Source organism: Eulemur rufifrons, chromosome 30, assembly GCF_041146395.1.
Source record: "Eulemur rufifrons isolate Redbay chromosome 30, OSU_ERuf_1, whole genome shotgun sequence".
NCBI lineage: Eukaryota > Metazoa > Chordata > Mammalia > Primates > Lemuridae > Eulemur > Eulemur rufifrons.
This window is the reverse complement of record NC_091012.1, coordinates 102,773,480-102,917,658: the sequence shown is the minus strand read 5'-3', so window position 1 is coordinate 102,917,658 and position 144,179 is coordinate 102,773,480. Positions and strand designations below refer to the sequence as shown.

General features: G+C 40.8%; 1 protein-coding gene across 1 annotated transcript; it reads left to right on the top strand.

Moving 5' to 3' along the window:
- Positions 1 to 29,458: 29,458 nt before the first annotated feature.
- DGKK (diacylglycerol kinase kappa) lies at positions 29,459 to 136,469 on the top strand. Its single transcript, XM_069464036.1, has 28 exons — positions 29,459 to 30,079; positions 80,204 to 80,314; positions 82,014 to 82,094; positions 83,999 to 84,103; positions 101,213 to 101,348; positions 101,812 to 101,918; positions 102,244 to 102,366; positions 103,963 to 104,065; positions 111,903 to 112,086; positions 112,808 to 112,916; positions 113,700 to 113,839; positions 114,735 to 114,816; positions 116,498 to 116,589; positions 117,486 to 117,585; positions 118,547 to 118,763; positions 120,278 to 120,382; positions 120,836 to 120,932; positions 122,499 to 122,606; positions 124,695 to 124,791; positions 125,069 to 125,176; positions 126,119 to 126,232; positions 126,577 to 126,711; positions 127,852 to 128,012; positions 128,616 to 128,757; positions 129,727 to 129,813; positions 132,930 to 133,040; positions 135,346 to 135,473; positions 136,397 to 136,469. The coding sequence occupies exons 1-28, from the start codon at positions 29,459 to 29,461 to the stop codon at positions 136,467 to 136,469; spliced, it is 3,777 nt and encodes a 1,258-aa protein (XP_069320137.1).
- The last annotated feature ends 7,710 nt before the right edge of the window (positions 136,470 to 144,179 follow it).

The window sequence follows — 144,179 nt, the reverse complement described above, 5'->3', positions numbered from 1 at the left end:
ATATGTAAAATAAATTGATTGTCTTTATCACCTATGGAACAACATGCCAGTAAGTATTAAGGCCTTCGTTAACATCTAAATGCCCCATAAAAGGGGCTACCAAATGAAGGTAGTCACCTCTAGCAGACGTACAAGGATTAGTTTGGGGTGCAAATCTCTGAAAAAAATAGATTTTTAATATTGCTGTTCTCTACGATCCTGTTGACATTATCTGATGCCCAATGAGAAGATACAATGCTGCCACAGAAGAAACAAATACCCAAGAATGTGTGTCTCTCCCCTCTTCCCCAACCTACCCAGGTTGGGGAATATAAAATGGTGGTAGAGCTACTGCACTATTAATTATTGGGTATTTATTTGTCTTAATCAAAGATACTTCATTAAGAGTAGCTAGTGGAAAAGAATCTGATTGCTAAGGAGCAGGTATATAAAATTTCCTACAATACATTCAAGCTATGGCTTATCCAATAAAATGTCAGGAAATTTCATTCATTGAATTGCTTTCATTCACCCTATTCTCTGTCTCCCTCTTCCTCTCCTTGTGCATACCACTAAACCTTACCACATGCTGCCTCCTCTGCCTAGAAAACTGTCCCCCATTCCCACCCCAGCTCTTACACAGCCAACCTGTACTCTTCCATCTCAGTTTAGCTGACACCTGCTCCAAGAAGCCTATCCAAGCCTATCCAAGGCTAGATTTGATGCTGTTCACCTGTACTCCTGCAGCACCCTGTGCTCCCCACATAGCCATGCTCACACCACATTGTAATTGCCTGCCCAGGGTCTTGTTTACCATGGTAGTCCCAGCATCTATCATAGTTTTAGCATACAGTGGGTGCTTGATGAAGGCTATTGAATGAATAAGTGAAAGAAAATTAATTTCTATGAAGCTTTCTCCATCTCTCCCAGTCAGAAAAAGAATTTCTCTTTCCACGTTTCATAGCACTTTTTTACAGCCCTCTATTCTAGGCTACCTCATGTTATAACTAGTTGTGTGCTGGCTGTCTTTCCTCACACTGTTTCATGCTTTCAGGAGGCAAGGAATTAACCTTATTTATCTTTATACTTTCCCTAGGACCTACCTTCTTCCTTATTTGTACAAAGTAGACCTCAACAAATGTTTGGTGAATTGAATTGAATTTCTCTGCCCTCTAGTCCCACTGTCACACAGTTAATGATTAGAAATGATTGGCTCATGACCTGTAAACAAAAATTTAACTGCACTAGAGAAATTCCTATTTGAAAGAACAAGTTAGTGACTGGGAAAAGCAAAAAAATAAAAAAGAATAATGAGAAATGTGAATAATTATCTCCTAGTTCATCTGGTTTGTAAGTCCTAGATTTCAAAAACAGGGCTTTGAGGTTTGGTTTGGTTTGGTGTTTTTTTGCAAATGTAAGCATACCTGTGATCATTTTAAATTTTGAAATTTTTCTGATTTTGCTGTTTGGGATATATATGAATTAGGGGGCCAGAATTAATTTTAGAGAACTAGATGAGAAGACACTGAGATTCCATATGCATATGCAAACACACACACACACACACACACACACAACACTATACATGGAAAATGGGTTGTAAATTAGAGAGACCTCTTTGGTCTCAGCTCTAACCTGAAAGAGTCTCAGTTAACTGAGATGAGAGGCAGAATAATGAATAAAGCCCAACACTTTTACAAGCCACTAATTTAAACTCAAGGCATGCATATTCAGTCTTTGTAATTTGTTGCTTATATTGCACACTTGTCTGGTCACAACTTTAAAATATTAAATGGAACATTGCCATCTCTACTCCCCTGGTCTCCCAGCTTCCACTCTTTCCCTTGCACAGTCCATTTTCCACACAGCTTTCCAGAGTGATCTTATGAAATATAAATCATATCACGTATGTTCACTGCTTAGAACTCTTCAATGGCTTCGCATCACATGAGAACAAAATGTAAACTTGCTACCTTGGCCTAACAGACCCTAAATGACACAATCCCTATCTACATCTTTTTACTATTTAACTTGCTCCAGATTTTTTTTTCAGTCCCTTGAACAAGCCAAGCTACTCCCAGTTTAGAGATTTTGCAAACATTGGTCCCCTTGCCAGGAATGCTCTTCCCTTAGATCTTCCCATGTCTGGTTCCTTATCATCTTTCTCATCTCAAGTCAAATATCATTCCCTGACCACGCTATTTAAAATAGCCCTGTATCCCAACATTAATGACTTTCTAAATTATTACCTGCATAGCACTTATCACCATCTAATATCATTATCTTGTTTACATACTTATGTATTCTGTATCTTCCTCTTTAAGAAAGTAAGTTCTATCAAAGCAGAGGCTTTAGACACTGCTGTATCCTCAACAGCTTGAATAGTGCCTCATCCAGAATAAGTGCTTAATAAATATTTGTGAAATAAATTATTGTGAAAATCAATTGGGATCTTTTTCCATACTGAATTAGTTCAGTGTCTTGCCCAGAGGTGATCAATTTGATCTGATTCAATTTAATTTAGTTCAACAACCATTTATTTGTTTTATTCACCTCTGGTTCTCCAGAACCTAGGAACACTGCCTGGCACGTATTAGATGCTCACCTAACAAAGGTTAAATGAATGAATGAATTTCATGCCTACTGTGTGCAACATTGAGACAGGGATAGCCAGTGGAAAATGGGGGGTCACAGTATGAGGATAGCATCCCAGGAGCCATTTGTTGACTGCTAATCGGCCAGAGGCAAAGGCTGGGCCTGGTCTCCATGGCAACTTTTCAATAGAAAGCATAGGAAGGAATCTATCTTACACTATTCCCCAAACCAATTAAGAGTTATAAGGAAGATCAGAAAAGGAGAGGCACTTTTCAAGGCCCACATGACCTCTCCTTTTCACTAACAGGGTGTGGCTCTCCAAACTGCTTACAGAGTGTGTGAGGGGAGAGGCCTTCCATCAATTTTGTTCTCACTGGAGATCACTGATGGAGGAGTGCAGCACAGCACCAGTTTCCCAGTAAAGTGATCCCTTGGGGCCTACCTGAATCACTGCGGGGGAGGAGTTTCCATGGAGAAGGCTGCTTCCCTTAAATCCATTAGGCCTGGGTGAAAGGTGGGGATGGCAAGGAGGAAGGGGCCTAGCCTGGATTAAAGCTGCAGCTTTTGAAGCAGGAGACAGGCTCTGTACCACCTCAGGGGCTCTTCCTACAGCTGCACCTCTCTCCTGCTGCCCTAGTTACCCTATGGGTGGCATCTTTATGGGAAAACACCATCTACATTGCAGATTCTATATAAAGGGTTTTCTTTCTAAAAGCACCAGCCCTGGACTACCTATTAAGAACTAGTCTCAAGATATATTATTTATGTTCCTCAAAACTCTCCAAAGTAGGATAATACTAGCCCCATTTTACAAATGAGGAAACTGAGACTCAGACTGAATAGAAGTTTAAAAGCTCAGATTCTGGAGCCAGATTACCTGAGCTGAGCTTTACCACTATGGGATCTTGGGCAACTCAAAGTCACAGAGCTTCAGCTTCCCATCTCTAAAGTGAGGATAAAAATGATATCTAATTCCATAGGGATCACAAACACACACACACACACACACACACACACACACATAATAATCCCTTAGCAGGTCCACACACACTGGATCATACCTATAATCCCAGGACTTTGGGAGGCAGAGGCAGGAGGATCACTTGAGATCAGGAGTTCGAGACCAGCCTGGACAACTAGTGAGACCCCCGTCTCTATAAAAAAATTTTAAAGTTAGTTGAGTGTGGTGGTGCACATGTGCTGTCCCAGCTACTTAGTGGGTAGAGGCAGGATGATCACGTGAGCTCAGGAGTTTGAGGTTACAGTGAGCTATGATGATGCCACTGCACTCCAGTCTGGGTGACAGAGTAAGACCCAGTCTCTAAAAAATTTTTTTTAAATTTTTGTTCATGTCCTTTGCCCACATTTTAATGGGGTTGTTTGATTTTTCCTTGCTGATTTGCTTGAGTTTTTTATAGATTCTAGTTATCAGCCCTATATCTGATGTATAGCATGCAAATATTTTCTCGTTCTGTAGGTTGTCTATTCTCTCTAATGATTGTTTCCTTGGCTGTGCAGAAGCGTTTCAATTTTATCAGGTCCAATTTATTTATTTTTGTTATTGCTGTGATTGCTTTTGGGCTCTTTTTCATAAAGACCCCATAGGTCTTCTTTGCCTAGGCTGATGTCTATAGAGTTTTTCCACATTTTCTTCTAGAATTCTTATGGTTTTATGCCTTAAGTTTAAGTCTATTATCCATCGTGAGTTGATATTTGTGAGGTGAGATGTACAGATCCCATTTCAGTCTTCTATACGTGCTTATCTAATTTTCCCAGCACCATTTATTGAGTAGGGTTTCTTTTCCCCAATGTATGTTTTTGTCTGCTTTGTCAAAGGTCAGATGGCAATATGAGGACAGTTTTATATCTGGGTTCTCAGTCCTGTTCCATTGGTCTGTGTCTTTGTTCTTGTGCCAGTACCATGCCGTTTTGGTTACTATAGCCTTGTAGTATAGCTTGAAGTCTGGTAAATTGATGCCTCCCAATTTGTTCTTTTTGCTTAAGGTTGCTTTGGCTATACTAGATCTTCTCTGGTTCTATATGAAGTGTAGAATTATTTTTTCTAGATCTGTGAAAAATGATGTTGGTGTTTAGTAGGGATTGCATTGAATCCGTACATCACTTTGGGTAGTATAGACATTTTAACAATATGATCCTGCTGATCCATGAGCATGGTATGGTTTTCCATATGCTTACGCCCTTTGCTATTTCCTTCCTCAGTGTTTCATAGTTCTCCCTGTAGAGATCTTTTACCTCCTTAGTTAAATATATTCAAAAGAAGATAGACTAATGGCCAAGAAACATATGAAAAAATGCTCGACATCTCTAATCATTAGGAAAATACGAATCAAAACCACAATGAGACATCACTCAACTCTAGTGAGAATGGCTTTTATCAAAAAGTCCCAAAACAACAAATGCTGGTGTGGATGCAGAGAGATAGGAATACTCACACACTATTGGTACAACTCCAAACTAGTGCAACCTCTATGGAATGTACTATGGAGATACCTCAAAGAACTAAAAGTAGACCTACCATTTGATCCAGCAATCCCACTACTGGGTATTTACCCAAAGGTAAAAAAGCTATTCTATAAAAGACATCTGCACTCGAATGTTTATAGCAGCACAATTCACAATTGCAAAGATGTGGAAACAACCCAAGTGCCCATGAATACATGAGTGGATTAATGAAATGTGGTATATGTATACCATTGAGTACTACTCAGCCATAAAAAATGGTGAACCTCTTGTATTAAACTGGATGGAATTGGAGACCATTCTTCTAACTGAAGTATCACAAGAATGCAAAATAAACACCACATGTACTCAACATTAAATTGGAACTAATTGATCAACACTTATGTGCACATATGGAAATAACATTCATTGGGGATCAAGCAGGTGGGAGGGGGGAAGGAAGGGATGTGTATAAACAACCAAAAATATTTTTTAAAAATTTAAGTGCTTAGCACATTATCTGGTAAATAGCATGTTGCTCAATAAATATTAGTTGTTGTTATTATCCAAGGTTAACTAGATATTAATAGTATGGAGACCAGATTCAAACCCAGGTCTGTCTAGCCTCAAAGCCCAAATTTCTTTCGTTATACCAGGATTCTCAAATCTTACCATGCATCAAAATGACCTATAGCACTCGTTAAAACACAGGTTACTCATTAGGGACATGCAAATCAAAACCACAATGAGATATCCCCTAACGCCAGTGAGAATGGCCTTTATCAAAAAGTCCCAAAACTACAGATGCTGGCATGCATGTGGAAAGATTGGAACACTCTAACACTGCTGGTGTGCCTGCAAATTAGTATAACCCCTAAAGTGGAAAGTAATTTGGAGATACCTCAAAGAGCTAAAAATAGAAATATCATTTGATCCCGCAATCCCACTACTAGGCATCCACCCAAAGGAAAAAAAGACATTCCATAATAAAAACATCTGCACTCAAATGTTTATGACAGCACAATTCACAATTGCAAAGATGTGGAAACAACCCAAGTGCCCATCAATACATGAGTGGATAAATAAAATGTGGTATATGTATACCATGGAATACTACTCAACTATAAAACACGATGGTGAACTAGCACCTCTTATATTACCCTGGATAGAGCTTGAGCCCATCCTTCGAAGTGAGATGTTACAAGAATGGAAAAACATGCTCCACGTGTACTCGCCATCAAATTGGTACTAACTGCTCAACACTAAGGTGCTCACATGGTAGTAATACTCACTGGGTGCTGGTCAGGTGGGAGGGGGTGATGGGGGTGGGTAAACTCACAACTAATGGGAGAGGAGTGCACTATATGGGGGAAGGGCATGTTTATAGCCCTGGCTTGGATGAGGCAAAGGCATCACATGTAACCAAAATGTTTGTACCCCCATGATATCCTGAAATAAAAAAAATAACATAGATTCAAACCCAGCAAAAAATAAATAAATAAATAAAACACAGGTTACTGAGATTCACCCCTAGAGTTTTAGCTCTGAATAGGACCTGAGAATTTACATTTCTAATAAGTTCTCAGGTGCCCCAGCTGCTGCTGCTGGTCTGAGAACCAAGCTAAGAACCACTGTACTAAACTGCTATCCTAGAGCTTTTCTCTCAAAGAGCATCTAAAAGCAGCTCAAGAGATTTTAGATGATAATAAAGTGTGAATGCCCCCACAGCAACTGCATTTTATATAGGGGATTATGGAAGCTGACATACTACAGCTCTGCCTAAAGAGAAGCACAAAGTAGGGTTGTTTTTTAGAGTAAGGAACTTGCCCCTTCAATCACAAAAAGCTGTAAGCTAGCTCTTTATCCTGAGACTGCCAGCTGCTCTGTGCAACACGAGAAGGCCCTGGGGGAGAATCTCCTCTTGACTGCTCACCAAAGCCACAGTGGTAAACAGCCAGCCCTGGGGAGTGCTTTGGGCTTTTCTAGCCACATCCAAGCCACATTGTTGGCACTAGGTCAGGCCCAAGCTCACACCTTAGGGATTTGGTAGCTAGTGGGAAATATGGAGCCTGTAGGTCTGATTTTACAGTCCACTTGGCTGGGACAGACTTCCTTTCAGTAGAACGGCTACAAAATATTGTCTCACCAATGATTCATTTCAAAAAGGCTGGAACCTGGATACATGTGCCCTCTCAGTTCTCCCACAAACCAAAATCCATGCTTAGGTGGTCTGCATTCTGGAACATCCACGCTGACCTTCCTAAACTCCTATCTCTAGTCCAGCTACCACTGGTATAAATGGTGCACCACCCAGCGTTTATACAGAGGCCCTTGCCCCACTGCTTCTTAAAGCATTCTGCCCTATTCTTGAAGCCCATTGCAGGCACCCATTTCCATTGCAGACTCTCCATTATCTAGTTCCCCCTACACCACCATGGGCATCCACAAACCAGATTTCAGCCTCCTGGTAGGCAACTTTTCCTCACATTTCTCCCATAAACATTGGTTCAAACGCAGTTCTTTGACATAGATGCCTCAAAATGCAAATTGCCCTGCAGAATAACACTTCAAAAAACAGTAAGTCTTAATACCTAAGTGTCAGTGAGTCTGGAGTCCTTGCCATACGTCAGAATGATAGGAAAATACAAAGCATAAAATTCAAGTTTCTGGAGGGCTGGGCCTATGACTGGTGCATCTCTGTATTCATCCCCCCAAGAACACCCTGCTTTTATTTTGCATTTTTTTTTCATATTTTGTTATTTCTTCAGGAAAGGCAGGTTAGTGTCCATACACATTAGCTGCTAAGTCTCAAAACACATCTGCACATTAACAATGTGAAAATATTACATTACTGTCTCAGGTCCCCAATTTTCAATTTTGTAAACAATCGATAGCCTCCTTTCCAGAGAGTAAAAATTTCTCCCTCTCTCTCTCTCTCTCTCCATGTTATGTTAGAGCTGGAGATCCCTTAAAAATCGTCTCTTGCCAGTATTTCTCAATTGCAAGTATGCATTAGAATCAACTATGTCACTTTATAATATGACAGATATCTGGGTCCTACTCTATATCTAATGAGGCTCTCACAAGAGGGCATGGGCACCCAAATTTTCAAAAACATACCTCCAGTTGCTTCTAATGCACACCCTTAGTTTGTCTATTCCAAGCCCTTTATTTTAAAGATGTGGAACCTGAAGTCCAGAGAGGGAAGGAACTTGTCCAAAGTCACACAGCCAATTAGTGGCAGAGCTGACTTCCAAGTCCAATCTTGAAATAACCAATTCATTGCCTTTACTCACAACTATATGTTTAGAACTGCTCTTTCCCAGTGTAGATTACAAACTTAAATGTACCCAGCAAAAGCTATAAAGGAAAGAACTCTAAGAAAGGGGATAAAGGAAAAACAGGGAGAAGAAAAAAGAAAGCACAGCGGATTTCAAACTATTCAAAGACTTAGATGGGGATAAGAACCTGTGAAGGTCTGAAATTTCCAGTACTCACTAACTGCACAGAATCTGCATGGAAATGATTTGAGAGTCATACTGCAAGCACTATGGAAATTTTATGATCCCTGGGCTCAGTGGCTGTCATCTTTGTGTTACTATTAATCAGCCAGGCTTGGTCCTCCATTCCCCAGTATAATCTCTTCAATTTTCCCTAGCCCCAGATTATGTCATGTGACAGTGTCACCCTACACTGAATCCCACCCAATCTTCCATCTCTTTGCAGGTCAGATAGGCTCGTAGCCATCCTTTCTGTATTAAAGTGACTTAAGAAGAGGCAGAGAAAATGACCCCATGGACCTACTTACAGGAGCCAGTTTTATCTTCAGATTTCTTGAGGGGAAGGGAAAGCTGAAAGCCTCCACAGCTTTTTCTGCCAACATATCAATAACATCCCAATCTAGAGGAAGGATTTTTCACTGTCACAATTGTCTATTTGAAATAGGATCCTGAAAGAAATCAAGCTATCATAAATTCAAGATTAAGAAAAAGTGGCTAGGAGGTTGATAGCACCAATTTCTCAACCACCTTAACCTTCTACCAATACACAAGTAACCCCTTCCTTCTGTATTTGTGATTTCTGCCCTTCTGAGCCTTGATAGAAGAAGTCACAAAATGATCCTTAAATCATTATATGTATATAGCTTTCAGCTCCCCCATCACCTTCTCCACAGCATCTGTCACATACCTTCTCTGCTCATTCAAGCCCTCTCTACTCAATCTTGCCTCCCACCTTATTGAAATCAAAGTCATCCTAAGTGAGCTCCCTAGACTTCCCTTCACCTTACATTTCTACCCAATATTGTATTTCCTTCTTTGTATCACCTATCTTCTCTGCAATGAATGATTGTATCCACCCACCCTTTCTTTAACTTCCAGCACTCTGGCTTCTATCCCCACCGTTGTCTCACACTCTTTTATTTTGTCAGTAAACCCAACAAATGAGGCCATACTTGTAAAGCATATAGCACAGCTCCTGACATGGAATAAGTGCTCAGTAACACTGTAGTTCTTTCCAGCAAGTGCACACCTGCACATGTGCACACACACGCAGAGAATCAACTCCAATGATTTTCCCTATCCCATCCTTTACCTCTTCATGGCATTTGACACTGTTGACCACTCTCCTTCCATTTCTGAAGCTTTCTCTCGCCTGACTCTGGGAACACTATACATTAGTGCAGTATCTTATTACTTCTTTCTCTTTTGATAACTCTTTCTCCTCCTGTACCCCTCCAAATGCGGTCACATCCAAAGGTTCAGAACTGAAATCTCTTCTCTTGCTAGATTCTTCCTTCCACAGAGCACTGCTGCCCAAACTGTAGTCCATGTACCAGTGCCCATCAGCAAACTGTCAGTTATTGGACCACAATGAGATAAGGAGCTTGTCCAGAATGTAAATCACTCACATCACTGAGCACGTGGATTAGTTCAGCTGGCATTTTTTTTTTTTGTAACAAAGCTTTCTCAATAAAAGAAGCAGTGCATTGATACATATTCTGCCACAAGTGCCTCCTCTCATTACAGCCTGACGCTTTGAGGAACATTACCTTTAAGGTCCCTAACACTTTTTGGCTTAAATATTCACCCCTATTTAAAGAACTTTGACTCAAATCAACATCTCTAACTCCAGCTTCTCCCCAAAGCTCCAAACCTGCACTCTAGCTGCCTGCCAGACCCCAACTACCACTGCCAACAACCTGGATATTCCATCAGCTCTTTAAACTCAACAAATCAAAAGCTAAACTCACACATGAAATCCCTTTTGAAAACAAATAACAAATGTACACATCTCCAAATATGTCTCTTTTATATATATTTTAATCATACACATAACACATGAATTCATTTTCCTTGTAAATATTTTGAAAGTTACACATAAGTTCCATTTTGCATACCACCAACAATCAAGGTCCACTCCCCTCCTCCCCAGAAATAACCATTGTTGACAGTTTGGATTTTGGTATCCTTCTAAATCTTTTTTCTATACATACGTACTTATAGAAAAGATATGGCATTGTTTTGCTCTTTAAAAAAAAGTCGCAGTGTTATCATATAGTAATATATCATTTTCAAATTGTTCTTTCCAATCATCAAAATATTCTGCAGATCTTTCCATGCCAATCCACATAGAGATATTTCATTCTTTTTTTTCTTTTTTATTTCAGCATATTATGGGGGTACAAATATTTAGGTTACTTATATTCATATATTGCCCTTGCCCCACCCGAGTCAGAGCTTCAAGAGTATCCATCTCCCAGACGGTGTGCACTGTACCCATTAGGTGTGTATATACTCATCCCCTCCTCCCCCTGCCCACCTGCCTGACACCTGATGGATGTTATCACTATGTGTGCACTTAAGTGTTGATCAGTTAATACCAATTTGATGGTGAGTACATGTGGTGCTTATTTTTCCATTCTTGGGCTACTTCACTTAGTAAAATGGGTTCCAGCTGAGATATTGCATTCTTTTTAAAGCACTGAATAGCATTCCATAGACAAGACATCCACAGTTTACTTAGCCATTATTTATTAATGGACATTGTGGCAGAGACATTGCTATATGTTCAGCAAACCACTCTATTTTCCTTCTGGGCACACAAGAGCTATCAGGTGGACAATATGACTAGTTCTGGCCAATAGAATGGAGATAGAAATGATACATTCTACTTCTAGGCCTGGGCACTAAAATCTACAATGAATTCCTCTGCTCCTTTTCTTTCTCTTCTATAGTAACCAAGGAGGCCATATGTGGAAGATGGTGATATTACAAGATGGGAAAAAGTGGATTTCTGAATAACTATGAGGAATCATTCAGACTCCTCTCTCCTCATTGAGCACATTGGACTGTCATGTGAGTAACCAATATATCTTTACTGTGTTAAGTCACTGAGATTTTAGGATTGTTTATTACAACAGCTATCATTGCTTATCCTAACTTTTTGAGTTTCTTGAGACAGAGTCTCGTTCTGTCACCCAGGCTAGAGTGCAGTGACGTCATCGTAGCTCACTGCAACATCAAACTCCTGGGCTCAAGCAATCCTCTTGCCTCAACCTCCTGAGTAGCTTGGACTACAGGTGCGTGCCACCACGCCTTGCTAATTTTTTATATTTTTAGTAGAGATGGGGTCTCACTGTTGCTCAGGTTGGTCTCGACTCCTGAGCTCATGCAGTCTTCCCACCTCGGCCTCCCAGAGTGCTAGGATTACAGGTGTGAGCCACCGCGCCCAGCCTACTTAGCCTAACTTGTATTGAGCAAACAGGCTGGGTGGAAATTAAGGGCCAAGTGTTTAGGAGGTGAATATTTTCTTCTTTGTTCCATTCAGTGATTCAACTAAAAGCTCTAATTACAGTTGACGAGTATAAGAGCAGTGCTGATGCAACCAAATTAAAGAGTGAAGAGCCATATGCTTTAAAATAAAATTAAACATGATAAGTAACCCATGCAGTGTCCTCTAAAGTCCTTGAAAGTGCCAAAATTCCTATTCAAAATCTCCACAAAAGTCCTCATCTACTTTATCCCACTCCTAATTAAACCAGCTTCTCTCCGAGTACCAGCATTTAAAACCCATGTCTTTTTCATCTTGATAGTTCATTCTGTTTAATTATTAGTACTACAATAACAACATTTCATATTAATTTTCCTAACAAACAGAGAGAGAGTTTCAGCTATGTCATGGGACAAATTGGATTGATGGGTCCACCTGTAAAGGTATGCATCTGTAGCAAGTTTCCAATATAAAATGAACTCTGAGTTCCAAGCAACTGCTTTACAACTCAGCTTTAAAAGCATCACCTATTCTTTATTTTTCCATATGATTATTTAAGGAAAAACAACAAACCTAGCCAAACAGCCCATAAGTGCCTCAAAGTACAGAATGTGTCATCTGCGACTCCTATCCCTTTCTGGTGCTACCCCAACACAGGGCCAGGCACACAGCCTACATTTTCTCCAGAGAAGAGGATAGGGTTCACATAAAGAGTTCAGTTAAATGGCAAACTACACTTGCCTTCTCCATACATGTTCCTTTTATTTTCTCTCTTCCTTCACCTCCACACTTCTTAAAAGAGTAGTCTGTCAGGGCAAGTCACTCAACTTCTCTGACTCAGTTTCCACATGTGTATCCTGGGGATACAGGAATTTACTTAATTGTTGTAAAATGCTGAGGACAGTGTCTGACTATTTTTTAAGAAGTTTTTTTTTATTTCAAAATATTAAGAGAGTACAAAGATTTTTGTTACATGGATACCTTGTATAATGCTTAAGTCAGGGATTTTAGCTTGCTCGTCACTGAATAGTGTTCACTGTACCCAGTCAGTAAGTTTTTATCCCTCACATCTCCACCTGCCTCCCACCCTCCCCACCTCCAGTGTCTGACTATTTAACAAAAGTGGTCCATCATTATTATCTTACCTCCTGGCTCACAAACAATGAATTACTGTTACTGATAATGCGAGTCAGGCCCCCCTCAGGTGTGTTGGAGTGAAAAAAGAGTTGAGCATCACTTTCTGAGATAGCACCTCTGTGGATTTCAGAACTTAGTCTTTGTAACTGCCTTGAGGAATGATGATGGACTCAGGAGTACTTCCCAGCCTCAATTTGCAGACAAACCTTTAGGTCCACTAAAAGCACACAGAAAGAACAGTGTTCCCGGAGTGAGTAAATTCAAATGCTTCCAGGGGTGTTGCACACCCTGCATGATAACATCCCCCCTGTGTGGGGATAGGGCTGCTTTGAGGCAGGTAGGAGATTTTCCCAAACCAAAGGGGTCAGTAGGTCTGCGGACCTTCCTCTCCAGAAGGGATCTTCAAAACTGATTGACTAATCATCTTATCAGAAACAAAAGATACCTTCATATATGTATATTTGTTCATATATATTATATATACTATGGCACAATATACAAAAAGAAATATTAAATATTAGGTACAGATAAAAATGGTCTTTTGCTGATTATCCCAGCTGTGTTGTTCAGTGTACAAGGGACCCTCAGGGCAAGGTTTATTGTTATTGGAATATTTATAAATCCATATTTCAAAGTTTAAAAAAAGAGTAATCTGCTTCTCTTCAAGTACCAGCACTGAAGAGCCTCAATTCCTTCCATCCCATTTGTGTCTCAGCCCACTTGGACTGGGCTCCTTTGGTACCATTCTATTGAATCTGCTCTCTTAAACGTCACTAACACCCTGAGTGCTGAATCAAGTGGGCCCTGCCCCTGTCGTCATCTTTCTTGACCTCTATGCTGTATTTGACACTGTGGACCAGATCTTCCCTCTCTTCAGGTTTTCCTCCTATCTCTCTGATTATTAATTCCCCTCCTTCATCAACTTCTCTTCCACTGCCTACCCCTTAAAGTTTACCATTTCCAGAGATCCTATTCGTGACGCCCTTCTCATATCATTCTGCAAACTCTCCCAGACAAATCTTCTCCACTCCTGACTTCAACTACCACATTGATGATACATATTTTTTTTTCTCCAACCTACACATCTCTCCTCTACTCCAGACCCATATTTTCAACTGTCTACTGGACCTCTCCCACTGAGATCTCTATTTTGTTTGGAGACAGTGTCTCACTCTGTCACCCAGGCTGGAGTACAGTGGTGCAATCATAGCTCACTGCAGCCTTGAACTCCTGGGCTCAAGCTATCCTCCTGCCTCAGCCTCCCAAGTAGGACTACAAGCATGTGCCACCATGTCAGGCTAATTTTTCTACTTTTTAATTTTTTGTAGAGATGGACTCTCACTATGTTGCTCAGGCTGGTCTCAAACACCTGACCTCAAGCGATCCTCCCATCTCAGTCTCCCAAAGTGCTGGGATTACAAGCGTGAGCCACCATGCCCTGCCTCACTGATCTCTATTAATGGCACTGACACCTATCAAGTCACCTAAACTAGAAATCTGGGAGTCATACAAAACTTTTTACTCTATCCAGTACCCAACCACATTCATTTGGTCACAAAGTCCTATTATATCTTGTTTGGAACTGCCCCTTAATCATATTGCCTCCTCATTATTTCCAATGTCACTGCCTTTGTTCTGACCCTTATCATCTCTCACTTGGATTTTTGCAACAACCTTTTAATCACTCCCCTTGCATCCATTCTTGCCTCCTTTCAAACTGTCCTCCACGTAGTTGTTGAAGTGAACTTTAGAAATTGCCAGTAATAGTCTGTCCTGCCTCTGCCCCAAAATGGTCAATGCTAAATCCAAGTATTAATACATTAGCATGGCACAAGGAGGTCCTTCATAATCACTCTAACCTCCCTTTCTAGCAAGATCACCTGACATTGTTTTAATCAAACTGAACTTCTTGCAGCTCCCTGAACACTCTATGCCCCTTTACATTCCTGTGTCTCTGCATATGCTATTTCTGATGCCTGGAATGACTTTTCTCTTCTTCTCCATCTTTGAAACATTGCTCAAACGTCACCTCCTTTGTGAACACTTTCCAGGTTCCCCAGAACAAAGATATTATATTCTTCCTCTGAGCTAGCACTTTGTCCAGGATAATCATCACACATATTATTCTGTATTTCAAGGATTTATGTGGGGCTCTGTGTGGAAGACAGATCACGTGTGAAGCTATAAGTGCATCAAAGGCAGGAAATTGTATCTTATGTGTCTTTAAATATCCAATACCTACCACAGTGTCTGGCACACAGTAAGTGCTCAATAAATGTTTGGTGAAAGGATGAATATGGTTGGCTCCTAGAAAGACATTAACCCCATTCTCATAAAAAAAAAAAAACCCCACAGAATTACATGCATTGGGACACATGCATTATTTAGAGCTCAAGCCTCTGGGTTCACAGTGAATGACTATTTGAACTCTATTCCGAAGGTGCCTAGGGCAATAATTGAAAGCTCTGTAGCAGCAACCAGAACTACAATAAAGAAGAAACTAAGTTACTTAGTTACTTATGGCACTTTGATATCTCTTTCTGTTCTCTATTACGTTCAGTTTTGGCACTGAGAAAGAAAAACACTGGCCCTGAGGCTAGTGCTGGAGGTGGGAGTGGAGGGGGGATGAGAATTAGCTGACTCCGTCAGACTCATTCACACATTTTGGTTTCCATGGAGGAGAGAGAGCACACGTGTGATGTCGTCAAGACTACAAAATCTTCCCTCGTCATTCTTGTCTCCAAAGAAGTCAAACATCTTTTACAGACTCTATCCTCTGAATTACCCTCACACCCATCACTAGTCACACAAAAAAAACCTTTTTTGAGAGAGGAAAGTCAATGATATTTTAGAATGTAGTCAGTCAATCTAGCCACCTCTTTTTATCATCATACTAGAAGTATGTCTTGATGAAGCTTAATATAACACAAAAGAAAAAGATTTACAAAGGAGTAAAATTCCAACCAGAACTCAGCAGAATAAAAGTGGCTAGAGGCAAATAGTGTGAGTTCTAAAGGTGCTGTCAGAGCTAATGGTACAAATAAAACACAGGAGTCTATGCAAATCTCACCCTAGGTCTGCTGACTGACTTGGTTGTCAATGTCCTATGTTCTCAATTGTACTGATTAACACTAGGGGGAAGAATCAGTGAGGACCTGGCAAGGCAGAACTTAATCTCTGCTATGGACTAAATTGTGCCCTTCTCAAAATTCATTATGTTGAAGCCCTAACCCCCACTGTGACTTGGAGACAGAGCCTATAAGGAGATAATTAAGGTTCAATGAAGTCATAAGAGTGGAGCCTAATTCAATAGGATTAGTGTCCTTATAAGAAGAGACACCAGAGAACTTGTTCTCTTTCTCTCTCTCTCTACCATGTGAGGACACAGCAAGAAGCTGGCCTCCTGCAAGCCAGGAAGAGTGCCCTTTCCAGAACCCGACCATGCTGGTTCCTGATCTCAGGCTTCTATCTTCCAGAACTGCGAGAAATAAATTTCTGTTGTTTAAGACCCCTAGTCTATGGTATTTTGTTATGGCAGCCAGACCTAACCAAGACATCCTTCTAGGCTTTCTCCTAGGGATAGCAACCCCATGTAATTAGTAATGAGTTAATGTAGTATGTATTGTCTGCTCCCAGTTCCCTCAACCCTTTCATTTCTCAAGAAGCTTGCAGCAAGTCTGAAATTGCATTAAAATCACTTCTCCCTGATCCACTTGTTGGTCCTTTTCTAGGCTTTGTTCATGTGAACAATTCAAGATATTTCTATTCTTATGCCTTTCATTCTTGAAATTCCACACAAGTTTGCAGATCAGACAAAGTTCTCCACTCCAAGCCTCCATTTCTCCTACAAAGAAGTTGTGGAGTAGAATAAGGCTGCAGTTCTATGCTGCAGCTGGAGGCAAAGTGAACATTCTTGGGAAATAATACAAACACAAGAGAGGATTTCAAGAAGAAACAAAATTTCCAGGCAAGAATAGGGGGAGGTGGTTAAATAGAAAGGCAGTATGACTACAGAGCAATGCATCGTACGACAGGTGTGGAGTGGACAGCAAATGAATAGGAATGACAACAGCTGGTGTGATGTGCCCTCCTATCACTTCTAGAGCCCCTGTTACAATTTGTAGTGAAACTATCCTCCCCAGCACTTGATCGATTTGGAAAGAATACACTTGAAGGATTCAATGGTAATGAATTACAGATGGGTATTTACTTCACAGGGCTGTTCGGGAAGTTAAGCAAAATAATATATGGAAAGTGCTTAACATGCAACCAGACTTATAGTAATCACTCCATAGGTGCAAGCAGTAGTAGTAGTTGTTGGTTAAATTAAGGTCTTTTTTATTGTGGTAACTGTGTTCCTGGCAATGTTAGATTTGCTCTGAGTTGGTTTTGTGGTGGCATCGATTGTAGTGGTGAGGGGAGACATGTGTGTTGATAGCAGTCCTAGAAAATAACATAAAAACAATGAATCAAGAAATAGATGAAATGTGCCACCCATCCAGCTACACAAGGTTAAGAGTCATCAGTGACACCTTCCCCTCTCTCTCCCTCTCTCTCTCTCTGCTACCTACTCTCAATCTACCATCAAGCTCTATCAATTTCTTCTCTTAAATATAAATATCTCTTGAATGGCTACCTAAGTGTTTGCCAGCTTCCATTTGTTACCCCTCCCTCATTGTCTATTCTTCACAAAAAGGTCAAAGTAATCTTTTTTGACATGTAAATTAGGACACCCCAGTGACAATTTGAACACATGCATTTACCTCCACTCCTTTGCCAAACCCATTAAAATGACAGTGATTTTGGTAGAGAAGATAACAATGCAATTTTTGAAGCTAGAAAATAGTAATACAAGGAAACTGACTTAGCACACCTGAGGAAACTGAATCCAAAACTGGCAGTGGAAAAAGTTGATAAGCAACACAGTTCACAACAAAGAACCTCCAAACAGGCTCAAAAATTGGTGGTAGCAGTACTTCTGGAAGTGGAGGTGAAAGCAAGACTGAAAAGGAGAGTGGTTGTTGAAATTTTTATTAAGCAGTTAGATCCCAAGATCTCATCCACAACTTCACACAGTTGGGTGATTTTTGTGACTGTCTCTGACGCCAACCCCCATCAGATGTGAAGTTTATTCTCTAGAGAGAGTAAACCAAAGGGTCTCTGGACGGGGGAAACATTGAGCACAGTTGGGGAAGAGATACCATATGGAAAATAGGTTATGTTCCTGTTTACCTATCGATTGTTGAGACCTCCTAACCCCTTACCCCACTTAGTTCTCAGAATGCTGAAAGTTAGGCTTACAAACTCCAGGCAGGGTATTGGAAGATTCTTCTTTGGGAATGTGAAAAAACCCAGGAAAAATAACTAAAGGTGCTCACATAAGGGATTGTTCAATGAAAAGACCCAGACAGATCACCTTGCAGTGAAACCCATTGTGGTAGACAGACCTTATGGTAATTCCCAGTGATTCCCAGCTCCTGGTGTTCATGCCTTTGTGTAATTCTGTCTCTTTGAATACAGGTAGGAACCATGACTTGCTTCTAACCTAACAGAATATGGCAAAGGTGATGGGATGTTCCTCTTCTGATTAAGTTATATTATATAAAAGGCTCTGCCTTAGCAGACTGAAGCCAGGGTCTCTTGTTGTGGGCTTGATGAAATAAGAGGCTATGTTGGAGAAGCTCATGTAACAAGTAACTGCCAATGGCCTTAAGGAACTGTGGATGTCCTCTAAGACCTGAGGGCAGCCTCCAGCCAACAGTTAGCAAAAAGCCAAGGTCCTTAGTTACGTGGCTACAAGGAAATAAAGTCTGCCAACAATCTGAATAAGCTTGGTAGCAAATTTTTCCCCAGTCAAAACTTTAGATGAGATTGCATCCTAACCAACACCTTGATTGCAATCTGGGGAGACCCTTAACAGAGCACTCAGCTACACCAGACCTGAACTCCTGATGCACAGAAACCATGAGATTATCATTATGTGGTGTTTTAAGCCACTACATTTGTGGTAATTTGTTACACCACAATAGAAAATGAATACACTCATAGTCTGCAAGTCTCACTAAGGTCTCTGATCTTCTAATAGGCTTTTTAGGAGTCTACACACAAATATGAGCAAATGCCAAATACTATGAGGTATCTGAGGAAAGCCTCTGATATCAAAGAGACCTAAACCAACCAACAAACCAAAAACTTAAAAGAAACAGATGAAAATTCATAACCATTATTGTCCTCAAAGATATGAGAAGATATTGCATCCATCAAACAAGAACAAGATAATATTTTAAAAGATGCTCAGAGAAAAAAAAAATGCTCTTAAAAATGCCTTCCCTTTGACAGACTGCTGGTACTTTTTGCATGCATGATCTCTTTGACAGTGGCTGAATAGTGATGTAGAACTTGTCTAAGAACTTAGTTCCCTTCATCGTTCCCTGTCCCTCACCCTGAAGGTGAGATGGTAGGTGCTGTTTTGAAGTTGCCACTTTTGGACTACTTAGAAACTCTTTTTTTTACCCTTTTAACTAAGTAACTGTTTTCTTCTAGTAACATTTATTTGTTTTGAATTCTCTTTGTTCGAGTTACTGGTGTGTTTGTGTCTCCTCGCGAGATTCTGGCTGATATATTGACAAATGAGAATCTAGATTCAGCAAGTGTGTTTCAAAATAGTAAGAAAATATTTTATTAAAAATTTCATAAAAGCAAATATTAAGAAAACTTTCAGATTCCTAGTCAGCTCACATTGCAAGAAATCCTAAAGAAAGTTATTCAGGCTGGAGAATGGTTGAAATGTTCTTTCCTAATAATAGAGTTGCACATTTGACAAGGATTTTTCTTCCCCTCGCTAGCTATTTGGGGCTCTTAGATATCATTCTTTTCCTGTGTATTAAACTATATACTAAAAAACCTGATATTTTGAGGTTAATATAACTATATTTATATCAAAATCTTTGTCTGTATATCCATACCTATATCTGTGTATTGCAGCTCCAGATTTTTGAGGACTTTGTTCACATGCATAAGCTTGTCAGTGGTATAGAGCCCTTCAAAGACTTTAAAGCATAAATTTTCTCTGTCAAAAGTATGCATTTTTTTGGTGGTTCTCTAAAATATCAATACTATTTTATATACTTGGAAAGAGAGTGCATTTCCCCTTGTTAGAGCAGAATTATCAATAACACTAATCACTGTCCATGTGTTAAGTAGCATATATCTAAATTTTATTTAGATACTACAAATTTTAATTATTCCTGGGTTTTGAATACCCTCTTTTTTTATTTCAAAATATTAAAGGAATACAAGTGTTTTTGTTATATGGATGAACTGAATAATGCTGAAGTCAGGGCTTTTAGTGTGCCTGTCACCAAAGTAGTATACATTGTATCCCATAGGTATGCTTGTATTGTTTATATTTTTATTAATAATTTGTAATTAGATTTTCATTATTAATAATTTTTAAAGGAATATAAAATATTTTCCCTGTTTTTTGTTTCTTTCTTTATAGCATATATTTGAAAACATTTAAATATCTTATGTTTTAAGCTATATCTATTGCATTAAAATAATTCACCCAAATTTTTTACACTAGTGCATATATATGTGTATGTATTTTTATGAATTGGATATGTCTAGAATTGTTTCATTTTTACTTAGAGCAGTGATATAGAATTAAACTGTGATTTTTTCCTTTTATTTATAATTGATTTGCTGTATTTTCCAACAATATTTCTAAAACAATCTATCATTTTGCAAGGATTTGTGAGGCTACATATTAAATTTTATATGTACTTGAATCTATTTCTGTAACCTCTTCATTTACATCTTATTTGTGTGTGTACATGTAATGGCAATATCTTAAAAAATAAAAATAAACACTGAAAATCCTGACTTGAAAAAACAAATCCTTCCCTTGAATTTCTTATAAGAAAGTGTTGTATAATGAAGAATTCGTCTGGTCTTTGGCCCAGTTTCCTGGAATGGAGCACCTAAAGCCTTGAAATTTCTTAAGTGATATGAGTGTCTTTGTTATTTGTGGTGGGCCTTTGGGACCATGCTTGAATTTGTGCTAATGAGGTGACTCATGGTGGGCTCCTGGATAGTTTCAAGATTGGGGTTGACCATGCTGAAAATACCAATCATGTGATTAGAAGGTTAAGGCTTTGAGCTAGATGATATCAGCCCAAGCTAACCTCTGGGGAGGGATAGGGGGATTGGAGATTGAGTTAAATCACATGGTCAATGATTCAACCAGGCGTGCCTGTATAATGAAATCCCAGTGAAAACTCTGGACATCAAGGCTCAGGTTAAGTTTCTTGGAATACATTGATGTGCCAGGGGGGTGACATATCCTGATTCCACAGAGGGAGGACATGGGAACTCCACAATTGGGACCCTCCTAGACCTCATCCTCCAGGTTTCTTCATTTGGCTAGTCCTGATTTGCATCCTTTAAAATAAAACTATTAATATAATCATAAACATAATGTTTTCCTGAGTTCTGTGAGTTATTCCACAGAATTATCAAATCCAAGGGGCTCATTGAAATCCCCAAATTAGTAGCCAGCTGGTCAGAAGTACAGGTGGCCTAGGGACTTCTGAACTCGTGGCTGGCATCTGAAGGAGGACAGTCTTGTTGGGGACTGTGCCATTAATCAGAAGACTCAATGCTAATTCTAATACTGAATTGCATTGCAGTATTACAGAATGTGTAATACAGCTGTGGCGAATATCTATGTGTTTCTTCAAACTGCATATAAAGCAAAATTTTCAAAAAATAAAAACTACTTTTAAAAGAAAATTCAAATCAGATCATGTTACCAAATTGCTTAAAATCCTTAGTGGCTTACCATTGCAATTAGAATAAAATCCTAATTCTTTCCCTTGATTTATATGCTTCATCATGATCTCAATCCTGCCTAACTATCTTTTTTCATCTCACACCACTCTCTCCCTTGATCTCTAGGTTCCAGTCACTCTGGTTTACTTTATCTTCCTCCAACACAATAATAGGCTTATCCCCATCTCAGGGCCTTTGTCTTCCTATTCCCTTTGCCTAGAATCCCTTTCCCCAGATCTTTTCACAGTTGCCTCTTTTTTTTCACAATAACCAGCTGAAAGTTGGCTCTTCAGAGAAGCCTTGCATGACCATTCAATCTCAAATAACCACAAACAATCAGACAAACCCAAATTAAAATCCATTCTACAAGTCAGCTGGCCTATACTCTTCAAAAAATGTCAATGTCATGAAAACAGGAACTATTCTAAATTCAAGGAGACTAAAGAGACAGAACAACTAAACACAATCTATTATTTGACCCTATCAATATTTACCAAAAAAACCCTATACAGAGCATTATTGGGGCAATTGGAGAAATTCAAATATTCATTGTATGCTAGATAATATTATCATTGTTAAATTTCCTGAGTATAATCATTGTATTGTGTGTGCAAGAGAATGTCCTCGCTCTTTATGAGATGCATGTTGAAATTACTTATGGATGGAGTGTCATTATGCCTGCAACTAACTTTCATATGGCTCAGCTAAAAATAAAGAGATAGGTAGATAGAATTATAGGTATCAAGTAAATGTGGCAAAAATGTTAACAATTGGTGAATATTGGTGAAGAATAGTTGAGAATTCACTGTATTATTCTTGTGATTTTTATGTAGGGTTGAAAATTTTCCAAATCAAAAGTTAGTGGTGAACTTTATTTAGTAGGTTTGTTGTTGGTAGTAGCACTGGTGAAGTAATTAACTTCAAACTATTTTTGATGTCTATAGGATTAAGGAAATGAGTAAATATATTGATCAGAGTAGTCTTCCAGGCACTTTCTATCACATCATCCTGTTTTATTTCCTTTATCACATTTATCATTTTCTGAAACATTTTTTATTTATGTGTTTATTTGTCTGTTTAATGTATTTCCCCAGCCCCTATCCTATAAATGCTGTTTAAGCAGAATTGATGTCTTCCTTGATTTTTGGTGAATCCTCAGTATTCAAACAAGTGCTTGGCATGTAGTAGATAGTAAATAATTACTTGTGGAATAGATGAATGAATGAAGCAATCCCAAGAAACCCTGAGGTCAGCCAGCAGCAGTTTTGCTCCTAGGGCCAAGTTAAGGCCCTATGGCCCAGTTGGGAAAGGGCTTTGTTATGGTAGAGATCTGTGAAGCTGAGAGAGAGAAAGGGGGGAACTCAGCCTAGTTCTGCCATATGAAGTATAGTTAAAGGGAATGGGCCCTACTAGAAATAGCAGTGACCCCAAAGGTCATAACTAGAAGACAGGGACTTTTAAAACCAAAAGGTGAATGATGGCAGAGAGGTCCTGGAAATGATTTGCAATGCTTTAATCTCCATCTAAGATAACTGAGTTATGTGACAATTTGTCTTTGTAAGTCTTCAATTTTGTAAAGACTCTTCCCTGAGATTCCCTCTTACCAGAGAATGGATGAACTGTGCATTTTGAGCTAACTCTCAGTAAGGCAGAACTACAGGGGAAGAGAAAAATGGGCCACCAGGAACACTGCTGGTGAGTCTTTAAAGGAAAGCAAAGCCACTTTCCTCCCTCCCCAACCTGTTTCATCACAGCAATTTTGCCTGTCAAACTCTCTTTTCTTAAATTCCTTTCCATGCCTGTTTCTTCCTTCTCTATCACTTTCCTTCCTAGAGTTGGTGTCATAAAGAAGTGTGTGTGGAGACTGGTGAGGTAGTAAAGTAAATCTGTGCAGGGGCAATTCTTGCTAACATTTTCCTTTTTTTTTTTTTTTTTCTTTTTGGATAAGGACACTCACACATTCAAATGTTGAGGATGAAGTATCCGCCTGCCTCCATTATTGACACCACACCATGAGGGTTCTAAGACAGAATCTTTTCCACTCTTTCTAAACACCATCACCTTGGGGTGATGTATCAACTCTACACTCTCTCTCTCTCACCGCTCCTGTGATCTGCCACACCAAATTCCACCACTTTTTTCTCTATTCCATTAGAGCAATCTGTTTTTTCTTATTAATCTGAGCTCAGTTTAGCTCCTTTGCAGTTCAGGACTTCATGGCTGTTTCTCATCATCTTTCCCCCATATCTAAGCCATAGTAAGTTAAAGATTCTACAAAGATCCTTTTTTTTTGTTATCCTTCTTCAAACTGTCCTCCATCTCCTAATCTGCTTTCAGGTCCACAACCATCCCACTCCTGCCTGCCTACAAAGACCTTTCTCTCATCCCCTGGTCATTCATCATCAGTTAGAATTTCAAGTTAGGAATTCCATTAATATGTTGAGTCTATAGAAGCCAAATGACCCATTATGGACTGAAGCCAAGTGTATAGGCAGGTGGTTAAGCAGGTTGGGCCAGCAGTCTTGGCACAAGCCTTTCACAAGACCTGAAACTAGAAGTTGCAGCAAAAATCAAGAAAGAATCATGATTTTATAAATTACCCCAAATTAGCTGGATGTCAGCTCAAGGGGAACAAAGTAGATTTGTAGATGCTTCCAGAACAATGTCAAGGATAATTTTTCTTACTGGTTGGTTTTACCATGTCACACCTATACTCAAACAACCTGTATTGGTTCCCAATTACCTTTAAAATCAAATCTTCAAACTCTTCAGTCTGGCATTCAAAGCCTTTTATATCTCTCTTCTCTCTACCACTCAGTTTACTCCAATCTCATCTCTCATTAATTCTTGGTATGGTCCCTCTGCCTCAACCAGCCTGGCTCATTCTCACCACCAGGTTTCCATTCTTGCCCCTCTCTTTGCCTGTAATGCTCTTCCCCTCCACTTCCACCTTGCTGATCTCCATTAACTGCATCATTCAAGACCAAGTTCAAGACATGACCCTTTACAAGAAGCTGTCTCTGACTTACTCACAGGATCACTGATATTTTGTGCTAAAACAGACTTCAGAGCTAGCTGATCAAGCTGAACTTTGTCCTCACCTCCATTCTTCAGATGAGAAAACTTGAAGCCAAAAGATATTAAATGATTTGTAAAAGGTCATGCTGTGAGTTTAGTGGTAGAATCTTAATCTGAAGCCAGATTTCCTGACTCCCTGTGCAATTTCCTTTCCACTCTGTCACACTTTGTTCCTATCCCCTCAACCCACCAGAAAAGTACAAAGTATAGTGTCATGACCATAAACTGGCATCTGTGTTTGGATTGTGTTTCACCTGTATTTGGCTTATCTCGACCACCAAGTTCTAATGATTTTTGTGAGAAGGATTGTGTCTAATATTTCTGTCCCTTCTCCATCTCCATGGCACCTAACAGGGGTGTATACATCTCAGACTGGCAGTAAATGCATCTTAACTGTGGAGTGCTTCATTTTAAGAAAATATAAAGACAGAACCAATAAAATAAGTACACTCTGGGTGGATTATTATATTACATATATATATATATATATATATATATTCAAAAAGATTCCTCTAAACAGGGACCTCCTATAGTGAGCTTGGTTACAGATCATTAACTACTGTCCAGAGAGAGAGTGTGAGAGCTGAGAAACCTCAAGATAAAATTATAAGAGTCACTGATCCTCTTACAGTCTCGAGAAAGAAAAGGGCATTAAGGCAGGCTTCCCGTTCTGCTATGCAGAGGATTTCCACAGCCCCTGTCTCACCATCCCCAGCTCATCCCTGTGCTCTGCTCTCCCTCAGCTGGGAGTTGAGTGACACAAGTTCTAAATGTCTGTTCCACCACTAATTATCTCTGTGACCTAGGACATGGCACTTAATCTCACTGGACTTGTGTTTTCTCATCTGTAAAAGGTTAGGGGGCGGGGGTGTGCAATGAAAGTACAGACTTGCTTGCCTCACACATTTGTTGTGAGGCTCAAGTGAGATAATATATGTGAAAGTACTTTAAAAATCAGAAGGCATTATATGAATGCAAGGTATTAACGTTTTAATGTTACAATCCTGTATCAATTAAATCCTAGGAGACTAGAGTGAGTGAAGGGTAACAAGTTTGTGTTTTAATCCCATGTAAATTAATTGTCTGAATCCTTGACCTTCTCCATAAATGCTGCTCTTCATCCCATCTCTTTATTTTATTTAGTAGATTATTGTAAAGGTTGCTATTTTAGCTTTGCACATTGTTGAGGTGGCAGGGATGGGGGAGGTGGGCAGCTGCTAAGACTCAGGAGAGGCACTGATTTCTTCCCAAATTGCTTTATAAGGGAGGAATTAGGGAATTTGTAGCTACTGGTCAAGAGGGAAAGAGCTTTCACTCTAGCACTCCAGTGTCACTCTCTCATTCAATCATGAAAAGGAAATGAAAAAAATGGAGGGAGAAGAGATTTAATTTTGCCACATTTTTCACATTTTCTCTTCTTTGCCTCTCCAGAACTCCAAGCATGGTTGAAATCTAAGAATCTGCATACTGGCTTGGGTAAAGTTTATTTTGGATAGAATCAGGGTAAATGCTGGGGGAAGGGGCAAGGTAGTACATTACATATTCAAAAGATATGAGCCCACTGTACTCATCAATCCTTCATCCAGCCCAATCAGGTAACTTATATAATATGCCCAAAATCCCAGGTTATGGACCATTTCTGCCCTGGGACATTCAGAACCATGTCCACCCAAGCCTCTGTGAAGATGGTCATCATTCCAGATATGCCTGCTTGGAGAAATTTTTATGTAGCTCTTGGCCTTTTTATCAGTATTGTTCAATTAGAAAAGAGCCTCATAGGAGATTATTAATCATCTGAAATATCAAATACTGCTAAAAAGCAATACAGAAAAAGACACCCTAACCAGTAACCTGCAATGAATCATCCAGTTTAACAGACATTATCTGAATCCTTACTATGGCCTCATCCCTGGGTTAAGTTGTGAGGAAAATACACAAGCATCTAAGTAAAGCTTTCTCTGTTAAGAAACCATCAGGTTATGGCAGAAAGGAGGGTATATTAATTACAGCAAAGGTGCCTCCCCAAATCAGGCGCCAATCAACCATTCTGACCATCCCTCCACCCAATCCCCCAATGTAAAGCATTGTATTCAGGGCTGGGCTGAGGAGATGCAAAAGAAAAACAAACAAACAAACAAACAAAAAAGACCCTTACTATGACATAAGGCAGCTTGTGATGTGCTGAGAAATAATTTTTAGAGCCCTCAAAACTAATCATAATATAATTCAGCCAGTATATCTCCAGTAACCCACCCCAATGAAGCAAAAGCCATGCATAAACAACTATTTTAGCATTTAACATCAAAATGATCTTGCAGCAAGAGTTTAACATCATAAATTTGGACTCATTGTGATTGAGTATAGAATTATAGACAAGTGTTTCAAAGAGTGTACATAAAGCAACAGCTCCAAGTTGTCCCCTGGTGGTATCCTGCTTGACAACACACTGTCTATGCCATACCCCATGCCATTGCTCTGTAATCCAAGAGGCCATCTTTACTCTGTGACTGCTCAGCCTTAAGATCTTCTACTCATAGGCTGGAATTTAGTGAAAAGCAAAATTTAAATGTGGGATATTGGCCCCTTTTAAGGACAGGGATTTCATCAAGGTGTGAAAGCCTCGAGAAACAATCTCCAAGCCTGGGTTTACCAGCTGGTCAGATCTGGCACCTGTATGTTGCAATTCTGAACTGAGGTTAAAGGCAGCTTGGCTGCTTGAGTATGGGGTAGGAGAGAGGAGAACAAGCCCAAGGAGAATGAAGAGAGTGGGCCATAGGGTGGATTTATTGGCAGGAAGAGACTTGATAAAGCTCACCTCCCCTGTGCTTCCCCATCCCCAGAGGTTAAGGATGATCCCTGAATTAGCTTAGTAGCTGCCAAGCAGTATGACACATCTCCAGGAGGGTGGGCTTAGGCTGCGATGCTGCAGCAAGGATCTGGGAAATGCAGACCTCATCAGAGATTCTGATCTTTGGAGGGGGCTAGGTGAGATCGTGTTCTGCGGTATCATTTACTGCTGGGATGTGGTGTAGGTGACAGAAAAATGCTGCAGATTCTAGAAAATTCTGGGTGGGTCAGTGTCAGTTGGCAAAAGAAGAGGGAATAGTGGGGGCTATGGTCTGGGAGGAGATGGCAAGACGAGGGGCTGCAGAAGGAAGACTGCCATCCACAACTGCAGCATTATGTGTGTGGGAGATAAATTCATTTGTCATATTTCAAATTAGGTTTATAGACGTTTCTCCTCTCCCAGCCCCCACCCAACAGTGGCTTAACGGGTGGTCTTCTCAAATTTTAATTGCAATTGACAGTATATTGGCATCTAAAGTCTAGGTCTGACTAAGATGATGGTTTGTATGTATGTGTACACGACTACAACCGAGAGAGCTTCTAAAGTCTCCGGATGTGGTGGGAAGGGTGCTGCGGTAGGGACCCGCTGTTCTCTTCGCAAGAGAATCTCCCATCCCTAATGTCAGAGCGCTTTAGGAGGTGGAAAAGGTGTGGGTGTTGAGGTTAATTTCCCCAACCCAAGATACACACACACACACACACACACGTTAACAAGTTTGGTTAAAAAAAGAAAGGGAAAAAAAAAAAAAACTCCTGCCGATGCTTGGAAAATCCAGCTAAAAGCACAAGGCAATCTCCTATTGCAAAGGCGAGCCAGCCAGACGCCCAGATAGCTGTGGAGACCAAGGTAGCCTCTGCTCCCTCCCGAACGGGCAGCCCAGTTGCTGCTGCCAGGGCACTCGCCTTGCTCTCGGGGCTACATCTGCAGTCTGCCGAAAGCCAGGGCTCCAACCTTCCCTCATCACACTCCTTTCCTGAAGCATCCCAAACTCTGTACTCAACGGCAAATGACTTGGATCTGGTAAAGCTCAAAAACGCAAAACCAGAGTAGGGGGCAAATTTTACTGCAATCCATAGGAGGCGGAACACCCCACCACCACCTCCAGCCACCCCCCGCCTCCCCCACTACCCCAACCCCATGTCGCTTAAATTCTTTTCCCAGGTTAGATAAAAAGGATTACTTGCCCACTGAGGCTTGGAGATGGGGGGCAAGAGATTGGTCCGAGGCTAGGCTCACCTGCTGCTGAGGTGAGAGAGTAGACACAGAATGGAAGCTGTTAGAGCAGCAGCTCAGGGCTGAGTGGTTAGGGGGATTGCAAAGACCCTCAACTTCGCCTTTGTTTTTTTTTTTTTTTTTCCATTTGCGTCACTAAAGGGTTAAACGCGGCTGGGCTCCAACACCCCCCCCACGTAGCTCCAATACCCCTCCCCTTTTTGTCGCCCCCCCCCCCTCCTGCGCGTCGCTAGGTCATCAAGCGCTCTGCCCAGTCCGCATTCGCAAGCCCCTCTGCTTCCCGCCCATCGGACCCGTGGCTGCTTACGAAGAGGTGTGCGCTCACCGAGGGGCGTGTTCCAGCAAAGGGAGACGCCGAGCGCCCCCCAGTCAGACCTCAGAGCGGAGCCAGCCATGGAGCACGGCGGAGGAAAGTTTGGCACCCTGCGAGGGATTGTCGGACTGGAGTGGGCGGGCCGCCCGAGGGTACTTTAGCCCTCCAAGCTCTGGGGCGCGGACTGCCCAGACCTGAGGTGGTGTGCGGCCATGGACCGCGAAGCTGCCGCGGCCCAGGGCACTGCCCGGGCTCAGGATGGAGAGCAGACCGCGGAGTCTCCAGAGCCGCCTCCGCCGTGGCCGCCGCCGCCGCCTGCTCCGCCGCCGCTCTTCCAGCCTTCGCCAGAACCGGCACCAGAGCCCTGTCCAGAGCCTGCTCCAGGACCCTGTCCGGAGGCGACCTCAGAACCAGCCCTAGAACTAGACACAGAACCGACTCCAGAACCAGCCCCAGAGCCGGCCCCAGAGCCGACCCCAGAACCAGCCACTGAACCGGCCCCAGAGCCAACCCCAGAACCAGCCACTGAACCGGCCCCAGAGCCGGCCCCAGAACCAGCCACAGAACCGGCCCCAGAGCCGGCCCCAGAACCTGCCACAGAACCGGCCCCAGAGCCGGCCCCAGAACCTGCCACAGAACCGGCCCCAGAGCCGGCCCCAGAACCTGCCACAGAACCGGCCCTAGAGTCCTTCCCTGAGACAGCTCCAGAGTCCGGTCCGAAGCCGAGTCCAGCACCATGTCTATTGCCATGTCCGGTGGACACTCGAGAGAAGGGTCTAAAGACCCAGTCATCTCCATCACCTCGATCGCCAATGTCGTGGTCCAGAATAAAGGTAAGAAAAAGACCCCCAGGAGCAGGGAAAGCAACAAGGCGAGGTTGGATGGTTATGGAGCTTGAGGGACTCAGGGTACCCCTTTGCATCCCGTTTGGCTGCCACTGGCTGGCCAAGATCCTAGGAAAGATGTAGGGATGGGGATGACCAGGGGAGTGGGAAGCGGTTGGGAGGCGGGAAGCAACATGTGGGAAGTCAGAGTGGGCTGTTTGGGGCTAGAAACCGGGGTGACAGCAGGGGCTGACAATCGTAGCAGTTTTCCCCACGGGGAGAAGCGACAGTGCAGTGAGCGCCAATATCTTGAAAAAGAGGAGGAAGACACCCTCGGGGGAGCGCAAGAGATCTGGAAAAGTGTTTGAGGCTGGCCCCGGTACACTGCGGACTAGATTGAGTGGGGGCGGTGGGACACACCTCTTAGCCCTGGTCACTGCTGCAGAGGCCCAAGCTGCGGAGCTGCCGCCTGTTTGTCCCCCTCCTTGCCACTGAGGAGGGGGCACCTCAGCTTGGGCGCAACTGGCGGCGCTCCGGGAAGGTGCCCGGCGCCTCTGCTGGCTGCTGGGCGCTGCTACTCCCTGTGGAAATAAGGGGATGGGCGGCGCCCCCGCGCACTGCAGGGGAAGGGCAGGGTTCGCCCGGGAGGAGGGGGAGAGCATGCGTGTGTTGAAGCCACCATTCCATCTGTCTGCAGGATTTCCCAGCAGGTAGGTGCAAACAGTGATACAATGATGCGCAGTGTCTCAAACGGACAGTTGGTATCCCGCACCAGGGCCAGTTGGAATGGTACAGGAGTCCTGGTTTAGAGACACGCAAATAGGAGTTGGTATTTGAGAGCGTGTGAATGGGAACCCTCCTCTCTACCAATCTACGGCGACGCCTTCTAAACCAATGCACATAGCCAGGGGAGGACAAAAAGATGAGTGAAGAATCCTCCAGCACTCACCCAGAGGGAAGGAGGGAGGAAGAAGGTTTTCTGTATTTGCCTTGGACCCAGGAAAGCCCATCTGCTCGTCAGGGGGAGTCTGTCTTTCCTGCTTTCTCTCTGTTCCCCCTACTCTTCCTTTCCCCTAAACTTCGTTCCACGAAACTGTGAAAATCATGATAATGCATTCATACATCTCAATTTAGCTTCCCCTGAAGGAAAACACACATACACACACACACACACACACACGCACACACATACACACAGAGAAACAAACGAATAACACAACACAGCAACAATGTCCGTCCATCCTGCCGCCTGGCAGAACATAGGGACATGGCTCAGGAACCTTCTTCTGTGGACCGCACACTTGTAGAATGGGGACTGTAGTGGGGAGGGGAGAGAAATGGGCATAACGAAATGGAAGCGCTGGTTGCTTACTGACTTCTGAGGAGGGAGGCTTGAGTCTGCAAAATATCTGCAGTGGTAAACGACTGAAAAAGAGGAAGGCTAAAGCGAAAAGTTTCACAGAAGAAAAGTGCAGAGCTTTAAAAATAAATAAATAAAATAGGATGGTAGGGGACCCAGACAAATAAATAAAAAAAAAAAACCACGGTTCTCACCAGGGGGTGGTGCAGATGCCCTTCCCTGCAGTGATCTCCAGAAGGGGAAGGGAGGGGCCACTGGACAAGGGAGATCACCCTAACCCAGTGCTTGCTCTTGTCTTTTTGGAGGAGTTTGCATTAAGCAGGTGGGAGAGAGACTAGCCAGAATCACCTGACCTGTGGCCATCTTAAGTGACATTTCCATAACATGGCTCAGAAACGGACACCTGGGGGTGTAATTACTAGGATGAACAGTGAATACATCTCCTCTTTGGCCTCTGGAAGACTGACTGGGGGCCCAACCTATGCATGAAAAGCATCCCCCAGTGTGAAAGCATCTCCTACCAGTTTGACAGGAAAATGTCTGTTGCCAGACAGACGAGGATCAAGCTAAGGGGAATCAGGTTAGCTTCTTCTACATAGTACCCATTCAGACAATTGGCAGCACTGGCAGGGACCAGGACCCCAGGGGTTTGATTTTGCCCTTGGTAGATACAGTCATTTGTTGAATCACTTATCTGTAGGATGGGGTTAAGAACCCTGACCATCCATCAAGAAAGCCATGTAGATTAACTAATCAGTGGCTCTGGAGGATTAAGGATACAAAGGATCTGGGTAAATGCTCAAATTGCTGGGAGCCAGACCCTCTTACAACACCCTCAATATCAGTATGCTCTCTGGTGCAGTTGGGAACATCTGATCGTCAGTGACAGAATCATTCTCTGCTGCACCCTACTCAGAAAAATAGCACCTACAACCAGCTGGCTTGCATCTTAACATTCAAGGAAAACAGGTTGCCATCTTAGCTGGGGTGGCATTGTTCTCAAATACTGCCTCCTTTAGGCAAGCTTGAGAAAAAACAACCATACAACAAAACACACACACACCCTCACATACAAAATCTCAGGGAACAAAACAAAATACAGGTCTCATCACACAGTGAAATCCTACAGAGCAAGCATGAAACTAGCCTGATAATTGAAAGGAGGAAATGAGCAAAACCAAGTGTTTGAATGTGACTGCAAGTTTCTCCCAGGTAATTTTGCTGACTGGTATTGCAGTAAAAAAGCAACATCTACCAGCCTGTACCTGTTCTCTTTTTGGGTTTTCAGTAAGGTTTCAGAACCTGCTGGTTACAAATTCTATGCCATGCATGAGGGTAGAGACTGAGAAAAGGGGGCTCATGTTTCCTTTCCAAGTAGCTACCAGGGTAGCACAGTCTGTGAACCAAACCTGTCTATTTCCTTCCTTTCTAAAATGTTTTGATTCCCAGGAAATGAGCCATGGTCTCCCACCTGGTGGCAGCAAGTGTAAGTAAGGATGTGTGAATTGGTTCTTTAACAATGGTATAACTCTCTTGGGGCGAGTGGGGCTTATATGAAGTAGACCATATTTGTTTCTCTCCTCTCAGTTGTGCTTGAAGAAAGACAGTATATATTTTATCCATTGAGTTTTGACTAGGTATGAAATTATAATCACACCGTATGAGGGATTGGTGAAAATGTTGGGAGAAATACACTTTTGTTTCTTTTATTTGTGGGGGAGTGAAAGGGGTCTGTTTATCCCTCCCGATGACTATACAGTAATTACCACTATCCCCAAACCATGACAGAAGAGTTCTACACACAAAACTGACATTTCTTACACATATTTTCTTGCAAAATAGCAAGCATTTGTTGATGATGACTGGTAATTCTTGCCTGAATATTTTATTATCTTACCTATTTCTGAGCTTCTCAAAAAAGGAGTCATCTTTCTCAGTACCTAGTACAATGTAGCCCCCCATGATTTTGCTCAGTAAACATTTGCTGAAGCTTGAAACCTATCAATTCCATTTCTAGCAAAGTAGAGGCTGCTGCTGTGAATGAATGAAAATTCGTTCTCATTGGTTTTTAGAATGAGAAGTAAATGCTTATTTAAATAGCCTGAATATATAGCCCTTAAGGAAATGCAGTCAATCAATCTTTCCGTTTTCAGAGTGGATATTGGAACCATAATTAAGAGGGAAATTACTAACAATTTTTTTAAAAGGCTTGGAAAGTGTCCTTATTCCATGCAGCCCCGACAGCAGCAGACTAATGATATTGTTGGCTTCAGGCGTAATAAATTTTTTCCTAAGTGAACAGAGTATCTGCAGTAACTGTAAACAGCTTTAAGATTATAGATTCGAATGTTTAACCTGTTGAAGGTTAGGATTAAATTACTTTCTTTCCTCTTCGGTTCTTTCCCCCTTCCTTGCCAGGCTTTGATGATACCATCTGATTTATTTGGTATATTCTGAGAGCTCCTAAGCATTTGCTGCAGGATGTGCTAGAAAAGATAATAAGGTATTTGGTCAGTGGTCTTTCCTTTCTGAGAGTAAAATTCTTATGCGTTTTTTTTTTTTTAAGCTCCACCTGGAGTTTCTGCAGATCCGCAGCCCAAAAGGCTGAGCCTTTATCCAAAGTGCTTCCAAGGAAAGGGTAAAAAAATCCATAAAGGCCAGGAAACCATCCAGGGACATTATAATAAGGATTGTATAATCCCTTCTGCTCCTATAGCACTTTACAGTTTACAGAATGGTTTCCTCTGCATTATTAACCCTTTTATTTCCCTGAACAAGGCAGAAGAGTGAAGAAGAGCAAAAATGAAACATGACAGCTAATAAGATGTTATGATTAAATTAGGTATTGTGGATTTTAAAACAATATCCAATATATGGCTTTCTGTGACACATAGGATCCTCATTTGTCTAAGAATAGTCTTTAAGCTGACATTCATCAGCTCTGATATTTTTTTCCAAAGCAGTGATTGCTGCTCTACTTCTGGTGCTCCCAGAGGAGGCTAGCATAGAAGAGGAACCTGAGAAGGAAAGAGAAGAGGCAGAGATCCTGAACTGATTACTCATGAAGACCTTTTTTGGTTTGGGGGGTTTTTGGGGGGAAAGGAAATAAATAGAAATCCTGCTAAAGATAGGGTTGCCAAACCTTTCCAATGCCCACTGACTATAATTCTGTCAGTGGAAAAAAAAAATAATTTTAAGGTTTAAAAAAAGAAAGCAAGCAGCCATTCTAAAGGAAGATGCCTTCCCTTCACCAAAGCAAATAGATCTTCTTCTCAAAATAGAAAAAACAAATTTATGAATTTTTAAAAAGAAATGGACAGTGACCCCAGATAATGAAACTTATCCCTCTTCTGAAAATTATTTTAAGAAAAAAATAGACAAAAAATTCTAAAGGGAGGTTCTCCTCATCCTCATCAAAGCTCACAAAGCTTATATCCTCCAAAGAAAATTTTAAAAATGAAAAGAAAGAGAAATCATCTTAAGTTAAACAGTATTTTGAACCTTAAAAAATTCATGAAATATATAAATTTTATTTGCACTCCATGACCCATGCCCAATCCCCTGTGAAAATTATGGGGGCAAAAATAAATCTTCCAAAGGGGAGGTCCACTAATCTCACCAAAGTTCCTTAATATTATTTCTCCCAATTATGTAAAATGTCCAGAATAGGCAAGTCCTTAGAGATGGAAAGGAGATGAGTAGTTGCCAGGGACTGGAGGAATATTGGAGGGGGAAGTGGGAATAATGGCTAAAGGTACAGGGGTTCTTTTGGAGGTGATAAAAAAATGTTCTAGAATTAGAGTGATGATGGCTGCACAACCTTGTGAATACACTATACCCCACAGAATTGTACATGTTAAAATGATGAATTTTATGGTATATAAATTACATCTCAATTTTTAAAAATAAGTAAAAGAAAGAGACCATCCCGTCTCCCCAAGCTCAAGATAATGAGCCTGCTATGCTCCCACAAACGAATTTAAAAAGAGAAATTGGAAAAAGGAACTAAAAGAAAGGGAGATCCTCTTAAAGACAGAGCTTCCAACCTCACCAAGGAAAATAACCTTTATTTACCACCCCTTCAATTTTTTTAAGAAAAACAAACAAAAGGAAATCTTTCAAAGGGCACTCTCAAAATCATCAAAGTCAATGAAATTTACTAATCCTCCCTCTAGATATACATATTTTAATTTAAAAAGAAATATTAAAGGACAGGTCCCTGGTTATACTAAATCTCTTGAATTTTTAATTCACAGAAAGGGAAAAATAGAAACAAAAGAAATGCCTCCCCCAGATTACCAAAGAACATGAAACTTATTCTTAAAATACAATATTTTTAAGATTTAAAAGAAAATTGAGAATGGAAAGGTACTTGTGTTTGTGGAGGGGATATTATTAATGAAATAAAAACAAAATCTTCTTAAAGAAGAAAAGTGCTTCAGCCTTACAAAGACCCATGAACTTCTCATAAAAACACAAAAAATGCAATTTTTTTAAAAGAAGAAAAAAATCCTTCTAATGGGAATTAACCCAAATTAATTCAGACTCAAAAGCTTTATTCTTTTTAATTTTATTTTTTTAATTAATTTTATTTTTATTGATATATAATAGATGTACATATTTTCAGGGTACATGTGATAATTCAATACATTCATATAATTTGCCAAAAGCTTCATTCTTAATATAGGGTTTTTAAAATTTACAGAATAAATAGCAAAGGTAGGGGAGAAACATAAAGCCAAGAAAGTCCTCTTAAGGAAAAGTGTCCCCAGCCTCAAAAAAGCTGCCTTTTTTTTTTCCTTAAAACAAGCAAATACATTTAGAATTGGGATGGGGGAGAAGCAAGAACTTGAGTAGGCTATTTTAAAAGAGAAATCTCCTTCTTAGGGAATGAAGATGCCCCCTAACTCACCAAAGTCCTAAAACATTTTTCTCAAAACAAAAAAGAGAGGTGGGGAGGGGAGGGGAAGAGGGGACAGGGAGAGAGAGGAAGAGAGGGACAGGAGGGAGGGAGAGAGAAAGAAACAGAGAGAGGGAGAAAGGGAGATGGAGGGAGAGAAAGTGGGAGGGGGAGGCAGAAAGGGGGGAAAGGAGAAAAGGGGAGGAAAAGAAAGGAGGAAGAGGAGGGGGAGGAGAAGGGAGGGAGGGAGAGGGGACAGGACAGTGAGAGAGGAAGGGGGAAGGAAGGGAGAGAGGGTTGAGGAGAGAGAGGAAGAAAGAAAGAGGGGGAAGGAGAGAGGGAGAGGGAAAGTGGAGAGGTGGGAGCAAAGGAAATAGAGGAGGACAGAAAGAGAGGAAGAAAAAAATAAATCAAGGAATCATTTTTCAAAGGTTGAAAGGAAGAACATCTCCCCCAGAAAGATGCACCAACACCTTACTGAAGAAATTGCACATTATTCCTGATGACCAACCCACTCCACTCTCCACGATAAGGAGAAAAAAACACACAAAAGTTCTTTCTCAAGCTTCTTCAAGGAGGGAGATGCATCCAATCTCACCCAATCCCAGGGACCTTATTTATCTTCCAGACTTTACTATTTCTTTTTCTTTCTTTCTTTTTTTTTTACTATTTCTTTTTGTTTAAAAAAAAGGAAAGAAAAAGAAATTTATTCAAGGAGAGATGTCCCCAATCTAATTTTGTCCCAAATAAATTATTTCAAAGGAAAGGAAAGAAAGAAAAATCCTACTAGGAAGGCTCTCCAACCTCATTAAAACAAGTGGCCTTTGTAGGTCCTCTCAACAAAACCTATTTTTTAAAAAATGGAAATCCTCCAAACTTAAAGAGAGGTGCACCCTCAACTGCACCAAAAGCAAGGCATCTTTTCCCTTGAGATATTTTCAAAGAAAAACCCGTTCCATCATAACAGTATCTACTAAAGTAAAGTAAAGATACTTTCAACTTTACTAAAATCAATAGACCTTATTCCTCTCCACATCCAAAAGGAAAAAAAAGTTGAAAGAAAAATCCTCCTAACCTAAGGCAAGTTGGTCATAATCTCACCAACACCACTGAACTTTTCTTCCCCTAAAGAGATTTTTTAAATAACAAAGAAAAGAGGGGAATAAAAAGCCTGACCTCTAAGAAAAAGTGCCCTCTCCACCCACCCTCTCTACAGACTGGTAAGTGTTATGCAAAGAAAAGATAATATCCCTCTCAAAGGTGCCAGTGAACCTTAAGTTCAGCTCCTAAGGCTGAAGGGTGGTTTAATCCTAGGCTGGCTTCCCTCTGCCCGTGACCCATTTCCTGCTGCCCTCCCCATCAGCCAGACAGGCTGTGCTCTCAGGAAAAGCAAACCCTGTCCAAGGAAAAAAGAATTAAGAAGGCAAACCTGCTGGGGAAAAATCATACCTCTTTCCCAAAGCAAACAGAAATGATTTGGGGATTAGCTGCATCATTGTTACCCTCTAATACTACAGACAATCAAGAGTTGATGATAAACAGTGACACACTTGCTATTAACTTCCAATTAGATACAGGCCCCTACCTAGCAGAGAAGCAGCATTAGCCAATTCAATAACAGGAGCGAACCATCCTACAGTGGTTTTCTCATCACGTGTTGGCTTCGATGTCTATTCTTATATGGTGATAAAGGGCTTGATTGTCCCAAATTCGTAAAATTTGCAAAGCATATTTATAAGAATAAGACTCAATAAGACTCAATTAATGTTTTCCAAATTTTTAAAATTCATTCATTTCTTACAAAATTGAATACCTGCTCTGTGTGCTATGTGCTCAGCACTGAGGATTCTATGGTGAACAAAATCACATAGATGAGACTTCCTTGAAGCAAAACTGATAAATGAGAAAACCAATTACCAAAACAAATATACAGGTGGTGATTATTTGTTTTACCAGATGCTTTACTGAGGTATTCCCTATTATAGTCAATTATCTTAGCAGGGCTCCCCAACCTATGGTGAGCTGTATAATTATTTCATTATATATTACAATGTAATAATAATAGAAATAAAGTGCACAATAAATGTAGTACACTTGATCATCCTGAAACCATCCTTCCACCTCATCCCCCAATCCATGGAAAAATTGTCTTCCATGAAAACGGTCCCTGGTGCCAAAAAGGTTGGGGACCACTGCCTTAGCATATCTCTTCTTAAACTAAAATTCAATATAGTAAAATAAAGGAATGCATGCTAATTTCAGAGAATGTGGAAAGTCAATTATGTTTCCTAAAGTAAATAAAAATCATCTAGCACCCCACTACTCAGAGATAATCACTGTTAATATTTTGCTATATTTTTCATTTATTTTTTCTGAATATATGCTCATAGTCTGCAGTAAGACTTTAGGGAATGTACAGTTGTGTCTCTGGTTCCTCCCTGCCCCAACCACATCCCCCCCACACACACATACTTAGTTATTAGATCATGTTCATCGTTCTACATTGTATTTAGGAAACATTTGTTAATTTTAGCTTAAAGTTCATCTAGTCAAAGTTCTGTATGATCTGATTGGTAAACATGTGCTTGAAACATAACTTTTCAGGGATGGATTTGCTATGTAAAGCAATAAGAGTATAGATTTTATGTAGACACAATTATTGTGGCTGCTTCCATATACAAAAGGTGGTTTGATCTCACATTTACTTGCTGCACTTTCTTGGACACTCAGATTTCCCTTGTCTAGCTAGTCTTTGTAACTTGGCCTCAGAGAAGGAAGCCCCAAACAAAATCCACCTTTTTCCCATTGTCAAATTCCCAAAAGGAAAATCTAAATTTCTGTGGCTCTATTGAGTCACTTTTAACAATATGTCAAAAACAAAAAATCCTAATGGCCTTGTCTCTTGAACACAAAGTTACCTTTATCATGCTCAGCTGGGTACCTTCCACCCAGAAGGGAAATAAGTATGTGTGAGGACATTATCAATAATTATAAGGAGGTAGAATATTCAATTCATCCACCTTTCATTAATCAAGTGTGGTAGAAAATTGAGAGAGTTAATAAACTGCATACAATCCAACCAAGGTTGAATCGATGATTTAAAAGGCAAGTGTAATGCATTACTAAGTAAGATCAGCATCTTAAGCCTTGTCTGTACTCTTTAGAGATTTTCATCTTCCGAAGCATTATAGGCATTTACTGTTTAAGCCTCTTGCTTTAAAGAGCCTGTAAAAGAGATATTGGCCCCTGAGGACAGGAATTCCTAACCCCAGTTTTCCTCAAGCACAGGGGTAGGACAAGAGGCTCCTAAACAATATTTCAGGATTCTGAGAGACTGGCTTGATGCTTCACCTGCCCAGAGCTTTGCACTGTTCTTTTGAAACAAGAGGCAGTGGGCCTGGGGACTGTGCCTGGCCCCTACCTCCAGGAATAAGAAGGGGATGAAAGTACCACTTTCAGGACTCAACTAGGAACAGTCACAATCCTGGATGTTCATTCATTTGCCTTCTCTGGCTGCTTATGTCTCTACCTATTCTCTTCTGGGATTTTAGTTTAAGGTAGGAAATGAAAGGTACTTGCTGAGTAAAATTTGTTAAGCTAATTGTCTGTGAGTAGAGAGACTTGAAACTGGGAAAGTTTTCATTAACCCTGGACTCTGTCAATTGAGTCCTCAGTGTTCTGAGGTCAGCTCCAGCATCATGGCACCATCCTCTGAACCCCAAATCTAACAGTAGTTTCTGATTCCCATTATATAATGACCTTGATTGTTAATTTTCCCTTGATAAGTGACATTTGCATTTATTATGGACCTTTAACATATTATTTCATGGTTTATTCACAACACTGTACATGTCTGTTGCAGAATAAAGGAAAATGTGATGTAGCCTTATTAAAACAGCTAAGCATAAACAGTAAAGAGGGAAGTAAATGAAGCTAAAGAATAAGATTCTTGATTTCAGAAAATTAACAAGTTGGTACCCTTCTCACTAACCTCGATTAATGCTTACTGTGACAATTTCCCCCCTGCCGGGCTTGAGTAGAATATAACTTTTCTCTTACCCAGAATTTGGATATTGCTGTCCCTTTCTTCTCTTCTTCACCTCTAGCAGCAAACTACTTACTCCGCTTGACTGTTAAGACTAATTAAAATGATAGTTTTGACGTTGCTATGGTCTTCTCTGCTTTAATTTGCTCAAGTTGGTGACAAGATCTCCAAGACTTTTGTGGGGGGTGGGGGGAACTTCACTTGGTTTCATTTGGAATCAAAGCACGCATTTTAGTAGCTCTCTTCATGGTTTTCTTATTATATTGCTTCTCACTAGTGAGTCCTCTGTTTTAGACATTCTTGAAAAAGCCTTATTTTTCCTTCCCACAATCCCTCACCAGCACTTAATTTTTTTAGTTCCTCCATCTTTTCTTCTAATGATGGAAAACAAAGATAGACATTTCTAGACAGCTTGACAGTTTGCTTTTTTGTTTCTTTTGTTTTTGTTTTTGTTTTGTTTTGTTTTGTTTTGAGACAGGATCTTGCTCTCTCACCTGGGCTGGAGTGCAGTGGCTTCATCATAAATAGCTCACTGCAACCTCAAACTCCTGGGCTCAAGCAATCCTCCTGCCTCAGCCTCCCAAGTAGCGGGGACTATAGGTGTGCACCACAATGCCCAGTTAATTTTTCTATTTTTTGTAGAAATGGAGTCTCACTCTTGCTCAGGCTGGTCTCCAACTCCTGGGCTCAAGCCTCCCACCTCGGCTTCCCAAAGTGCTAGTATTATAGGTGTAAGCCACTGCACCCGGCCCTGTTTGTTTCTTTTTATCCAGTATTGTACAGCATCATTGTGAACTACATGCAAACATATCTGCTAATTAGTCCAGTAAGTGTTCAATAATTAGGTACTTGGTGTTTTAAATGCTTTATAACATGTTACATATTTGGAAGATTGTTACATGGGCATTGAAGAGTGTTTTAGTGATATTTGAAGGAAGTGGTTGAGGTTTTTAGATGGAATGGGAATGTATTATTGCTTTTCCAACTTAAATAATGGAACAAAGGTTTCCACTATCCAAAATTCACCATCTAACTAGTTTTCAGGGATGGATTATATTCAGATATGAGAGATTGCCTGACAGCAAATTAGCTTTGATATAAGAAGTTTAGGGGAAGGAGCATGATGGCCAAATAGAAACCTCCATTGATCATCCCTCTGCATGAACACCAAATTCAACAATTATCCACACAAGCACATACCCTCACAAGAACCAAAAATCAGGTGAGCAAACATACTACCTAGCTTTTTTTTTTATTTTCTACCTAGCTTTAACATTATATCAAGGAAAGAGGCACTGAAGAGGGCAGAAAGGACAGTCTTGCATTGCTTATGCCACCCCTCCACCATCCTCCGGCAGTGCTGCACCAGTGTGCCCAGAGGAGGGAGAGTGAAGTGATTGTGGGACTTTGCACTGAAACTCAGGGACGCCCTGACAAAGGAGAACACAGCACAGGGCAGACTTTTACCTGTGACAACGGAGAGAGAATTTTGAGGAGCCTGGCCAGAGGGAAATCCTCTACCCCAAAACCTGAGTACCCGCTAGTCCCACCACTGGCTGACAAGAAGCAGCCTGGGGCCTAAACTAAATTCATAAGGCAGTCAGGCCAAAAAGACTGCAGTCCTTGGGCAATTCCTGTGGCTGTGCTGGCTCAGAGCCAGTGGACTTGGGGGTGCAAGTGATCCAGCAAGACACCAGCAGCTGCAGCCAAGCCAGTTCTTGTGTCACCCCTTCCCCAATTACAGGCGGCAGTGGCTCAGGGTGAGTCTTCTTCCACCTGGGGAAAGTGAAGGGAAGAGCTCAGAGGACTTTGTTTTGCAACTTGGGTACCACCTCAGTCACAGTAAAATGAAGTATCAAGCAGACTCCTGAAGCCCCTGGGTCTAGGCTTTAGTTCCTGGATGGCATTTCTGGACCCATGCTGGGCCAGAAGGAAACATGCTGCCCTGAAAGAAAGGACCCAGTCCTGGCAGGATTCAACACTTGCCATCTAAGGAGCCTTTGGGCTTTGAATAAACATCAGAGGTAGCCAGGCAATAGTCACCACTGGCTTCGGGTGAGACTGGGCTGGCTTCAGATGTGATCTGGTTGGTGCTGGTGGCCATGGGGGAGTGACCACAGCACTCATCCCCCAACTCCAGCAGCCCAGCACAGAAAGTAAGGGAAGAGAGTGAGAGACTTGGCCTGGTAATCCAGGCGATTCTCTTGTATCTTTCCCAAGTTCACCAAGCAGTACCACCAGGAGTGTGCAAGAGTCACAGCATTACTGGGGTTGGGGCACCTCCAGTGCTGATATGGCTGTAGTGACCAAAGACTTAGACCACAACAATCAATTCCCTTTGAATATCTGGAAAGCTTTCTCAAGAATGACAGGTTCAAACAAGCCAAGACTGTGAAGATTAAAATAAATACCTAATTCTTCAATGCCCAGACATCAATGAACATACAGAAGCATCAAGAACACACAGGAAAACATGACCTCACCAAATGAAATATTAGTAAATAAGGTACCAGTGACCAATCCTGGAGTGATAGAGATAGGTGACTTTTCAAACAAAGAATTCAAAATAACTGTCCTGAAGAAGCTCAATGAACTTCAAAACAACATAGAGGCCGGGCGCGGTGGCTCACGCCTGTAATCCTAGCACTCTGGGAGGCCGAGGCGGGTGGATCGCTCGAGGTCAGGAGTTCGAGACCAGCCTGAGCAAGAGCGAGACCCCGTCTCTACTAAAAATAGAAAGAAATTATATGGACAACTAAAATATATATATACAAAAAATTAGCCGGGCATGGTGGCGCATACCTGTAGTCCCAGCTACTCGGGAGGCTGAGGCAGTAGGATCGCTTAAGCCCAGGAGTTTGAGGTTGCTGTGAGCTAGACTGACGCCACGGCACTCACTCTAGCCTGGGCAACAGAGCGAGACTCTGTCTCAAAAAAAAAAAAAAAACCAAAAAAAAAAAAACATAGAGACGGAATTCGGAAGCCTATCAGACCTCAAAGAGCTACAAGTAGAACTGCCATTTGATCCAGCAATCCCATTACTGGGCATCTACCCAAAAGAACAAAAGACATTCTATAAAAAAGACATCTTCACTCGAATGTTTATAGCAGCACAATTCACAATTGCAAAAATCTGGAAACAACCCAAGTGCCCATCAATACATGAGTGGATTAATAAAATGTGGTATATGTATATCATGGAGTTCTACTCAGCCACAAAAAGCGATTGTGATATAGCACCTCTTGTATTATCCTGGATAGAGCTGGAGCCCATTCTACTAAGTGAAGTATCCCAAGAATGGAAAAACAAGCACCATATGTACTTACCATCAAATTGGTATTAACTGATCAACACTTAAGTGCACATATAGTAATAACATTCATTGGGTGCCAGGCAGATGGGAGGGGAGTGGAAGATGGGTATATACACACCTAATGCGTGTGGTGCGCACAGTCTGGGGGATGGACACGCTTGAAGCTATGACTCAGCTGGGGCAAAGGAAATATATGTAACCTAAACATTTGTACCCACGTAATATGCTGAAATTTAAAAAAAATTAAAAAAACAGAAGCCTAGCAGAGAAATTTAACAAACAGATTGAAATAATAAAAAAAAAATCAAGTAGAAGTTTGGGGGAAAAATGAAGCTGTTTGAAGTAAGTGGGAACAATATATCCTCCTCAAACCTAGAGAGAAAACCAGTATTAAATTAGGCAGTGACAGTCAAAAGTATCAGTAGAAGTGAGATCATGCTTGAATTGGGCAGGTGAGGTCAGGACCAGGGAATCATAGGATGCAGACTAAAATGTGAAAAATAAAGTATATGGAGCAAGTCCTATTGAAATTTTAAAGGCAACTGACAAAATTTTATATATCATCTGATTGATGACACGCAACCATTGATTAGTGTAACATGACTGAAGTGGAAGGTTGGCTGATGGGTCATATAATTAATAACTATCCAACTTTCAGTTTATTTGTATGCCAAATTCCAATTTAAACTACAAAAGCTAAAAATGGGAGGAAATAATTATATTATCTAGTGTCCTTTTTCCTACTGTTTTGAGCCTTTTTTGATCCACATTCCACTTTTATAAGAGTCTGATCTGCTTTCTCGATGACATTTTTCCTATTTCATATCACAGTGTTTTCTACAGTAAAAGTAAGAAACCATGATGTGAATCCAGTGGAACTTTGTATCTTCAGTATTATAGTCCCATAGAATGTACCGGAAAGAGCCTTTGGGGATCAGCTAGTCCAGTGTTTTTAAAATCTTTTTAGTAGTAGAATCTTATATTTTTCTCAATGAAATCATAAATGAAAGCCCAATATTTAACATAAAACAAGTAGTATTTCATTAGTCCTCTTCTATGCTAAAGTGGATTTGTAACTGACTTACCTTCCCAATTGTTTATTTTAGGCTAATAGGAGAGTGAGTTTGCACTCCGTGTTTATTACTGGCTCCTTAACAAGGAGGCTGGTGACGCAGGAGAACATTGGACAGGAAAAGGAAACAAGTCAGAGTTTAAAATTTGACCTATAATATTCCAGAAAGTAAATAATACTCTCAGAAACATGGTCATTCTAGAGAGCTTCTCTTTCCCCTTCCTCCATCCTGGAATGTGTTGCAACTATCTCCTAAAGTGAGTTGTTGTAATGTGCACTGCCTTTGCTGGTAAGAACATTATTATTATTGGGGATTGTGTTCCTGACCAAGAACACCACACCAAGTCAACTGTAGATATAACTAAAAATATATAGTAAAAGCAAATATATAACTGTAAGTCTCTGTAATCATTTAAATCAGCAAAATTGTTCTAAGTCCTATAAAATGGACATAAATGTACCATGCACTTTGATTTTGCAAGGGGCCCCAGTGTACTATGAACAGTACCTGAAGCACATAAAAGAGCCAATTCTACATAAATTTAATCTATTGTTTATTATTCATTTAGAATTTATACTCTGTCTAAATCCAGAAAGGATATGAAGTATCTTAGAAAATTAAATGCGTATAAAACAGGGATAATTAAGCACAAATAAAAACAGGGCAAAGCCAATTCAAAGCAGTGGTGAATGAGATCTAAAACTAATATGTGCTGGTTATAATAAACCCTAATTACACATTTAATTAGCAGTACTTTTGTTTGCTGCCTTTGGTGGTTGAAGGACTTTGGGGAATGATTTGAATGACTCAGGCCTCTTAAAGTTGGTATCCGAGGAAGTTTGAGCTGATGCAATACATCTTCCTGTAGCACGCTGCAGCAACCACAAAATGAAGAACTAAAGGTTGCCAGAATTGTGGTATAGGTGTTAATTAGCTGTCCTAGAAAGCTGCAGGCTTGGGTTGTTTTGGTGGCTTGCATTTTTCTAATATGCTAATGAATGTGTCTGCGAAGCATGTCAGTATGGAACTTTCTCAAATAAATCCTTGTTCCATGGTACCTTGTAGCCAGAGGTTCAAGAGTTTGACTCTTTCTTACACTGAGAGTCACTTCACTTTGGTTCTAGTCATGATTCACCTTTAGATGGCTGTGCAACATGGGGTAAATTTCTTAATCTTTCCCTGGCTTAGCTTTTGTGTCTCTTAAATGAAGCCAGCAGTCTCCTCCAGCAAGCCTTCACTGGTATCTCATCTGGGCTAGAGGCCCTTCCCCTGGGCTCCCATAACACCCAATGCAAACCTTTGCTTCTCATTTGCCATATATTGAGATTATTAGCTTATGTACCCTATCAGGCAGTAAGAAGGGCCTAACATATAGTCTGCCACTCAATAAATGGTGGTGGAACTACCTTAGAAGAATATCATAAAAACTGAATGAGAAATTAGTTTTTAAATGCATATTTAAAAAATAAGAAATATGCAAATGCTAGCATATTTTAGTATCATTTGTATTAATATATGTGCCATGATCTTTGCTGTCATCATTTTCTATTGTTCAGGTATGCAGATAAGTTTCAATATATTCACCCCTCAAAACATGGACTTAGCAATTCAGGTGCATTACCAGTAGGTGATGGTAGGCAGGGCTGCCTCACATCTTCCCAGAGGGCAGTAGATTTTTTCTAACTCACACAGAGGCACTCTATGCACTAGGAGCAGCCCTGTATTGATCATGCGGTCTTAAATTATGAGTCTTCAGTCATAAACACAGTTAACTTTGATAAAAGTGAGAATGATGAGTTATCTAGTCCATTCTTTAAAAACAAAACCAATGGAAATTTATTAAAATAAGCACAGCAACACTAAAGAATATTATACTTAAGTATAGCATAGAGGAAGCAGGTTTAAACAAATAATTAGGTACCATTTGGTACCCGTTTCGCTAATCTTAACTGTTAATCAGAATTTAATCTATTTATGGTATTCTTTTCACTTTAATTGAAAAGCTCTTAGCTCCATTACCTTGGTGTCAGATTTCTCCTGTAGCTAGCACTTGAATTTGGAGCTAGGTGTCAGTAGGACTATTCCAAGGCTCTCCCTTTTTTTGAGGACTGAGAAGCAACAGCTAAGCTCTGATGTTCCTTTGGCAGTCCAAATTTTATCCAAAATAGCTTTCTACTAATTACAGGAAAAGTCTTAACTTGTTTCACCAATGCCTTTGATCAGATTAACACCCTGAACTTGAAAACAGTCTGGTCAGGAAAGCGAATATGGAGTCTCTGCTCAGACAGCAGGGAGCCCTAGTAGTCTTGTTTCCAATCAGAAAGAACAACTTCTCCCTTAAATGAGATAGAAAACTACTGCCCTTTCTAGAATAGCTGCAGGGCAGGATTACCACATAAAGTTGAACAGATTGTACACTATATGAGGATGCCATGTCTAAGGGGACACCTTTTGCATCATAGACACCATGGATGTATATATTTATTCTGATCATCTGACAGATGGCAGTCAAGTGTCTTGATCTGACAAAATCGGTATATTGTGAGAATTTTCTAACAAATGGAAGTAAACTATCTTTAGGAAAGGGTACCTTTTCCTGATGTGCCCAAAGAGGGCTGACTCTGATATTAATTCCTTACATTTAAATACAATAGCTCCTTTAGCAACTCCTTAGAAGCCTATAAACCATATGCTCAGAACTGATTTCCAAAAGGACCTATTCTAGTACATATCACATTTAATCTGGGCATCATTTTAGAGAACATAGGATCAAGAGCAGGATTAGAGGAATATGATTAGAATTCAGTTTTGGAAAATTTGAATTTGAGGTATTGGTGAGACCAGAGCTCAAGATGGTGATTAGAGAGAAAGGCCAGAACTTAAGGGTTAAAGGACAAAAGTGTGCATGTTTTGCCATAAAAGGTAGGCAGAGTGGAAAATGTCTCTGTGTCCCCCACCTGTATTGAAAGCAATGAAACTAAATTAACAGGATCAGATAAGGGAACAGAGATAGAAGTGGGCAAATAATGTTTGGGGAAATGGGTAGGGAAATAATACTGAATTAGAGGTTGAAGTATTCAAATAGAAGAGATAAAGAAGAGAATGTGCAATTTTTTAAGGGACATTTTCTTTTAAAATGTTGATCCTGAGTGATTTTTTTCATAACTTTTTTATTTTCTCCTTTGCTTATTTTCTCTTTGTTGATGAAATCCTCTGAATGGTTTTGAAAGGAGAGGGAATATTGTTAACATATTGTCATCAAATAGAATGCAAGTGGTTTTTCTCTCATTACCCAAGTCCTTATTTTTAAGCCTTGGCATATACTGTGTTTAGAGAAACCAGTAAGGAAGGTTAATAGTTATCCAGTTATTAATAGGAGGAGCATGAGAACACTTTTTTTGTTAAAATAATGAGAATATATGGTTCTCTTTACAAAGATTCTAAAGTTCTTTGCTGTACATAATAGGTACTTAATAATTGTTAAATTAACAAGAACAACAAAACAATCATTCATTCATCAATAGATAGATATTAAGAGATCTCCAAAGATAGCAAGCTAAGATATACTTAGGGTATTATAAGATTTGCTCTGAAAATGTTTAGGGAAGGTGGGAACTTTCTTAAAGAAAATCAGTCTTACCAAGTAAACCTTGTCTTTTAGGTATCAACTAAATTATAAGCCCCTTAAAATGGTTGCAGACAGTGGAGGAATCAGAGGGAGGGCCAGACAGAATAATCAGGGAATAAATTGATAAATGTTTGCAAGTGAGAACTGGAGGCCTAGTAGATCCCCAGCCCTTTGCTAGTTGGTGTGGAAAGAACAAAATACATGTGAAGTATGCAATCTCACTTGGAAGACAAAACATGTGCATTGGAGACAGGTACATAATAATACAAGGAAAGATATGATTTTGTTACAGCATGTGAAGTGCAGAACATAATGCCATAGAATTATAAAAGAGGACCAATAAAGGATGGAGTAGTTCGGGAAGGCTTCCTGATGGAGGTGAGATCAATTGAATTTAGATCTGTGGAAAGGAGAAAGCATTCCACTACAAGGGAGCAATATACACAAAGACTTGGAAGCAGCAAGAACTCTATTCAACTGATATCAAAGAGCTTTGAGAGAAAGACAGAGGTATTTGGACCTTATTCTGTACAGCAGGACATTACTTAAGATTATTGAGTAGGAGAAAGTAGTGAAAGTACTGCTTTTAAGATATATATTGTGACAGTGAAAAGGATAGATTGGAGGGGAACAAGAGAGAATGCTGGGAGCTTACTCAGGCTGTTGCAGAAATCTAGATGGGAGATGATGGTGGCCTGCTTATTTCAAGCAATGACAATCTGAAATCATTTATACGACACCTACTCTGTGTCGAGCACTGTGCCAATAACTGTAATTTACCTGAAGGAAATTATAGCCAAGTAAAGGAAATAAGACCAACTACACAAATAACTGTAATCCCACGTAGAAAATGGCCACAAGAGAAACTCTGAGTTCAAAAGAGATATGAATTGATTGGGGCCTAGCAGGATGGGGTAGATTTGAGTTCAGCAATGAGTAAAAGGACATTCCAGAATTTTTCTTATTTGGGGGGAGATGCTGGCAGGAGTGATGAGAAGAGAATTCTAAGGAAGCAAAACAGTATGAGCAAAGAAACTGAGGTGGGAAAACACAAGTTTTTTTGGAGGCCAGAGGATGTGAAGCTTTGGGATATAGGAAGACATGAAGAACTAGGAGAAGTGAATTGGGACAGGAAGAGGAAAAGAAATGGTCAAAGGAGGCAGCATAGGATATTGATAATTTCCCATTTTCTCTCTACTCTGTAACTCACCCTTTTCTCAGACCAACTGGATTCTTTCATGCTGCCATCTGAGGGTCTGGGATGCTTTTGTTTCATTTCTGGATTGCCCATTTCAATGCACCATCTTTCTCTGACATGAGAGCATCAGATCATAATTGATTTCAGAGACACTCTGGTCTGAGAAGACAACTAATTCCCCCATGCATTTCATACAGGACCAGCTTCTACGGGAAGGAGCATTGATATTGTCTTTGGTATTCAAGAGAATCTTTCAGTCTCGGTTTTGCTATCTGTTGTATGTCTGTTTGGCATACCTTTGGAAGGCCTTGTCATGCATGTAAGGAGCACAGCCCCTAATCTGCTTTTTATGTGTGCTTATAATATTGAAATTGCAGATTGAGCCTTCAGAGACCCTTCAGGCATGTTATAGCCATAAAATGTAGTGGTCTTTGTAGACTACTACTTGATTTTTGTATCATACTCTATAGCCTTACAAAATGTTTCCGCATTTCTCATGTCCTCGGATTCTCACCCCAATCCTGTGCGGTTAACTGTATTTGTTTCATTCCCATTGTGAAGATAATAAAACTAAGGCTAAAGGACACTTAGCTACTAAGGATCAGAGTCAAGATTCAAGACCAAGCGTCCTGACTACAAAACCAATCCTAATCCACTTCAGGCTAGTTACTACAAGGTTTTCAAAGCAGCCTCCTTGAGCCCAGAAATGATGGCTCCTCTAAACAAAGTGGGATAATAGGGGCCACCTGCCTTCATTTTAGAACTAATTACCTTCTTTAAAGCTAACCAAATCCACAGACTTAAGATTAAGTACGGTTTTAAGGTGGTTGTAATGGTTGGGTTTCTTTTCTTAAAAAAGCTAAAAAAAAACACTTTAAAAATGTTTTTAATGATGATTCATCATTTAAATGGTTTGAGACTTCCTGAGACCAGAATTCTCCAAAGGTTCTACAATTCTTAAGAGATTAAAAACATACAAGTCTGGTGGTTTGATCCCAAAACTGATATTTAAGAGGCTGATTCTATTCCTAGCTGTGCCTTTGTGATTTGAGATAAATCCTTTAACCTCTCACTTCTTATTTATCCATTTGTAAATAAGCATATCTCCCACCATAGAATATCTGGGAAGCACTTTAAAATTCAAGGCTCAAAGGTATTTTTAAGCCTTACAAATTTTGTAAAGCACTTTGCATAGTTTCAAAATGAATGTGACATCAATACAAGGTGGAATTCATTCATTAAAAAAAGAGACGGGTTAGAGCACAGATTTTTGCCTGCCTACTACTATCTTGTAACAAGTGTAGCTCAGGACTACCCCACTTCCATCTCTGCCACAATGTGGTTTTGCCAGAGCAAGTTGATCATCTTGCATATTATCTCCTATACGATAGTGTGTCACTAAGACTGATATCGCAGGATAGAGATTTTTCTAAGATATAAGCCTAGTGAAAAAAGGCTAATTCTTTATTTACTCCCCCCCTCCCCCTCCCTTTGAAGGCTGGATTATAAGGAAGGAAAATTGTTTTAGACTCTTTGGAATAATACTTCTCTGTCCTGTGCCTTAATGTCTTTGTCTATAAAATGGAGTTCAGATCTGCTTCTACCTGCAGAGAGGACGATGTGAGGCTAACCATGGCAGTTGCAATGTCATATAGTGGGCTTCAGAGTCAGACTCATTTGGGCTGCCATCCCAGCTCTGTCATTTCCTAGCTCTGTGACCTCCGGCAAAGACCCTCACTCACTTCTCTAAGTCTCATTTTCCTTATCATATGAATCTAATAATTCCCACCTTGTAGTGTTGGTCTAAGGATCAAATGATATATCGAAGTGCTTAGTTCAGTGGCTTGTATCTAGTTGATTCTTTTTAAAAAATGGTAGCTGCTACAATAGAAGACACTTATTTTGTTTCAAACAAATGTTATACTTGCTCACTGCCTCTGTTCCCTTCCCTTTTCAAAGGAGGTGAGTGCCCATGCAGAAGAAGGAAAAAGTCAGAAAAACAAGGGTAGCTATCAATGCTTCTTAACAATGTATCTTAACCTCACAGTAGTATATCCCCTTTACTTGCTGTTGTTTTCTTTTTCTTGTTAAAGGGACATGTCAAAAAGAGATCTGCAATTCAATTCAACAAGTATTTTTGAGCACTTCCTATGTGCCTCTCTGACATCTTTCATAATAAGATCTCTACTCTTCCATAATTAATCGGGGGCAGATATTTCATTGATATTAATAATTATAGGATTTCCTAGGTTTTCAACCAATAATTATTTCAATCTTTCCTGACATCTGAGCTACCAATATTACTGACTAATCCCTATTATATAGATATATAGAGAGATGGATAGATAGATACAATCTTCACAGTGCATAGTATTTGCACTAATTTAATTTATCTGGACTCAAGCAAGAATGTCAGTAACACCTAGTGATCGTCCTTCAATCATCAAGGATTATGATGAACTTTCATCATTATGGATGATGATGAACTTTCGTCATTATAGATGATGATGAATTTCTTTCATCAAAGATGATGATGAACTTTCATGATCAAGGCATGAGAGTTTATAAAGTCTAGTATTATCTTTATTCCAACTTTCGAAGAAATCACTGCAGAACCCTAAGTCCTGAAAAAAGATCTTTTCACTTGAACTCCTTCCTAGGGAGATTTTTCAAGCAGTTAGAAGAGGCACTGATTCAATAGCAACATAGAGTTTTTTCTGTTAGATAAAGGACTAGAGGAATGCCATTGAATTTCTAGGTTCCCTTTATTATATTTTCACTTATAAAGAAACAAAACTATTTTGTGTTGCCTCCCTTACCCACCACCCCTTTTTATAAGAGTTGTTCTGAATCTGCCACCAAAGAATACTGACAACTATATTTTCCTATGATTGCCTTGCAATTTGAGGTTGCAGCATAACAAACATGGCAGACACAATCTTTGAGGCATAGATTTATATCCATGAGAAGTGGAGTGAACAAGGCTATTCATGCACTGTTATGGCAGCATTTGCTACTATTAAGAGATCTGAGTTCCGACATTAAGTTTGGCTGCCCTGACAAGGTCTCCAAGATCCTAAGTTCCTTGCAGTTGGTGATATTATGTATAACCAACCAACTTTCCACAGCTAGGTGAGATGAAGACAGATTTATTTCATGGAGGAGGCTCACGGAAGAGAGTGTCTGTTGTCCTCCGGGAAATTCTTAGACGCAGTAGTTTAAAAATAACATGATTTCCAGCGATAGTCATGTGGACACTGCTGTGGTTAAATGGTTGTTTTTGTTAAGCACACACCTCAGAAGACAGACAAATGATTATAAATGGCTGTGCGGAGACAGCACTGCACTTCTGGGAACCGTGAAGCAAACGCAGCTTGTGCATCATCCTGCAACAAGATCAAGTTCTGTCCACAGCTGACACACAGTGGAAAGCTGCCATTTAAAGCCCACCAATGGAACAAAGTCAGCCATATTAAAAAGTCGGGGCAGGCCGGGTGCAGTGGCTCACGCCTGTAATCCTAGCACTCGGGGAGGCTGAGGCGGAAGGATCACTCGAGGTCAGGAGTTCAAGACCAGCCTGAACAAGAGCAAGACTCCATCTCTACTAAAAAAATAGAAAGAAATTAGCTGGACAACTAAAAATACATAGAAAAAAATTAGCCGGGCATGGTGGTGCACATGCCTGTAGTCCCAGCTACTCAGGAGGCTGAGGCAGAAGAATTGCTTGAGCCCAGGAGTTTGAGGTTGCTAGGCTGATGCCACGGCACTCTAGCCAGGGCAAAAGAGCGAGACTCCGTCTCCCAAAAAAAAAAAAAATCAGGGCAGCAACATCCAAGTTCCCATCACACTTCCACTCATCTGAGTTGGTATTGTGTGGATTATAAATAGCAACTGGAAACTAAACAGCCAGTGTATGATGTGATGAGGTCATCTAAAGCCTAGAAGATGAAGAAAAGCTTTCAAGACACACTAAAATATAGCATGGCTTGTCCTTTGACTTCCTGCAAATGAGAGTGTATGTGCAGACCATTCTAATCAGAAACTCTCAGAAACAAGATGTCTTTTTACATATGGAGCCAAATCTGAATATTAGTATGAAAAATACCTGGCATAAGTAACGGATAAGGCTGGTCTCAAGGATAAGGTTTATGCGTAGAACATGGAAGAGATTGCCCACAATTATCTTCAGCCATGTGTATACATGACTAGTAATCACTCTCACCTGTACCACCTTCCAGCATGAAGGACAATATATGACTTATTTTTCAAGTCTATATCACAGAAGGCTGATGTACACATTTTCTATGATTTGGGGGAAAGAAAAGAAAAACACCATAGACACCTAGTCATCCTTTCTAGGATAAAGTCAGTCCTAGGGACTGACTTTTGCTTGGTTATCAGGAAGACTTTTATGGGAAAAGTTAAAGTAGTATAGCTGGAGAAGTCAGCTATGTAAGTTTCAACTCAGTTGTATGAGCTATTGGATCCCTGTACACTCTATGTGTGTCTGAGCAAAAGCAGGCATCATACCAATAGCATAAACAGTAGCATAGGGGTGGTTGTGAGCCAGCTCAGCTCTTGAGGCCAGAGTGCTTTATTGTCGCCTTTTCTTTTTAGGGAGCCCAGTTACTGGGGGGTCTGTGTATGACCCATTGCATTCTTTGCTCAGAGGCAGCATAGGGTTTCTGTTCTCTGGCATATGGCTTCTTTCTAACTGAGCAGAAGGAGAAAAAATAAACAAACAATCAAAATAATCTGCCTTCTCTGTCCTCTGTGTCTTCTAGTTCCATCACTGTTGAACTCTGTCTTAGCTGTTTTGGTCAAGGCTCCCACCACAGCAGACACTTCCTTTGTGGGATGGCTGTTGCTGGAGCATTTGAGTATTTCATCACCTCCAGGCGGGCCTTTCCCAACTTCTGCTTGAAGAGGGGAAAAGTGGGTGGAGTGAGGGAGGAAAGGAGGTTCCAAGTGGCTAATATCTCAAATGCTGTTACTTCCCCTCTGACTGCTCCCTGGGCTGCCACCCTGAGGGGCACATGGTTCTTGTTTTGGGGTGTCACCATGGGGTTGAGCATGTAACTCTCATTCCAGGCTTGGACTTCCTGCCCAGCAGTAACAATGTAGTGGTGACCTCAACAAACAAGGAAACTGATAGCCTATGTGAGAAATCAAGCTGGTGTGGGCAGGCTCTTGAGGCTGTGGGCTGACAACAATGACCTTACCCTGCCCCTGCTCAAGGAGAAAAGGTGCAAAGACTCACTATAGGTAAAGATGCCACTCAGTTCATTCTAATATCCTGACAATTATTTTGTTAGGGTAAATAGAGAGGCACCTCCCCATTCCTCCCAGCTTCACAGGCTCCTGCAGTCTCTCGGGGGCAGTGAAGACCATTATTCCTAGGGATTCCTGCAGGGGGAGTTCCAGGTCAGGGAGCAGGTAGGAGCCCTTAGCTTTTGCCGAATGCAGTTTGGTTTACTGTTAGGACACCTTCGACTGTGACTCATAGTAGGCGCCTGATCTTCTGAGTCACCGCTATTAAGGGAGGCCTGTCATCCAGTGCTCATTGTGAGCTCTTCATAGCTATGCATACTTCACAGCTCCTCAAAAGGACAAGAGTGAAGCTCACCACCCCTATCTCACCCCCTGCGTGTGTAATTGAATCCATTTGGGGCTCCATGTATATTTACACACATTCATATGGATTTGCCCCTGCTGATATATGTGTTTCTCTTCCTACTAGTATGAATTAGTGTTTCTGTGTAGGAGTTTAGCATTATATTTTTTAGTCAAGTCCTGTGCGGGGCATTCTCAGGAAAATTAGTAGAGCAATTTGTTTAAAAAGCACTTCCCACCCCCAGATGTCCCTAAGTAGACTGGGCTGATCACAAAAAAGACCAATTCAAATCAGAACTCTTCAGGGAGCCCCCAGAAGATTAAATGGCCTGACTTCAGATCAGCCATTTGGGATCCAGGAAAAGGTATTGGGGCCAGGGCCTACAAGATGGAGGTACTAGAGATGGGATGGGGGAAAAAAAAAAGAAGAGAAAGGAGGTTTAGTAAAAGGTTAAAAATATCCCCCTACAAAAAAATGACTTAGCCTCTGCCAGATGCCTAATTTCTCTTTCAATGTTTAGAAATACCACACAAATAGCTCTTGCATTTGAGTTGTCCAGGTGGCTGGAGATCTGTTTATTTTGCATTTAACAAAGGGTCAAAGGATCTTTGCTGATGTTTTTGCTTAAGGGTCTCAAATAAACTTTCCATCATATTTATCTGGAGGTGGAACTGGGGTGGGGGTAATTTGTTCTGTACTTAAGCTATTTTTAGATCACCTTTAAGTCGCTCCTTTGGAAGAAAGCAGCATTTATGTCCTGAAGGACTTCCAAAAAGAATACAGAAAAGCTGAGTTACTGCCCCCTCCTTCCTGAGAGAATTTCCCACTGGGAATCCAAGCAAGTCATTTGGATTCTACCCTGAACACAAAGGATTATTGTGCAAATAACAGGAATTGGTCAACTATTGATACAAATCAAGGTAAGGTGTCAGAAATCTAGCCCTACCTTAAGCCAAGTTGGGTTTCAAGAGTTGGCTGATAAAGACAACCAGTCAGTGCTTGCCAATATAAACTCATGGAATCTGATTGTCCTTGGATGGAACAGCTAAAACCAGTGTTCTGCTGTGAGTTTTAGTTTACCAGATTTTGGTTCACGTTGGTGCCTTACTAAAGTACGTATGTCAAGCACTTGTACAGTGCCTTGGTCTCAATTTATGTGAAAGTATATAGATAGATCTATATCTAGCTATATATATATATGTACATATATATGATATACTGCTTATCCTAGAAGTTAAAGAATTTTAGATTTTTTTTACTTGTATATGACCACATACTTTTCAAGGTAGAAATTTCACAGATTTATATAAGATTGTATGCATAGTAGTCGTGCTTTCCTATTTATTTTTTCTAAATGGAGAGCAGTACAATTTGAAGAGGAATTCTAATTTTATGAGCTATTTCCTCCCCACTCACATCAGGCATGGTAAATAAACTCTCACTAGATAAAATATTTTGCAATATTATATTTACCTCTAGGAGCTATGGTTCTATGAATTCCATCATAGTACATATGCATTAGTAATTATGCACAAGCAATAAGCTCAAATTCTTCTAGTTAGGCCAGTCAGCATACACAGACATAAGCACATGCATGCATGTACACACACATGCACACACATATGTACACACACACACATAGCAGCCTCCAAAAGCATGAAAAACAGCAGAAAGAACTTCATGGGGAATGTTTCTCCAGAGGTTTTATATGACCAGCATATAACAATATGCTACCAAAAGCATGATCCATAAAAGTATAAATTGGACCTCATCAAAATTCAAAACTTTTGCTCTGTGAAAGATCTTGTTAACAGGATGACAAGACAAATTACAGACTGGAAGAAAATATTTTCAAATCACATATCCAACAAAGCATTTGTATCTAGAATCTATAAAGAACTCTAAAACTCAACATTTGAAAAACAAAAAAATCTAATTAGAAAATGGGCAAAAGACATACACAGACATTTCATCCAGGAGGATACACAATAACAAATAAGCACATGAAAAGATGTTCAATATCATTAGCCATTAGGGAAATGCAGATTAAGAACACAATGAGATATCACTACTCACCTATTAGAGTGGCCAAAATAAAAAAGTAGTGACAACAGCAAATGATATAGAGCATATAAAGAAACTGTATCACTCATAAATTGCTGGTGGAAATGTAAAATGGTACAGTTAACTCTGGAAAATAGTTTGACAGTTTCTTTTATAATTAAAAATGGACATACCATACAACCCAGCAAATGCACTCTTGGAAATATATTCTAGAGAAATGAAAACTTATTTTCATGCATAAATGTGTACACAAATGTTCATAGCAGCTTTATTCATAATGACCATTTTGGCTAGAAACTACCCAAATGTCGCTGAGTGGGTGAATGGTTAAACACATCATGGTACACCCTTATCATAGAATACTACTCATCAACACAACAACTTTGATGAATACCAAGGAAATTATGCTGAGTGTAAAAAGCCAATCTCAAAAGGATAGATACTGAATGATTTCATTTATGTAACAAATGTGAAATAACAAATTATAGAGGTAAAGTATAGATCTGTGGTTGCCAGAGAGTAGGGATGGGAGAAGGCAGAAGGAGTGGGCATGGCTATCAAAGAGTAGCAGAAGGGAGCTTTGTGGTGATCATACAATTCAATATCTTGATTGTGGTGATATTCATATTGTGGTCATTCGTGTTTCTGAGAATGCCTTTTGCTTTCTCTCTGTGTTCAAAGAAAATTCAACTTTGTATGGAAAACAAAACTCTTGGGACTGTCTGCAATCCCACTTCTTACTTGTGGATGTGACACATTTACTTTACACTTGCTTTGAGTCTCACTGAACTCCCATGCATTGTGGGTCCATTGGAATTCTGTACTCATGGGACATCACAAAAGGTATACCTGAAAGAGATGGCAAGAAATGGTGGACACACATGTAGCATGTATCTCATCTGCTCACCCTTATACTCCCTTATCCCATTGGACTTCATTTACAAAACATAACATCAAAGATAAAATTAAGAATTTCAAGATGGTGACAGCAGAGCATTAAACACAGGGTGGGGGCTTCTGAATATGGGGCTCAGTGGGACTGCACAGGTTCATGAAGTGGGCCCTGGACCCATCAGAATATGATATTACATCCAAAAAATGTACTAATCTGACTCAAAAAAATCCATGAAAATTAATTTTGTTTTTACTGAAATTTTCTTGAGATTACTGAGGAGAGGGTGTCAAAACACATTACCAGGTAATATTTTCCACAAATCCTTTTTAAGTTTCTCTCTCACCAAAGTTCTCTTTTGAGGCAGCTGCTACGTTGGCAGACTCTGGCCCCTGAAGCTCCAGGCATTGGGATGAATGAGGGAGAGGATGGCCTGGCTTCGTTTATAGCTAGTTTTATAGCTAGCTGGCCACAAGCACCTGCTTCTTTAAAGAAGCCAGTTGTCCAGGGAAAATCAGTTGGGATGGATCGAAGGACATATTTCCCCTTACTTTATCAGAATGGCTAACCCATTGTTCTCTTAATGAACATTATAAGACAACTGAATTTATTTTTGTAAGTTTGAGATAAAAGGTGGGGTTTAAAGGAAAACAAATTAACAACTCTCTAGGGCATGATGCACATGGAAGTTAATCAGTGGCCCCAAAGTGAACGGTGCCACTGGGATTTGAACCCAGCTCTCTCTGCCTCCAAAGCTGGGCTCTTTCCTTTGATCATGCTGGTCTCCACAAAAGGAAAGAAGACACCTCTTGAGCACCTACTGTGTGTTGGCCATGTGTAAGGTACTTTATGTAACAACTATGTAATGGAGTATTACTAATACTAATTCCCGTTTTCCTGATGAGAAGACTGAGGCTTGGTAGGGCTAAGTACCTTGCCCAAGGTCACAGAGCAAGTTAAGTGACAATGCCAATACCCAGGTCATTTCTAAGTCCAAAATTGATGTATTTTCTCAGTTTGCACAGGGCTAGGGAGAACCCAGTTCTCCTAGCTTCCTCTTCATTGGTCTTTCCAGAATACCAGGCTGCTTCCGTCATTAAATCCTTGTTGATTGATATTTGATAGACTCTAAAGGGCTGTTCTGTGCTTGTCCATGGATATAGGACTTGATGTGGAGAAGGGAAGAGAGATTTCACCAATTGCCTCTTTGATTCAAGTTCTCAATATTCAGCCCTCTTCCCCAGAGCCTGTTAACTTTTCTACACTTTGGTTCTCCCCAGAACATTTGCTGGGGTTGGTGGGGTATAGGAGATGGTGATGGTCAGGAATGAGGAAATAAGAGGACCATTTCTGTAGCTTCTTTTCTTTTTGACTCACCCCCAAACTCTGTTGGGATGTTTCTTCACACATGTTCCATGACCTGTCATCACAAGAATTTGCTGAGATATTATAGTTACCAAAGGCTGCACATGTGATACAATTTCATAGAGCTACCACACACACATACACATAAAATGAGTGCATGTATAACTGGTGAAATCTAAATAAATTATATGGATTGTATTGATGTCAATCTTCTGCTTTTGATATCATACTATAGTTATGCAAGATGTTAACATTGGGAGAGCTAGGTGAAGGGTACACAGGACCTTCCTGTACATTTCTTCACACATTTCTTTCTTGTAAGTCTGTAATTGTTTCAAAATTTTAAAAAAATGGTTTTTAACAACCCAGGAGTAACATTTTTTGAATATTGTATGTTTTGTTTTATATGCAGGGCATAATTAATTTTTTTTATTTTCTGTATTAAAAAAGAATTTCTGTTTTGGTTCTATCTGTGTCTTTTGGTGCCTGAATATAGTGCAATATATTAGAAAGTACAGACTCTAATGTAGAAGACATTAATTCTCTGGTGTAGGGATGTCGTGGTGTAAATGGGAAGATTTATGCCACTGGACTTGGAGTTTCTTGGGGTAGAATTGTTGATGTGTTGTGACAGACAGACTCTAAGGTGACCTCCAATGATCCCTGACTCCTGGTGGTGTTCATTCCTTGGTGCAATCCCCTCCCCTTGAGTGTGGGCAAGATCTGTGACTTTTTGTGCCTTGCTTCTAACCAACAGAATATGGCAAATGTTATGGAATGCCACTCCTCTGATAATGGATTTATATATATATATATACATATATATATATATATACATATATATATATATATATATATGATGCTGTGTTGCTAGCAGATGAGCTAGACAGATTCCCCTTCACTGGCCTTGTAAGAGTAAGCAGCCATGAAATAAGTGGCCATGTTGGAGAAGTCCATGTAGCAAGAAACTGTGAGTGGCCTGTAGGAGCTAAACATGGCCTCCAGCAAGAAACTGAAGTCTCGGTCCTGCAAACACAAGGAACTGAATTCTACCAACAACCTGAGAGAGTTTGGAAGCATATCTTTCCCCGGCCAAGCCCCTGATGAGACCACAGCCCTGGCAGACACCTGGATCGCAGTCTGGTGAGACCCTCAGCTAAGCTGAACTTCTGACCTACAGAAACTGTGAGATAATAAATGTAAGATTTTTTTAAGCCCCTAAGTTTGTGGTCATTTGTCACTCAGCAATAAAAACTTAATATCTGCATCAATCCCCTGCAGGGTCCCACTTAGAGTTGAGGCCATGACACACACACATCCATTCCCCATGACCTGTCTCATCATCCTGAGACAGAGAGAGGTCAAAAAGAGCAGCTTTGCACTTCTCTTGTTGACCGTGTTCTGAAATAACATTGTTGGCTTTTTTTGTTTGTTTGTTTTGGTAAAGGGGGTACCTGTACACAGCTGAGCCCAGAGTTTTATGGCCCCATTGTTAAACTAAAATTGACAAGTTTAATAGGGTTGTATGTGTAGGATTTTGTAATAATCAGTTCTCAATTATGCCATGACTAATCAAAATATATTTATATTTGACTTTTAGGGTGTGTTTTATACTTTCACTTAAATATGGTTATATAAACCTGAGTGACTTCATATTCCATTTGGAAAATAGATGGCATTACATATTAGACTCGAGCAAAGTACCCAACTTAAGCAGAATGCCTGTCTTGAGACTTGAAAAAATGTGCATTTCGCATATTTCTTAGCTCTTAGTTGCTCTAGGATGTTTATTATGTGAAGAAATGGCCTTGTGACATTTACCTTGAGGAAATTAATTAAGTGTTCTGGTTCAAGAAGGCTCTTTTGGGGCTGTAGGTTACATTAGAATACAGAACTCAGTAAGAGAATGTTATCAATGGACTGTCTCAAGATCCCTTGCTGAATTGTATCAATGAGACACTGAAAGCATCTTGGTCCAGGAAAATGGCATCATTTTTTATCATTTTTATTTACTTATATCAATTTACTAAAAGGTTTATACCTAAGCTAATATATATCTACACACACATTCTAAAAAAATATGTAAGTGGCAATAATACAAAATGAACATGGTCTGTACCACACTTTGACATTCTTAGAAATAGATGCTATTAAGAAAATATGACATTTTACTGCACTTTAAACTTGGGGAAGGAAAAGCACTCTCTAAGTGTATCTACTGAGGCAATGAGTTATGAAAATGATAACCTACTTCCTCAACTGCCTTTGTGGGATGTTGAAAGGACAAATCAGGCAGAGTATATAAAACATTTTAAGCTTCATGGAAAATGTTTGCTTGATACTTTTTTTCCCTACAGTAAAAGGTTTTACACACTGAATTTTGCCTTCCTGAAATCCTTTCACTGACAGCTTTTCCTTTAACTACCACTTCTCTCTTTGATTCTACTATTGGTTCACTCCAGAACCACCTTCTCTCATCCAAATATGCATGTACTCACTCTAGTTTCAAGCCATCAGTCAGCATGTCTTCTTACCTCTGAACATGTATATGTGGAACTTTATTAGGGAACTGAAATAGAGCAAAGGGATCTCAAGGCACCTCTGAGTCCTTGAATGAGGAGATAGTATGTGTACGCACTGTACACATTTTGAGGTCAGAAAGACTGACCTTTCACACTTACTCAAGGTTTATGAGGTTTTTAGTTCACATTTTCCTTGTTATTTTTCATTATGTAACTTGCTACTCCTGGGTAAAAACAGTGAATAAAGAGCCTAGAAAAGAGTCTCATCATGTCTTCAGGTGAGAAAGACCTGGAGAAATCAAAAAGCCCATCAAGTTGGGAACACCAAAGTGGAAGTTCTGCCCATCTAGGGAGTTCCCTTATAGCTAATTTCTCTGTTCATTGGCATGGGCTATGTTCACCTACTCCATACTCACTTCTCTGCATTAAAAGTACTCTTGGTTTTCCACTGGTCTCATGTTGGTATAGCAAATCTCCAGCTGCTCCTGGCAGAATTGAGAGCTAAGCAGGATGAGCATTTCTTTCCTCTGCATCAAAGATAAAAGGAAGAGGAGGAACTTTTAAGAAAGATAAGAACAGCCATTTGGAGGGGATAGCTTTGGTATATAGTCATCTCATATAGCCATGAGCAAGGAGATGTACTTTTGAATGTGAAGTCCACTCCAACCCTCTTAAGTTTTTCAAAGGTGCACAAATAAAATGAAAAGATGCATTTGCTAGTTTTCATTGTATAGCTCTACATTTAAATTTCCCTTGAGAGCCCAAAGCACATGAATGACAAAGTACAATAAGAAAGAGTTGGGTTTTTGTTTTAGGATAAGTGCATGGTGGAAGCTATTATGTAGATAGTTGTAGACTTCTATGTCCTGTCCAGTAAAGTTATAAACCTTGTTAAGTAGGTATGATAAAACCCCACTCTTAGTTGTTTGTTAGGTGGGAAAAATGGCCTTGTGATATTTACCCTTATTTCACTTAACTATTTTTGAGTCTGTAAGGTTCGACTCTAAAAGCTAGTGCTTTCTTCCTAGGTTACTAGCATGGAATTAGGCCCTAAATGTGCCCGATTTCATTGGATATATTATGAATAGAATAAATTGTCACCAGGTAAATAGTGGTACCTTAGTTATGGCAAATTATAGCAGCTCTTGAAGCTACGTTGTCCATATTTGTGGCTAATGTAATACAATAGAAAAGGATGTTTTGAACTCAGTCATCCTTTTGGGCCTTCAAAAATTGCCTCACTGTTTTAATATAAATATTAGAGAGCATTATATTTGAAATGTCCATGTGCTAAATTTAAAGAGATACAAACACTTGGATTCACTAATACTAACCGTTCTAATTACCACTTGTTCTAACACTGGTTTCTCTTCCAGGCTTAAATAGAACATTTCTTTTAACTTACCTTAAATCTTCATACCTAAAATCAAGAACTCTTCTGATGGTCTAGGTTCTGTTTTATTTCTGGGGAGCTTGTAAGTCCTAGCACTATGAGTGTCTTTATAGGGACAGCAGGCACAAATTCTTCCACAGACTTAAATTTGATTTTCTATTTATAGTCTTTGTTTCCTTTCCCAGTGATCTTTGCTCTGATACTCATGGGAAGAAGAGAGTCTGTGCTTTCATGGAATAATCCACAAAAATCAAAAGCACCCTAACCTCTAGTAGTAAAATCCCACTGGGCTTGGACTATTTATATGTAAATTATGCTCCCAAATTTGGGGCAAAACACTGATTTCAAATTAATCCCCCAATACCCTGTTGCAACCATATACATACTTATACTTGACTAGCCTTGTGTTCCGATTTAGGAGTCCAAAAATATAGCCACCATGGGCACAGAAGGAAAGAAGTATGTATTGCATTCTACCTTACATTAGGTGCTTTCATGCATTATCTTGATCCTTATTGAGAGTTGATTAGCATTACATGTGTCATTATGGATAAAAATGCTGAGATTTTTAAGTTAAATGACTTGCCCACAGACACACACCTACTAAATGATGAAGCTGAGTTTCAAATCCGGGTTTATCTGAGTCCAAAATCTACACTCCTTTTTACTGTACTAAATTGGATTTTGCCTAAATATATGTGCTTGGATATACAAGAACCTTCAGCATGTTTCCTACAATAGTGACTAGCTTGTAGGAGCCAATTGACAGGAAATGGATTTCTGAACATTTGAGAACACCCTTTCTCATTGTCTTCCCCAAGTGTGTTTTTCCCCGACTGGATTTCACTTTATAAACATTCATCAAGTGTCAACTATGGGTAAATTTTGGCACTTTGGGCACTATGCCTATCAGACATAACTCGGCTATGACACATATTTGTGAATTGCCAAGAGTTTTCTGCTGAGGTTTTCTTTCCTGACCTGCTCGGTTTTGAAATAAGACTGTATAGAGGGGTAGAAGGGGCAAAACTGAGCAGAGGCTAACCCTGCAGTTTTAAATTTGGTAGGAGGCTGCTTTATGGCAAAAGACCTGAGCAATATTAATAGTTTTTTTTTCCTGTTATACCTTGGCTTCCCTTCATGAATTAAGTGCCAAATTTCCATATCTTTATCCATAGTTCCTAGCAAGGAGATGGTGGCTTGGGGGAGTGGTATGATTTGCTCACACAGCAGGTTACTGCTGGTGGCCATATTCCATGGAATTCAGAGCCCCATTAAGTCCACTGTCTCTCCCAAGTGCCACATTGCTGCCCATATTGTACCTGTGTGCAAATGTTTCTGTGAAAACTCACAAGTGGTATCATTTAGATCTCTTGTGGTTTTGCAAACTATCCACCTTCTCTCTCACTTCAAACCATCTCTCACTTCCCAGGAAAGAGATGCAGTGTGTGTGGCATAATGTCTAGGCTTTGGAATCAGATAGACTCGAATCAAAGTCATCCGCCTTTGTAACTCTGTGTGATCTTGGAGAAGTCAGTTAACCATTCTGAGCTTCAATGCCTTATCTGCAATATAAGGATGACAATACCTGCCTTGCAGTATTGTTGCGGTATTGTCTGACATTAGATGCCAGTCTGGTGAGAACATTACTTTTTATCATATGTATAGAGGAGTAGAAGAGGAAAGAGGAAGATAGCTGTGTCTCTGTATTTCTCTTTGTTTCAATTTTGGTGTGTGCACATTGCTATTAGTGAGTTTGTTTCAAACTGGACCCTCCCCTGCCATATCCCCAGCTCCTTCCCTTTTTTAAGCCCTGTTTTTAAGGCCCTGCTTCCAATTAAAGGACAATCTCCTCCCCCACCCCAGGACAACTTTGCCTACTGTTTATTTTTTCATGCAATTCAAGACTAGCTGTCCCCTAGATCACAGCTGATAACCCTTCTCTTCCCACGTAAGTCACTGCTGCTTTCTCCCCAGCAACTTTGAACAGGGAGTTGTAAACATTGATTAGGCCACAATCTCAGAGTCAATGAAGTAGTGGCTCAGAGATCTTTCCAGGACCAGTGAGAATCCTATGTGTCACTGGTGGTCAAATGTGCATTTATGTCATCTACAAATTCATGAGTGTTTATTGTCAACTCCAGCCATCCCTCCAATGTAAAATACTCATCCAATTCTTATTTCTTTTCTACTCCTCTTTCAGGCCTCCCCCTTCCAGGCCTGTCAGATTGAGTTATAATACCACTGATCTCTTCCTTCCTTCCTCTCTCTCTCTTTCTCTCTCCCTTAGTGTATTTGTACTTTTCTGGTCACCCCTTCTGGATAGGCCATCAGGAGTTGAGCAGCACAAAGTCCAGATGGTAACAATCAGCCTCGCTCTATGCCCTGGCCAGTGGGTGTTAGAATTTGATTACTGTAGTTAGTGGCCATTTAGGAGTTGAGCAGCCTTAATCCCTTAAACATAGCCTGGCTTGAGAGGAGCGGAGGTGGGAGGTAATTTTACCAGGTGTTTTCCCACAGGGAGAAGTTGGAAAAGGATGCAGATCTGGGTGGTGTTTCAACAAGGAAATAAATGGAGGCCCAAAACTATGAAAAGGGTAGCAGCAGGTCTTAGGGTAAAACATCTGAACAAGCTGTGGGAAGTGACCCCTGGGAGGAGAGGCAACAGTAAGAGCAGCACTCTCAGTCTTTCCCAGTAAGATCCTTACGCAGTGCTTTTGGGCAGTGGTTGTATGGTCAAGTTAATGCTTTTTATTACCAGGAGCCAGGTCAGAAAAGAATTTCCCTTTGGGTCCAGCATGGTATTATCTTCATTAACCAAGAGGATGCCTGCCACTGGCACGCTTGATTATGTCATACTTTTTCAACAGTGATGACAGAGAAATCTATTGCAGGGTGGCAGAAAAGGAGAAATCAGGACTTTGAAATATGGACTTTTAATTAAAATGGTATCAAACAACACAGAAAGTATAAAATGTGGAGATACAGTGAAAAAAGCCTTGTACTAGAAGTCAAAAAGCCAAAGCTAGTTTACTACATAGCAACCTTGGGCAAGTCACTTCACCTCCTTGAGTCACAGTGTTCTCATCTGAAAAGAAAAGCCAATACCTTGTCTAGCCATCAGGGCCGTGTTCACAGTCAAGTGAGAATCTTCAAGGGCTTTATAGCCTATAAAGTGCTGTGTAAATTAAACAATTATTATTACCATAATTACTTGAGCACTTAATATTAAAAACAAAAACAAAATGAACCAACAAGCTGTGATTCGCGTCACTAATCTCCCCCCAATTCTGCCTCCTTCTGTTGAATGACTTAAAATAGGGTATAACTTCCAATAAGACCAGTGATTTAAACCTTCCTTTTTCTTCTTCCACTGACGGAATAACTAACTGGTTATCCATGTCCTGTGAAACCTCAAGAGGGATGTTAGCCCTGCCATTTATTAACCAATTAGGGATCACCATCCCGACATTACTTCATCTCTCCAAAATTCAGTTTCCCCACTATAAAATGAGGATTATCATGACTCTACCTTTTAGAGTCATTGTTAGAATCAAATGAGATAACTCATGTAATATAATTAGCGTAGTCCTTCCCACATAGTAAGGACTCACCAACTGTTAGCAATTCATCTCACCATTATTATGACTCCAGGAAGCTTGTCCCTGGTAGCCTCCTTTTACCAACTGGCGCAGCTTTTCAGCCTTGTTACCTGGCCAGTAATTCCTCTGGAGGCAAGGCCCACAACATAGTCTCTTCTTTGACAGATTAGTGTCTCCCACAATCACTGTTCTTCCCTTCCATTTTCCTCCAGGTTTGGTGGGCTGTCAAGCTACCATACCTCTGGCCTCCATGTGAGGTAATTTTGCTCAGCCAGGGGCAGTTCTCTGCTCAGAGGCAGCAAGGCTATCCACAGCTTTAGAGGTTGAGTGGGATCTCCCATGGATCTGTCATCACCCACCCTACCCCCAAGCTAATCTCACCCCTGAGGTGCCCTTACCTGATACCTTGCTCCTGCTCTCACCTACCATTGGTGGGACAGACCAGCCAAAGCATTCTCTCTCTCTCTCTCTCTCTCTCTCACACACACACACACATACACACTCTTATTACCACCACTCACACACAACCACTAGTGAATTAGTGAATTTCATTGTCTCTAGACCACTGTTGCTACAAGAAGCAAGCAGAACCAACTGGTCTGGAATCAATTTCTGTCTACCCTCCTCATGATTCTTGTCAATGCCACTTCATAAGGCTGAGAAAAAATAAAAACCAAAACACACATATCCACTATTTATTATCTAACCCCTTCATCCCCAGAGAACTTTTTAGTGAATGTATTCTTAGGTTCTGTTCAGGCCTTCAGATGGGTGTATGCATGGGTCCAGTTTAGCGATAAGGCAATCTTCCCAACTCCAGGGTAAACATTTATTCCACAAGTATATGTGGTTTGGTGATATGGACTCACCATCTAAGAGGTATTGAAAAATCGCCTATTGGGTACAACACACACTATTCAGGTGATGAGTATATTAAAGTCCTAGACTTCACTATGCAACTCAGCCATGTAACAAAAAAATACTTGCACCCTCTAAATCTATTTTTAAAAATATTTTTAACCTAAACATTTGTACCCCCATAATATGCAAAAAAAAAAATTAAAAAGTAGTGGAACAGAAAACCATATTTTAAAAATAAAGCCATGGTTGGAAAGAGACAGGTACTTTCTAAAACCAGAGCACCGAGAGCACCAAAATTAAGTCTTCTTCACTGCTTTGCTGTTTAAGTGAGTTGTAGCCAAATGAGCTACATACAGTCATGTGCTGTTAATGGTGTCTTGGTGAACAATGGACTGCATATACTATCATGGTCCCATAAAACAACAGTACTGTATTTTTACTGTATTTTTTCTATGCTTAGATACACACATACTTGCCATTGTGTTACAATTGCCTACAGTATTCAATATAGTAATATGCTGTACAGGTTTGTAGCCTAGGAGTAACAGGCTGTACCACATAGCCTATGTGTGTAGTGGGCTGTACCATCTAGGTTTGTGTGAGTGCATTCTGATATTTGCACAATGATGAAATCGCCTAATGACACATTTCTCAGAATGCATCTCTGTTGTTAACTGACACATGATTATATTTGTAAGCTTCTTTTTTGGCCCTAGGTTGCAAGCATTTTAAAAAACCTTTAAAGGCTAAAGTCTCCAGATTTAGAAGCTCCTGGGAATGGTCTAGCATGTTGTTAAGTATTAATATGTGAAATATATGAAAATTTTGGAATTGTGACATTTCAGGTACCTCTCAAAAGGACTGTGATTTTTTTCCCCTCCCCATTTGTGAATCATTTGCAGTACATGATGCCCTTCAAGAAATTTAGCTAAACTAGTGGGAAATCTGCAGACATTACCCATCCATGGCTTTTCCTGTGGGGTTAAATAGTAGCCCCTGGGGGAAAAAAAGTAGATTGAAATGATCTCCAAGTCGGATCTGGCACCCAAGTCAGATCATGATGATCATCATGTAGCTATTTGGTATTGAGGGGGGAACAGTAGAGTGAAGCAGATCAAGGTTCAGACCCCAGCTCTGCTAACTCACTGTGACTTGGAACTAGTCACTTAACCTCTGTGAGGCTCAACTTCTCTACCTCTCTCACAGGACTGTTGTTGTGGGCATTAAATGAAATAATGCATGTAGAGCAAAGGCAAATAGCAGGCATTGTCAGCCAGAAACAACTCTCTTCCTTTGAGGGGACTGGTCCAAGAGAAACTTAGAGAAGAAATTGCTGCTCCTGCCGCTTCTAATGAAGACCATCGCCAGAGTCAGAATAGGAGCCACTGGTCTCCTAGTAGACTGTTAAGATAAAGAGCACATGTGGCTTGGTGGTAGGAGCCCAGGGTTAGTTAGAAGCAGTGGGGGCATGTCTCCAAGAGAAGAAACACCCACAGAATGTTAGAAGAACCTTCATCTTTGGTGACTGATGGTCAGGTGAAAGGGTGGGGAAGAAAGGCAGTTGGAGGCAGGTATTGCTTTATCATTTTTTTGGTAAGTCAGTGGCACTAGATAAGCTAATTCACATCCTGACTTCTGTGATCTTGGTTAAGTTGAGGACCAGTGTCCAAAATACCTTGGTATCTTTCCTTTTGGGACTTTGTCTAACCACAGAACTTCATTTCTAGGCAGCAGCATTTGCTACTGTAGCAATAGGGATCTCCCACAAGGCTTCCACACTGTTCCTTTCTTTGCATTTCCTGCTTCTAAGCTTTTGGCTCCCCCAAGGCTCAGAAACAATGCTCCTTCCCCTACTCAGAACCTTCAGCCTTCCCTGCATTTGTAGAGCAAAATCAATCTTCTGCAGAAAGACTTCCCATAAGCCACTTTTTTTCCTCAAACTTCCAAAGCTCTGACCCAGTCTTCCTCTTGATCCCACTCTTGGAGTCAAGCCATCTTCCTGCTGTCTTCTCACATCTCTTTCCATGCTATTTCCCTGGAGCCCTCAAACTATACACGTGTTCCAGAAGGCACTGCCAATACAGAGCAAACTCAATGGCTGCAGTTATAGGGCACCTTCACTCACCTTAGGAAGGTCAGTGAGGAGTCCACACACCACTGCAATAGGATGGCTTGAAGCCCAGGCCCAGTTCTGCCACTAATTAGCTGTTTGACTTCAGTGAGTGAAGCCATTCTTGGGGCCTTATTTTCATCATCTCTAACAGAGTGAGGAGAGCTAAGATTACTCACTGCTAAGGTCAAGGTTAGCTCGGAAAGTTAAAGGGCAGTTTTGTGGCATAAGAATAGACTTTGAGGCCGGGCGCGGTGGCTCACGCCTGTAATCCTAGCACTCTGGGAGGCCGAGGCGGGCGGATTGCTCGAGGTCAGGAGTTCGAGACCAGCCTGAGCAAGAGTGAGACCCCGTCTCTACTAAAAAATAGAAAGAAATTATATGGACAACTAAAATATATATATACAAAAAATTAGCCGGGCATGGTGGCGCATGCCTGTAGTCCCAGCTACTCGGGAGGCTGAGGCAGTAGGATCGCTTAAGCCCAGGAGTTTGAGGTTGCTGTGAGCTAGGCTGATGCCATGGCACTCTAGCCCGGGCAACAGAGTGAGACTCTGTCTCAAAAAAAAAAAAAAAAAAAAAAGAATAGACTTTGAACTACGTAGACCAGAGTTCCTATCCCCATCTTACCAAGTTAATAGTGGCATTTATAGCAGTGAAATGGCTTGCTCAAGGCTGCACAGCTAGTAGGCAGCAAAACCAGCATTCAAACCTGTGTGTAGTTCTGGGAGGGCTCAGCAGAGCAATTCCCCCTTCCTGGCTGCTGCTAGACCCAAGACAATTGCTGACAGCCAGGTCACCACTTTCTGCACTTTGTCAGCCTGAGCCCAGATTGCTCACCTCCTCCCCACTCCCCAATTGGTGATCCTTATCCTTCCTAGGAAACTCCAGTAATAGAAAAAGGGAAGGGGGAGGGGACAGAGAGATTTGAAAACATACAGGCTTATAGGCTAAGCTTCCCCTTACACTGTTACTTTTGCTGGATTTCCTGCTTCTATGCCTTTGGCTTCCCCAAAACTTAGAAGTGTTTAGGCTTTATGGTTCCAGCGGACTAGTTTTAAAGTCACCAACCCTTAATATTTATTTTATCAATGTACTCTCACTAGTGCAAAATGACATGTATATACAGAGAGTCGTTGCAGTATTGTTTGTAATAAAATGAGATTTGAAACCACTGTCTATCAATAGGGGACCATTTAAATAAAATACTTTACATTCATGCAGTGGAATGCTATGCAATTGTAAAAAGAATTTTACATACCAAGAGTCAGCTCAGTATTGAAAGAGCTCCATGATATATTAAGTGTGGAAAGCAAGAAACAAAACATTGTACATAGAATGCTAAGATTTACGTGAAGAAAAATATATGTATATATACATATTTGTTCATGTATATAAAATATTCTTGAATGATATGCAAGGAACTGGTTAAGGTTTTTGCCTATTTGGAAAAAATAAACAAATATAGCATCATCCTCAACTTTCCTTTATTACACTAACAGAAAGTGGGAACATGTATGATACTCTATAGTTCTTCCATAGCACAGGAAGCAGTGGGAGGGGATTTGCAGCTATAGTCCTTGCAGACCTGGGCAGTAGAAAGATCTGGCTTCTCAGTGCTGGGGGTGACCAATGGGTCTCTTCCCATGACTCTCCTTGCTTTAGTGCTGAAACTCCTAGAAAAACCAGGACAGTTGGTTACTGTGTTCATCATTCTTCTGCTTCAGCCTTTAGCCAGTCAGGGAGGGAAGATTCCAGTAGTGGCATGAATGGGAGCTATGGCAGCATCCCCTGTGTCCACAATCCACAAGGGACTCACAGAGTGGCAGGCACATGCTCTGCAGGGTATCCTCATCTAATAGACAAGGAAATTGAGGCTCAGAGAGGTTAAGTGATTTCTCCAAGGTCACACAGCTAGTAAGTGCTGGAGCCAGTCTGTCTGACTCCTACCACATCAAGGGGACACTGGGGAATGTAAAGCTTTCAGCGGGTCTGGCCTTTCTTAAAGCCTAAAGCACCCGGAGTTGCATTTTAACCAAATCAAACACTGTTGCTCTGAATCAACTTTGGCAGGCCTGTGTTAGGGAATGGCTTTCTTCCCAGCACACCCATCCCCAAGGCAAAGAGAATAGATGCTCCAGGTCTTCTAACTGAAGGAACCATAGGCAAAAGCCTGGCCTCCCCAGCTGTACCCATGGTGGGAATCCATTTCTCACTTGGGGAGTGACAACCTACCCATCCCCCAACTTGGTCCAGCCTCCCTCACAAGAGAAGCATGAGAAATTAAAACAGAAGAGCATACAGCTAATAACAGGTAGTGGTGCATGTCATGATGCTTGCCTACTTTTTGTTTGGGTGGAATTCAATTTGGCTATGTAATAGGGACTTCTTTTGCTAGGAAAGGGTAAAAAAAACTCCCCAAAGCCTCATGCATCAAAAATCCACCAAGCCACAGAAAAGCAGACATAGCAGATAGTGGAAGCTTTGGGGATTTGGGAGGAGCACAGGAAAAGGTCACAGCAGCAGCTGTACTTGCCCTTTCCCAATTAAGCAGCAGGTGGGTGTTAATTATATATATAGGAAACAGGGCTGCTTTACAGACCCTGTTGAGATATTTTATAAATATGGAGAGAGTGAAATGCTTACTCTTGTTGTTGGCAATTAATTTATGCATGCTGAGTTGTAAGGGGGGGACTACCTGTGTCAGGTGCAAGAGTTTCTGGGAGTAATGGATTTGGGGATTGGCATATCAAAGAGGATCCAAAATGAAACTGAAGCAGAGTTTTCCAAAGCTCTAGCCTTTTCTGCAAGGGCTGCCACAGTTTTGGCAAAAACATTTTGTGTGAATGCTGTACACAGGACCTGAATTACCTATGCCTTGGAGTCCTGCATTCTTGGATTTGAATGAAGCCAATTGATCTCTGTGGTGATTGAACTCGGGACAATAGACTAATTAGCAGCATATTCATTCCCACTACAAAATAGCCAGCCTTGAGAGTTTAATAGTAGAGACCACAATGTTATTTGGGTTTGAATGTCAGATAGAACTGGAGGAAGAAATAGGAGGCCTGCCTGTAGTGTGTTCTGGTTTAAGAAGCAGCAGGTGGTATCATGGCATTCCAGTATGTACAAAGACCCTACAACCCTCCCTGACTTCTCCCTATCTGCAGCATCACAGATATTGCCACAAAATATGACAGCTTGGACCAAGAGGATTACATGTGTGTCCCATTTTAGGAAATAGCTGTGTGCCTGTAAAGGTGGCCACCAAGCAAAATTTCCCATGTAGAGTTCCATTCTTCATTGTCTTTCACAATAACACTAGAGATGCATTCTTCTGACAAATATTTTAGTCCCAAGGCACTGCAAAGTCTCAAAAGTGCAAAACACACATGGAAAATCTTATTTGAGAGGAACACTTTCAAATTCCTTGATAATGTCCTAAAAATGAAAATATACGGGCAAGCCTCTTGAAGAAACTAAGTTCAGGATGTCTTTCATAGACTAGAATTGAGTTAGAAGATACTTTTCACTGCTTACTTCAGAAGGCTGATGGGAGAATTCCATATGGAAATAAAAGCACTTTATTAATTGCAAACTGCTGTAGATATGTAAATTCTAATTACTCTTACAGTTGATCTTGGACAGTCACTTTTAAAAAACGAAACTCCCCTCTTACTCACCATAGAACATTAGGTCTTTAGAAAAACAAGGATTACCATTTGCTTCCTGGAGGGAAGCTCATTACCAGTTCCAGTACTGACCATTCAGAGCTGTTCACAGAACAACTTTTAATTTTTAGTTATCTGTGGTCTTGTCTTTCAGAACAAAGTTTAGTGAGGAGCAGGTGGGGTATGTGTTCACTCTGTCATATATTTACTAATTAACCAGGCCCTCCCAGTTTTCTTACCATGGGGAGAGGAAGCGAGTCCACCAGCATTTTGTAATTGTGGGTCTTTGAGCAAAGTTAGGAACAATACCCAATCCTCAGATTTACCATCTAGAAATTGGACGTGACACTCCACATGGTTGTTCTGAGGGGGCAGTGAGATGATATTATCTGCCAGAGGACTGGGAAGCACTGTCCAAATCCTCTTAGGGGATAAGCAAGAGATCTCCCTTCAGTTTCTGCCTTTGTAGGATGGGTGCGCTTGTTTGCTTGCTTCTTCCAGTGTGCATCTCAGATCCTCAGGTTCAGTTTAGCAGCCCCAAGCAGGTAAAGGTTGTTTTGCATTTACGTATTGTATTTCATTGACTTGGGACAATCCATTGATTAGGTGATTTTTAGCTTCTGCCTATTCAAATTGGCTTTCTGGGGCTGCTTTTTGGTTTTTTAAATAATTGTTTATTCAGAGACAGTAATTGGGTTAGTAGGGAAGTTTCTCTGAAGGAGGACAGAGTTTAAAAGGAAAAGGACTACAGGCACTTTACCTTCTCCAAGATCCAAATTTAGGTATTTGTAGGAGTTCAGAGATGATGATTAGAACCTAAGAAGCTCTTATTGGGGCATTCTAATTCTTCTTCCCACTACATATAAACTCTGAACTTACACACTACAACCTCTGATGTGACAGTAGCTACAGTTCAGAAGTGGCAAACTGGTTGCCTGCGGGCCAATCTTGGCCTGAATGTATGGTTTGTTTGGCGCTCACACTTTTTTAAATTTTATTTAGTTGCTAACATTTCAAAATTATGAAACTTCATACAAAAATTTACAGCTTGTCTTGAAAAATGGAATGGAATCAGCATTGAAACATGGCAACCTAGAACATAGTAGCAACTGGACTTGGGCTCTCCAGTTCTCCATACTCTTTACTCGGTCTTGTTGACTCTTCTGTTATCAACTAACCTCCTATGGGCATTGATTAGATAGCCCTATACTTAAAGTGTTTGTATTAAAACTGACCAGTTTAGTATCATAGGACAGCTAGGAGATCATTGGGATTTGGCTGGTATACCCAATGACAGGGTGTATTCATGGATGACCATTGTCTTGGTGGAACCCTTCGTTTGAACCAGAAGGTAAGCATTTAGGGCAATGAACATGAAGGTCCTATGGCTCTTTCAAATGATTCTCTAAGCTCACGTAACTTTGTGTTTGACTATATGAATTATCAGTTCCTCCCCCTCCACTCCTACCATCCATATTTTTGAGACAAGGAATGTGCCTGCAACTTCTTTAGCTGCCCCACAGGGCCTACAAAAGGTGGAGTCCACAATAGGAACTGAGAAAAGATAGATGAAGCAATCCCTCCAATGACAGATGCATCGCAAAGTCCTTCTTTTCTTTTCTTGACTGACAAATACTAGGTTCACGGAATGAGAACTAGAGGTTTTGATGATTTGCTATGTCTTTGGATGGATAACAGGATGTCAGTAATTAGCAGGGCGTAGATGAGGGAAGCAAAAGAGAACATTTCTTAAGTACCAGGAAGGAAAATTAAGGAGTGATCATTACTAACTACTAAGGGTTGATAGAAGGAAGTAGCTGGGGAAAGAGGCTGAATTCTGCTTATATCAATAAGTATTTCAAATCACCGGGGTCTAGGAACTTTCTGGAGGAACCAGAAAGCCCAGGGTTCTGGGAATCTTCTGGAGGAACAAATCCCTCTCCGAATTTCCTCCTCACCTCCTCACCTCATTATTCTACACCTGAAAGGAACAGGAGAAGAGAGAGCTTGTTATAGGAGTAGAAGGAGGGAGGACAGTTAAAGTTAAGGGAAGATAAAGGGGTCTTTTGCAGCATTTTGGCTAGGGAACCCAGGGTCACAGGTTATAAAAATGGAAAGAAATCAGAAGTTTTTAAAATGTGTAATCTCTAAGTGCTTGTTTCCAGATGACCTAAAAGTTGGTCTCCTGTAGTATCCATAATGTGAGGTGTTTGAGGTTAGAATTAATAATTTGCTTGTGCTTAACAAAAACCAGGTTTTAACTTCATGATTATTTTATTCAAGGCCATATTACTTCATTTGGTTCCTTCTGTCAATGCCCTCTTGGGTCTTTTAACTTGGTGAAGAGGTTTATGCAGCTAAACAATTTGAGAACCACAGAGCTTACCTACTCCTTAGCACTGACACTCTGTTCTTGTCGTGGCTGACTGTGCCCTTCCACTTCCAGATGGTAATTTGGCTTTTGACACAAACAAAGTAAGTTGACAGGCAAAAGAAGGTCAATTCCCACAGGCTGCCAGTCCTGTTCGGGTGCCAAGGGATTATAAACTTTGGGTTGACAAGCCATAGCATCTGCCAGAGTAGCTCTAGACTTGATCCAAAATATGTTCATAATAATAACATTATTATTATTTATAATGATTTGTTATTGGAAGGCAGCTCTGTAACCTCACCGTCCACTTCAGGAATCCTCCTCATTCTCCATTAGTAGACACACATTGAAACTCTCCCTTTCTGCTTTATACCTCACCCCCTGGGTTTCAGGTATAAAAGAAATGGCCTCATTTCTGCCTTAAAGAACTCAAACAGCCACTCCACCAAACAGACAGACTGTAGACAGAGGTTTGGGTTTTTTTTAAATGAATATTCTGCATATACATGCCCCTGCCATGTCACATGGATATATGTTTATGTTCCTTTAATGATTTTAACATTTTAGTTCCTTTAATGATTTTTTTATTATTGTAACTTTATCCTAGGTTTTAAAATCTAAACAGCAGCTAGTCCTCTCTTAGTTACTCTTCTTTTTCAGAGTTTCCCTGGCTATTCTTGCTTGTTCATTTAAAAAAATTAATAGATGATTTTTTAGCAGTTTTAGGTTTTCAGAAAAATTGAGTGGAATGTAAAGAATGTTCCCACATACCCCCCTCACATCTCCCAGTTTCCCCTGTTATCAACATCTTGCGTTAGTGTAGTACAGTTGTTGCAATTGTGGGCCGATATTGGTTCATTATTAACTAAAGTCCATGGTTTACATTAGAGTTCACTTTTGGTATTGTACATTCTATGGGTTTTTAAAATGTATAATAACACCAATATACCAATACAGTGTCATACAGAGTAGTTTATCTGCTCTAAAAATCCCCTGTGCTCTATCTATTCATTCCTTCCTAACTCCCCTTGAATCCTTGGCAGCCACTGAGCTTTTTTACTGTCCCTATAGTTTTGCCTTTTCCATAATGTCATATAGTTGGATTGATAATGTATGCAGCCTTTTCAGATTGGGTTCTTTTATTTAGCAATATGCATTTCAGAGTCCTCTATGTCTTTTCGTGGCTTGATAGCTCATTTCTTTTTATCACTGAATAATATGCCATTGTGTAGATGTACTACAGTCTATTTATCCATTCAACTATTGAGGGACATTTTGGTTGCTTCCAAGTTTGGGCAATTATGAATAAAGCTTCTATAAACATCTGTGTGCAGATTTTGTGTGGACATAAGTTTTCAATGCATTTGGGTAAATACCAAGAATTATAACTGCTGGAGCATATGGTAAGAATATGTTTGATTTTGTAAGAAACTGCCAAACTGTCTTCCAAATTGGTTGTATCACTTTGCATTGCCACCAGCAATGAGTGAGAGTTCCCATTGCTCCATATCCTTGCCAGCATTTGATGTTGCTAGTGTTTTGGACTTTAGTCATTCTAATAGATGTCTAGTGGTATTTCATTGTTGTTTTATGATTTTTTAACAATTTTTAAAGTTATTTTTCTGGTGCTTGCTCTAGGGATTATAGTATACATCTTAATTTATCAGAATCTACCTCAGATTTATACTAACTTAATTACAGTGAGCTATAGAAACCTTACTCCTATATACTTCTATTGTCTTTAATGATCCCCTGACTGGTAGAGCTTGGCTGGAGTCCCCTGAGTTAAGGCTGGGTGCTGAATTATTGAGAATAGGCTCTGAATAACCATCCAGTATGGCTTGCTGGGATAGGATATGTGATCTAAAGGTAGATAAAATAGGAACTTAAAGAAAGATAACCATTTCTCTTTCTTGCTCGTAGTAATATCATAAAAGAGTTTGGCAAATGCCTAAGCTAAAATCTGGGATCTCTTGGGCTATCATATTCACAGGTTATAAAGTAGGAGATCTTAGTTTACTGGTCCATGGCTTGCAATGCCTGAAAAATGGGTTATTTAAGAATAAGTGCTTTCCAGAAGAGGCCAAGAGAATGTAGTTGTGCAGATATTTGACAGTCTGAGCTAAAAAGCTTTAAACTGAAAATGAAGTAAAGGGGAAAATATCCAGCCAAAACCTGTGAAATGAGCTAATGTAGGGAACATTATCTATGCAAACTAAGAACAGTAAAGGAAGCATTTAATAATTGACAAAGCAGAATAATGGGGAAAGGGCAGAAATAGTGGGTGTGGCTTCAGTTGTACAGAGTTGGAGCAATTAAAATCTAGAATTTAAGTCTCTAGCAGAAAGGGGTAAATAGACCTGCCTAGGTATCATGAAGACTTAGTGTGGAAGAGTATATGAATAGAGGTGAGAGGGTTTGGATACAGAAAACCAAATGCCATCATTGAGAGTGTGTACTACAGGCCACCTGGCCAGAGAGATGAAAGAAGCGAAACATTCTTAATCCTTACACAAGAGTTGTTTTCTCATGATGACTCAATTTCAACAATTTAAATATAATTTATCATTCTCTCTGCAACCTCCCCCCTTCCCACAAGATCTTATTGTTCTCTTTGTTCTGACTCCTCAGCACCATTCTTTTGCATCTCAAGGGGGAGACAATAACCTTGAAATTCCCGTAAATTATCAAAAGGGTTCTGGTAAATTATGATTGCTCATGAACTGACTTTTCAGTTGAGATACACAGACTCTGTCCATTAGTACTAGCTAATTGGTTAGAGAATTGAACATAATGTGTGCGTGTGTGTGTGCGTGTGTGTGAGTGTGTGTGTGTGTGTGTGTGTGTGTGCTTGCCAGGAATGGCAAAGAATTGTTTAGATCATGGTCCCAAACTCAAATGCTTGCTGGAGTTAGGCACCCGCTCTGAAGGGGGCAGTTGCTACTTGGTTCCAGCAGATTGATGACATGTGAGAATATAAGTTCAATGTTACCAGATGTTCTGATGTTTTTTAGAGACAGGGTCTTGCTCTGTCACCCAGGCTGGAGTGCAGTGGCACAATAATAGCTCACTGCAGCGTCGAACTCCTGGCTCAAGTGATTCTCCTGCCTCAGCCTCTCAAGTACCTGGGACTTACAAGTGTAAGTGACTGTGCCCAGCCTATTCTGATTTTTTAAAAAGAAACAGGAAACTTGCATTTTATATAAAATCTTTTATCTTTTAAATAATGAACTAATTAAAAGCTTTGAAAAACACTAGGTGGGCCTAACAAAACACTTCCACAGCCACCCAATAGTGAATTCTAATTTAGATGATAAACGGAATTCATGGTAGAGCCTTGATTTAGTGACTTAAACTCAGTCTGGCTCTTTGTCCATTAAGTATGGGTTTGGTTTCAGCTAGGTGAGGGTGAGTACTTCTCCCAAATGGCAAACTTGCATGTTGGTTTGTATCCTGTAACGAAACTGAGAACTTCCTCAATGGTAAAAATGGTAAGTGGACTCTAAGCTTGGTTAGGGTCAGTCTAACAGTGGTCAGATTGTGAGACATGTAAAGAAAGTAACCAGAAGGTAGTTCTCTTTTGGTGTCCTTTTTATGTGCTTGCTTCCTCATCAGATCATGAATCCCCTGAAGGACATGGTAAGGACTTTGGATTTGGTTCTAAAAGTGTGGAGAAGCTATTGGAGGCTTGTGAGAAGGGAAGGGACATGATCCAACTTAATATTCCAAAAGGAACACTATAAAAGAGCTGATAGGAGGGCCCTGTCTAGAGCTACAACATGGAGACTTCCAGGAAAGCTGCCTTTACACCCTTTTCCTCTACCACTAGTTCTTTCCTAGGATCATTGTTCTTATATTTATGTGTTCAGGTCTCTCCCCATTACCCCCTACCACAAATTGAGATGCTCTCCATGGTTCTTGGGCTGTGTATCCTAAGAAACATGAAGCCTATATCATCCTGAATCTGTTATCCAAGGGTAAGCAATGTCTTTTCTGATTGAACTTACTTAATTGTGTTCCCTTCAGGCCATTTCTCAGCTATGTGACAGAAACAGAGCCTTCTAGATATTTGATCTTTCCATCTGAGAGAACAAGTGATATGGTCTTGCAAATTGATCTAATTACTCAACACTATGCTTCTATCTTTCAGAAAATACTGAAGGAAGGACCTCTGCTGAAGAACTGTAACTCCTTCAAGAGATGGAAGCTTAGATACTTTCTGGTTCAAGGACAGAAGCTCTACTTTGCACACCATCCTGCGGTAACGTATAGAATCTTGTCAATTGGGGTAGTGGGTGGGTGCCAGGAAATGTTTATGTGTGGAGATGGACCAATAGTTAAAGACATGTTGGCAAACATTAGAGTGAAAGTTGAAACCCTCTGCTCTTTTTTAAAACCTGTCCTTTTGGGACATATGGGGGGCACTTTTCTCTTCTTCCCCCTTCCTATTTCCCTTCCATTTCATAGTTTCCTCAGTTAGCTTCTGCACCCAGAGCCAACTGACTACATAACTTTCGGGGCCCAATGTAAAATGAAACTGCAGGGCCCCTTATTCAAAAAGCAGGGGAAAGTTCTATTAAAGGTACTAACATTTAATGCTTTATATTTATACTAAAACATAAAGTAATGACTTGTCATGGCATTTTTATTTGCTATTTAATGTCATTCTAAGTAAATAAAAAATAAGATTTTAAATAATTAGCATGATTTTTACCATTCATCTGCACACTGTACAATGCTAGTTTTAAATGCAAATATAAGAGTATTTACATTAACTCATATGAAGAATTGTCAAAATTATGCAATTTGCATTAGTAGAACATACATGGATATATATTTTTTCACCAGTACACAAAACTAGCTCAACTGTTTTTATTTCACTACTTGATACTTGCACATTCTACCAACACTTTCTGACTGAAAAGAAAAATAACTATGGGTTGCCCTATCTTTCCTTTTCCTTCCATGTCATCCTTTTTAGCATAAATGGTTGGCTAACACAGGGAAATAACATGAGTAATGAAGAATACAATAGGGCTCCTTGGTTGTTCATGTTTCTTAGAACCCATTGCCTTTTTTCTATGTTTGAAGCAGGTTCTGATTCCAACAGAAAGTGTGTCCTCTCAGGGCTGTCAGCAGCCCCACTTAATCCTAGATATAACACACTTACCTTGTACTTGGCTTTGAGTCTTGTTGAACTCCCACGCATCATGGGTCCACTGGTATTCTATGTTCACAGGCATCACAAATGCACATGGAGAGACAAGACATAGGGTAGACATGCACACTATACATATTTCCTCACTCATATGCATGATCCATTGTCCCATTGGACTTCACTTGCCAAACACAAGCTCAAAAATAAAATTATTAAGACTTTCAAGATGGCAATAGCAGAACATTAAACCAAGTGTGTGGCCTTCTGAACATGGGGCCCTATGTGACTGCACAGGTTGCATACCAGTAAAACCAGCCCTGTCTGTATCCATAGTACTGATTTCCTCCTGCTGGCTGGGTGGTATCTACCACTGCCAGTGTATGAGGAGACACAAGCCTCAAACTAGATGGGACTAACAGCACTGTCAAAGGCTGCCCCCCCAAAAAGATAAGAGCTAATAACAATCTGCTCCACTAAATCACATCCCATTATTTTCTCCAGCATAAACCTTTATGTTTGAGTAATTCTGAATTGACCAATCCAAGCCTTCCCATAAATCCACATAAATGTTTAGGGAAGAGTTGTGTTTTGATTTAGTTTGGTTTGTTTTTTATTTGTCACATGATATATGAACAAAAATCATGTTGCTAAATACATCCCAGCCCTCAAGCCAAAGAAATGATTGTACCATGACTGCCAAAAATGCCTGTCAGCAAGTGTGTGTGTATATGTGTGTGTCTGTTTACTTTTTAATGTCTCTTTGCCTCATTAACCAGGCGGTTCTTTGTCCCTCTCTTTTCAGTTTGCACGCTTTGAAACAATTGATCTGTCTCAGGTCGCCTTGGCAGAAACCAGCTGTAGAAACCTTTGTCACAGTTTTTGTGTAAGTAAGACTGGGAATGACTGAATGGGCAGGGGTGGGGGCTACCTGGAAAGAGGGGTTGCTGTACCCACTTGTTGCCTCTTTGATCTTCAGGTTTTCCAAGACTCCTCTGATCCCAAAGTGTTATTATTATTCAGGCAAACATTTTCTACCAGCCCACTTATGGGGGAAAAATTGATGGTCTTGTTTCCTATTACCAGCCTGGTATAAAACAAAGCTGATTTCAGGGGGCAGTGTGAGGGTGTGACTATTACAAAAATCAGTCCTCCTGGTAAAGGTGATTTAGAAGAGTATCACTGGGAGGCTTTCAAGAGACTAATAATATGCTATAGAATTTAGCATGATAATCAAGTTACATGACATCCTCTCCTTTGATGAGGTAGATAAGAACCTAAATCCAAAGTGAAATCTGTCCCATGTTGAGATTACAGATGAGAATACCTCAAAGGAAACAGAGGATTTTCTAGAGAAGTATTCAAGGACTTGGTGCACCTGAAATGTCATATGGCTTTGGTAATTCAAGTGAATCCAGACCAGAAAACTCACTGAAAAATAGCAAGTCTGTTGGCCGAGGAATTCCCACCTCCTCCCAGAACTGTCTTCTCTCAGCTTCAGTGGTGGGTTATGGAGACTGGGTTTCCTCTTCAGGCAGGTAGGGAATGGTACTTAGCAGACTAAAGAGCTGCAGACCCAATACCTTGCTTCCATGGCTGCTCCATGTTCCATGCACCGTTGGAAGGAGAGCAGCTGGATATAAGAAGGAGAACTTGCTTTTATTGCTCTCTCATTAAATCACACTGACCCAGGATAAAGCTGAGGGCTCTGTTGACCAGACTTAAAGAAGCTGAACTTTTGGGTTATGATCCTACAGGCTAATGTTTTTGGTCTCCATTCTATAAAGAAATCCCAAGGACTAGGCTGCCCCTTAGCACAGAGGCACCCACCCAAGAATGGGTTTGGACCAAAGGAGCAGCCGTTATCACAACCCCAACTAGCTCCTGTGTCCATTTACCACAGAATCACTCCGTGCTACATGTAAAAGGAGAAATAAATTGCACGTTGGTGTAGTGAGCTCTAGCTCCAAGATTTGGTGGGCTGGTAGTAAAGGCAAGTAGGGCCATGGAAGCAATGACTTGATGCTGTAGCTATCCATGCTGTTTATGCCCTCTGGGAAAACACCAAGTCCTGCCCATGATCTACATCTGCTAGACTCTTAGCATGGCTTTCTTATTATTCCTGCCTGGGTGCTTGCACTAAGCAGGATTAAGAGAAACAACTGTAAAATTCTCTTCAGGTTGTCCCTGACCATAAGAAAGAAAGAAACTAGATTTCTGAACATCTCACTCTCCTCCCAAACAAAAAAGGGCACACTCTGATGAAGCATATATACTTTTACCACTTCAAGTAGACAGAGCAGTGGGAAGCAAGTAGGGTTTTCAGGCAACCTCACTTTAATAACAGATGGGTGCGTGGCTTAGTATTTAAGAGCATAAATTCTGGAGCCAAAGAATCTGGCTTAGCGTTTTACCTGCTGGGTTACCCTGGGAAAATCGTTTAACTCTCTGTGCCTTGGTTTTTGTGGCTATGAAATGAGAAAAATAATGATGCCCATCTCTTGGGGTTGTAATGAAGATTGAATAAAATAATACACATAAGGGGCTTTAGAATAGTCCTTGGCACATAGTAAGTGCCATTAAAGTGTTAGTTATTACTATTATGATTATTATTATTTTGGGTGGGTATCTAAGGAGCTGCGAGTGGCCCTGGGAACTTCTGTCTTACATTCAAGAAGTGCCTTGGGTTATGCTTGGTAGATTTGTCTAGTTTCTTAAAGAGTGCACAGACTCTGTTTGGAGGCAAAGTTGTGGACTGAGAATCAGCTGATAATGTGACTTTCTGTTTAGGTTATTACACCGCAACGAAAAGTCACCCTGGCTGCACCCAACCGGAAAGACATGGAAGAATGGATTAACGTCATAAAAACCGTCCAACAGGGAGAGATTCGCAAGGTAAGAGAACTAGTAGAGAATCCACACAATTCCCATGGGTAAATATGTAATTAATTGCATTAGTCAAGCTACCTTTCAAACAGGGAAATAGTAATTTGGAAGCAGAGACCATCAGTTTAGGAATTCTAGGTAGATATCATTAGGAAACCTGTTTAGAACTATTCATAAATAGGAGTAATTCATTTAGACTTATCCTTTGTAAATATACAGTTCAGATACCTCTGTACACATCCACTTGATATGTAGATGTCAATGTATGACCAATGAATGAGGCACTGAAGATATATGTGAGCAGCTAAAGTAGACACATTTAGGTTAGGAAAACTGCAATCAGCAGTCTTGACTTGGGTCTGCTGAATGACTACAATAACAGCTAAGGAAACTGAGGCTCAAAAAAGAAAGGAACTAGACCCAGGTGAAATAACCACTCAGTAGCAAATTCAGAATTTGGACCCAGGCTATGCAATTCCAAAGACATGCGCTTAAACACTATGCAATTCTGCCTGTTTCCTGTCCACCACAAAAGAAATGTAGAGGGAAGAGCAAGGAGCAATCCTCCATAAAGCTTAGTAGGGTTCTTTTTCTCCCTGGCAATACGAAATCTCTGGCCACTGCTCCCTGTAACAAGAGATGCCACCATTCAAACTCTGGGCAATGCCCTCTGCCCACTCTTCTGTAGATCTACTACAGTGGTTAGAAGTTATATAAGTTTCAAGAGGGGAGGGACTTAGGCAATTTATTTAACTTAGAGCAGTGTCTGGCACATAGTAGATGCTCAGTAATTTTTTTCAAATGAATAAATGAATCTGAGGGCAATCTTGGAATCAGGGTTTAGAATGAACAAGTTCTGCTGTGAAGGTCTTTAACATAAAAAACGAAGATGAATCCAGCCTTTAGAAGAACCTGATGTCTTAAATAACTAGCAATAGGCAGAGGATTGTTCTAGGCATTTGGGATGGAGCAGTGTGTGATACAGTTTGGTAATGATGGGGTTTAGAAATAAACATAATGCTGTTGAGAAAAGCCATCCATCCCTACTCCCCTAGGATTTCTTGGGCTTCTTACCACTTAGTCTCATAACTATGCATTCTGTTACCCATGGCTATGATGGGGAAACATGATAAAAAAGCTAATTTGTAGCCTCTCCACATATCATTAGGTCATCTCCCAGGCCCACATTGTATATGCTTAATTGAGAGATCCTTTGCTTAGCATCTGGTGATGATTTTTGTATGACTTAGCACACAAAATTTTACTTCATTATTTTCTTCTTCTTTTCCTGTTAGAGAACCACAATTCCAAGCCCCGCCCTGACCCCCAACACCGACCATGATGCCACTATGGCACAGCATTAGAGGTAGCCACAAAAAGTTGTGAATTCCATGCTCCTCTTCCATCTTCACCCCTGTGGACCAATCTCTTGGATTATCTCTATTCTAATTGGAATACTTCTCATGAATCACATAACATTTTCACTTTGGCACAAAAGGTCAAATAGTATATTTTGAATTTTAATTATTAATCCAAGAATGCAAAAATGGCTAGAGAAAGCCACCAGAGAATTGATGTGCCAGTCCTGAGTTCATTGAATTAAACACATAGGTATTGACTAACCAGCAAAAACTAGAAAGGAAAAAAAAATCTGCCTATTTACTCTCTTGGAAGAGTTATGTATCAGGTTGTAATCACAACTGCTGTGAAGATGCTCCTGGGAACTAAATCTATTAAGGAACATTTTTAGCTGATAGTGAAATGTCTCATCACCAGCATCTTAGCAATTCGTCTTGCTTGAGGCTTAAACAGTCAAATATGCTTTAGCCCATATGTGCCTTATCTCTCGTGATCCCTTCTATCCTCTGTCATCACCAGTGTCTGACAAATGGGGTGAGAGCAGATTAATCATGGACTTAGTGGTCTATTAAAGTGGTAACAAAGTAATTGGACAATCTATTAGAAACTAGTCAGTACACATTAATGATCCAGCCCCTACTACGTACCCACCCAGTCTTATTCCACAGAGAGTTGGAAAAAAAGGTGCAATCTCCTGGCCTCAATGAGCTCCTTAGGTAGTCGGAGAGACAATATATACACAAAAAGAGTTAAATGACAGTACTCAAGGTAAATGACAATTTTCAGAGATGTTAAAGCAATGCATGATTGACTGCCAGATGAATGAAACAGACAATAAAGTGGTACAGGGAGTTCAGGGGAGGAAGAAATAAGTATGGGCTGGAGTCCTATGGGAAGAGTTAATAGAGGAGAGATTTGAGACTGACCTTGAAAGATAGATAGGATTTTATCGGTAGCAGAGGATTCGTGGCAGGGGGATGTCCTGAGCAAGGGAACTAACTGGTATGAGCAAAAGCTGAGTAACAGGAGAACAGAACGTCTTTGGAATAGAGTAAAAGGGGAAATCCATTTCACCAGAAGAGTTTGGGAAAGCGAGTCCAAAAGTATGTCTAGAGAGGTAGCTTGGGCCTGATTGTGGAGAATTTTCAATGCCAAGTTAAAGAGTGGGGGAGATTTGCAATATGATCAAAGTTAATTCAGTTTAAGGATAGATCAGCAAGAGAAGATAATTGATCAGTGGAATACTTTAGAAATACAAAGATTAGACAAGGGAAAATTTAGAGGCCAGAAATTCAGAGAGGAGGCTATAGATTAAATCAGGCAACACAAAATTAAGCCACAGAATGAGGATAGAAAGGGAGGACAAATAGTAGATACTGAGTTGGGATCAGGCGAGAACCTAAATGTAAGAAAGAGGCAAAGAGGAGAGAGAAGTCACAGGCAGATCAAAGGCTTGAGCCTGGGGAAATTTAAAGAAAGAATATAAAGGAGAAAATTAAAAATAAGGAACTACTTGGAAGACTAGATTAAAAAGTTAGCTCGTTCTAATGAATTGTCATGGAATCATTGACTATGAAAACAGAAATGGATCTTAAAAGTCATCTACACTCCAGATTCTAGATTCTAGAGCATCTAGAGATTGTAAGTCATGTAGCCTTTATTTGAGCTCCTCCAAATTTGGGGAAGTAAGTTTCTTGTAAGAGTCCAGTCAATGTTCCTAAAGCTCTAAACCTTAAGATTTTTCTTAAACTTTGGTCTAGTAGAAGAAAAAACTTTTTAACATTCACTGTAAGCTGCAGGAATAGCATCCACTGCCTCTTGAGGTAGAAAGCTCCCCGTCATTGGAAATATTACAAATTATTTGAACAACTGCTTGTCAAGATGTGGTAAATTAATTTTGCAAGTGGGCAAAGTAGATGAACTCCAACATTCCTTTCAACTTGAAAAGCTTATGATTCCAAGATTTCATTAAAGCAGTTGAGAAAAAAACCCTCAGAGAGGTTCAGTTTTCTTGCCTAAAATCATACAGTTCATTCTGACAGAATTAAAACTGTAGCTCTTCTAACTCTTAATGTATGTTCTTGGAAGTACATCTTCAATTCTGCCTAATTAATTGTCTTCTTTCTTTCCTCTAATCCCTGACCTTTGTGATTATGGGGTAGGAATACTAAGCTAGACAACTGAATTGTATAGATCAACAAATAAATAACTCTAGCTCATGCATTATGTCTCCATGGCTAGTGGTTTGCCCAGGCCGAACCCAGTTTATGCTTGTCCCAGTATAATTATTAATAGCTCCCCTTTCAGTGTTGAAAGTGTTCTGATTTGGACAATATGGTCACCCTACCAATGGCCAGTCTGAGAGGCCCTAACATTCTTCTGTAGTTACCCTTGATAGAATTGAGCAGTTGAGTTCATGTTACAGCATAAACCAGTGACTTTTTAAAATCTAAACTCAACCTTTCATCATATAAGCCATCCCAAACAAGGATCCTTTAAGGAATTACTTCTGTAGATTTTATGCTTTGTAGGATGTTTTACCTGAGACTTTTATGTACTTTGTAGACAATTTTAAATCCACACATTTGGAAAGTGCTTTACAGCTTACAAAACACCTAGACTAACAAGATTTCATTTAACTAACAGATAAATAATTAATATACATATCTGGGTTCTAGATTATGTTGAAAGGGATTCAGGATATGGGGAAAATACCCTTAGCTGCTCTAGAACAGTGATGTCTTAGTTCAGGCTGCTATATGAAAATACCATAGACTGGGTGGCTTAAACAACAAACATTTATTTCTCACACTTCTGGAAGCTGGGGAGTCCAAGACCAAAGTGCTGGCAGATTCAGTATCTGGTGAGGGTCTGCTTCCTAATTCATGGACAGCCATCTTTTTATTGTGTCCTTATATGGCAGAAAAGGGAGCAAAAGAGCTCTCCAGGGTTCCTTTTATAAGGGCACTAATCCCATTCATGAGGGCTCCACCACGTCCTTAACCATCATAGTGGGGGTTAGACTATGAACATATGAATTGAGGAGGGCACACATTCAGCCTATTGCAATCTTCCCATGGCCCCCCAAAATGCTTGTCCTTCTCACATGCAAAATATATTTATTCCATACAAACAACCCCAAAAGTTTTAACTCATTCCAGCACAAATTCTAAAGTCCAAAGTGTCATTTAAATCAGATATGGGTGACACATCTTGAGGCAAAATTTGTTTCCAGCTGTGAACCTGTGAAGTCAAACAAGTTATGTGCTTCCAAAATAGAATGGTGGGACAGTGGAGTATAAATGTTCTCATTCCAAAAGGGAGAAATAAGAAAGAAGGAGGGGGTGATGGGTCGCAAGCAAGTCCAAAACCTAGCAAGGCAAGCTCCTTGAGATCTTAAGTCTTGAGAAGACAGACTCACAATTTTTCTACTTCACAATGGTGCAAAAGCAATATGCATCCAGTAGAAACTGCACCTCGAATTTTGATCTTTTCCTGAGCTAGTGATATGTGGTAGGGTACTCTCTTGCAATGCTGGGCAGCGGCAGTGAGCTGCAGCTCCCAGTCAGCCACTCAAACACAAGGATAAACAACCCACACTCTCCAGTGTACTGTGTTGCCAGCATTTTTTGGATATTGCATTTTAGGTTTTCACATCCCATCATGTCTACAAAATGTCCATTTTCAATTTATGACATTTTCAATTTACAGTGGGTTGATCAGGATGTAACCCCATCATAAGTCAAGGAGTATCCGTAATCCTCTTTGGCTTGATACTCTGCTTTCCAGACCAGTGGGGGTAGCAGTGCTTCCTTCTAAACCCACTGGGGCAAAGGGCTCACCCTTCAGACCTACTGGAGTGGCAATGGTACCCCCACAGATCTTTGGAACACTGCCAATGCTGTGGTTCTCTTCAGTGGCCCCATCCTTCCATGGTTCTCTGGTGGGGCAGGACAGGTCATGGCCCCAGGGCTCTGCCAGGCTACTCCACGCCCACACCACTGCTAGGCATTGGTCCCACCCTTTGAAACTGAGGTGGAGCCAGCCCTGCCCCGCTCCAGGCCTGTGGTGGAGGAGCAGCCCTGATGATCTCTGAATCAGTTTCAGGGTCATTCTTTCCTGGTCTTAAAGAAGTTCACAGCCAAATAATTCTATGGTCCAGTCCAAGAAGTTCTAAAGTCTTCCTTCATTTTGTCCCATTTGCTTGGTTTCCTTTAGTCTCAGCTGGCATATTTCTGCTAGGATAATCCTATCTCTATCCCTGGCTTTTGTGGAGATGGTTGATTAAATTGGTACTTCACATTCACATCAATCTCCTTATCAAACAGTGGGTCTGCCACACCCTTCCAAACACATTCTCATTTTTTATAATGTGGAGAGACTGAGAATTTTCCAAATCTTTAAATTCTAGGAATTATTTTTTGCTTAATAATTCCATCTTCAATCATTTCTCTCCTCTCATTTTTTAAATTTTAATAATATATTTTATTAAACAAATATATCCACAATATTATCCTTTCAACTATAATCAAAATGAAAATGATTAATAAGCTATTTTTATTTATTTTTAATTTTAAAAAGTGTTCATATTAATTTTGATTGACAAATCATAGTTGTATACATTTATGGAATACAATGATTTTTGATATATGTATACAAGGTGCCACAATTAAATCTAGCTAATATTAATATGTGAATCACCTCACATATCATTTTTTGTGGTGAAACATTTGAAATTTATTCTCTTAGTTATTTTGAAATACTGTATATAATTCAGTATGATTGACTATAATCACCCTTCTGTGCAATAAATCTCAAAAATCTATTCCTCCTGTCTATCTGATACTTAGTACCGTTTGATCAACGTCTCCAATTCCCTCCTTCCCCCTCCACCACCATTCTACTCTACTTCTCTGAGTTAGACTTTATTAGGTTTCACCTGTAAGTGAGATCATGCAGTATGTGTTTTTCTGTGCCTGACTTACTTCACTTAACATAATGTCCTCCAGATTCATCCACGTTTTCACAAATGACAGGATTCCACCCTTCTTTATGGCTAAATAGTATTCCATTCTGTATATACAACATATTTTCTTTATTCATTCATCCACTGATGGACACTTAGGCTGTTTCTGTATCTTAGCTATTGTAAATAATGCCACAATGAACATGGGAATGTAAATATTGCTTTGACATATTGATTTCAGTTCCTTTGGATATATACCCAGAAATGGAATTACTAGATCCTATGGTAGTTCTATTTTTAGGTTGTTTGAGGAACCTCCATACTGTTTGCCATAATGGCCATACTAATTTACATTCCTACCAACAATGCATAATAGTTCCTTTTTCTCCATATCCTCTCTAACACTTATCTTTAATCTTTTTTGATCAAAAACCATTCTAACAGGTGTGAGGTGATGATATCTCGTTGTGGTTTTAATTTGCATTTTCCTAATGATTAGTGATGCTGAGAATTTTTTCATGTACCTATTGGCCATTTGTATGTCATCTTTTGAGAAATATCTATTCAGGTCCTCTGCCCATTTTTTAATTGGGTTATTTCTTTTTCTTTTCTTTTCTTTTCTCTTCTTCTCTTTTCTTTTCTTTCTTCTTCTTTTTTTAGACATAGTCTTGCTCTGTTGCCCAGGCTAGAGTGCCATAGCATCAGCCTAGCTCACAGCAACCTCAAACGCCTGGGTTCAAGTGATCCTCCTGCCTCAGCCTCCCAAGTAGCAGGGACAACAGGCATGTGCTACCACACCCAGCTCATTTTTTTTCTATTTTTTAGTAGAGACAGGGTATCGCTCTTCCTCAAGCTGGTCTTAGACTCCTGAGCTCAAGCAGTCCTCCCATCTCAGTGTCCCAGAGTGCTAGGATTACAGGCGTGAGGCACCGCACCTAGCCCAGGTTGTTTTCTTGCTATTGAGTTGTTAGAGTTCCTTAAATGTTTTGAATATTAACCCCTTATCAGATATATGGTTTGCAAATATTTTCTCCCATTCTGTGAGTTGTCTCTTCAGTTTGTTAATTATTTCCTTCGCTGTGTAGAAGCTTTTTAGTTTGATATAATCTCATTTGTCTATTTTTGCTTTCATTGCCTATGCTTTTGGGGTCATACCCAAAATATCCTGGCCCAAACCAATGTTGTGGAGTTTTCCTCCTGATATTATCTTCTATGTTTTACCATTTCAGGTCTTATATTTAAGTTTTTTACCCATTTTGAATTGATTTTTGTATATGGTATAAGATAAGGGTCTATTTTCATTCTTCTGAATGTGGATATCCAGTTTTCCCAGCACCATTAATTGAAAAGACTGCCCTTTATCCATTTTCTGTTCTTGGCAACTTTGTCAAAAATCAGTTGTCCATAAATACACAGGTTTATTTCTGGGTTTTGTATCCTGTTCCATTGGTCAGTGTCTGTTTTTATCCCAGAACCATGCTGTTTTTATTACAATCACTTTATGTTTTAAAATCAGAGAGTGTGATTCTTCTGGCTTTGTTCTTTTTTCTCAAAGTTGTTTTGGCTGTTTGGGGTCTTTTCTGGTTCCATACAAATTTAAGGATTGTCTTTTTCCATTTCTGTGAAAAATGACATCGGAATTTTGATAAGGATTTCACTAAATCTGTAGGTCACTTTGGGTAGTATCAGTATTTTCACAATACTGATTCTTCCAATCCATGAACATGTACTATCTTTCTATTTATTTGTATTTTCTTCCATTTTTTCATCAGTCTTTTATAGTTTTCAATGTACAGGTCTTTTACCTCCTTGGTTAAATTTATACCTAAGTATTTATTTAATTATTTTTTTGCTGCTATTGTAAATGGGATTGTCTTCTTAACTTCCTTTTCAGATAGTTCATTATTAGTATAGGTTGAGCATCCAGAAAATCTGAAATCCAAAATGCTCTAAAATCCAAAACTTTTTGAGCACCAACATGATGCTTACAGGAAATGCTCATTGGAGCATTTTGAATTTTAGATTTTTGGATTTGGGATGCTCAATCAGTATCATACAAATATTTCAAAATCTGAAAAAATCTGAAATGCTTCTGGTCCCAAGCATTTTGGATAAAGGGATACTCAACCTGTAATTGCTATTGATTTTGTATGTTGAATTTTGTATCCTATAGCTTTACTGAATTTGTTTATCAGTTCTGACAATTTTTTTGTTAGAATCGTTAGGATTTTTTATATATAAAATCATGTCATCAGCAAATAGAGACAATTTCACTTCTTTCTTTCATATTAGAATGTCTTTTATTTCTTTCCCCTGCCTAATTTCTCTGGTTGGAACTTTCAGAGGTATGTTGAAAAGAAGTGGTGAAAGTGGACATCTTTGTCTTGTCCCTGATATTGGAGGAAAAGTTTTCAACTTTTCTATAAGAATGATATTAGAACTGATAACCAAATGCTTATGTATCTCATTCTTAAAACAGGCTAATTTAAGCTGAAAACAACTTGCCTTTAACTGCATACAAAAATGCTACAATTTCACTCCCCCAACCTTTTATAATTTTAATGTCAAAATTTACATTTGTTTTTATACTTTCTATCCCTTAACAATTATTTGTAGCTACATTTTTACATAGTTTTGTCTTTTAGCCCTGCTAGTAGAGATAAAATTGCTTTATATACTACCCTTAAAAGTATTATAGAATTATGAGTATGACAATGTATTACTAATACCATTGTGTTTCTTACTTTCATATGTTTTTTGTTATTAATCAGCAGCCATACATTTCAGCTTAAAGAACTCCCTTTAGCAATTTCTGTAAAGCAGGCCTAATGGTGACAAACTTAACTTTTGTTTGTCTGGGAAAGTGTTTATTGCTCCCTCATTTCTGAAGGACAGCTTTGTGGGTAAAGTATTCTCAGCTTGCAGGTTTTTTTTTCCCCCTTCAGCACTTCAAATATGACATCCCGTTCTCCCCTGGCCTGTAGAATTTCTGCTCAGAAATGTACTGAAAGCTGTATTGGGGTTCTCTTGAATGTGATATTTTTCTTATCTCTTGCTGCTTTTAGTATTCTTTTTTTTTTTTTGTCTTTGATTTTTGAAAATTTGATTATGATGTGTCTTGGCGATCTCCTCTTTGGATTGAATTTGACTGGCAACATCTGAGCTTCCTTTTTCAGGATGGTGTTGTCTTTCCCAAAATTTGGGAAATTTTCAGCAATTATTTTCTTAAATATGCTTTATAGGCCTTTTTCTCTCTCTTCTTCGGGAATTCCAATGATGTGAGGATTAGTTCAGTTAATGTTGAACCAGAACCATAATGCCTGTAGGCCTTCCTCATTCTTTTCTATTCTTTTTTTTTTTTTTTTCCTTTTTGCTCTTCTGATTGTATAATTTCAAATGCCCTGTCTTTGAGCTCACTGATTCCTTCTTCTGCTTGATCAGGTCTGCTGTTGAAGCCTTTTATTGAATTTTTCAGTTCAATTATTGTATTCTTTATCTCTAGAAATTCTATTTGGTTTTGTTATTATTGTTTTTATTTCTTTTTCAAACCTCTCATTTTGTTCATGAATTGTTTCCAAATTTCATTTAATTTTCTATACATATTTTCTTTTAGTTCCCTGAACTTCCTTCAGAGGCTTATTCTAAATTCTTTGTCAGCGACTTCATAGATCTTCATTTCTTCTGAGTCCATTACTGGAGCTTTATTAGTTTCTTTTGGTGGTGTCATATTTCCCCAATTTTTCATAATCCTGTGTCCTTACATTGATCCCTATGCATTTGAGAAGATGGCCACCTCTTCCAGCCTTTGAAAGTGTTTTTTGGTGGTGACAGACTTGTACTATTTAGTCTAGCTTGGGATTCTGGATGGGTCAGCTGATAGCAACCTCTGACAGGCTGACCTTGGCATCAGGTTCTCTAGTTGGACTATGTCACTTTCTATGCTCTGAGGTTGAATGGTATTGCTGGCTGTTCTCCATGGTGCAGTGAAACCAGTGGCTGTACTCTGTCATCATATGGGACTACTGGCTGAGCTCTGCAGCCATCTCTAATAGGGCAGATTGCAGGTTGTCTTCTTTGGCTGGGTGGTACTGTTGCTGGAATCTGTAGTTGTACAAGGCTGTGTGATGGCCTCCAGGGCTAGGTGAAGTCTCTGGGGTTGCTGCTGGACCACATGGGGTTGGCAGGGCCAGAAGCTGTGCTCCACAGATATATGTGGACTTGGGCTTTCCTCTCAGCCTAGGGTAGGCTCAAGAAGAGCACTAAGGATTAGTGTAGTCACTGCTCTGCAGCTGAGGTTGGGTGGGATCAGATGCTCCCTCTGTGGGTAATCACTGACCTGCAGTTGCTTCCTAGTCTGAAAATGACTTAGTATGATCATTGGAAATTATTGGATCACCTCTCTGCTGCTAGGGTTGGGTGGGCATAGGTGTTCCCTCCGTGGGTAATTGCTGACCTAACAGTTGCCTCTCAGCCTGGGAAAGACTTAATTAGAGCATCCAGGCTATGTAGAAATGTTGGCTAGGGATTCAAGCCTGGAAGACCCATGAACTATGCTGCAGCATGGTGCTACTGTCTAGTTTCTCTGGAATGGCACCTCCATTGGCAGGAATGCAGAACAGCCACCAAGATCTGTGTACTGGCCACTGTGAGCCCCACCCCCATTCTTCATTTCTAACTGATCCCAGGTGTTCTAGCCCTGCTGGTACCTGCAAGACAGGAACGAGCCTCCTGCAAAGGGTCCCAGAATAGTGAGGAAGCTGAATGTCCCTGCAAACTATCTTTTCCTGCTGTAGAAACCATGAGTCCCGGGAAATTCTCTGTGTGGCACTGTGCTAGCTTAGAGGAGGGGTGGCACGGTCAAAACAAATCATTCCTCTTAACATTTGATCACAACAGCCTCACTCCTGGGTTCTGAGATATTCATGATGGTATTCTTGCCTGTAGATAGTTGTAAGTTGGATTTCTGTCGGTTGGGGGGAGTGAAGCTGGACAACTCCTATTTCGCCATCTTGCTGATATCACTCCTTCTCTCACATTTTACTATAAGCAGTCAGGAGGAGCCAAATACCTCAGCTAAATATCCAATGTCATCACTCACAAGTTATATCTTCCACAAGATACTAGAACACAAACACAATTCAGCCAGGTTCTTTGCCACTTTATAACAAGGATCACTTTTTCTCTATTGTCCAATAATATGCTCCTCATTTTCATCTGAGACTTCATCAGGAGGGCCTTTGCTGTCACTATTTCTACCAACATTCTGTTCACGATTACATAGGTATTCTCTAAGATGGAAGCTTTCTCCACAGTTCTTTTTGCTTTCGGAGCTCTCACCAAAATCATCTTTAAAATTCCATTCATGGCAATGTAGGCTTTTTTAAAGCACGTACCTCACAACTCTTCCAGCCTCTACTCATTACCCAGTTCCAAAGTTGTTTCCACATTTTATGTATTTATTATAGCAGTATCCCCACTTGTCAGTACCAATTTCTGTCTTAGTCAGTTTGGGCTGCTACAACAAAATAACACAGACTGGGTAACTTAAGCAGCAAATATTTATTTCTCCCACTTTGAGAGGCTGAGGAGTCCAAGATCAAGGCACTGGCAGACTCAGTGTCTGGTGAGGACCCACTTCCTGGTTCATAGACAGCTATCTTCTCATGTTCTCATATGGTGGGAAAGGGAGTGATAAAGGTATCTGGGGTCTCTTTTGTAAAGGCACTAATCCTATTCATGAGGAACTCCACCCTTATGACCTAATCACTTCCTAAAGGCCCTACCTCCTATTGAAGGTTAGGATTTCAACATATGATATGAGGGGGTGATACACATTCAGATACACATTCAAGTGAGGAATCTTATTGGAGCAATGGACTCTACTGAATATATTCACTTAAGTATTGTAGAGAGGATAAAGATCAAACACAAAAACCCAACAACCACACACTGAAAGCTTTAAGCAAACCTATCTTCCTTAGCATTTAGAGATCAGTGGTTTGTGTACATGCCACAGTTTTGAGTCTGTCTTCAAAATGGATTTTATTTTCAGGAAATGACAAGGATGGGTAAATTTTTTAAAAAGAAAAAAAATAAAAATGAATTTTTAATCTGTGTCAACAAGTAAAAAGGCCTGTAATGACATACCATATTAGTTTCCTAGGGCTGCTGTAACAAATCACCACAAACTTTGTGACTTAAAACAACAGAAATCTATTCTCTCACAGTCCTGGAGGATAGAAGTCTGAAATCAAGGTGTCAGCTTCAGTCAAGCTCTCTGAAGTCTTTAAGGGAGGATTCTTCTTTGCCTCCTCCTAGCTTCTGTTGGTTGTTGGTAATTCTTGGTGTTCCTTAGCTTGCAGACACAATCTCTGCCTCTATCATCACATAGTCTTCTCCACTGTGCCTTTGCACTCTATATCTTCACATGGTGTTCTCCTCTCTGTGTGTATCTTTGTTCAAATTTCCCTTTTTTATAAGAATACCAGTCATTGGATTGAGGCCCATCCTAATCCAGCATGACCTAATCTTAAATTGATTATATCTTCAAAGACCTCAATTCCAAATAAGATCACATTCACAGATACTGGAGGTTAGAATTTGAACCTATTTTGGGGGGGGACACAATTCAACCTCACAACATTCCACTAGAAATTCCAATTCTAGTCCTCCCAAATTTATGTCCTTCTCACATACAAAATACATTCATCCTCATCTCAACATTCCCCAAAGCCTTAGCCCATTCTAGCATTAACTCTTAAGTTCAAAATATCATTTTCTAAATAATCTAAATTAGGTATGAGTGAGATTGTGTGTATGGCCCATCCTGGGGCAAAATTCCTCTCCATCTGTGGACCTGTGAACCTAGGAAGTTATCTGTGTCCAACATACAATGTAGGGACAGGCATAGGATAGACATTGCCATTCTGAAAGGGAGAAAATGGAAGGAATAAAAAGATTACTGGTCTAAAGAAAGTTGCCAACCCAGCAGGGCAAATTCCATTAGGTTTTCCAGGCCTGAGAATAATTCTCTGTGGCTTGAGGTTCTGTTCTCTGGCCCTACACTCTCAGCCCACTAGAGTGGCAGCTCCCCTCAATAACCAAAGAGGTAGCCCCACCTTCTAAAACCAAGGAAGCAGCGCCACCCTCCGGAATCAAGGAGGCAGTGACTCTGCTGGCAATCTTTGGGTCTGTGCTGGCAACAGCAGCACTTCTGGCCTCTGAGCCTCTCTCAGCAGACTTGCTGGCCTTTGACCACCCTTGGAAGTCATTCTTCCATTTTCTTGAAGGATAATACATGTTCACAGCTGAGTGGATTTATCAGTCCATTTCATGTCTGTAGAATTTCACAAGTCTGACAACCTTCCTTCATTTTGTCCTATGTCTGTACCCTTCCATCCAAGCTGATAGTGTTCTACTGAAATAGTTAATTGGATCCATGTGTCCCACACCTAATCTCTCCAGCAAAAGTTTGTCAGCCACACCCTTGGTATTCTCTCCAGAGCACACTTTCTTGGGTTTTTGAATATGGATAGGCTAAGAATTTTCAAATCTTCAAGTTCTAGTGACTTTTTGCTTAATAGTTCTGCTATGGACTGAATTGTGTGCCCTCCACTCGAATTCATATGTTGAAGTCCTAACTCTCAATGTGACTGTATTTGAAGACAGGACTTTAAAGAAGTAATTGAAGTTAAATGAGGTTGTAGGGTGGGGACCTATTCTGATAAGATTAGTGGCTTTATAAGAAGAGGAAAAGAGGAAAAGATGCACATACCTAATAAAAGCCATGTGAGCATACATCAAAAATGTATCCATCTACAAGCCAGGAAGGGAGCCCTCGCCAGGAACTGAATTGGTTGACACCTTGATATTGGACATCCTAGCTCTTAACTGTGAGAAAATAAATTTCTGTTGGTTAAGCCATCAGTCTATGATATTTTTTTATGGCAGCCTGAGAAGACTAACACTAGTTCCTTCCTCAATGTATCTCTTTTCTTTCACATTTTACTATAAACAGCAAAGAGAAACCAACCCACACCTTCTATACTTTCCTTGGAAATCTCCTCAACTAACTATTCAAGTTTATTGCTTACATGTTCTACTTTCCATCCAATAGTAGAAAAAATTCAGCCAACTCCTCTGTCACTTTATAAAAACTATCACCTTTCTCCAATTTCCAATAATATGTTCCTCTTTGCTCCCTGAGACTTCACCAGAAGTACCTTTAAAGTTCGTATTTTTAGCAGAATTCTGTTCAAGGCAATCTAGGCTTTTTGTATCTTGTGCCACAAAATTCTTCTAGCCTTTACCCATTACACAATTCCAAAGCCACTACCATATTTTTAGGTATCTGTTACAGAAGCACATCATTTCCCAGTACCAAAATCTGTATTAATTTCCTAGGATTGGCATAACAAATAACCACAAGCTGGGTGGATTAAAACAATAGTATTGTATTTTCTCACAATTCTGGAGTCTACAAATCCCAAATAAAGGTGTCTTCAGGGCCATGCTCTCTCTATGAAGGCTCTAGGGGAGGATCCCTCTTTGTCTCTTCCTAGCTTCTGGTGATTTCAGGCAAATCTTGGCATTCCTTGGCTTGCAGATGTATCAATCCAATCTCTGCCCTCATTGTTACATGGTATTCTCCCCTATGTCCATGTTTTCTGTTTCTTCACAAGGTGTTCTCCTCTTTGTGTGTGTGTACAAATTTCCCTCTTCTTATAAGGACACCTGTCATTGGATTAGGACCAACTCTAATCCAGTATGACCTCATCTTAACTTGATTACATCTGTAAAGACCCTATTTCCAAATAATATCACATTCATATGTACCAGGGGTTATGATTTGAACATATTACGTGGGGGGTCACAATTCAATCCACCAAACATACTCATCCAGGGTTGGATGCATCAAGGTTCTCTTATAGAATAGGATGCACACAAGAAATATAAATTCCATCTCCTCAACTGCTGAACCTAAGCAATGTCCATTTTATATATTCTTTTATATTCTATAGGCAATTGGGCCATGAAATTCAATATTTTACCGGGCAGAATTCTGCATTTCTTCCATTTAGTCCTATAGAACCCTGCACATGCTAGAAGAGCTCACTTGTCACTGGAATGATCTGTTTCAGAATTTGTCTCCTCCAGTAGACTGTGAGCTCCTTGAAGGAAACAATTATGGCTTATTTATCTCTGTAGCTTCAGTGTCTAACATGGTATATGGCACATAGTAGGCTCTTAGTAATTATTGGAGGAGGGAAGGACACTTAGAAGAGGAAAGGAAGAAGCTCATAGAATTACAATCTAGTGGCTTGGAGAGTAGAAAGGTGCTGAGAGCTCAGAGTGCCAAAGCCAGGGCTATGTCACTTCCTCAGAACTCTCTACCTTCTATTCTGATATTCCTAGAGCTTTCCAGCATCTCAATGTACAATAAACATTGCAATTACAAAGCAATCCCAGAACACGTGAGCTTTTAGCTCATCAAAGTAGCTTTTCCTTCCAGACGCCTCCAGATCAATTCACCAGTAGCTTGGCACATAGCCAGCATGTCAGAAAAGAGAAGGAGGGATCAGAGAGTGCTGTGTGCAGGGTGTGTCTTAGATGGCTAATTCCTGTAAGTTGATCAAGGTTGAACACTTAATGTGCTAGAGCCCTCAATAGCTCTCTCTCTAATGGACCACTGTCAGCTGATGTCATGGAGAAAATATAGTGCTTTTTAAAGTCTTGTCATGCCTTTACACAGCCAACCCATTATAATGTCAAGAATAAAAAGCTGTGTGTATACCTATGTCTAAACTCCAGAGGAAGGAAGAAAAGGAGAAAATCAGACATTCACAGGAATTAGAGAAAATGTGGAAGGGACCTGTGGAAGGGACCTGTGGAAGGCACACCTAGAACAAACTTGGGTTTCTCCTTTCAGTCTACAAACTGTTGCTGGTATACCCTGTGCTTTCCCTACAGTGATGAAAGTCAGGCTGTGATATACAAATGCAGCATTCACAGGCACGTTAACAAAAAAGGTCAAGTTCAATACCATGAAAGAGAACACCAAGCAGAATGCCACTCCATAAGGTCAAAGACTTTGTCTTGTTCATCACTATATCTCAAATGCCTAGAAAAATGCCAAGCACCTAATAGTTACTCAGTAAATGCTTGTTTAATGAATTATCGAATAAATTGATTAACCAGAAAACTGCTATAGGCAGTCAGAGTGTGGTATTCAGAAAAGAATACTTGAGCAAGAAGCCCATGAGATAAAACTATTGTCCAGATAAAGCAATGCTCTGCTCACCTGGCAGCCAGGAAGGGAAGTGCACATCTCCAGGAAGTAGTTAAAGCCTGACAAGATTCCTTATCCCAGAGTCAGAGCCCTGCCTCCCCCATTCCTTCCCTGGCCACAGCATTTGGATATCACTGGTGTCCAACTCACCACTTCCTTTTGCTTATTACTTAAAGAGAACCAAGGCCAAGGCTAACAGAACAAATTTTGCTTGTATTAACCAATAGAGTGGTTGGCCAAGCAGTATAAAGACCGTTGTTCTGTCTTCAGCTCCTTTTCCAGGATCTGCCCCTCTATTCTTTTCCCTTTCTAAAACCACTAACAAAAAAAAAAAAAAAAAGCAAAAACAAAAATCCCAGGTATTGGCTCCAACTTTCAGTCTTCCCCTTCACACACTCTGACACCTATATAGCAGGGCATTTTAGCCTTAGCAGCAGATTTTCTGGCCTTCCCTAATCTGTCTCTGTGATTAACCCTCCATTCTCTCTTCTCTGATTTATTTTAGATACCTGCAGCAGAAAACAACCCTTTCCTTGTTGGAATGCACTATTGGTACTCCAGCTACAGCCACCGGACACAGCACTGCAATGTTTGTCGAGAGAGCATTCCTGCCTTATCTAGAGATTCTATCATCTGTGAAGGTACATTTCTGATTCCTTTAGAAGTGGAGCTCATGAGTGAAGATAGGGGTGAAGGAACTCATTTGGCTTTAGTATCATTGACTCACACTAGTTCACTGACTCTGGCATGAGGTTAAGGCTGATTGAAGAAAGCTTTGAGAAGGGAGGAAACTAGCATGAGGGGGAATTGTCATGAATTAAAATAGAGGGTTGAGTATGGAGGGATGGGACCATATGGTCACAAGAGTTGAAAAGACAGAAATCACCTCATTCTTAACATCAATTTCCATTCCAGTCAGAAACTAGAAAGTTTTGCCGATAGGAGTAAAAAGGAACTGGATCATACTGAAAATAGGGCTTTGGAGGTGGATCAGAACTATTTAGAATGCATCTGGGTTCTAACTTTCAGAGAAGCTTAGGGAAAGGAATTAGAATATTCATTATTACCAGATTCATATCCATCTTTTTCTTCTTCTTCTCACAGTGTGCAAAGTGAAATCTCACAGATTATGTGCTTTGAGAGCAAGCAAAGACTGCAAGTGGAATACGTTGTCTATCACTGATGACCTCCTTCTGCCTGCAGATGAAGTAGTAAGTACCAGCCCTACCCTCCCAGAGTCACCTTCTCCCATCTCCCCTTCACCAGGAAAAACAGGGGTAGAAAGACTTCTTCCTATCTCCAGACATGCAAAGTAGGACTCTTCCCCAGGCTTACAATCTAACCAATCTGGAAGAATGAAAACCCCCAACTTCCATTTGTCATTGGTCACTAGCATTGGAGCAGGGAGGGCAGGACCATGAAGAACTTGGGGTTTTTACCTAATGTCCTCCATGGGGTAGTACGATTATTCTAGCTGGCCCTTCCTCTCCTTATATCTCTAACTTCTACCTCTTGTCTCTTTTTACCCTCCAGCAGACCATGCCCCATCAATGGGTAGAAGGAAACATGCCTGTCAGCTCTCAGTGTGCAGTATGTCATGAGAGCTGTGGCAGTTATCAGAGACTTCAAGACTTCCGCTGTCTGTGGTGTAATTCCACGGTAAGACTCTTCCCATCTCCTTGATACGTAAAGAACTTGACTTCTGGGAAAGGGGTGGATTGGAGCTTAACTATGCATATATGTAGATAGAAATCTCAGAAACCCTTATCCCAAAATAGATTATATAGATTCCACAGTATAGAGCTCAGTGTCCTGCCTTTCCAGATCTGGCTATGGAGGCTTTGGGAGAAAGATTTAAGACTCCTATCTTTGATGATTCTTAATTGGCAAGGCCTACTAGCAAATGGGAAAAGTGGAACTCTTTAATGGTAGTATGGGCAATTTCAAAATAACTTCTGAGTCTACCTTTAAGAAACTTCTCCCTTCCTCATTCACTATCTCCTAGAAATTTGTAATCTTTGTTAATTAATAGCGGTTAATAATATTAACACATTATTCTTGCTACTATATTTTGAGTGCTTTATGCACATGATCTCATTTAATCCTTACAACAATCCTAATTCAGGCCTCATTATCCCCATTTTACAGATAAGGAAAGAGAGGTTTAGAAAAGTAAGGTGATTTGCCCAAGATCATGCAGCCAGTCAGAAAAAGAGTCTTGATTCATACATAATTCTGCAAAGACCATGCTCTTAGCTACAACACTACTGTGCCTCTAAACTAGTCCTCAACTGGGGGTAATTTTGCCTCCCCTCCCCCCGCCCCCAGAAGACATTTGGCAATGCCTGGAGACATTTTTTATTGTTACATCTCAGGGGAGGGAGACAGTGCTACTGGCATCTAGTGAGTATAGGCCTGGGATTCTGCTAAACTTCCTACATTGCATAGGACAGCCTCCCACAACAAAGAACTATCTGGCCCAAAATATGAATAATGTCGAAGTTAAGAGACCCTGATCTAGACTTTCTAGGCTTCTGGATGCTTCTCTTAAACTGAATTTTCTAGACAAGAAGAAACTAAAGTATAAGCTTCTCCTTAGAAGGCTCTGTTTGTCCTCTTGCTTGCTTTCAATTGCTTTTGAATAACCAGGCCAGGTTCATGGTCCCCAGAAACCGTATAATTGTCCAGGAAGTGGTGCTTGAATATGTCAGAAATCTGGGAAGAATGGCCACTTGTGGAAAAGGTGGCAGAATCTCAGCTGTGTACTTCCCGGCTGTTTGACCTTGGGCAACACCCTTTACCTCTCTGAGCTTTGGTATCCTCATTTCTAAAATGAACCCAATAATGTCTTCTCTACCACACAGTTGTTGTAAGGATTAAAGTGTAATTGCAGATGATCAGGATTAACCCTCTTATGATCCCCATTCTGTACAGAATGCAAGTAAATTACACACTTTGTAGGCCACTAAGATTGTGCCTCTGGACTGGTGACTTCTCAGTGCCTATAGATAGGTATCTTTTGAAAGTCACCTTTGAAAAGACCAGAGTTCTAAAGCTACACTCAGGGACAGTGCAGGCTCAGGGTGGAGTGAGAGTGTTCAGGTGAATTAGGGGTATGTATATGGCACCAAATCGCAAAATGGGGGATTTAAATACTAAGGATCTAAATCTTGGGACTGGAACTCAAGACTGATCAATGTTATCCTTTTCTCTTCCCCCTCCTTTTTTTTCTCTGCTCTGCTCTTGTCGTTTCAGGTGCATGATGATTGTAGGAGACGGTTTTCCAAGGAATGTTGCTTCGGAAGTCATCGCTCATCTGTCATTCCTCCCACTGCTCTAAGCGACCCCAAAGGCGATGGTGAGTAGCTAAACCTAAACCTCAGAGACACATTGCGGGGTGTGAGGGGGAGGTGCAATGGCTGAGAAGAAGGACTGCAATTAAATTATTTTCTTCAACCAAACATTTTGGCATAGTAAGAATGTATAATGTGTATAGATAGCTCATGGTTTTCTCTTTAGACCTTTGGGATGGTGAATGTTGGTCTTTCTGGTGTATATGTATGTGGGCATGTTCTCTGTAGCCTCTGTCACATTGTTTATGATTGATCAGAATTGATTTCAGCTTTTTCCTGATTTCCAAACAAAAGATAATCCACAAAATAAGTTTGTTTGTGTCTAGGTGGTCAAGTAATAACTGCATTAAAGCCCAGGTTATATTACTTTTAAACTGGAAACTAACATCAAGTTTGTTCCCAGACCTGAAACTAACATGATCATTGCCCCAACACTCTTCGCTGATGCTTTGTCAATTCCTGGACACTAGTGATTTATTGAGAACTCTAATCACAAGATGTCTAAAGGTTACAGAGAGATCTAAAACATGGGCATTGCCAGAACTAATGATTACTGTGGATCTAGGATATTGATATACTACAACAATTAATATTTTAATGTAGCATATGCTAAGTGCCAAAGGAATGGTAGAGACACTTGGAAAGCAGAAAATGTTAGGAGGTTAAGCAGAAATGAGGTAGTAATGAAATCAGTGTAGCAAGAGTAAACTTTTAGAGTCTTCTATCAAGAGGTCTAGCAATGTTAGAACAGAGAAAGCAGGAGCCAAGGAGAAGGTTGTTTTTAGTTTTGTGTTTTTTGTTTTTTAAGAATAGATAAGACAAGGAAGCAGCATGGTGTAAGGGAAAAAAAGGGCCAGGCAACCATGCGTTTTAGTCACTTACTAGCTAGGTGACCTTGGGTAAGTCATTTATATTCTCTGAGCTTTGCTTCCGCATCTGTAAATGGGAATGAATCTGTCTATTGTGAGGATAAATGATAATATGTAAAGGGCCTAGGTATCTAGAAACATATCCCAAAGGACCATAAAACTAAATCTTCTTGGGTGACTAAACACCTAGTCATCTAGCCTAATGAAAACTGTAGACCCTCACAGAGATGACTCATTCTTTGGCACTTGCTAATGATGCATTTTTGAGTTCATCTCTCCTTCCCTACTTTTTCTTTGCTTCTGAGAGACTCTTCTTTCTGCTATTGAATGGTTCATTTGCTATTCCCGTCACTCAATATTAAAGATTGGAAGCTGTCAAGATCAAAATCATATATCACAGCTAAAAAGACCTGACCTATTTTACTAACACTAAGAAATATAGAATTCTAATATACTTGCCACTGACATACTACTATTTCACTAAGCCAGGGAAGACATCATGAATTTCAGTTTGTGGATGGCCAGTTTCACTCTATATATGGTCAATTTCACTTATTGGAGGAAAGCTCAAATCCTTCCCAGAAAGCTTTTATCTGTATTTCTCTAATATGCTAATTTATCCATCACTGACACATGGGATGTCCTTTGGTCCAAGAGTGATTAGTGAACCACCATTTCATTGGCTTAAAAATTGTCCACATATTGATGTTTTTTGCTCACTTCATTGCCAGGGAAGAGCCAGCACTAGCTAGAAGCAAAGAAAGGAAAAGAAATAAGAGTAAATTGTTTCTTTAGTCAGGGAACAGAAGGGGACAAAGATTCCTGTAGCCATTACAACACAGTTTCAGAACTAGGCATAGTACGTGTGTACCTGTGTGTTCATGTATGTATGCACACACACACATACACACACAGAGCCAGTTAGTCTCTTCCAGTTATTTCTCCAGCCCTAACACAGATAAAGATAGACCTTAGTACATGGAATGAGCCATTCACACAGGTTTCTGCAGGCAAGTATACTCATATGTCCCCATAATGACATGTACAGACATAAAACTGGACTTACTCAGGGATGCATGCATATATTATTCTCAGATCTACTCAAATATTTATCCACATAGTTACCCCCCACCCCACAGATAGTTGACTAGAGAGGTGATGAGACTGATGACTTGGTAAATAGGAGATGCTTGATTGGATGGAATGAAGGAGGAAGATGTGGTTAATACAAAAGGAAAAGTGGCAAACTAGTCAGTTGAGCAAACTCAGGCCGTAGTGAAATAAACCTACTTTTGAATCTGAGACATATTGCTCACCCCCATAGGGACCTGAGGAAGATGTCTTTGAGCGGAGGGCCCACCTCAGCATCCCACAAATCACCTCAAACAGATGTTAAGGAGTATGCCACTTCTGTTCTTAGGGAAGTTAGTGAGTTTTAAAAATTTGTTTGTTTTCTCCTATATCTATATCTTGTTATAGTTTGTCAACTAATGGCATTGCTACTTTCTTTTGCTTTCCACCAATGATATAATATTATTGCTTAGGAGCACCTAGGCTAAGCTTTTCTTTTTGTGTAGTGTCTCATTTAATGCTCCATAAGTTAGTTTTTAGCCTTTCCTCCTAGTCATCTGCATTCTTGATCCAACTGAATCTCATTCTCTGACAGCCCTTCTTTCTATCATGCATTACTTGGCCTAAGACTTCTTAGGAATATCTTCCAAGACCTCCCTATCTTCTTAACTCTTCCTGGCTTCTTCCAGTTACAGAATCTTAGAGATGGTGAGTTCCTTAAAGATGATCTGGTTTGACACTCCCTGGCCAGGCTGGGGAATCCCCTCTCCAGCATCCAGGGTGAGGGCATCAGTTGATGACTTTCCAAGGAAGCCCGTGCCAATGCTGAGTAACACTCATCTATTCACACATTCGTTTTTTCAGACAACAGACTCTAATTTCTGAGAATGCCTTCAAATTACCCCCTTTCCCTACCCAGTCTTCTTGGTAAATTCCTTCTCTCATCCTTTAAAGTCCAGCTCAAAATCAGACATTATATTCTTTGTTTGATGGCTTCTATAATGGCCTCTTCCCACTTCCCCAAATTAATTATTTCTTTTGATGTAAACCAAGAACACGTATCTCAGAGCACCTGACACACGACATTATATAGTTCAGCACATGTCTCTCTCCCACCCCAGACTGTGAACTCCCTAGCACTTAACTCAGATCTGGGTACATGGTATTTGCACAGTCAAGATTTGTTACATGAATTCATTAATACATTTTCTGAATACTGCCTGTATGTAAGGCTCAATGCTGAGCAATTTAGAGAATAAGAAATGACTAAGACAGCATCGCTGATTCATATGGAGGCTAAATAGTGTAGTGCAGTGGTTGTTGAACATGAGCATGCATAGGAATCATCTGGAAGCTTTGTTAAAACACAGAATTCTGGGCCCTACCCCCAAAACTTTTGATTTCAGTATCTGGGTGGGGTGCAAAAGTTTGTATTTCTAACAAACCCTCAGATGCTGCTGATGCTAGTAGTCCTGCAAGCATGCTCCAACATTTACTGTGTGACCCTGGACAAGTTACTTAACCTCTCTGTGCCTCATCTGTTATTTGTTTTCTGACAATAGGGAATGATAGTTGTACTCAGGTGCATTAGGAAAGTTAAATGAGTTGATATTTGTAAAAAGATTTTAAACAGGAAGGGGAAACAGTAAGCCAACCTTATGCCAATTTAGCATCCTTCTGTGATGTGAACAGAACAAATTTGAATGGAACTGTTGGCTTCTTGGTTTGGGGCACTGTGGTTGCATTAATACAGCTCAAAGAAACATGGGCTTTTTATGAAAGGTTCTTTCAAGCTGTTGACTCATCTGGAGCTTAAAGTCAACTAAATCCCCTAAGCCCTTTTCACACTGGATGCTGCCAAGTGAAGTCCCTCTTGTCCTGTTCTGGTGCAATTTATGTCCTCGAGCCTAAAGGCCAAGCTTCACATTCATTACCTTTACATCTCATCAGTTGACTTTGACCCATTAGCCTGTTGAGGTCATTTTGCACTCTTGATTCTGTCATCCAGTAGCTCTTCCTCCAGCTTTGGGTACCTCAAAGGTCACAAGCCAGCCTTCTATGTTTCCATGTGAATTGTCAATGAAAATTGTGGAATAATACAGGACACTCCCATATGATTAACATCAGCCTATTCAAAAGCAATCTTGTGAGCACGGTTATTTACCTGGTTATAAATCTGCCTAACATTATTACAGTCCAGCCCACAATGGCACCTATTTTTGTCACCTTGTTCACAAGATTCTCTTGAAAAACTTGGCCTTGCTCAAATTCAGATATTCTCCACCTCTGGGGTAAAATGCTAGATGGGGCTGCCCCTGTATTCTCCTGGGACTGGCTTCCTGCCAGGGCTGCTTCCATTGTCTTTGCATCAGTGACCAAATAAGATTTGACACTGAAGTTCATGTTGCCTTAATTATATAATTTTCTCTTTAGCAGCTTCCCATCTCCACCCTGGATTATTTTATCAATCATTGCACATGCTACTATTGTACATATAGAGAAACGAACACCCAGAGAAGTTAAGATGTTTGCTCTGTTTAGTGAATAAACTTGTAGGGCAACCAGCTGCAGCACACAGCTGCAGTCTCTTATAGAAGTATACTACAAAAGGCAGCCTGTGCACCAAGCTGCAAAATAGATCTAAAAATGATTCCAGCTATGCCCTCATGGCTATTTAACTTCCAGATAGTATTAGCATAATTCTTTTTGTCCTATTTCTTAATTTAATTCTTGACTAGTTAATATATTCACATGGTTCAATTTTTTTTAAAAAAGAAAAACACACACACATAATATTTAATAAAAAATCTTGCTATCTTTTCTCTGATCTTCTCAATCTCCTACAGCCCCCCTCATTCCCACTTACAAACAGATGACTACTGCCATTAGTTTCTTGAATACCTTTCAGTGGCTTTTCATGTATAAACTGGTACATGTAAATAGGTATTCTTGTCCCCCCCTTTTTAATACTATGCACATTATTCTGTACCTTGCTCTTTTTCCCATCACAGTGTATTTTAGAGATCTTTCCATATCAACAAAAAATTATTAACTCCTTTGTAAAGCTACAAGATATCCCATTATATGGCTATACCATTACTTAACCAGTCCTCTATTGATGGATGTTTTGGTAGTTTTCAGCCTTTTGCTATTACAAATAATACTGCTATGAACAACCTCATGCATGGCATTTTACATATTACATCTATAGGAAAAATTCCCAGAAGTGGAATTACTAGGTCAGAATGCATATGCCTTTGTAATTTTCACAGATACAGTCATATTGCCCTCCACAGAGCTTGTGTCGCTTCATACTTCCATCCTTAGTGTATGAGAGGGTCTATTTCCCCATGGCCTCCTCAATCAAGTGTGTTATCTAATTTTTTAAAAATTTTGCCAATCTTCTGGACAATAAAAAAGTGGTACCATGGCCTAGTTTTAATTTGTATCTTTCTTATTATAAGTAAGTTAGACCATCTTTTCATCTTTAGGAGCCAAGTTGTATTTCCTTTTCTCAACAGCATAATGCATAGCTGATAAAGGTTAATTTTCATCTAAGCCCTGGGAAACTAGTTAGGTTTTTGAATGATCCATTTTGCAGATAAGGAAACTGAGGCCCAAATAGCACATACTAGTTGGTCTCACTGCCACTGCTACCTCCCCTTTAGAGAGGGACTGCCCCAAAGGGCCTTTGACACTCTTAAAAAACATTGGGGGCATAGACAGGTCTATTCCAGGACCTCTGGCAGGAGACATCGTTGCTTCCAAACACATCTCACAGATCCACTAAATGTTAGCAGGAAGCTGTTTCCACCAGTCCTTTAATTAGGGTATATATCCAAAGTCACATGCTCACCTAGAGGGTGTTGATAGGAGGTTGCTGAGTGAGAAAGGGAAGCACAGAGCAGAGCCAGTTTCTAAAACAAAGGAGAGGTAAGCCTAAGGCTAGGCCATGATTTGGGTCCTGCACTGTTGGTTGGTAGGGGAGCAAACACATAAAAAGATAACACCCTTTGACTCCTTTCTTTATAAATCTTACGACCTGTCCCCTAATGTTTCAATTCTATACTGAAAAGCCTCACCCTCATTTTTGCACTGCTTCCTCTAATATCTTGTCATTTGATCTGGCCCCTGTCACCTCTCTGACCTCTTCTGCCACTCGCCTCCTCACTCACTCCATAGCAGCTATGCTGTGCTCTTCACTGGTCCTTAGGCACTGGAGACAGTCTGCCTTCTCAGGGTCCTAGCACTTATTCTTCCTCCTGCCCCCCAAAACTTTTCCACCAGATACTTGCATTGCTCACTCCCTCACTCCACTCAATTCTCATCTCAAATGTCACGTCCCCAGAGAAGCCATTTCTGACCACCCTGTTTAAAATAACATTCCCTCCGATCTCTGCCACCTTTCTTTGCCTTATTTTTATCCACAACACATTATTTTTTATAATTATTTGTTATGACTTATCTCCTCCATTAATATATAAGTTCCACAAGGGAAGACATTGTTTCTATCTTGTCCACCATTGTGTTCTCAGAACATAAAGCAAGGACAGGCCCAGAGAACGCCCTCAATACATATTTGTTGAATGAATGGATTAATGTGTCTTAACTACCATTGTGTCAACATATTACTTTTGTAAAAAAAAGAAAAAAACTTTCAAAAACGTACTACTGTTGGATAATGTGTTCAGGGAAAGTAACTACTTCCAAGTTATGCTACTGAGGCGACACAGCAGACTCCCTGTGTAGCTGTGAGTCCTGGCAAGTCCTGAAAATTTGGTGCATGGCTGGCTAGCTGGCTTGGGATGCCTTCAAGCTCTACTAGCCAGTGAGTGGGAATTGGCCCATAGAGGAAGCCTGCCTTAGATTTTTCCAGGAAGATCAGCCATGAAATCTGTTCAAGCAGATTTCCTTCAGGCTCCCTTTCACCCAGGTTAAAACAAATGAGACTTCTCAATCTACCTCCCCACCACGACCATTGAAAAGTGAGCCACATGCTTTTTGCCCTGTGTATTTATTTTTGCTGGGGCATCCATGGCAAGCCACGAGCTCTGAAGTTGGGGGGCTAACTATTTGTCTAGCGTCTCCTATGGGACCATAGAACACTGCCCGTCTCCCTGCCAACAGGCTCTAAGACTCAGCACAAGCTGGCAGGCTCTCACTATTTAGACTGTTATAACTCCACTTCTCTATGGGTAACTTCAGTGTTGGGGATTATTAAAGCCTCTCTCTTGTTCAGACAATTTCCCTATAGTCTCGTTTCCCCTGGAAGTTGGTGTGATAACACAGATTGCTCTGCCAGAGCCATAGAGAAGTGATTAAAGCTTTTTATTTCATCCCGCCTTGATATGTTCTGTCATTAGCTCCTGGCTAAATGACAGCCTTTCCTCCCCCTCTCTTGTGATCTGGTATCTTCTCACTGTGAGCACTGAGCTATCCCAGGCAGAGAAAGGACTAGTTGGTGTGCTAGTCCTCCTCCTGGGCTCTCAATCCTCTCCTTCCTCAGTTTCCCCAAAGAGTTTTACTAATACTTGATTGTGGCTCCAATTTCCTTATTCCTTGTGTTCCAACATACTCCGTGTATGATGAATCTGTCTCCCGAGCTTGAGCACAGAGACTGTACCCACAGCAGTATCTAGTACGATGCTTGGCATGTAGTAGTTGCTCAGTAAATCTCATTTGCCTGACAACAGCTGGAAAAATAATTTTTAAGTCCCTCTGGATGTTGTCTTGACTTTCTTTCTGCTTCTCAGTCTCAGGAGACTGGGACTTGTACTCAAAAAGTCCTTGCAAAATGTGATGTTAAGTCATGTCTCATTTCCATCTGAATGACCCTGTTCTTTTTTTCTTCTTTTTCTTTTTGGGGTGTGTGTGTGTGTGTGTGTGTGTGTGTGTGTATCAGGCCAATTAGTAGTATCTGAAGACTTCTGGAATCTTGATTGGTCATCAGCCTGTTCATGCCCCCTGCTCATCTTCATCAACTCCAAAAGTGGTGATCATCAAGGCATCATCTTCCTCCGAAAATTCAAACAATACCTTAATCCGTCTCAAGTGTTCGACCTAGCGAAGGGTGGACCTGAAGCCGGGTAAGCACGGGGTAAGAGATATAGCTGGGTATGTAAGCAACTCCTCACTCTGTACCTTCTAGACTAGGATAGGCTTCCTGGAATCAGTTCTTGTACTTGGGCAGGAAAGATCTATTTTCTCACACCAGGACACAAACATATGACTCCAGAGCATTTGTTGTTGGCTGATTGGAGAACTTTTATCCCTCTCCCAGAAATCCCTTCAAGCCCATGTCCTGCTCTCAGATTTGCTTCACATTTTTCTAGCTGGAAGAGGCAAAACTACATCCCCTGACTTCACAGGAAGAGGCAAATGGATATTGCTGTCTACCTTTCCTGCCACTCACTCTTTTTCCTGAGGCCAAATAGATACATGTCTATTACAGACCTGTTTTATTTGGGGACCATCTGGCTGCTCAGTCCTGATTCCTGTGAGCCCACTGGCCACTGTGCAAGGCATTCTTCCTGGGCCTCAGAAAGTGGCTTTGGCTAGGTTACTACTGGCTTCCAGAGCAAAGCTGGGCACAGAATAGTATAAGTTGAGGCAAGGCCTGATCTCTGGGAGTGCCTGTGAGAAGTTGTCTGTGGTCTTAGGTACACAGAGAGATAGGGGTTAATATAAGGCAGGTAGCCTGTTAGCAGGGTGCCAAAGCAGCAGTCCTTATGTCCTGACATGTTGTAGGAAAGAGTTATAAAACTCAGCTGTTCATGAAATGACTCCCTTTCCCCTTCTTCCTTTCAGGCTGTCCATGTTCAAGAACTTTGCTCGCTTTCGTGTTCTGGTTTGTGGTGGAGATGGCAGCGTGAGCTGGGTCTTATCTCTGATTGATGCCTTTGGATTACATGAAAGGGTAAGTCCCTGGCTGACACAGTTTAGCCATTGCTAGAAGGAGTAGGGGTGTGGAACTGCCCATCCCAAGAAGTCCTGAGTCTTCATTCTCCCTGTCTGTAAAATACATATTTTCCATAGATTTCATAGTCAACCTGACTGGTAGATTTCCAATCTAAGCCTGCGCACCTAGACCATTTTCTGGTCATCTATCTGTGCAAAGGAGAAATGAAGGAGTTAGCAGAAAGAACGAGTAGTGCTCTATTCCCCAGGCTTCAAAGTGAAGGGCTAAAGGGGAAGAGAGCAAGCAGAAAAGAAGTGGCCTCAGACATCATTCAGCTCCCAATTTCCTTCCCTTTCTGAGGCCGCCAATCTTTCTCCCTGAGTCTCAAGAGTGGCAGAAACTTTCCTCTACCTTTCGCCACTCTCCCTAGGCAGCCCTCTGTTCTTCTGACTCCAGTGGTTTTGTCTCCTGAGGCACCCCACCTCCTTGGCCCAGCCCAGATAGAAATTGATGGTTACATTTCTATTTTATAAGCATGGCTATGAATATTAGCATATTCCAGCAACTTTCCCCTTTGGTGAGTAGTTTTTGTATTGCTAATACTGGGGTCCAACTCCTTAGCGAAAATTTTACACAACTTCGAACATCCTCCTCTTATATATACTTCCTGGAATCTTAAGTCCCTTAAAACCACTAGATTTAAGGCCATAATTCTTCCCCCAGGGTATCCTGTGGGTTCTTTCATGGGTGAAGCTTGGTAAAAGGACTGTCTGAAAAGGGTGCCTCCTTTTGTTCTTGCAGTGTCAGCTGGCAATCATTCCACTTGGAACCGGCAATGATCTGGCCCGTGTCCTGGGTTGGGGTGCGTTCTGGAACAGAAGCAAATCACCTCTGGATATCCTCAACAGAGTGGAGCAGGCTAGTGTGAGGATTCTAGACAGGTGAGTTGCTGAAAGACTGGGTCCCTGTGCCTCTTCCAGACTCACATACGTTATTCCCAGTTACATCATCTCAATCAGGAATACTCTAATCTCTCTCGTAGAGCCTCATTTCCTTTCTGGCTTCAGTACACGGCAGTTTGAGGGATCTTGTCTTTTGGGAAGCTGTGATCTGCCATGTGTCCCTCAAACATCATTAAAGCCCCTCTTTAAAACTAAAAGATCCTAGAGCTGGGGCCCCATGAATAAATTTCAAGGGTTCTGTGAACTTTCTTCAAATTGTATATAGCCAATTATCTATATAAGCATATTTTCTGTTGGGAAAAATCTACAGTTTCATCAGGTTTTCAAAGAAACTAAAAAAGTTGGGGAAGGGGGGGTAGAAATAGCTGGATGAGATTGCCTCTGCTCTAGAGAAGAGAGAATATCGCCATCCTATCTCCTGAGGGGGGAAAAAAAAGACTTTCTATGCTGTGGCATATATGAGTATTTGATTTATTGCTGCCCATAAGGATCTATTGGGTAGATTTTTTTCAAGATACCAAACTGGGCCCCACCACAAAGATTCAGTAGGTCGTGGGCAGGGCCCTGATATGTGTATTTTACAAAAGCACCTCAGGTGATCTTGATGGTTATGTCTGGTTGAGAATCACTGCTCTCTGAGAACCCTGTGAGGGAATTCCTTCCATCACATTGGCCTACAGAAGTCATGAGGCAGAGTATCCTCTTGTAGTATACCTTGAGATCAGGTGACCAGAGATTGCTTGGGCATCCCATACAATATGCCTCCCCCCACCACATAAATATTTTGACCTCTTTCTTGACCTTTGAAGCATTGATTCCCATCTGTGATGAAACACAACCCTAAATATCTATCTGTTTTTGAACTTCATTTCAGATGGAGTGTGATGATCCGTGAGACTCCCAGACAAACCCCGCTGCTAAAAGGACAGGTTGAAATGGATGTACCACGATTTGAGGTAACTACTGCCCAGCTATAATTCAGGCCAACATCTTTGTTATATGGTGAAATAGTTGGCAAAGTCCAGAGAGAAGCTTTTGTATTGTCCATGGACTCAATGAGGATGAGATCATTGAGGACTGGGGACATGTCAGTCAGCAGCTATTTACCAAGAACTATGTTAGGCACTGGGGATATCATTCATTTAGACATTTACTTATTCATTCATTCAAAATATTTATAGAGTAACTACTATATGTGACATACTGTTCTAGGAGCTATTCTTATATGCTAGTGGGTAAAGAAGAATGGCATAGTCCCTGCTTTCATGGAGCACATAGTCTACTTAGAGAGATGGTAGAATAAATTGTTTTAATCAAGTAGTATGAGTGTTAGTATATAAGGAAGTAGAGGGAGTTGGGAACACACAGCAGGGGGATCTATCTCAGTCTGGGGGGAATCAGGGAAAGTTTCTCAGAGGAAGTGCCATTGCAGAAGAGACCTGAGGACGAGAGGGAGTTAACCAGGAGAATAAGAAAGAGGAGGCCTGTTCCAGACAGAGGGAACAGCATGTATTGTTCCAAAGGCAAGAGAGAGCATGGACTACTCACAGAACTGAAATACATCCATAATGGCTGGGTCATAGGAGCCAGGAAGGGGCATGCAGGGAGGGTGACCAAGACGAGGCTGGAGAAGTAATCAGGGGCGAGGCGAGGAGGAGCCCAGTAAACCATATTAGGGAGTTCAGACTTTTATCCTGAGAGCAATGAGAATTATAGAAGGGTTTTTTCTTATTTTATTATGAAAATTTCCAAACATATAGAAAAGTTGAAATGGTAGATTCTACCACTAACATTTCACTATACCTGCTTTATCATGTATCCTGCTATCTATCCAGATATCCTGCTATCTAATAGAAGAGATTTAAGCAGAAGGTTCCATGATATGTGGAGAAACAATTAAAGGAATAAAAACTAGAGGCAGTGAGAAAAGCTAGTAGATAGAATTGTCTAGGCAAGAGATGAGGGTGATTTGGACTGGTGAAGTGGTAACAGGGATGAGGAAAAGTGGACATATTTGAGACATACTGAAGAAATAGAATTATCAGGAGTTGGTAGATGTTCGAAAGTAGGGGGTTACAGAAAGGGAGGAGTGGAAGTTGTAATTAAGAGTACAGACTCAAGAACCCAACTACCTGGAATTGAATTCTGGCTCTGCCACTTATTAATGTCCCCTTCTCTATGCCTCAGTTTTCTCCTCTGTGAAATGGGGATAATAATAATCTTTATCTCATAGGGTTGTTATGAGGATTTCATGGCACATAGTCAGTGCTACATAAGTGGATGCTGTTATTATTAGTAATATTATTATTAAGAAGTGACATTCTAGCATTGGAAAGATGTGAATTTGAATCCCAGCTCTATTCTTTACTAGCTATGTAATATGAGGTTGTTTGTTCATTGACACACGAAACAAACAGTACCTCCTTCATATGAATTTTCAATTATTAATTTAAATGAGAGGAAATAAAATACATCTACATTTTTAGAATGACCACAGATCTAAGATTATCTCTGGGGACCTTCAACAAGAATCCTTTGATCATTTCCAGAGAGGCAGTTGAAGTGTGGGGGATGAGGATGGGCAGCATACTGTCACAGTGCTAAGAGGTCAGAGCTAAGCACTCCTTTTCCCCCTAGGCCGTCGCCATCCAACACTTAGAATCAGTAGCCACTGAGTTGAACAAAATCCTGAAGGCCAAATACCCCACAGAGATGATCATCGCAACCAGGTCAGTCTTCCTTTGGCTCTCATCCTCTGGGGTCTTTTCTGCCCCTCATGGGTTGTTCCCAGGTCAGATATGGTGTTCACGTTGATAGTTTAGGGTGTTGAGGCCAAGGAAAGTATATATTTATCTTCCCAAATCAGATTTCTCCCAACTTGAATCTCCTGAATGGAAAGTTTAGAAAGAAAAATGAAATTGAGGCTCCTGTTCCCCCAAAAAGACAAAATTGCAAGCCAGGGATTTTGAAGGAGGGTTACAGAAGGGAAACAACATTCTAGACCATTCAAGAAAGAGCATAGCTCAGCTCCCTGCAGTACAGACACCTTGTTTTCCACCTTTGACACCAGGAAAGGTCTTTGTAGTACCTACCTATAGCTGCTCTCTCATAATCTGAGCAACATATTCTCCCCCTCTAAACATGTGGCTTATTTGTTCCTTCTGGGAGTTCTTTGCGGGGGGTGTTCCTGCACAGTCTACCATACTGTCCTCTGAGAAACACTCCCCACAGGGAGAGTCCTCCCAATGTCATTATATTTATACTAAATTAGCTGGGCCCTTGAACCATAGCTGATTGACCCGGGGTGAAAATCTGACCCAAGTTGGACCAAGTGAATTGTCTTTTATGGAAATTCAGAATTAGTACTAAGAAACGCTGGTCAAACTCAGGTACTTGACTTGGGAAGTGGTGTGAAACTGGACAGAAGTGGAGATGGAGCATATTTCACCATATGTACAAAAAAAGCAGAGAGGGAGAGGGGCCTGCGGAAGAGGGAGAGAGAGGGAGTCAGGAGAGATAAGGAAACAGGAGGAGGAGAAAGATGGAGACTGATGACATTATAAGAAAGAAGGGCTCTGGACCTCAGGACCCATGTCACAACATGCCATCTATCCTATCTTTCCAGATTCCTGTGTTCAGCAGTGGAAGATTTTGTGGTTGATATTGTGAAGGCCTGGGGTCGGATCAAACAGAACAATACAGCAATAGAGTCTGTGATTTTGAAAGTAAGTTTCCATTCTTTTTGTCTTATTCTTTTTGTGGAGCCAAGGGCCCCTTTTTGACAAAAGCAAATGTGCCTTTCACTGGGAATTGTAAAAGAAACGCAAGGAGGGGCAGCTGGTAAGCCTCCCTGATGGGGAATGTCCAACTTCATCAAACTTCCGTCTTTTGCCAAATGAAGAATGGCACTATGCGTGCATATACACATGCCATACACCTAAGCATATGACTAGCATCTGCCCACAACTAGACATAAGTGTACACCAAACATGTATTCACATGGTTGGATATTTCAACATGCTTGAAAATGTGTACATACAGATACACACTAGAAACATGCCCACGTTCACTTCTATAACAACAGTAACACTTATATGGCACTTACTCTGTGCCAGAGACTTATCTGAGTGCCTTGAATGTATTAATTTATTTAATCCTCACAACTTCCCTAGAGCATAGAGGCTCAGAGAGGTTAAGTAGCTTGCCTCAGGTCACAAACCATGAAGTGCTAGAACTGGGAATCAAAGCCTTAAATCCTGTAGCAGATGTAGGTCCCCAAACCTAGCCACGCACAAAGGCAGACCCCAAGTACCCATGCAGAGGCACATCCACATCCATAGGAGCGTGCCCATGAAAACGCCAGTCTAGAAATGTTTATCTTGCCTCAAGTTTGCCATGTTACACATCATTTTACAAGCCAGTCTGAGGTAAGAAAAACTTGGCAATATACATTGATGCCAGGGCTGCTCAGAAACAAATGACATGTGTTTGATCCCCTAACACCCTTTGGTTGTCTCATTACATCTACCCAACAACTTTTTTCCCCACATACTTCATCTCCCAATATGTGCTTTCTATGCTCAGTGTACCTGGCCAACCCCTCCCCTCTCCACCGCCACTCCTCATTCTGCTCTCTCAAACACTGGTCCCTCATAACAATGTCCCATCTCCTTTCTCACTATACAGAGTGACATAATGTATGATAAGCTCAGTGTCCTGACTGATGTCCTGGCTGAGTCGTCAGCAGCTACCTCTGCTGAGAAGAGTGCAGACAGCAGCAAGGCAGATGGAAAGCCCTTCGTTCCTCAGATAGACCACATAACCAAGTGCAAGTTGGAGCTGGCCAAAAAGGCCCAGAATCTCCAGAAATCCTTGAAACTCATCATATTCCAAGTTGAACAAGGTAAGGTGCCCAGGATTGTAGTGACTGAAGTAGGGGAAAGAGAAGGTTCTGGTGGATGGTTTACTGGTCTCCCTCACTCTGGGTTTGCTATCTGACTCCACTACCAAAACTTGACTAGATTCTGTGTGCATATTGCATCCAAAGTCAGTGCTCACATTGCTGATTTGAGAAGCCTCAGTCCTGATAAGCTGCCCCATTAGCTCCTCCTACCTCTCAGGCCCTCAACTCTTGCTACTAACTTATTTTGGGAACCAACATTCATTCTAAACAAGGATGGATGCTAAGTGGCCTGGCTCATAGCTCTGTCAGCATCCACCAGCAGCCATGGAATTTTTTTCTGCCTGCTCCTGTTTCTTTCCAACCACCAAACCTGTGACTATTTTAGAAAGAAACTGGTGTTCATCTCTGCATGACTTGCACAGTACTAATCAGGCACAATGACCCTGACAGTGGTCCTGATGGTTCTAGCATTGATTGCCATTGCCCAGAACTGATGACAATCTTCAAACTTTCCAACTCAGTATGAAAACTCTTTCAACTCCCCCAACTTCTTCATTTAACATTTTGGTGACCACTTCTTCCCCAAAATGCTTCATTGACAAACAGAAGGTAGCATAAGACTAAGTGTGTTCTGAGTAACTGAAATTAAGCAGAAGTCCCATGCAGCAAGGAAGTCCCTTTGGCTGGCCTTTGACTTTTAGCCATGGTATCTTGCCCCGCCTCGGTACCTTTAAGTACATCAGCCAAGTTACCAAGAAAGAAAGGAAATCTTCCTTCTGCACTGTGGAAGAATTAGTTAGTTTGCCTCTATTTCTAAAGTTTCCAAGCAGTAGGGATCAGATTAATCTGATGTAACCATAACTCTGTCACAACCAACCTTCAGTCTGCTCCATCAACACCTATGTTAGATTTAGAGGTGCAGCTTCTGGTGACAGGAAAGAGAAAGGCACCCCTGGCAGGGTAGGGATTGAACCTGAGCTTTGGTACAAGTGAGTACCTGAGCTATACAACACATAGGCTAGTGAAAGGAAGGAAACTTCTTAAATGTTCTGGGGACGGGTGAGACAATTGAGTGAAAGAGTGGCATGGGCCCAGAGGCTCAATTCTGGACAAAAGCCAGAAGAGCAGAGGGTTTCCTACCCTGCTGTCTCCAGCCCCAGCCCCAAGTTTCTACTCACAACCGCATGTACTGGGTGACAGAAAAAGAATAACCAGTATAACAGAGAAAGCTCGGGCATGAATATGAACACACGGCAGCAACACTGTAAAGAAGCTGGGACTACAAACAGACTGTGGAGGAGAGGTTATGGTCAAATGGGAGTCTCTATCATCTCCTCACACACTGACTGGCATTAACTAAGCAAAATAGATGCTCAATAAATGTTTGATAAGTGTGATCAATCCTCCCTCCCTCTTTTCTTTCTCTCTTTCTCCCTCCGTCCTTCCTTCCTTTCTCCTTCCCCCCCCTCCTTTCCTTCCTTCTTTCCCTCCTTCCTCCCACTTTTTCTCTATAGTTCTGGATGAGGAAAGCAGACAGGCAATATCTGCTAAGAACTTTGCTTCAACTTTCTTCCTGGAAGATGACTCAGAGGATAGTAACCGGACGAGCCCAAGACACCGTAAGGATCTTTCTCTTCTCTTATTCTAGCCTTAATCACTGTTGCCTAGTTCTTGAAGAATAAATATTTGTTTTTCATGCATACTCTCTTAGCCATAATCCTGCAGTGGATACCTCTCCCTCTTTCCCAGAAATCTCACACTATAAGATCCCATGCCAACATCCAGAGTAATGACTCCATTAGGAACTTTGAAAAGGCTGTCCTGATGAAGCCCAAGATTTGAAGCTGTTTTCTGCCAGCAAGCAAGCAGTCCAGCCCAACCTTACTATTCTCTTAGTGGAAATCCGTATCCATCCAAAAGGCTCCCTCTTTGGCATAAGAACCCTGAATGTTACCTAGGAGAAGATCATTGAGCTTGACCATGTCCCACAGAGAAAATAGGATGAAATATAAGTGGGGAGAAGGGCTTTTATTGTTTGCATCTCACACCAAGGTGATGTCTTTTGTTCCCAGTTTCTCGTCATGGTACTCTATCTTCTATATCTTCTCTCAAAAGTGAGGACCTAGATAACCTCAACTTGGAATACTTACATTTTACACCAGAAACTATGTAAGTATTTAATACTTATATCACCTCTTGATGGCTTCGTCCCTTTTCTGATTAAGAGCATAATCTCAAGATACCCAGAGTCAAATCCTAACTCTACTTACTAGTTGTGTGACCTACGCAAGTGACTCAACCAAAGTGAGCCTTAGTTTCCTCACATGTAGAATGAAGTAATTGTAGAATTTGCCACATATATTTATTGCATTTATTGAGCTTATATATGAAACGTGCTTGCATTGAGCAGAAATTGGCAACCATAGTTAAGTGTTATATGTGTTAGCAGTTATTATTGTTATTATTGTTATAAGCACTTAATAAATGTTAGTTGTTATTTCATAGGCCTTGTTTTTCCACTGTTGCCTTTAACAGTAAATGATTGAAGATACTAAAAAGTAAATGGTCATTAGGGGACTTAGTAGTAAATCTAAGGACATCTGTCTCACCAGTCCTACCTTTCTAGAATATTCCCAGTGGCCAAGTTCTGCCACATTCACTCATTTTGAGTTCCATTAAGAAGATCAGTTTGGACATCAGTTAGAGAAATTCCAATTTCTGGACTGTGGTTGAGAGAGGCAAATCTCAAGAGATCAAGGAAGGTTCAGTTTAGAAATAAAAAGTAATCTCTGACTAAATAGCTAAACTGTATATATTTGCAGTTTCTCAAATGAAGGACACAGCTAGCAATTATTTATGTTTTCTTAACTAATTTATTTAGGAAAATAATTCTTATTCCTATCTCCAACCCTCAACTCCCCTCCACTTTACCATTGGCTTAAGGTTATATGTGAGGTTTCATGGATCTACCCAATAAATTTTGATCAATAGTGTGCTGGCAAGTATTTAAAAACCAGGTCTCTGGGGGAAAAAATCCCCTGATTTATTTCTGGTGTAAATCCTCCCGCCATGGCCTATTTCAAGCTACTAATATAATGCCCTTAAATGTGAAGTTGAAAGAGATGTGCATAATCAGTTTACATGAGCTAGCATGAACTGGCTCTAGCACACTGCTGGTTTTGATGTTGACACCCTAGATGGATGTGGGAGACTTGAAAAACGGCTTGACTTTTTTGTTGTGTACATATCTGCCATCTTTTTTTAGTCTTCCCCCCCCCTCAAATGTGTAGTCACTTTGCCCTTTGATGTCAGACATCACTGAGAGCAGTAGTGCAGACTTAAGTCTCATGACACATTTGTATCTGGGATACCCAAAAGTTCTTTATGGGAATAAGCCAATGACTCTACTTCTCTTTATTACATGTAGAAAAAATGCAGGCCACTCATATACGAGGCCTCCAAAGATGACTAAGATTATGAATGTTGCTTCCTTACTATGAGTCCTAATCCCACTGAAGCTTCCCAACTGGCTGGTGCTCTGTCTTACAGTTAACAAGCTAGTTGTTAACACAGTAGGACACCTACATGTGCTTCTCAAGAACATTATGGTTTGTGCCCAATGTGGAGGAGGCCTGCCCTCGGTGATTTTCCATCATGCGGATTCATCTGCATGCCCAATGATAGAGGCACTTCTTTCCTGCACCAATGTTTGTCCTTTCCTTTGGCTAATTTCAGACGCTTCAAAGAAAAATGTGTCATGAACAACTACTTTGGAATTGGACTGGATGCTAAAATTTCTCTGGATTTCAACACCAGAAGAAATGAACACCCAGGACAATACAAGTAAGGAAAAGAAATTCCCCTCCCTACATGCAAACACACAATGACAATACACATGTATTCCTACATTCCCTCTCAGACAAGCAACAGAAAGAAAAAGATGCTTTGGAAGTGAAATGCATTCATGCCAAGACTAGCCTACTGGGACAGCTTGCCCCAAATGTTGGGCTGGTCTGTGATGACTGCACTGGCATCCTGGGCTGCCTTCACAGTTTAGATCTGTGCCTTTTTGTGTAAACACAGCTACCTGTGTTACTATTACAGATTACATTGACTCCATTCAGCAAATCGCCCATCTTTGTTCTGTCTGTGAGAGCGTAACCAAATCTTAGGAGTGGCTTCAGGTCTGTTTTTGCTTGGCAAGGCTGCAGAGCATCAAAGATCCCCCTGTTGGTTCCTAGTGTTCCTAACCTGGTTCCCCTGGACTCATTCATTTTACCCCATCCAGTGTTGGCCTGCTTGACTCCTTCTGGTACTTTTGTACTACAGACATGACCCAAGGCAGCCTCAGAGTTCTTGTGGTAAATTGGAACTACAAGTAAAAAGATGTATGCCACCCCCACCCTACCCCTGCCACTGCCACTAGAACTTCTTCTCAGAGCAGGCCTGGGCTGAGGAACAGGTACTTTATCAGATATGTGATTTGCAAAAATTTTCTCCCAGTCTGTTGCTTGTCTTTTCATCTTCTTAGTGGTATCTTTTGAAGTACAAAAGTTGAATTTTGATGAGGTCTGATTGATCAATTTTTTTTCTTTATGGACCACAGTTTTGGTGCCAGATCTAAGAAATATTTGCCTAACTTAAGGTCTTAACAATTTGCTACTAAGTTTTCTTCTAAAATTTTTATTGTGTTAGCATTTACATTTAATTCTATGATCTACTTTGAGTTAATTTTTATGTATGGTGTGAGGTAAGGATCTAAGTTTATCTTTTTTACATGTGGATATTGAATTATCCAAGCACCATTTTTTACAAATGCTATCCTTTCCCCAGTGAATTGTGTTGGTACCTTTGTTGAAAATCAATTTACCACAAATGTAAGGGTTTATTTCTGGACTCTCAGTTCCATTCCATTGATTTATGTGTCTATCCTATGCAAGTACCACACTCTCTTGATAACTGTACCTTTATAGTAATTTTTGAAATTGGGAGATGAAAGTCCTCCAACTTTATTCTTTGTTTAGAATTGTTTTAATTGTTCTAGATGTTTTGTATTTCCATATAATTAAACCCCTGTTTTTATAGATGAGGAAACTAAGGTGCCCAGAGAACTTATGGTTTTAAACAGAGTCTAAATAATTTTGTGCTAGACTTCTTACATTTCAAAAATTATTCCCTGTGGTAGCTCATTTCTGTGGCTCTACTTTACAAGTTCATAGTAAACTATATCCAGCCTTCCTAGTGATTGTATACTCCCCACCTGTATTTGTCAGAGATCCTACAGTCAGCAGGACCCTGTCCTTCCCACCTCCACCCCAAGTCTCCTAATATCCTTACCTATCTCATATTTTTCTCCACTGGCTCTTCCTCTAAAATCTCCCTACTAAGTTTAGTTCTGTTCTATGGTACTGAATTAAGCATTTAATATACAAGTCTGATGTTTGGAAAAGCCCTCCAATTTGCCAGAAAAGTTGCTGCTTCAAAAAATAATTAGTCTAAGCATCACATGTTTCAAATGAAATTGATTCCAAGCAGCTAAAATCTTGTGCTCCTGGAGTGACACTGCCAGGGTAGCTGGTTTGTATCTGCCAGCTATGCTCACAGCTTTTTATGAGCATTGCTTTCTGATTATGGCATGTTTCTTCCAAGTCTGGACCAATATCAGTAGCAAGGAGAAGTGGAAAATTTATCTATTGATAGGATGCTGAGGCTTCAGTTGGGTCCAGGAACCCATTTCTGTAAGTATTTTCATGGGAATACCAGTTACACTATCCTAGCAGCCCCTCTTGTGTCCTCTTGAAACCATTCAGCATGACCCCTCTCCATATAAGAAGGCACTTGAAAAAAAGATGGTTTCCCTTCCTGTCTTCCCCATCCATTTATCTTTATATTATTCACCCTCAGACTATCTCTACCCTTATCTCCCCATAGTAGCCGCCTTAAGAACAAGATGTGGTATGGCCTTCTGGGAAGCAAGGAACTTCTGCAGCGCTCTTACAGGAAACTGGAAGAACGCGTGCACCTGGAGGTTAGTGGAAAAGGGGGTGGCCTTTCCTAGGCACGGAGAAAGGGAATTTCATGGCCTTGGGAATCAACTTTCACCTATGTCCTTGGTTCTTCCTGAGCTTTAACTCTGTAATCCTCACTCACAACTCACAGGAGGAAGGCATGGAGATAGATTTCCCTTTTAGGCATAAGAAAATGATAGGATGAAGAGAAGATAGAGCCCCTTCCCCATCTTTGTAAATGTCCCTTTATGTTGGCACATGAAGATCTAGCCAATGAGAGCTACTCTTTTCTTTCAGTGTGATGGAGAAGCCATCTCCTTGCCAAACTTGCAAGGCATTGTAGTGCTCAACATTACCAGCTATGCCGGAGGTGTCAACTTCTGGGGAAGCAACACAGCGACCACAGTGAGTGTGGAACAAATAACAGGGAGGAAGAAAGGCATGATCCTACTGAGGTCTCTCAGAAAGGAGTGTTGGGTTGTCTAGAAGGGGAAGTGGACAACTGGGGAAGAGGATATGGGCTGGAAACCTTTATTAGCAGCAGCCAAATGATCAGTTTTTTAGGCAACTACTATCCCAGAGCACAAAAATCAACCAAAAACTTCAAAATTAGGTCAACTCTTAGGTGTTACCTAGGCTTCGAATTTTCGACTCCTTAGGCCTGACAGATCCTTTAAAGGCTACCTAGGCCATGGTTTTTTATCCAAGGAATCTGTTAATAAAATCTTCTGGGAGTTTACCTCCCCCCAACCCCCCTAATCCCTGGAGAATATTACTACCATGTGAGCACCATAGTGTTGATCAGTCAGTGCCAATTTGATGGCGAGTACATGTGGAGCCTATGCTTCCGTTCTTGTGATACCTCACTTCAGATAATGGGCTCATTGTAGAGGGGAAGGGTATGCCTCTAATAATCCTTGCTTGGGTGAGGCAAAGACATAAAATTTAACCCTCATAATATCCTGAAACAAAAACAAAAATAAAAGACAAAAAAATAAAATAAAATGAAAAAAAAAAATCCTCTGGGAGACTGACCCATGACCTCTGAGTTCATCCAAGAAGGCCATGAGGCCAATAAAACTGGCCTTGAGGATTTATGATGCTGGATTGGACAAGGAGGGAACTGGCTAAGAGTTGTGATCTCCAAAGGGGCTAAGAGTTGTCATCTCAGTATCCTTTTCCAGATTGTCTTCCTGACCTTATCTTTTCCCCCTTTAATAGTGCAGTTTTTCTACTCTTCTTGAGCTACAAAAATTCTTGCTAAGAGTCTTCAAAGTATACCTGTTTGTTATAGACAAAGTATGGTTTCTCAAGGGTGGGAAATGTGACACAATTCCTTCTCCTTAGGAATATGAGGCTCCTGCAATAGATGATGGGAAACTGGAGGTAGTGGCAATCTTTGGTTCTGTGCAGATGGCAATGTCCCGAATCATCAACCTGCATCATCATCGCATCGCCCAGGTAGGCAGGGGCTGTGTTGGCATGAGGAAGGTGCTGACTTTTTTGGTTGCAGCCCAGGATGTGGAGTAGTCCCAAGAATTAACTGGCTATAAGAGTGCCGGGGTAGAGGGAGCAGGTTATCTGGTGGGCAGCAAGGTGTTGGCTGAAGTTAGAGACAGAGGTGGCAGGGACTGATGGAGTAAAAAGCCCATAGGAAACAGGTGTTTCTCCCTGGGATAATCTGATTCACATCCTTGCCAGTGCTACTTCAGATACACATTCAGGCTGTAACTGTGAGATTATCAGATTTGTCTATAGCAGTTGCGTCATTTTTCTCTCCCATTCTCCCTCATCTTCTCTGGCAGTGCCGTGAGGTAATGATAACCATTGATGGTGAAGAAGGTATCCCAGTGCAAGTGGATGGGGAAGCCTGGGTTCAGAAGCCAGGTCTTATCAAGATTAGATACAAGAATGCTGCCCAGATGCTGACAAGAGATCGGGTAAGAGGGGAAAGGTTCATCTTGGGCTCATACACTGCCTCGTCTATAGCTGTCACTTGAGTACTGAAAACTCCTGGTCAAGCAGAATTCCTCAAAGGGAGGTCTGCATGCCCCTTGCATCAGAGTCACCTGAGGTGCTGGTTATAAATGCACATTCCTGGGGGTGAGTAGTTCCCAGGAATCTGCATTTGTAAACAAGTGCCTCAAGACATTCTAATTTATGCTGACATTTGCAAACCACTGTCCAAGAGAGTGAGACAAGGAGCTTCCTCCCCTGGTTTTGGATAAGGTCACCTTCTTCTCCCACTGCACAGAGAGCCAAAGGCCTCTGTGGTTTGGGAAAAATCTGCTCCTTCAACAACGGATTCTGCATTGAATATGTTCTTTAGATTCCTGTAAGGTTTCTTAAAATGTTGCATTCATAAATGTCATCCATTTCAGCCAAACCTTCTAAAGCTTAGAAAAGAGCCATTATTGATCAGATGTTTAGTGCTTAGAGGCTATCTTGCACTCTGATCTGTGAACAGTCCAAAGAAACAGCAATAGAGGGGTGAGGAAGTCCACTTATAAACTGCCTACTTTGTGCTAGGCACGTCACATTTCTCTCCTGTAGGTCCTCCCAACAGTCCTATAAGATGGACATACTTATCTCCATTTTACAGATGAGGAAAATGAGGACCAGGGAGGTTAAAGAATTTGCTAATAGTCACACAACTAGTAAATGACAGAAGCATGATTCAAAATTAAATTAGATACGTTCTGGCTTTAAACTACATCACAACATATTGCCTAGATTTGGCAAAGGAGGGAACATGAAAGGTGCTCCACTATTTTATCAGTCATGATGCCCTCATAAAGGAGTTTCTGGAAGGCAGGCATCTGACTGATCCAAGCATGGTATCCCAAGACCCAGCATATTGACAACAACAAAATCTAAAAGTGCCTAGTCCAAAAGAGACATTGAATAAAATGATGGATAGATGTATAGGTGTATAGATTGGTGTATGGGGGAATGGAGACCCTCTTTCCCCTTTACCCACTCTACCTACACATTGACAAACATCAGACTCATAGACAGATCTGTCACATGCCCTCTTAAATACAGCAATCATTAGGATCTGCCACTGTATTCATTTCCAGGACTTTGAAAACTCAATGAAAATGTGGGAATGCAAGCATACTGAAATTCAAGCTGCCCCTCAACCCCAGCTGGACTCCCAGGAATCCCAAGATAGCCTCTCTGATGAAGAGTATGCCCAGATGCAGCACTTAGCTCGGCTTGCAGAAAATCTCATCAGCAGGTAAGTTGAGTGGACTACATACAGGGCTGGGAATCCTAAGGAAGGATACAGAGACGAAGCCAACTTGTGTCTACTGGCTACTGGGGAGCCTGGCCTCAGAAAGGAGTTGTGTCTAGAGCTCTGAAGATTTACTGGGACCCTGACAATCCTGGAAGGAAAAATTCTTTGTGCTCAGCAATAAGCCAACTTGCACATCTCCCATTAGGCCCAGAGATGAATTTGGATCTCCTCCTGCTGCCCCTGATCCAACAGGACTAAGAATGTTTATCCTTGCCCTTAAATATCAGGAGGGCCTTGGAGTTCCTAGAGTCTGCTGCCCTCCTCTATTCTAGCCTCCTGCCCTCCCCAAGTTCCCAGTATCTAAATTCTAGTGAGACAAGGATGGATGGATGGATGGATAAAGGTAAATACCTAGAGAAGAGTAAAAACGCTTTACAGCATAGGTGGCTACCTAAAGAAGAGCAGAAACAACAGAAGGGAGTAAAGAGTCCAAGTCAGGAATCCAGGGCTTTCATTTCAGTCCTTATCCCAACCCTCACCAGCACCCCAGGCCAGAAGTCCTTCAGAATTCTGATTCATCTATCTGTCCTTTATTTATTACAGACTTAATGACCTGAGCAAGGTCCACCAGCATGTGTCTGTCCTCATGGATTCTGTGAATGCCAGTGCTAACATCCTGAATGATGTATTTTATGACCAAGACAGTGGCAATGAGGCAGGTGCAACTTCCTGTACTCCCATTGAGGTAAAGGGGGAAGGGGAAGATGAATGAAAGTAGTCAAACCACATAGGAAAGGTGATGGAAGGGAAGGAAGGGGAGCCAGAGGCTAGATAGAGAAACTGGGCAAAGGATATGGCAGGAAACTGATGGATAGAGTAGACAGGAAGGCAGGCATCCCTTGACTTGTTACAGGTCTAAGTGGCTACTGGAGGAAATACCACAGCAGATATTATCAACTTGAGAGCTAGCCCTCTTCTTGGTAGCCATCCACCACACCAGCCTCAGGGGGAGAAATGGACAATGAATAGAAAGAAACTTGGCCTTGGATCTTCCTCATCCCAGGTGGATCCCTGTATAACCTGATAAAGTGACATCTGTCATTGGAACCAGAGCACCTGGGTGTCTTGGTTTCCCTCTTGAAAGAAGGGTCCTGATCAGGAAGGACACTTAATATTAAATGTGCCATCCCATGACTTTATCCACTGCCAGAAGATTTAAGTGATGCTTTTCAAAAGTAACTTTAGTGCTAGGAGAAAGATACAATAGGGTCGGGGCCTGATCTTAGCTGGAAGAGGCCTGGAGCTCCAAGAAGAGAGATGATAGGGCCTAGCTCCCTCCACCTGTCATGGGAAAGGTGGTTTTAGCCTAGGGACAACAAGTAACCTCAAATTTACTCTGTGGTTCGCATATTTCCTATTTTCTCATACCTACTGCAACCAATAAATGATGCCAAAAGCCAAGTTGTGCTGTGCCACTTCATAGGACACACCAATACAACTGTACCAGTAGTTGACAGCTGGCATCAGTTCTGATTGGTTGGTTCCCAAGCTGTACTAGTTGTGCTATATTTTGAATATTACTTTTTCACCTATAGCCACATCCTACTAGCTTGCTCCTACCTTCCCACGGAGAAGCCAGCTGCATGCTTACTAACCAACAACTCCTCTGTCTTTGTCCTTTCCCTTCCTTTCTTTTCCTTTCTTCTCCTCTCAGACTATAAGCAGAAATGATGCAGTAGATGTTACATTTAGTCTTAAAGGGCTCTACGATGACACCAAAGCTTTCCTGGATGAAAACTTGGTGAGTGCAGGGGGTTGGAGCATGGGAGGGCAAAATATCCCATGTGAAGATGGTCACAGTCTGTGCTTGGTTCTAGAGCACTGGAGACATGTGGGAGCATTTTGCCCAGGTACTTGTCTGACAGTCCCTACCGTGTCACCCGGGATTATTGTTGATTGTATCATTTCATGGGTTATGCTAATCCACAGGGACTACCATACCCTTGAAAGAAAGTCTCAACCTCTCCTTTGGCAAATGTCTCCTGGGTCCAAACCAGGCCAATCAAAAGTAGGGTATCCTCATCATACCTAATACAGCTGCAGGAGAAAAGAGTGAGCTCTTTTAAACTACTCTGTATCTCCCAAGTTTCTACATACCTCTTTCACCATGTGAGAAGGTGGTATGCAATACTGGGAAAATTTGGGGAACTCTGGGTTCAAATCCCAAATCTGCCACTTACTAGCTTTATTAGTTTCCTAAGGCTGCCATAACAAAGTACCAAGAACTGGTGACTCAAAACAACAGAAATTTATTGTCTCACTGTTCTGGAAGATAGAAATCCAAAATCAAGGTGTCAGCAGGGCCATGCTCCCTCTGAAACCTGTAAAAGAATCCTTCCTTATCTCTTCCTAGCTTCTGGGGATTCCTTGGCTTGTAAATGCATCACTACAATCCTCTATCTTTACATGATGTTCTCCCTGTGTCTCTGTCTTCACATGGCCATCTTCTTATAAGGACACCAGTCATATTGGATTGGGGCCTACCCTATCCAGTATGACCTCAACTTAACAACTAATTATATCTGCAATGACCCTATTTCCAAATAAGGTCACATTCAGAGGTACTGGGTATTAGGTCTTCAACATATATATTTTTAGGGGGGACATAATTCAACCCATAACACTAGCTATATGAAGGAACTTCACCTCTCTGGGTCTTAGTTTCCATATCTACAAAATAGGAATTATAATACCTATCTCTCCAGTTTGTTGTGAGGATTAAACAAACTATGAAATGCCTATCAGTGCCTAGCACATAGTAGCAGCTTGATAGATGGTAGCTTTTATTAGTGCTAGGGAGGATGGACTGAGGCTCCATTTGGGGGCTACAAAACTAGTTGCCTGTTTCCCAGGATGTAAAGCCCACAGGCACACTTGGTGAGTGAGCTCTGATGAGGTGACTAATCATGATCAGTCTGCTTTGGGGCTGGCTGCTTAGGCCCTGAGGCAGGTGCTGTGCTTGCCTCTCATCTAATTAAGGCTTATTTGAAGAGGGGCTTCTGAGTTGATATTGCAAGAAGAGCATCCATTTCCTCCTTTCATTTGCACATTTAATTGGCACACTGCACAGGAGGCAGAGTGGCTAAGGCAATCAGGCCAGGCTGTCCCAGCATCTGAGCCCCAAGCTAAAGTCTTTCAGCTTTAGACAACAGCAACAGAAGTACCTTCTATATATAGGTAGAGTTCAATGGCCTTGCAGCGGGAAGTATGAGAGTTTGGTCTCTTATTGCCACTCAGGCTTTCTTGAGGCCTGTGGCCTGAAAATTGGTTTGTGCCAGTCAACAACCCAACTTGAGCACATACCACACTTGAGAAGGCTCCTACCCCATAGGACCCAGTGAGGACCCCCCCCCCAACATATACACACATCCCGATGAGGCCAGGAGGCAGACAGCAGCTAAGAATGACCATGTATCCCCAGAAAGGCTGTCACAGAGGTGGGATGGAAATAATGCTTGTTTCATTCGGTTGTTATTCTTCCTCTTGAAGAAGGAGAGCAGTAAGATGCTCAGTGTTAGCAAAGGGATGTAGATTTATGATGAAGTGAATTCTACTCAGTAATTCCCACTTCCCTTATTTGGCACACACATGTCCCGTGCATCTGGGACACTCTGTGTTGTCCTAAATCATTAGTTATAAAGAAAAGAGATTTGTCAGCACTGATACTTGCTTCTCCCTCAATATCCCATCTTGACTGACTATAACCTAACACCCCACCCCCTCCCATTCATCTGCCACCCATTTGTGACATCCAGCAAGGCTCAACCTATGGCTGGAACAGCAAGTGCCCATGCACAGTAAGAAGCCACATAAATGCCAGACTGAAAATAGAGCTTGTGCCAGTGGGGAGAGATGAGGCCAGGTTAGGTGGCCTCAGCATGCATCTGTTCTCTTAGCTCACTACTTACTGGAACATGAACTATCTCACTTGTGTTGCTGGTCTAGAATTTGGTTCTTCTGAGTTAGAGATGGTCCCGAAAGAATCCATTTTAAGTCTCCCATGGACTGTACAGAGTTCATCTGGTGGGTGCTAAGGGTTACTAGGGAACACTTAAGCTTTGTTTCCTGAACCTGTAACTGAAGCTGTCTGGAACTTGTTGCTTAATTACTAAGAGTGAGTAGCAAGGGACTAAAGCACAGCCTGGGGAGGCAAGACCCACTTTTTCAGGAAAGGAAAAGTTGATCCAGTCTCTCTCTAGCTCTCTCCTTGCTTCACAAAACAGCCTTTAAATTACAGTGTGTGTGTAATAAATATTCTCCCCAGAATCTGGCCTCTCCACACGTCCTTTCTGGGACAGTGTTGTATAGATGGCAGGCTATAGAATTAAACAGATCTGAGTTCTGTCTAGCTATGCGATCTTGAGCACTAAACTTCTTTGAGTCTGTTTGCTTACCTGTGCGATGAGAACAACAGTGCCTTGTAAGGTATTGTAAGGTTATTGGGAAGACTGTATGAAATTATGTATGCACAGTGCCTGGCATACATATGTGCTCAAAACTTGGTAGCTGTCATCTAGGGGTACACTGGGATGTCTCCAGGGATTTGAGGTCAAGAGTATGACCCTTGTCCTGGACCCTAAGCTGTAGGGGTAAAACTCAATGTTAACTGACAATAGTCAGAAGGCCTCTCTGCTTGCCAAACTGTGAGCATGCCCAGCACCAAGGAGAGCACCAGTATCTGGTTGTTTTCTGGATCTCCCTATTGAGAAAGAAAAGAGCTGGCTATGGGCCAAAGGAAATACAAGTTGGCACCCTGTGGTCTCTTGGTCACTAGCAAGGACTGGGAGTAGAGGAGAGGGCAAGAATCTACAAAGGTGCTAGGCATTGACACTCTTCTCTTTTTCCTGTCTGTACCAGCTAAGAAATGCGAAGGATGAAGCCACACTACAAACCACCCTGGATGCCATCAATAAGGAGTTTGAAAAGCTATCTGAGATCTACTGGATGAATCCAATCCTTGTTCCAGAGGTGTGTGAGCTGGGGATTGGGAAACAAATGGGAAGCAAGATTCTTTCTTAGTGCCTTACCTTCCAGTGTGGGCCAGGACACAGTGACTGATATAGAAGAGGGGTCCGATGGTGGCTTTCAGCTGCAGCTTAATGGAGTTTCCTCCCTCCCCCTATCTCCTCAACATAGGTTGACAGGACAAGACAGAAAACACACTGAAAAATTAGGTGACCATGGGAAAATTACTAGAAACAAGACCCACTCTGTAGCAAGAGATGATCAAGAAAGAATAAGCAAGATAGTTTTTTTTCTGTGTTGTTCTCTTGGCTGCAAATTCCCTCTCCCTGCTCAGTACCTGCTGCCAGGACTGAACTTTATCTGGTCATACCAGTATGGCCATACTAGTTGTTTACAGCCAACATCTGTTCTCAATGGTTGGTGCCCAGGCTATACTGGTGGTTAAATCTTTCAAATAGTACCTCTCCCTGCTGTTTCCTGTCTCTTCCCCTCTGGGAGGTTAGTAGGCTCATCTTAGTGCCTCCCCCTACCAACCAAGTATGTGGCTTAAAAGAAAATCAAGCACAGCAGTATGGCTACAATATAGCTGTAGGGATGCTGTCATTTCTTAACAACTCTGTTTTCCTAAAATTGAAAAATAGTTCCATTTCATAAATCAAATGACTCAAAGTGGTGTCCATCTATCACTAGGTAAATTACTCCCTTTATGGTCTGACAGGGGTTTTTTTTCTTGAAAATTCCCCAACCATAGAATCACTCATTTCAACCTGTTGGGATCTCTGGTCCCCCTACTCATCATACCTGTTTTCTAGCTTCACTCACCAGTTATATGCATGTGAGCAAGCCACACAGGTATATTTGGACTAGAGCAACAATCAGGCTACCCTTTCAGAGAAAAATCCACATACAAACTCAGGTCTTAAAGGATTGAACAACTTTCTCATGTGCCTTTGCTGATGACCCAAGCACTTTCCAAGGCCCTTTGCAGCTCTCTGGGGAAGGAAAATATAATGTTAGGCAGAAAAGGAAGCAAACTCTTTTTGCATCCCCTTCCATTATTGCCCAGTTCAGCTCTCTCACCAAGCTCCTGAGCTAGGCAAATGGCCTGGATGTTGAGACAGATGAGACAAACACAGTCCATGCCCTCAGGGCCCACTTGATATGTGAATCTGCCTGGCCTGGGCCATAATCTCTTTTCTGGGCTCCAGTATTTCCACAGAGATGAAGAAGTGAGGCTCTAAAGAAGGGCAGAGTGGATTGAAAGAAATCCAGGAAGATGTTGCTCATTCACTTGACACCAAACTTGCCACCTTAAGGCCACAGAAGAAGATTCAGATCCACTTTAGTGGGGAAAAGCAGAATGAGAGTTAATTATTCACTGAGCTTTTGAAGGCTTTGGCTGAGGGGAAAGTCCTGGGCCCTTTTTTGAGGTTGCTTCTAAACTGTAATTCTAAAGGCTAGTGTACATAGCCAGGAGCAGAACCAGAGGAAGAACAGGAAGAGGAAGAGGACAGGTTTATACTCTTCTAATGGAGGGGATCAGATATATAAATAATCATGAAAGGAAGATGATCCCAAAGCTTCTTGAAATGTGTTTGGCTGGATTTTCTGGTAACAAACAAAGTTCACCTCAAAATTAGGTTTTATTGAGTCCAGTAGTAAGTAAAATGAGCACACTTTGACAGGAGTAAGAAACCGGGAGGCCAAGCTGGAATTACAGAGCCTGCATGGTCCACACAGAAGAGTACCCACATCCCACATTTATAATTAAGAGCTATGTTTAGAGAAACTCTTTGCATTCCAGACAGGGAAGCAGGTGGCCTGGGAGGCAGGGCCTTCCCTTTAGGAAGGTACTGGGCCAAGGGGGTGAATAGGAGCTCACCAAACTACATGTCTGAAGGAAGAGATGCTTTTTTCTAACTCATGCAGAGCCATATGAGCTAGCAGTGACCCTAGCAATTTCACCTTTCTAATCCCTAGCCACATGACTTCAGGTGAAATATTTAACCTCTCTGAGATTCTGCTTCCTCATTTCTTATATATGTATGATAATAGCCACTTTGCAAGGTTGTCTTGAAGCTTATATGACATGAGCATTTCTTAATGCTAGCAAGGCACCTGGCCTGAGTAGGCTCTGGTAAAGATCAATTGCTTTCCTAGGGTATGTGACCAGTGACCACCTGGATAGAGAGCAGATCTGCCTGCTTTCTGCTGCCATCCTTGTTCACCACCTTGGCAGGCCTCTGGGAATTATTTCTGAATGTTAGGCAACTAATATTTTGACCTTCCTCTTACTGTGGTTTCCCAGGAAAAATCTTCAGACACTGACAGTAGAAGCCTCAGGTTGAAATTTAAGTTCCCCAAATTGGGGAAGAAGCAGCTAGAAGAGGAAGACAAGCCTAAATCAGGCCAAGGAGTCCAGGGTTTTATCGGTAAGTCTTCCCCACAGGCATAGGGGTCATGAAGACTTCCCCAGCAGCCTGGCTACTGCCTGGGGACCTGAAGCCCTCATTAGAAATGTTCACGGGCATGACGGTGGTAGAGGGGGAGGCCAGCCTTAGCTAATGCCAAGCTAGAAAGTGATATGGGCACTGATTGGGGAGAACCTGTGTGGTCTCCATGATGTATACAGCTGAAAAGAAAAATGCAAACAGTCATTTTTTTTTTTTTTGCTTGACCTATTCCTAAGGGTCAGAAAGAGGATCCATGACCTATCTAAACACTTTGTCCCTATCTGTTACAGTCAGTCCCCAGAAATGAAAAATTTCTATATGTTTCACTGTTTGAATTTTAGTTCCATCCTTTCCTGCCTCAGAATCTGTCCTAAGCATTGTATCAGTGGGATTCAAAAGAAGGTTCTTTTAGAGTTGCCAGTTGTGTGAATTCTGATGTCCATGGTGTCACCTAAACTTTGGGCCTAGACAACCTGGAGGCTTGAGAGATATAGCAATAGTGATCATGGGAAAAAAGGGACAGGGGGTAGCAATTTGTTTTTGAGGAACTAAGAATTTGCACAGATACCAGGAGAGAATCTCTTGGACCAAGCTGTATTTTCTCAGGTATGGTCTAACTGGTTTGATTCCCTAAGAGACCATAGTGTTTTGAGAGTGTTTCTGAAGATTCAGATGGAGTTGATAGCTGTTCCACAGATTATCAGGTTCTGTGAATTCATTCCATTTGTCTTTGGCTCATGTAGTGTCAGCTGGTTTTCTCTGATGATACCGAGATGGTTGGTACAATAGGAACAAACCAGTCTGTCTCCTAACAGACTCTTTGCACTCTTTGGGGGTTCACATATTTGAGCATCTGGCAATGTGCTAACTTCATTATTTCTCTACTTTCTTTTTCTCTGAAGGCAGTTTGTGGCACCGCAGAAATCGTGAAGATGAAGCAAAAGATGATCCTCCAACACCATCAAGATCTCAATTATAGCCCTTGAAAGCTTGGAAGGAGAACTCACAACATTTAGAATTCTACTAAAAAACTCTCAAAACCTCAATACAGGCTAGACTAAATCATTTCAGAACAAACATGAGCACCACCAAGACCCTCCAATTCTTTATACTAATACATTTTTCCTGGACTCAACTAGGTCTCCTTAGAGGTTTACATTTTCTCATTGGCCAAAGATTCTTGTTCCGAGTTGTCTTGTTCAGTTCTCCTTCTCTTTGCGCATCTTGAGCAACTACAGTATTTATTGGAATAAGCTATTCATGAATGGCCTGGGATCTACAAAGGATTCAAGGGAGTTCACCACTTCAGGGAGTTTGGAAATGGTTTTCTCTGAGTGGCAGAGCAACTGTTAATGCTAAGGAATGAAAGACTCAGGGAGATGAAGAGAGGGGGCAGGACACCCAGGCTTAGTTGTGTGTCTCCCCCAGTCCCTGCCAACTGCAACTTGCAACTTCAGATTTCTTCTGGTTGGCTCATTAAAATGAGAACTAGATCCTGGGGGCTTGTCCATTTGCCTGTTAAAAATGACCATGTGAAATCTTTTCTTATATACGTGGTAACCGCTCTCTAAAAACCCTTTGTGTTTTTCCATGTGTGCATGTATGTCTTTGCACATGTCCAGGTGGTGCTCTGGTGGCTGGGTGGGCCCATTGGTTGGAACTCACCCCTTCTGGCAACCATACAGGCCCCCTTCCTACTGCCTTGATGCTAGCCTGCATGCCTCCATGGAGTGTTTGCCTGCATTCTCGCTGGATTTTTAACTAAATGTTTTGCCGCTGTGCTGCAGTATAGATTATGTATAGAGACGAAGATGTGTATATATGTGTGTGTGGGTGTGGGTGTGGGTGTGTGTGTGTGTGTGTATATATATATATATATATATATATATATTTTCAAGAACTGAAAGTACAACTCGACCTCTAAGTGATCCTATAATTTATTGTGCTAACCCAGGAATCCGTCCCCACCCCCCATTACCCTACACACACATACACCTCTACCAACTGCCCTAGTTCTTGGTGGAGCTTCTAATCTTTTGGTGCATTTTCAGCGTCTTAGAGGAGGCTGGGATCTACTGACAGCCCAGCTGATTCTGACACCCCCTTAAAGTTCTGAGCCAGGCCACAAAAAGGGGAACAAAAACACCAATGCCCTAGAGAAGGGGGCTAAGCTGGCATGCTGCCTTTTTGCTCTATGTCCAAGACTCTACATCAGCAACTGCCCTGACCCATGCTGTTCCCTTCCCCCAGTAAAAAGACTATATGGAGCAACCAGGCCTTGAGCTCTGTGACTTAGATGCCTGAGCTAGGGACTGCCCAACAATCAAGTCACAGCCTAGGCCCTTCCCCACAAGCTCCATCTTGGCCTGCATCTTCTGGACAGGCTGTTGGGTCAGTCCCCAAATCAACTTCAAATCTCCCATCTGGCCCCATTCCCTTGAGTACAGGGGGCACTCAGAGTGACCAGAAAAAAAAAAAAAAAACCACAGGCCTGGAGAAATAGAGGCTGAAAGCTTCTGCTTCCCCATGGTTCTTCTTCCAAATTTCTCATGAAAACAAACTAGGCCTAAATTGCTCCAAATCCCAATTCAATTTGTTTTAATGCCTGCTCCCAGTCAGGTAAATTTAATCAAACCCTGGTGCCCAGAGAGGTTCTCTCTGGTTTGCCTTGTGTCCCCATCCCACCTTCAACTCATACCCTTGGGTCAGTGTCCCTTCCCACTTGTCAAGAGAAAACTGGCCTCTCCCCACTTCTGAAACAAACTTAGCGTGCTCAATTACCTGACTCCGTCCAATGGCTGGTTCATCAAGGTGCACAATCCAGACTTCAAGCACTGGTTCTCAAATCTGGAACTCCACCAGCCTAACCTACTTAAACCAGCCACCTGTGTTCCACCTCTGCAGGGGTGAGGAGAAAAATACTAACAAGGGGTTAGTCCCCAAGTGTCTGATTGCCATGCCAAACAAACAAAAAAGTCCTAGCTCTACAACTAGAGAAGAAAATCAATGGAAAAAGCTGACAGAATGCATTTAAAACTTATTTAAGCATTCAAATGTCTTAACTTATTGTATGCATTTGAGTGGGGAGTGTGATGTTGCTGTGTCTTTGGCTTTCTCTGCGTCATTCTTTCTTCCTAGGAAGGAGGTATTAGATCAAATCAGCAAGGTCACATTGCAGCCTGACTTGTCTCCTCCATGGTTGTACACATTAACGACTGCACAAACGCTCAACAGAGTTGGGAACCAAGTTGCATTTTCCTCAGAAGAGCCTTTTACACAAGGGAAAATTTCTAAATGAGCACATTTAAGGAAACAGAAGGAAGTCCTGGGAAAGGGTAGCTTTATCTTGTTAGTGACCAAGCAGGGCTGGGTCTTGTAATTATTTTTATCAGTGATAACACTAAACTGTAATAGGACTCCATCTCTTGTGCTTACTTTGCTGCAGTGCTATAGGTCTTTGCACACTGTAATGCTGTTGTTGCTCTGTTGTGCCATCTGGATCCCCTTCCACCCACCCCGTCCTCTAACCCTGAGTCAGAATGATACTGAATGAAACCACTAGGATTTGGGGCTAGAGTCAGCTCATGGCGTGGAGTTGATACATGGCAAGGCCGAGAAGATGTGACTTGCTAAATTGCTCAGTTGCCTCCTAAATTGCTAGGTTACCAGTAGCTTCCTGAAAAGGAAGACAGCTTGCCAAGCACCTGTTCTTGCATGTACTCACTTGGAAACAAAGCAAGAAGTAGTCCCTTCTCTCAAGGGAGTTGCCTTAGCCCCTGGAAGCATAACCTCCTTTCAGGACTTCATTGTTAACTACTTGCAGTACTACAATTGCTTGGGTGGTAGGACCAGACACAACCTGACACCAAATATCCATCTCAATTATGTTCAGGCACCATTAAGGGCCAAAGCTCTGGGGTTTGGTTGAATTTTTGGTAGCAGTTTCTGAGGAATTAATTGAATGAGCAATTCCTGGCCAACTGCCACCAACTGCTTCTGGTGTCAATACCACAGGAGGTCAACAGTTTTCAGTCCCCTCTCCACAAAGGCCCTATGCTGTATCCAACAGGGCAGGGGAAGAGTAAGAAAGAGATTTGCAACTTAATAAATTAAATGTTGGCCAGAAGAAGCCATTCGAGTCAACATCATCTTCCCTCAGGACACAAGTGGAAGAATTTTAGTTTCACAAGAGGTAGAAACTAATACCAAAGCAACCAAATCCATTAGCACCATTCCATCCTATAAGGGACCTTGATTGGCTATATGATTTGTAGAATTACATTTGTCTGCTAATCTGTAATCCATTGTTGTTTTCTGTTCTGTGATTTTTGTATCCTCAGAGGCCCTTGCAAATAAGCAGCAGGGCCAGGGGCTGGTTAGGGGAGGAAGCTGGAATAGCCATGGGGCAACAGGAAAAAGCAGGAAGAAAAGGTCCACAAAGTGTGCCTATTCTTCTTCTCCCCAAAAAATGGAACAGCAGTCCTCAAAGTTAATAAAGTATTGCTTCTTAAAATATTTTAATAAATGGATAAACATAATCAACACCATTGCCTCATCATTTACCTTAGCATGGGGGGGGAGCTTAATGGTGGTGGAGATGGGGGAGGTGAGCTTGGGGTGAACTTGGGTGGTCATCCAAACTCTAAACAAGCATGTGTAGGTTGGGATGGCAGGGGAGGGAGGGCAGCAGCAGCACAAGCCAAGAATATCCAGCAGGGTTGATCATAACACTAAAAGGGCTGCCACAAAGAGTTCTAAACCTAGCTGCAAGTCAGGACGATCCTGTGGGGAAATATTAATACTCGCCACTATAATTATTCTAGAAGCCAGTTCCCTGTAGGATACAGATCTCAGTGAAATGACTTAGGTACCGGAGAGGTGAAGTGGAATGGACAAGTACAGCCCAGACTGTTAAATAGATTCATAAAGCACCTTGAAAATCTTTTGGCAATGCAATCTGTTCCCCTAATACATACATCACACACCCCTTCATCTCCACCAGAAGGGTTTGAGGTGGGAAGGAATATTTGTTCAGTCACAAAATCTCTTAGGCCAGACATCAAAAATGGCTTAATTTCTGCCATATTAATAGTGATCCCAGGGGAGCCAGTTCTTAGTCACATTTAATAGGCAGGCAACTGAGGCTGTACTAGACCAGGATTTCACAACATGCAACACTAGAGTGAGAACTCAGGTCTTCTAAATCCTTGACTTTCCAATACTAAAAACTGTCTTATTTAGAGACAAAACATTTCTGATCTTCAGGACCAGTCTTTCAGTCTACCCTCACAAAAACTACATTCTTAGGCTTTATGAGAGCAAACAGGCCTGTTACTGAGGAACTGCCACCAGGGTTGGCCCAGTAACCCATGTTAATCAGTTTGCACTGCATCCCATAGGCTAGTGAAGCACCATCTTTTTTTTTTAAGAATTTAAATTTTTAAGTCGATTTTTTAAATTATCATACAATAAAACTGCCCTTTTCTTTTGGTGTAGAGTTCAGTGAATTTTAACACATGTAACCACCACCACTATCAGGATACAGAACAGTCTCCACTGCCCCATAAATCTCCTTCATATTATTCCTTTACAGTCATGCCTCAACCCTACCCCTAACCACTGATCTGTATTTATAACCACAGCTTTGTCCTTTCAAGAATGTCATAGAATGTGCAACCTTTTGAGACAGGTTTCTTTAATTCAGTATAACGTCTTTTAAATTCTTTCACATTGTCATGCAAACCAATAGTTTGTTCCTTTTTTATTGCCAAATAGTATTCCCATCATATGGATCCAGGAGTTTCTTTATCAATTCACCCATGGAAGGACCTTTGAGGTGGTTTCCAGTTTCTTTGATCCATAGATTATTTACAAGTATGTTATTTCTAAGTATTTGGAGATTTTACTATAATTTGCTATTGATTATTAATTTAATTCCATTGTGGTCAGAGAACACAGTCGGTATGATTTCAATTCTTTTTCATCGGTTAAGATTTATGACCTAAGTTATGGTCTATCTTGGTGAATATTCCACGTGCCACTTGAGAAGAATGTGTATTCTGCTGTTGTTTGGTGGAGCATTCTATGTCAGTTGTATTCAGTTGGCTGGTGGTGGTGTTCATTTTTTCAATATCCTTTCTGATTTTCTGTCTGCTAGCTTCCATCAATTGCTGGAACTATAATTATGGATTTGTTCATTTATTCATTCAGTTTTATCAATTTTGCTTCTTGTATTTTGACCTCTTATTAGAAGCAAACATTTAGGATTGTCTTATTGTTGAATTGACACTTTTATCAATATATAATGTCCCTCTTTATGACTCACATGTTTTTCTTTTTGCTTCAAAGTCAACTTTGTCTGGTGTTCATATAGCCACTCCAGACTTCTTTTGATTAGATTTCAATGGTATCTGCTTTCAGTCTTTTACTTTTAACCTATCTATATCATCACATTTGGAGTTTTTGTTGGCAACATATGGTTGAGTCATGCTTTTCAAATCCATTCTGATAATATCTTTCACTGGCATGTTAATGTAATTATTGATGAGACTGGATTTAGATTTGCCATTTTATTATTTATTTTCTGCTTGGACCCTTTTTACTTCTCTGTTCTCCTTTTCCTGTCTTATTTCAGATGATTTTTTTTAGTATCCTATTTTAATCTATCTATTATGGCTTTGACATCTCTCTATATAATTTTTTAGAAGTTGCTCTAGAGATTAAAATATACACTTTTCATAGGCTACTCAGAATCAATATTTTGACACTTCAGCACATATAGGAATAACATTTATCGGGCGTCAGGCAGATGGGAGTGGGGAGGAGGGGATGGGTATATATACACATGAGCGCAATGTGCATCGTCTGGGGTATGGACATGCTTGAAGCTCTGACTCGGGGGCGGGGGCAAGGGCAATATACATAACCTAAACATTTGTATCCCCATAATATGCTGAAATAAAAAAATATATATTTTGATACTTCAATTGCAACATAAAAACCTTGCCAGCATATTGGGCCCTTTATGTTATCATTGTCTTATGTATTACATCTCCATATGTTGAAAATCCTATTAGAAAATATAATTTTTGCTTTTAATCAAAGATGTTTTTCAAAACTCAAGAGAATAGTAGTCAATTATATTTGCCCAGATATTTACCATTTCCGTTGCTCTTCCTTCATTCCCGATGTTCCCATTTTCCTTCTGGTATCATTTCTATAGGAAGAAATTCCTTCAGCAATTCTTTTAGAGCAGGTCTGCCTGCTATGAATTTTCTTAGTTTTCTTCATATGAAACTGTGTTTTAAGTTTTACCTTTATTTCCGAAAGATATTTTTTGCTGGATATTGAATTCTGGGTTGATAATTCTTTTCTTTCAACATTTGAAAAATCTGTGTTGCTTCCTTCTGGTCTACATGGTTTCTGATGATAAATCTGTAGTCATTCAAATAATTGTTCCCCTATACAGTACATAATGCGTCATTTCTATTTTTTTGGTCTTTATTTTTCAGAAGGTTGACTGTGATTTATCTATTTTGTAGGTTTGTTTTAGTTTATCCTGCTTAAGGTTCACCCATTTTCTCAAATCTATAGGTTGGCATCTTTCACCAAACTTGGGAACTTTTCAGTCATTATTTCTTCAAAGACTTTTTTCAGCATTGCTTTCTTCTCTCCTTCTAGAACTCCAATAGCATGATTGATAGACCTTTTTTTATTGTCCCGCAAGTCCCTGAGGAACTATTCTTTTCTTCAATCTTTTTTCTGTCATTCGCATTGCGTAATTTCTATTTATCTAGTTTACTGACCCTTTCCTCTGTCATCTCTCTTCTGCTATTGAGTCCATTCAGTTTTTTAAAAAAATTCAGTTATCATATTCTCTAATTCTAAAATTTCCATTTGGTTCTTCTTTATATCTTTTATTTATCTGATGAGACTTTGTATTTTATCATTTGTTCCAAGAGTGTTTGCAATTGTTCATTTGAGTTTTTTATGGTAGCTGACTTAAAGTCTTTGTCAGATAATTCCAACATCTGTATCCTCTTGTCTTTGATATCTGTCAATTGCTGTCATGCAAGTTGACATGTCTGTGGTTCTTCAAATGCCTAGTAATTCTGGAGCATATCCTGGACATTTTGAATATGACATTATAAGATTGTAAGTCTTGTTTAAGTTCTGTGGAAAATGTTGACATTTTTGCTTTAGCAGTCAATCTGATTAGGTTCAGACCAAATGTTTTCATCTGTCTTCTGTGGGCTGAGGGTCCAAAGTCAATTTGGTTTTCAAAGCCTTTGCAGTGCTATTCAGATCTGTCTGGGGGGTGTATGTGTGAGTGTGTGCCACTAAGTGGTGAGTCTGGAACCTAGATGGATGTCTGTTACCTCAGTTCTCAAATGCTTTGTTATGCTAATTAGGATCTGATCAACATGTATACAGGTTCAACACATGTACAGGTTGATGGTACACATCCAGGAGCACACTTTATGGGGTCACTCTCCTGAGCTCCTACCTCTGCACATTTTCCTCAGTATCACTCAGTTCCTGGTGCTTCCCTTTCAGTCCTCTAGTCAGAAATTGTTCACATCTGCAATTGTGCCACATCTGGAGATAAGCACTGGGAGGACAGAGAGATAAAAAAGCAACAGTGTGTGACTCTGCTCTCTTAGGGCTACAGCTCCATCAAATAGAGATT

Excerpts from the sequence above, each read along its gene's own strand:
- DGKK (XM_069464036.1), top strand. The coding sequence starts at position 29,459 with ATGGACCGCGAAGCTGCCGCGGCCCAGGGCACTGCCCGGGCTCAGGAT. Across the intron at positions 84,104-101,212 it reads AACAGGGAGAGATTCGCAAG|ATACCTGCAGCAGAAAACAA; the intron begins GTAAGAGAACTA and ends GATTTATTTTAG. Across the intron at positions 101,919-102,243 it reads TTCTGCCTGCAGATGAAGTA|ACCATGCCCCATCAATGGGT; the intron begins GTAAGTACCAGC and ends ACCCTCCAGCAG.